The sequence below is a fragment of the Lates calcarifer genome, linkage group LG11 (assembly GCF_001640805.2).
Source record: "Lates calcarifer isolate ASB-BC8 linkage group LG11, TLL_Latcal_v3, whole genome shotgun sequence".
In the NCBI taxonomy this organism is placed as follows: domain Eukaryota; kingdom Metazoa; phylum Chordata; class Actinopteri; family Centropomidae; genus Lates; species Lates calcarifer.
In genome coordinates, this window is record NC_066843.1 from 9,704,547 (window position 1) to 9,848,725 (window position 144,179).

The 144,179-nt window shown below is 40.2% G+C and overlaps 1 protein-coding gene and 2 long non-coding RNA genes across 5 annotated transcripts; 2 read left to right on the forward strand and 1 right to left on the reverse strand.

Annotated features, from left to right (window-relative positions):
• The first annotated feature begins 16,490 nt into the window (after positions 1–16,490).
• Positions 16,491–26,016, forward strand: LOC127143038 (uncharacterized). The gene is made up of 6 exons (XR_007814201.1): positions 16,491–18,314; positions 19,387–19,460; positions 22,027–22,086; positions 22,674–22,766; positions 24,365–24,421; positions 25,401–26,016. It is a non-coding gene; the product is annotated as an uncharacterized LOC127143038 (long non-coding RNA).
• LOC127143039 (uncharacterized) lies at positions 24,428–67,730 on the reverse strand. Of its 3 annotated transcripts, none has more exons than XR_007814203.1 (5): positions 67,603–67,730; positions 38,642–38,930; positions 37,133–37,586; positions 34,243–34,690; positions 24,428–25,424 (listed from the first exon to the last, which is right to left on the reverse strand). It is a non-coding gene; the product is annotated as an uncharacterized LOC127143039 (long non-coding RNA). The 3 variants fall into 3 exon arrangements; XR_007814204.1 differs by lacking the exon at positions 67,603–67,730 and adding an exon at positions 39,522–40,153; XR_007814202.1 differs by lacking the exon at positions 67,603–67,730 and having other exon boundaries at positions 38,642–40,145.
• Positions 67,731–125,040: 57,310 nt separating this feature from the next.
• Positions 125,041–129,046, forward strand: LOC108886132 (transcription factor Sox-9-A-like). Its single transcript, XM_018680807.1, is given in 4 exon segments — positions 125,041–125,756; positions 125,758–125,816; positions 126,223–126,470; positions 126,806–129,046. Coding segments are annotated over 4 exon segments (1,452 nt in total). The 5' UTR covers positions 125,041–125,387; the 3' UTR covers positions 127,582–129,046.
• Positions 129,047–144,179: the final 15,133 nt, after the last annotated feature.

Consider the following 144,179-nt stretch of genomic DNA (forward strand, 5'->3'; position numbering starts at 1 on the left):
TTTCTCTGACGACAGAAATAGTTTGGCTTAAGCTGAAGAAAACACAATATTCATACTAGATAGTTTTATCCAGGTAAAGTTCCATATAATCTGTTGTAATTATCAAATGGATAACACATCAGCCTTTAAAGTATCGTGCACCCTTACTTTGAAAACAAGTTTTAGATTCCACAGAGAGGAGATGAACAGTTTATCATTATGAGGACATTTAGACACATCAGTAGATCCTTTTCAATCCTCTGGGTCAAAGTGAGGACTCAGCCGCTCTATGAGACAAGCTTACTCTGTCAGACCTTGACACCGGACCAAAATCTGGTCAACCATGTAAATCTCTGACATACATTATACAGATGATCTAAAAAATAACATTAATAAATCTGGTAATGGGCAGGATGGAAGGGAAGGAGGCTGTTTTGATGGGGGAAAAAAAGGGAAACAAAAATCAAATAAGTATTTCATTTCCTTTTGAACTTGTGGAGAAGCTTCAGCGTGCGCCTGGTTTACATCACCGCATGATGACTTTACCACACAGCCTTCGTGCCCCCTTTGGACTCATCCATCTGTAGGTCTTTAGTGCAGATAAGCAGACAATGAGGGGTCAGAGTTCATGCCAGAGAAGCGTTTAACGTGCCGTCTCCCTCGCTGCAGAGCAAGAGCTGCTATTTAATCACCTGTCACGGGGAGAAGACAGAGAAAGAGAGAGGGAGGGAGAGATGCTTACATAGGATTTATGTCCACCATGGCCGGTGTTGAAAAAATGATATTCTAATATTCGAATAATCTGTCATTTTAATAAAGAACCACAAGATCTTCATATTTTAACAGAATGTTCTCCTCTGAGTTCGGAGAAGCTTTCAGAGATTTATACCTCTTCATGCCTATTCATCTCCTCTCTGCACCCCTTATTATCCTGATCTATGATAAGAGATAATTTATCTCCCCATCTCTTATCACTGACAAGACCCATTCCTCTCAGAAACATTAAATAAACCTTGCAGTCTCTTAAATCTCTGCAACACATATGAAAACAAACAAAGGATATATGGCTCTGTTAGGAACAGAAAAGGGAATTCTGTTGCAGGTTTCTAAGCCAGAAAATTAACTCCAAGTTAACATATCCATAAAAAAAAGTAAAAAAAAAAAAAAAAAAAGGATGTAATAGAACCAAATGTATGCCTCATTTTATTAACTTACTGGTCCACGCTACATACATCTAACAGTTCATACCCATACAGCTTACCTTACACACAAGCAGCACACACATATATATGCAAATAATGTGTCCTGTTGTACACACACTCAGTTATTCCCAACCCGTGGCTCATATTGCAGTAAGAGAGCTTCTATTAACAAACGAAAAGGGCATTTTCTCTTGTTTTTCCAGAGCCTTTGTCTACTAATCAGCATAGATGTGGAAAAGTTGTTGATACTAATGCTGTACGGCAGGGCCTTCCGACGCGCCGCTGATGGACTGTTTGCTTGGACAGTGCTCCCTGCGATTGAGAGGTGACGACGGCCAGAGGGAAGTTGTCAGTCAGAGTTGGCCAGTGCTGCCGGTGCTAACAGGTGTGAACGTGTCACCGTCTCCACGTCTGTAGCTGAGCCGCATGGAAATGCACATGTTCAGCAGCTGCAGGGAGTGTGTCCATGTATGTGTGTGTGTGAGTGTGTTTATGTGTATCTTAATGGTAAGGGTGGTGGGATTATTCTCTGAGGGAGGAAGCCCTGAATACCTCCCTCTATTTTCTGCGAGTCTGTCAGCGCTGCAGCTCCTCAGGGTCTCTGTGCTCCAGTATAGTTAACCAATATGTCAGCTAAATTCTGCTCCTAAAGGTGAGGGTGTAACAGCCTCAGGCATGAAAGTCCAGAGGTGACAGGGAGTCAGAGCACCGGTTCTGAACTTTTGTGTCACCTTGTTATGTCTCCTATAAAAGCCACCTCTGAAAGTCAGTAAGCCGTGACGGTGGCTCTTGTCGGCTCTCAGGAAAGCCAACTTGACTTCCTCTGTGTCGGCCACAAGGAGCTCTGGGTTTTCAGCAGAGTTTTGTAATATGGCTAAACCTTGTGGTTTTAAAGCGGCCAGCCATATTATCTACTGCACTGGCTGAGCTCACAGAAACAGCAACTTGAGCTGTATTCTGGGCAGATTGTGGTCTGTGGCCCTTAGCTTGTTAGTCCAAATCCAATACAGAGCTATTTATGACAGGCTATATACAGAGTAATGGCCTGAATAAAAAAAAAAAAAAAAAAAATGTTTGAGAAGCAAATTTATGAATGAATTAATCCTTATCTAATGACACGGAGTATTTTGTTTTGCCCATGATCAGAATGTAAAGGGTTACACTATATCTTTACTAAGTACACTATTGCGTAACACTCCTTATTGCAGTCACAGGGTGATTTCAGGCCGCTGGATTTGACACTCATGTGGACACAGTAACACTTACTGTAATAGCATTTGCACTGTGTTTGCCATGGAAACTTCCAGCAATATATTGACACAGCATCTCACTTACCCAGCAGCCTCCAGTGTGATTCTGGATGCTTGTGTGAGCCCAGAGACGTCAACGTTCCCTAATCATCACATCCGCGAGGAAGATGGAAGACGAGGGGATGATGGCACGCCTGCTGTCACAGCATGGGACAGCATGAGGTAATCTGTACTCTGGGGAACTCCTCCCTGTGCTCTGCCCTATAGGGTTTGGCAGGAACCAGTAATAGGCAGTGTCACAGAACGACTGAGGTCTATTTTTTTGTCTTTTTTGCTCATGTGTAAACCACTTTCATTTCTGTCCAGGCGTTACCATTGGCATCCGCCAATTTTTGCATCTTTGACGTCAATATTTGGTTTTTGCTTTGATACTATAAATGGCACATTTGGTTTTTGCAAGGACTGTTAAAATTCATACATTATGCTCCATCACATCCAAGACAGCCAAGTTAAGACACACAAACTATATAGTTTTGGTTACTTAAAATAAGTATGTTTGACAGAAGAAGACATTTGTCTAGTTTCATAACATATTGGCCAGCCAAAAGCCTGATCAGTAAATTGCATGGTGGATAGATTTACTCTCTAAGCTCCCTAAAGACTGTATCCTCCAATCCATTCCCTACAGCATTACCCGTTGTTTTCTAACTATTGAATAAGACACAGGTCCTTACACAGAAAGCTCTATTTATCTGATGTTTTAATCTTAATTTTCCATGGACCTTGAAATTCCAAAGGCTTTCACTGACAAAGTATTCAGCTTTTTTTTCCCAAACATCTGTTAAAATTTACCTTGGTGAAAGTATTGGCCACATGTTTAGCCATTGTTATTTCTCTTAGCTTTTCTACAGAGGAAATAATGATCTTTGCAAGCAAATGATGTGTGCCCAGTAGAATTTAATGGCATTGTTGAAGTATCAATTAAACACCTCACAGAAGACAAATACAAAGAATGTGCATTATCATTACCTTGGGGAATTTTGCATTCTTTGTAGTAGTGTTCTTGGTACAGAATAGATAAGGAACAACAGGACAGGAAGAATGTAGGAAATTAGGCCTTGGAGCCAAACTGTGGCAACTCAAATTGCACTTACAGGTTGAAAAAGCCTAATGCTCACCTTTATCTTGGCTTCAAACCAACTGAAGAAATAATGCCTAACCTTAGAAACTGTGAGGTAAGTCCGTTGAAAATCACACACATAAAAACAACTTGAAGTGCTTTACTTGAGGCATAATGTACACTGAACAACTGTGTCTCCTAGAAATTGCACTGGTTGGATTACATGTAGAGTCAATTTTATTTTGTTTTCTTGTTGTCGTTGTTTGTTTGTTTTTTAATGAAGCTCCGACATTTTGAATAAAGTTCCGTTCCAGACATGTTTTAAAGTATGTAAACATACTCTGGAAAGGGCCTAGAAGCACTTACTTTTTCAATGAGAAAATATGGACTTATAATGCTTCGTCCACCACTACTGCTTACGTTCCATTGTGCTGACAGCTTATTTCTCTCATGGTATGTCATGTTAAAAAAAAAAAACAAAAACACCAAATGGGCACATGTTAAATGTTAAAAACTTGATTTTCATTGGAGCTTTGGTAGCAGAGTCATCAGGAAGTGGTTGGGTTGGATGACAGAAGCACAAAGTGCATGACAGAACTTCAATCCACAGTCCCATCTGTGGTTCGGTTTAGGCAAAAAAGCACCTTGGCTACGGTTAGTGAAAGATGGTGGTTTTTGTTAAATGTAAATAAACACATTGTGTCTGATATCACTGTTAAATTTTGTCAATATTAAACCACAATACTACATTTCCCTAACCTTAAACAAGTGCTGTGGGTGGCTAAACATAATAGTACAAATAAAGCTGCAGTCAGTACAAACTTTTAGGAGGTAGTGACATATGATTGTTTTGGATGCATGGATCTTTGAATGTTATGCACATTATATTAAATATGTTGTGCATAGAGCACAGATGTACCTATATGTAATACTTCATGGAATTTGAACTGATAAAACATCAATTTTTTCCACAAGAGATCTGATTTTAACTACTATAACAAGCTTAGTCTCAGCTTTATTGCCTTGTTAAAAAAAAGAAAAAGAAAAAAAAAAGTTCTTTTTACTCTCCTGCAGTACCCTTACTTGTCTAGTGATGGCGGTCTGGCTCCATTCAAACAGGTACACTGGAGGTGCTTGACAAGTTTTTAAATGGGCTTCTGTCCCGGCATGTTCAGCCCAGGAAAAGGAGAATTACAATAAGTTATTAAGATGTATTGACACCAGATGTGCCCTGCCCCTGTTCTACAGACGGGGCAAAGAGGTGCAAGCACTAATTGGCCATCTGACCAGCCAACATGGTTCATAAGCAGCCATTAACACATACATACATACATGTAGGCACAAATGCATTTCTGTAGCCCCAGTTTGCACTTATACACACTGATTTCACCACCATGATAACTGAAACAGTGCAGAAAATTTGACATATATGATTTATAATGCAAATACCATTTTAAGTTTTGTATAGCAAATGAAATTTTTTGAACTTGTGATTATATTTCTATGGGATCATGGATATGTGTACAAATAAAATACCAGACAAAATGTAGTAATAGTAATAAACATATACCTTTCCTTTCCTTTTTCCCTCATATTTCTCTTCGAAGAACAAAAACAGCAAAACTTATTTGCTACTCTCATTTGTACCCACAGGTTGAGCTTAAAAATGAGATTTTCAATATTTAATTTATACAAAGGAAAAAGCATTTAAAAATATATATATATATATAATGCAATATAACACAACACAAACCTCAACCTGAAAGGAAGGGTTAATTAATCTTGGATACAGTATTACAAAGAGATTTGAAAAAAGCAAAAAACCCCACTGGATTTCATCACATTGTATGTGTTTGTATTTTTCTGGTCACTCAGTCTTGTTTTCTCATGTGTGAGTGCCACATGTTCGAGTATGTTACAGGGCACCAACCCCCCACCCCCCACGCACTTATTCGTAAAACCCTGGCTGTTCCTATAACTGACAGCAGTGTGTGGTCAGAGGTTATCAGTGAAAGCCCTCTCTCTGAGATGATGTCACTGATAACAGCAAACAGACTGAGTGAGGCCCTGGAAAAATAAACACTGGCTGAAAACAAATTTCCCTGCCATGACACTCATCTAAATTGTTCTTCAGACTGTTTCCAAACTGCCTAGCCCTCTTCATGAAAACCCTTTATTGTTCAAGACGTGTAATCCTGTTACAGTTGCTAACTGCCCCGAACACTTGAGACACACAGATAAACAGTCATTGTCTGATCATTGTAACTGACCGAACATCTTCACTACACTTTGGCATTGATTGTATGCACAGCTGTACACTTTTCTGGAACAGAACAAAGGCTGTTCTTTGTTGCAGTGTGTTGTTGTTCTGTGTTGTTGGGTGGTTGTGTCCAGTTTCTCTTTATACTGCGTATTTGTCAATGATAATATCGTCCTCGGTGGAGTAGACTTCAAGACCTGCAACAGAACAGATGAAGAGAATAGCAAAAAGAAGCCCGAGGGATGTCCTTTAACAAACTGTAGCTATAAGTATACAGGAGTTACTGTGAGTATAAAACTAAGAATTGCACATTTATACTAATTTTAAAAGTATTATCAGAGGCTTTCACTGGATTTTTTTTGCATCTTCATGGATTTCCTTAAACCTATAGAGGTGGCCCAATTTGAAGAGAAACTATTTAAACTACTGTTAACATACTGTAGGATCTGTTCATGTGCATGAACATAACATTCAGGACACTCAGCAGGACGTCTTTTTTATTGCTCGTAATATGGGCTAAAATCATTTGTTCAACAGTAGTTGAAAACCTCCTTAGCTTCTAGCAGGCAGGAGGGGGCTGAGACTTGGCCAGTGTTAAAACAGCAATGTGGGCCCAAGGTGCCATTAGTGGCTGTGGAGCAGCTGGAAGTGATTCCAAAAACATGGCGAGGAGGAGGCAGTTTAAAACCACATGGTTTCAACTGGGTTTTCACACTGTTCTTGGCAATTTACAGCTAATGGCTTCACACAGCCTCAATGTGACTTTGTTTGTGTTCAACAAGAAAGACAACAATGATGGCCAAATTAAAGATGTGCAATGGTGGATTAATGCGCAGCACAGCGGCATGGCTACTGTATTGTAGGTGTTAATGGGCTTATGGAGGGTATATGATCCCACATGGAGAGTGAAGGAAGGCCATCTGCTTCCTTTCTCTGACCCAGAGAGAGTTTGTTTTGGGTGTCCAAAAGTGCTGCCTTGATTTTGTTGTAGATATAGCACAAGCCAGATATTTTTCTCTTGGAGTATCATTTTTGTGTGTTATGCTAAAAAGGTAGCAAAGCAATAGCTCCTTATTAATAAAGGAATTTACTTGATATATCTGGGTATTGTGGACCTTAGCTGAACAGACATTTGTATATGTTTGCATGTCCTAGATATACAAACAATGGCTTTCCAGAAGCAGTCATCGAATTGGTAAATGCAGACAGTAGTTTTGGATGATGCATAAATACTCATTAAACATTTTTAAACAGCCAGACTTCAGTCAGCAATTTTCCTCTGATAGGATTCTTGTACGTAATCTTACAGTCTTGTATCAGTGGAAAGCACCTAAACAGTCTCTCATTTCAAGTCTTTTGTGCTTGGCTGTCTCTCATACAGTAGAGTAGGTAGACAGGCCTGTTTAAAAAGCCCACCTGAATAAACTTCCTGTGCTATCTGCTCTAATTATGGGATTATCCCTCAGGAATTCTTATGAACACAGCAACACACTCAGAAATACACACAGACGCACAAGAAACACACACATTTACACTCACACTCTCACACTGTTTTGTTAGATTTGTATGGAATTTCTAACATGTTGTAACAGTAAGTTTGCAGATATAATATTGATCATAGCTCGAAAATGACATATAGCTGCAGTCAAAGTGTTTTAAATTAGACGACGTCTGCAGCTTTTCTTATTCAAAATAGCAACATATCTGCAAAATACAGACTATGTAATGGAAAATACATTCAGACTCATCCTTTAAATTGCTATGTACAACCTCTGAATGCACTCCACTCTGCTGGTCAAAACTAAATGACCATTATTCAGTGTTAAATTCACCAGATCTAATAGGCTATGAGTAAGATTGAATTTATCAGATTTGCAATGTTATTATCCAATCTAAAGCAAGAATATTTTCCTCTCAGTTTGGCCCAACACACAAACAGGACTCTCACTGTAGATTGAAATGAGGGCGGTACGATGTCAGTCTAATCAGCTTGTTGTTTCCATCTCTTTGAAAATAAATGGTCCTAATAGCACATAAATGTGCCCTGTTTTGTTAATAGCTGAACTGGCTATTTCATCCACAGGTCAGAGAATTTGTTCAGTATCTCCGTGATGTGTATCTCAAAAGTTTGCAGTCCATTTGCACAAGGTTACAGTGATTAAAGATTTGAGTTGTACATTTTAAACATTGTTTTCTGTAACTCAAGAGCTCAGGCCTTGCCAGTGATTGTGTCACCAACTATAACTATCAGATCTTAGATTCCAAATACTTCAGTGATTTCAACTCAGGCCATTAGGCCTTTAAATTCACAAGAGAATGAGCTCAACATATGCAAACATATGCAATCTATTGTTCTGTGGTTTACATAAATGGTAGCAATTTTATAGATTGCTTGAAGGGGACAATAGAGACATGAAATGCTACAAATATATGAGACCACTATACAAATACACATACAACAGGTTTCTGATTCATTATTTTCAGCCCCAGGTCCACTGTGAACACTTTTGTTTTCCTTTAAAGCACCATGGCTGTGACGCATTGCTTCAGGGGCGTCTCCCTGTAGGTATGCAAACAACAGAAAAGACTCAATCAACAAATGATTTACAACCAGATTTCTTTCAGTTCATATCAGGATTTCATATCAGTGGAGCACCAGACCACCAGCAGCGAATGAGGAATACTGATCTGTTGCCTCATCTTGAAGGATGCTGCTAGTGTAAAGTCTAATCCTCAGAGGCCTGCGCTATAACCAGACCATTTCTTTCTCAGAAAAGTCATGCTGATTTACATTTATGGACCATGGCAGGCTTACTGTATACAGTCCCACTGCATCAGTAAAAAACAGACTTCTCCTCTAAATGTGCAAATGTTTGTATCACTGGCTTCAATCCTTTTATTGTATCCCTGTCAGCACACATAAGACAGAAAAGAATATATATATTCTAATGATTATATTGTAAAATCCAAGGATTTTCAAAGTAAATATAGCATGCATTTAAAGTAACTTGAATATATAACAGAAAATTCACCCATCATAGTTGCAAGCTGTGGTAAGTCCAAAGAAATTTAAGTTCTAATTATCAAATATTGTGTGTTTTTGTTTCATTTTAACTAAATAAAACTGACTTTTATGTTTAGTTTTGAGGAAAGCATGATCATGAAAATTCCTCTTAAAGAATATAAAATTAATATCGCTACCCAATTTTTGAATGGAAATCCAGGGTTAAATGTTCAACATGATGTTAGAGTTCAAAAATGACATCCTTCTAATGAATAGAGAAATATCTGTGTTTCCCCTTGTCTCTCTTTGTGTCTGTCTGTCTGTTCTTCGATTTGTCTTGACAACCGCTCATCCTCCATCCAACTGGCACATTGTTCCATGACATCAGAGTTAATGTGACATCATTATTTATGGCGTTCATCTGTGTTTATGTGTGTTCATTTTTTCTTCCTATTATCTTCTTTCTCATCCAAAAAACTTTATAGAAAATCATCGAGAACATCGAAGGACAGGCAGAGGATTCCTTTGAGACTTTGCCCCAAACAATAACTAAGGTAATAGAAAGTGTTGACCCAACTTAAAGTGATAGGGATTCATTTGAATAAAAAACACATAGTTTCCAAACTTCAGACACTTAATTCTCCCATGTCCACGCCAACTGAGGGGTCAGATGACTGAGAGTGAGTGTCTGCAGTAGTGCTTGTGTGTGTGTGTGTATGTGTATGTGTATGTGTATGTGTGTGTGTGGGGGGGGGGGGGGGGGGGCAACAGTGTAAGATGTGTGTCTGTCATGCTGGCAGTTTCCTGGCGTTGACTAGTTTCTCCACCACCTGGGGATGATGGGATATTTACAGAGCGTGTGGGGCGGATGGACTGAGACTAGAGGGTGGCCCAGGCGCCCTGGCTCCTGACTCTCACACGCATGTGCAGGACCTTCTGTATTTTTAACATGTGATGTGTTTGGGGGAGTGTATGAGTGTCCAAATATTTTCCTAACTGATTTTCTGTCAGCAGCTTTCTCCAAATTATGCATCTGATTCATTCTGTCATGGTTGAAAAGGTCCTTTCAGTGTAAGTGCAGGCTAGTCCTCACCAAACTGAGCTTCAGACAGAAACAGACTTCTTTTAAAATTTTGCTGATTCTTATGTAATATTATATACTTTCAGAAGCTGATGATAAAACCTTTTCAGGCCTGGTTGGTTTATACAGTAATGCAGTTGCATTTAGTGCCCAATAAATACACTGTAAACAGCATAAACTCAAGTTGTTGACTCACTTTTTCTGGCATTAATGTGGTTTGCTGATTGCTGAACACACACCAAGCCCCATTCTTTTACTGCCAGCAAAGCTTTCTGCATTTTGATTGTGTGTTGCTAGGCAGATCTCAAATATTTAAGGTTAGATTTATTCAGCCACATGAAAAATCTCCTTAAACGATGTGTAGGCTGTAAAGATGACAATCAGAGAGAAGTGCTTTATGGGTGTGTGAAGTGCAAGAGCCAGGCAGGGAGATGTATTTCACTTTAATTTCCTCCACAGACAGCAGCCGCCACAGCTGCAACAGCCCTGGCAAGGCATGCTCAAGGATGTTATTGCTCCACTTTCACAGTCTGATACTGTACATGATAAGAAAAATAGTGAGTCTGTTGGCAGAGAGGGTACAGTGTATGCAATTTATGAGCTGCTGAAAGTGGCACTTTAACAGATATTTTAACTTGTAACATTATATCTCAGAAACTGCTCGTATTTATCATATACTGTAAAACACCAAACTGCTGATGTACTGTACAACTATTCAAAATATTATAATCTCCCCTAAAGAAACACAAGGGGTTTTGAGGAGAATATATGAATGTATCTGAATACAGTTATTTAAATTACAAAAATGTTAGACTTTAACATGAACCACCTACATTTTTGTCATTTATGTTGCCAGATCTTCATGGGATGTCCTTGCAGACAAGTGATGTTTAGGGTGATTTGACAGTTAATGATACTTTCAGCAGCATTTCTGTTAGAAGAGAATATCAGGGGTCACGACCTCATGTGCTCTTGGCCTGCAGGTCAAAGCCATGGCTGTCAGAGCACAACAGATTATGGAAAAGGTGGGACAACACTTCTTGTTTGTGAAAGAAAGAGAAATCATGCAGAGCATTTATCGAGTACCAAATATTGTTTGCTGTGTGTGTTCCCCCCCTCGTCTGTGTCTGTGTTATCTTGCAGGTCCCTGGTAAGCAGAGTATCAGTGTGACTGGGAGCACCTGGACAGTCTTCCCCAGAAGACCTAAGATCTGGCTGTTCCCAGTCTGCACTCTCTTTCCATTCTTCTAGCACCACGTCTTTGGTTGGCTTTGGCCTTGGTAGTGTAGGTTTTACAACATTCTCCACTCATTACTCAAACACCCTATCCATCCACTGACACACTGGTAACACTAACACACCTCATAACATTGTGTATTTTATGATTGTTGTTTCAGTAATAAACTTGTACAAATCAGCACAAGCACAGGAAGACAAAAGCACAAAGCTCTGCCATGCTCCACAGTACCTTTGACTGGATTTAGTCCTAGGTCTGAAAAGTTTGGACTTTCATTAAACTGAATCCAATTTATAGTTCTACATTGTTTTAGTTCTTGTAAATAAGAAAACACTAACACCTTTGTTGTATTACAGAATATTCTCAACTGACAAAAAATCATACATTTAACATTAATCATGTGTTTTTCAATAGCAAAATATGAACCTATGACCTGAGTGAACTTTTGCCATAAAGTTACAACACTCAGCATCCACAACATGAAGCTGTGCCTGGAAATGATAATAATATGCATGGCGCCTGGCAACATCAGAATCCCTTGTCTCCAGCACACAGGTTCTGATTGACCTCATGATGCTTTGCTGTTTGGGCACTAAAAGTCACACTGAAAAAACATACATAATCTTAATTAATTTTCTGTCTGACTTTTTATTTAATTAACTGTTCTTCTATAAAGACACTACATTGTTTGAAGTACAAGGGTAGCCTAAAGAGAACAACAAACAGTAATTAGACACTTGTGGGAATAAGGTTGTGTTGCACCGACAAATCACACATGAATCACAGGACTCAGGATGGACCGATTTTAAGAATGAGAGGTTGGTTTTAATCTAAAAGAATAAGTAAAAATAATTTGTCTCATTCTCAGTGGCTTCACTGATAGTAGGTGTAACTGCCAACTCATCTAACTTAAAACTTAAAACACCTGAGTCAAAAATATTTTGGTAAAATTACTACACCTTCTTTATTACTTTTTGTGTTCGAGTTTGCATTACTGTTGATATGACCTCAGCAAAGCTTAATACAATAATATATTTCAAATGTATTTAAAGAATAATACTATATGATGACAGTATAATTCCGCTAGGCATGTGTTGTTGCTAAATTGAGCCTATACTGAAATATTTTACGCCCTCTTCTGTTATTGGCACAATGGTTGCATTCATACTTAGCTCAAATTTACCACCAAATTATTCCCAAGCAGAAGGAAACAAACAATATATTGTGTTTTCTCTTTAGAAAAACTTTACAAGCATTAGTAACTGATTCTGTCGAGTTAACCTTGCAATCTGTTTTCTTTTTTCAATAGAAAATAGGTGTTACCATGGTGGGAAAAAGCTCCCATCTGCTGTCGTTAACTTCAGCACAGAGATAGCAGTTGTACTACTGGTTTAAAGCTAGAGCACGCATGTTGCCAGCCGTCCAGGATTATAAGCCAGGACACTGAGTAGTGAATGTAGCAATTAACGCCTGGTGGAGTGGTGTTGTCGATGTTATGAGGTGAGTGACATGAGGCAGACCATGACTATAACAGGTGGAAGCAAAGGTCAGGAGGGAGCAGGTTTCTGGAAAAGGCTATTATCAAACATGTAGAGCGGGAGAGGAAATTTAATTTCCTAACTGGGCACTGTTAAACTCATACTGGCTACTTGTGCAGTAGCCAGAAATGACCAGACTACTAGGGCAGGTTTAGGGTGATGGGGCCACTCTATTGCATATTGTAACTCTTGAAGTCAGTAATTTCTGTGGCTTCTCTTGCTGTTACCCCTTCACAAAAACCGAGTTAAAACCACTTTTTACCCCTAAACTGACCAGCTAGTGGTAAACATGGTGGTTCCCCTAGTTTCATTCAATTTCTATAACTCAGGTCAGAGAAGTCTACCATTTTGGATTGGTCTTCACAGTTCTCGAGAGACCTGTATGGCTCTTTTGTCCAGTATGTGAGCTGCGGTCCTGCCCTGCGTGTCTAGACAGAGGAAAAGGGAGAAATATCTGGCAGCATGTACTGTAAAAGGACTCATTCTGAGGGGAGGGAGTTTAATTACTTTTTCCTTCCCGATAACCTCTTATTAACTCTGACATTTACTCTCTCCTGCCAGAAATTAAAATAGAAGGCATACGGTAAATACTTCATTTTGTTGGAAAATAAAACAATTGTGGGCAATTTTTGATTTATGCTAGACATTTGCCAACATGTCACAGCAACACTGGTCACCAAATGTGACTAAGCTCACTTGTTTGGAAAGGGAGACAGCAAATGTGTCATCTAAACACGGTGGCTCATAATAAAGAGCGTGGCTGAGCCTGAACCTGGCTTTTTGCTTTTTGGCCAATAAAAGTACTAGAACTTACTATTTTAGCCAATTGAACATTTCCAATGTTTTCAAGAGCTAAGGGTCAATGCAGCACAAATTTTCCTCTTCATCACAAAATGGACAAAATCCTCTAAAGGAGTGCAAAGAAAAAAAAAAGTGAAAGTAGCACTCGTTAATCCTACTTCTAGTGGAGTCATCTCACTGTGTGGCCTCAGGATATTGAAGGACCACAAAATGAATCTTAAAATGAGAAACACAAATCATAATCATTGCCCATACAGTAAATCAGCTTAGAACTAATGTGATCTGAATGTGTCAGTGTTTTCCTCATCCCTGTCTGTAATGTATAGCTAGCTCAGCCAACCCAGACAGATCAACTTTCAGTCATTACAGCGTTTTAGATGACTGACAGACTGAACAGGCCTTGTCCTGCTGCCTCCCTCCACCTCGCTGGCTACCGAGCATCTCCTCTACCAGGCCTTGCTGGTGTTAAACCACTGGCTCAGCCGACGCGTCATGACTGGCAGCGGAGAAAAAATAAACAGCCTTGGATTATGATAATTGGTTGGTCAGCTCCAGCTCAAGTGCAGCGCTGAAGACATGCTCAATTAATCAACTGTTCTCCTGAAACCTTTTATAACGAGCACAACAATAACCTTTTAACAGATGGGAATCATTTTCCTTAATTAAAAACAGAAATAAATACTGCCTTATGACAACAAGACCACTCCGGTTGTTATAGCCTACACACTTCAGCCATCCCCTCAAGATTTTTCCAACTAAGCCAGGGGTAATCAAATCAATTGCATAGTGTCTTTTTTATAACCCCGTGTCTGTTATCTTAATTGGGCCTTAAATCTCATGACGCTACCTTTAAAATATACTGAGACATACAAGAGACATACAGAACTCAAAAAAGAAAGTTATTATTAAAAAAGGTTACATTTGGCATTACATTTGATATTAGTATGACATGAAAAAACAATTTTGTACTAATACTAAAATGATCACATGTTGCAGAGAGAGAGAAAGTTGTCTTACAACTACAATACTTAGTGGCACAAAGGATTGAATGCAACATTTTTAGCCCAGTTTGTTTGTACTATACAAAACCTTTAATCTCTCTCTCAGGGTGGAGCTGTTGGCACTTGACCACACTGTACATACTGGGATATCAAAACAATGATCTCAATGTCTAAAAGCTGCACAGGGCTTAGGAGTGGGATTAGTACTAGCAACTCTTTCACATTTACTCATCAGAAGCAAAGTTTAGTGGATCTTTAGAATGTTAGCATGGTGACGTTAGCACTTCATTCAAAGCCCCAATCTTGTTATATTTAACATTCATTTTTTATGAATGAATATCATAGGGGAGCGTTTAGGTTCTTTTACCTCCTCTAGCAGTGTTGCAGCTGTATGCATGAACTTGTGTTCCAGCAGAGATATGAGAACTTTCATATCAATCTTTCCAGGTCTGTGAGGACTGGTCACCACAGCCCTAGTCGACAAACTCTCTGCCCACCAGCAAACAGGGCTGCTCTGTATAAAGAGTTCTCGGGGAACATGCTGATAGCTGTCACTCCCTCTGTCTAAGAGTTATATACAGTATTCAGTATGTCACTTTCCTTTTCTGTCTCACACAGACTCTCCCTTTCTCTTTTATTTATTTTCATTCTTTCTCCTCTTTTCTCAATCAAGCCCTCTGCAATAAAAAAAGAAAAAGCCACTGTGTCACAAGAAACCACACTCAGTCAGACAGACTGTGGACCTCTTTTGAAAGAGCCTCTCTCATTGAGCCTATTTCTCTTCAGAGTGACCTGGACTCCTGGCGCTGGGTTAGTTTAGAGCGGACTTTGGGAGGAGACAGACTGTAATCTCACCCTTAATCCATTTTAATCAACAATAACACACTACCTCCAGTCCCAGGGCGAGGCTGCATAGCCTTTCTGAGCCCCAGATTTACATCTCAGTGAGGCAACGCTGAAATATGGCTTTGATTTATACAGGTTTTATTTGGCACAAATTGTCTGAGTTACAGATCACATAGCTCAGCTGTTTTTCCCTAGGCGTTAATAGAAAGTGCTCTAAGTTGTGCTTAATTGCAAAAGAAAGTTGATGTCACATGAGAATTTCAGCCATTATAGTCCACTGGTTTCTATAGTGGTTGCTTGACTTTTTCTAAAATGACATTTAAGCAATAAATTACTTTTGAAAACCTTAACAGACTCAGACTAACTTTGGTCTTCACCTAACATGTATTAAATAATTTGGGTGTGGAAGATCTGAGTGACATTTGGCATCACTAAGACAGCTGCTTGGCCTTGTGTTTTAATCTTTTATGCCTAGCACAGAATAGAAATCTAATTATTGCAAGAGGCACCTCCATGGTGGTACAAATCTGACATAATTCAGTTATTATTTTGCCAGCAAGCCTTGGTTGCATTTAACACTTGACACCTGAACAGACATCTTATGCTTAAGGTTACAAGGATCGTGAACTGAATCCCATCTTGAACTTTCTCACATTTTAGTGAAATATGTGAAAATAAATCTGTGAAAAGTGGTCGAAAAAACTTCAACAAAGCTACTAAGTGGACTTTTGAGTTGAGATTCTATGGGTACACGAAACTCTTTGAATTAAAACAATCTCATCAATTGCATAAGACCAGACTCAGCATGACTCTCTTAACAGTACACAGAGTTAATTACACTTGCTCAAGTTGTATCCTTCCCCATTACACCCCCATTAATAGTCCCATCCAACCCTGACAAGCAGCCTCTTTGTTCAGCAGGCCTCCTCCAAGTGACAGCATGTGTTAATATCACTTGGTTGATTGAATACGATAAGTCTTGCACGCTGCTGATTTTTGTGTGTGTGCGCGTGTATGAAGTGTATTCAGGTCTAGTGTCCAGCAGAAAGCTCTGCCTGCATCCAAATCTCAGCTCGGCTGGCTATGAATTGGCCTCTTTGTCTGCCCCTGCAGATCAAAATCATCAAGGCCAACGCTGTGCCCTTGTGTGCTGTCGCCATGGGAACGGGGACTGCGGCTGCCAGTGGTTTGCTGTTTGCTTTGGCTAGAAATCAAAGCGCGAGTGGAGGTTGGGATTGGATGGGGTAGAGTGGGAGGTGATGTGGCTTGACGTGGGATGGTAGAGGTGATACAGCGTCTTGAGGTACACCGTGGCTTTGTCCCGCTAAACAGGAAGCCACAGTACACTGGTCCTCCCTCAGGAAAGGGATCAGGTTTTCCTGGCCACCTCTGCCCTGTCATCAACCCTACATGCTCCTCCTGATCCTGACAAGATCTGCATGTGTCACAAGCTACAACATGTCCCCACCCCCTGCAAACCTTACCATACCCCCCTCAAGTTTGTTTACTTTGGCACACATGGCTGAAACCCTTGAAAACAGATATGACGGGCCGTTCTAAATGTGACAATATCAACCGCCTCCTAAAAATCAATAAAGCTGCTGTTCACAGCCCATAACCCATTCACAACCCATTAGCAGATCATGTTACATGACAGTACCATGATTCTGTCGCGAGTGACAGTTACACTTTTGTTATTGGCGAGCAGGCTAATCACATGTGAAGCAACTGAAAGCAAACAGGCTATTATATGCCAGAAAGCCACACTGTTGCTCTTTTATATCCCACAGGATCACCAGGAGAATTTCTTACAGACTGCAAATCACTTACACTCAGCTGGTAGTTTATTAGGTACACCTAGCATGTGCCAATCAGGTGCTGAATTTGTATTTATCATCGGCACTGTTGTACAAATAAAGTTATCTCGGTTTGTAATTTTTGCAGGCGCAATTTCATATTCGATGGACAAGGCCATTTATCACTGTCAGATCCACGACTTACTTAAAGCCCCTTCAACCAAAAGAAATTCCTGTTTTGACAGGCTTTCTGGAGGCAGGCACAGCTGAGGCTAGGACAAGCACTGTAGGGGGTCTTCTGGCTTACAAGGCTCTGACGTCCCCAGGCCCTCTCACATTCAGGTGTAAAACCCTCCGGCCAGCACAGCCGGGCTAACATAGCTTGGGACTTTCAGCGCCACACTGTCTGCTGCAGCCCCCGAGCCTCCCAAACTGCTACTAAAATAGAAGCAACCTCACACCGAGACATGGCTTCACAGCTAGCATATAAAAATCTGAATATTCAAAGGATTTGCAGCTCATCCATCATTTTTTCATACTGAAAAAACCTGATTTGGCTTTTTTTTTTTTTGCAGTAACTCTACTGATGATTTGAGGCTTTATTTTTTAAGTTGTGCGGTGAATTAAGTATACTGGGTGGGCAAACTCAATCATGGATCATTTATATTCTAAATAACCATAACCTCAGTGGTTATTTCAAGTGCAAGAATGAAACACTTGTTCTCTTTATAAGTTTCATACAGTATGTGGAGGGATCACACCTGGTGTCACAGTAGCAAAGTTATTCCAATAAGTTTTGTGGCTTTATGTTGAAAATGTTTTTTTAAAGAAGTCAAATGTTCTTTTTTCACACATTGTAAAACTGTTATGTCAAGGTTTTCAATAGGGTGCAGGTGATGCCCTTTACCAGCCCATTATCCCAGATGATCAACAGATGATTCCCCATACCATTCACCTCTGCTTCCTGTTCAGCAGCACAGCGGATATCAAAACCACACATGTTCCTTCAGTGCTCTAGATTCCCTGTCTGGGAATGGCCCCCTGAGGGTCAAACCTTGGCTTCTTCCTCCTCTTCCTGCTATTTGCAGGTCAAAGGCGACGGCCTGCTGGAGAGGCGTTTCCCACTACAGCTCTACTGGATTCACACTCAAACCTCCATTAGGGAAGACAACTTTTGTTGTGCCTCAGAAAACACCAAGGTAGATAAAATCCTGTGAGGGCAAGTTGACACAAAGGAGGTGGTGTTTACTAAAACAAGCCCAGACACAAGCAGAAAATTTATAACCATCAGCTGACCCCAGGAGGAAGTGAGCAGATGTAAAGGGGGGGAAAAGCCAGATGGGAGGGAAAATAACAAGATATGTCTCATTGGGCCTCATGAGCAGTTACAGCATGCAATCGAAAGGATACAGCAGATGATTCTGTCTTGACAGTATACTGTATGTTTCAAGTACAGCATGTTCTCTGAAAATGATTTGAATAGATTTCTGGACAGATGAAATCAATCTGAAATAAAGCCCCTCAGAATATTATGAATGAGGAGAATCTGACTGGATCTCAGAGCATTTTTCTATGGCCTCATTAGTGTCACCACTGATTTCCCCTCCAATATTGAGCTCAGGTCTCCTTGAGGGACCCCTGTACCATTGAAGCGGATCTGTCGAGTGGAGTGATGATGATGGGAGCCTTTTGACACATGTGTACTTTTACAGTGAGAGGGCATGCATAATGCATGCGGCTTTAACCAAACATCCAGCGCCCCGACTCTACTGGGGTGTTATCTGGTGTGTGACTTGGGCTCTCTTCCTGAGTGGGATGGTGTATCAAATTCCTGGAGGCCCTGCTTCCTCCAGTGTACACATGTAAATACTCACAGGCTGCAAGTGTGTGCACACATACATGCATGCAGGACAACACACATGTGTAGAATCATATATTTCCCTGCTGATTAAGCACCAGATGTTGTGTTGCAACATTCACACTCTAAAGTTTAATTGGAGGGGAAAACTTATCTTGTTTGACAGAGGATTAATGCAGGACAAGTGGTTTTCTTCATGAACAAGTGACAAGGGGTCACTAATAATAAGTTACTTTCTATTGCATTCTAGTGCCTTTGAAAACTATTAATAATATTCTGAGTGATATCAGCTGGTATGCAGCATGTTTTTTTTTTTAATCAAAAAACATCACACAGCTTTCCTCATATGCTAATTAGAAATATGTCCATGCAGGAAAGAAGGAATTTAAAACCTTATGCTTCTTCTTGAACAGGGTCACGTCTGGTCTCTCTCCTGAGCCCCAGTGGAGGCTGCGTGGGCTTACTCCAAGACATCTGGCATGATAGAGTATGTCTGCACTCTCAGGTTGAGTCTCAGACACAAACACACAGAGATAAAGATTTATCGCTCAAATTCATGTTTAGACTGAAATGTTGTTGTCATTTACCAGGAAAACATTTAAAATATAGGGCTCCCATAAATGGAGAGCTGAGGAGCAGACAGAATTTCTATGTTATATAATTACCAAGGCACCTGGAGGTAGTGGATTCATGCAATAACGAGCAGCAACATTTTAAATGATGCTTACTAAATCCAAAGTTTGCTTTGCATTTCATATTCACACAACATGCCAGAAAATGTGTGTATGTGAGTATGTGTGGGTAGTTACTCTAAAATCTTTTTCAGTTAGTCTTTATGGACTTCACACATTAAATAGTGATATTTTCCTGTGTCCCATTAATGTTTGGCAAAGTTAATACTTGTTATGGGAGCTATTGTGTGAAGAGGTGAGATAAACAAATGATGATGACACAGCAACAGCAGCTCTCAGTTTGAACAGAGAAGGCAACAAGTCTGGACTTTTATCACAGTGCAATCTAGCTGAAGTGTTGATTACAGAGGTTTGAAAAGTGAGGCTGCCACTAAACTCAGTGTGAGTAGCTGAAGGTCTGTCAGCAGGATTTCTTATGAAACCAGGTTAGGTCCACAGCCAGCCTGATTAATGCAGGAGTTTTCTAAGCTTCAGCTGAAAGAGAATTGTACCCAAGGTGCCTTCTAAGGTCCATTTGACTGGCTTTTACACTCTATGTGCCATTATATGACCGTTTTGTGGTTTCAGCCAAATGTGGGCTTTCCCTGAAAATGAACCCCTGACTGTGAGGAGCTGACTTATATCTGTGTGTTTATATCTGTCAGAAAAAGGCCAGACTCAGCGCCGTGACTGAGGCTCCTCTGCTGATGTAAAAGTTTTGATACTTCTCTGAGGCATGGAAGTACTTGTAAAAATGAACAGCCTGGTTCAGCTCACAATTTGTAACCTGTCTGCCTTAAGATGTTGGCTTATGTAAGCTAAGAAACTTCAGTTGTTGGCACTTTATATCCAAGCTCCTTAGAATAAATAGTTGGGGTGACAAAGATGATAATAAAATAGGTCCCATCAACTTTATACTTCAAATCAGAATGCTATTTCATTTAACTTCAGAAATGACAGTAACCTTTTCAGTATGAATCTAGTATTACAACACTGGCATGGCCGAATATTATGACAAACGCCACATATATAACATGTTTTTCTAGCAATTAACATTAATCCTATAAAACTGTCCGTGGAATACTGTGCCTTTACCATACAAACCCTCCTTAAATTGAAGTACAGTTAGATTTACTTAAACTTCTAAGTGAAATCAACTGACTAACACACCTTGCAGACACAGATGAAAACATTGCGATTCTATATGCCAACGTTAGCGTACGTATGTCATCATTGGTCGGGACGTACTTCGTCATTGGTCATGACCTGGGAGCGCAGGGAGGCGGAGAAAGGAAGTCGGCAAACAGACTTAAACCATGTTTGAACGTTCCTTCTGTTTGTCAGTACTGTGAGAAAATATCATTACAGAAGAGGTCTGGACCCTAAAACAAACCCTGGAGTTGCTTTTTTGTCGAACACGAGTGAGACTGGACGCCGAACACACCTGCGCGCCAGGGTAAGGCAAACAGTTAGCGACTAGCTTTAGCATTAGCTGTTTTACACGTGGATGTTGCATTAGCATTAGAGTTGAGCGTTAGCATTAGCCTTATCTTTTATTGGTGCATTTGGGGCTTTTCCTTATTTGCGTGGGTTAAAGTCTGTGTTTCTGTGACTAAAGTGTGGAGTTGTGGAGGGTGGTAACTGTTAACTAGTCAATTTGTCTGTTTACAACTCTGCTTGCATCTCTTTACAATAACCCTGCAGACATTTTACTGCTTGTGCCCCATCTTGTTCATTTTAAGTCAGTTTATGGCAGATTATCATGTCAGTGTGGTCATATTGTGTCTCTCTATGGTGGTGTTGCATCGCTTTTCGTCTCTAGCTGGCTGCTTTATATCTACTTATGGTCAGCTTCTTTGTGGTCGTTTTGTATTGTGCTGTGTCTTTGAAGCTTTGTGTCTATCCCAGGTCGTTTAACGTTTCATTGTGATCATTTTGCGACTCAGTTTTTTGCCTCGTTTTGTGTGCTCTTGTAGCTTTGTGGTAGTAATCTGCCCATAGCCATCCATTGATCCCCTGTTGTGTTTATTATTGATTAGAAATTTGTAGTGACTTGAGGCTTTATTGAGCTCAGTTTTGTGTTAAATACAGGCTTGAAAACTAGATTTTAACTCTGTGCTCTTTCTACAAGTTTTAAGCAAGTCACAATGTATTAGCTGAGTTTACTGTTAGAAATGATTCTAAAAACTTTTTTTTAAAATTGCTTTTCTCTATGTGATCATTGAAGTCTTTTATTCACCTCAAAACTCAAAGTGTGATTGTCAAGGTTCTAGTGTTAAGTTTCCGGTGTTGTATTCTCCTACACTGTTCAAGTTTTGGAGGTGAACTATTCTTTATTAATGAGGTTATTTGGTTTTCAAATGTTGTACTTGTGTTTTCCAGGTTTACTCGTTCAGCTGCTGCAGCCTGGACAGAAACACCAGCTCTTACCTTACAAACCAGGTATGTGTCCTAAAGATTTACCCAGTCTGAAAAAATGTGTTGATGAGCTGAATTAGTAACAGTTATTAGTTACAGTGTTACTGTTTTAGTCCTTGGTATTTAATTAGATTACTACTGAATATAATAATCACTGATTAATTATGTGTATAAATTGTCAGAAAATAGTACTAGTTAAGATAACTACACTCAAAATAGTTGTTAGATAGTTTTCTGCCGCGTGGACTGAAGTAAAATTAAAAATACCACAAGTCAAAACCTGCTTTCAAAAATGTACTTAGTTTTTATTATGCAGTTCACATTAATATACATGATTCCTCCAGTGATTAGTTTACAGACAATTAATATAGAAATTTAAGATTTATATAATAATTTTAGTTAATTTTTCCCAAATATTTATTGTTATTGATTCCTAAAGATGTGATGCTTAAACAGCCCATTTTCTGAGACACTCCTCTAACGTTTAGAAAATGTTCTGGTTCAGCTGTAATGTTGAATATTTATCTGTGTTTTGGGGTTAAACTGTTGATGAGGTAGTATAATGTATTGATCGTTTTCCTTTTATATATTTCTCTTTTTATTTCTCCCAGGTGTCACCACTTCGTCCATGATCACAGAGACGTCGTCCATGATCGCAGTCTTCATACAAAGAAGTTCTTTGAAACCAGGACTGGGGCCTCAAGGTAATTCACAAACAGCTTTATACCATCTGTCCAACACAGAGCACTGACATTGAATTACATATCTGAAATAATTGATCTTAGTAGGGCTGGGTACCGAACTTCGGTTCTTTTATGGCACAGACTGAAATGCTTCGATATTACCCGGTATCATAAGATGGTTTGTTTTGATACCAAGGAGTTAATCATGTGACCAAGATCTGATAATGCTGCCGGTGATTGGCTGTAACGTTACTCGTGGTAGAGGCATGCAGGAAAAATACTTATGTGGTCCTTTGTTGTATATTTTTTATGTTAGAAAACTGCTTTGAGTGGAAAAATGCCAAAGCTGAAAAATAAAACTCAAGATTTGTACCATAATATGTAATGTAATTTTCTCCGTTAGAATTGATTTGATAATTGGTATCAAAAAAGTATAATTCAGCAACCAGTATTGAAGTCAAGGTATCAGTACCGGTATTAAAAATTTTTGAACGATACCCAGCCCTAGATCTGAGCGCTGAATAGTTTGATTTGTCACAAAAAGACCTTGCTCATTATTTAAGTTTATTTACATAGTTCATGAATGTACAGTTCAAAGGAAATTAAGGATTTAAACATCAGCTCTCTATTCCCCTCTCTCTCCCTCACTCTTGCTCCTTCTTTCTCTTTCTGTCTCTCCCTCTCTCTTGCTCCTTTTCGCTCTTGCTCGCTCTCTCTCTCCCCTTTCTCCCTCATTTTCTCAAGCCTGGCACACGCCAGAAGATTTTTTAAATCTTAGCCGATGCAGAAAATGTGAGAGACCACACACGACGACAAATAATGTCAGATTTCACTGTTTTGTTCTTATAATGTGTGATGTGCAGCAAGAAGACCAACACAGTCACACCCCACACTAACAAACTCACCACCAACAACCAGAGTCTGGTCTCTCAGAACTCCATATCTCACAACTTTAGAGTAAACAAACATGGCAGATGACAATGTTTCTTTGTTGTGCTTCTGTCTTCAGTCAGCTGATTGGCTATGTTCCATTCCACTTGACAATCTAGAGTGCATGCTTGGCTTTCTTCACAACAGGATTTCTGATTGCAAAAACTGAACGTTTAATATTTACTGGGGCGGCTCCGATCATCTTTGGAGCAGATCAGGGAGGGTAAAATCACTCTTAACACATCTCTCACCACAGGAAAATCTGACAAGATCATCTTTAGAACCAACCGATAATTGGGCCTTTGCTTACTTTGACTGGGAGGGGGGATTTGGGCTGATTGTCTTTTGGCGTGTACCCTGCTTTGCTCTCTCTCTAATAATTTTAACTTACTTTGGAGAAATTAACATTTCCATCCATTGCTGTTGTGTGAATATCAGGAGCTGGTGGAGTCAGTTCTCCAGTCAGAGCAGCTTCGTCTGTCTTTGCGTAGAAAGCAAATTTAACTCTTGGGCTAGTTCTGATTAGTCCAGAACCAGTTAGTCCACACTCTGGTTTCTTTGTAGATTTAGTGTCTTTTACTTCTTGATCTTTTGACAGTTAGAAGTTCAATACCCAGAAACACTGTGCTTTTATTTCATTTTGTTAAGTCACATCTTAATATTAAAGTTTGTTGTGTTTTTCTCCACAGGATTCAAACTTCAACCATTAAATGACAGAAGAGACAGACGGGAGACATTTTGAGAAGGTCAGTGTTTATTCTTTTCAGTCTGACTGTCATTATCTCAGCTGCTGTCTGACACTTTAAAACCTCTTGTCTGGAACAAATAGCAACAAATTAAAGCTGCCCTAACTTATCAGTGAATCTCTGTTATCTTATCAGTTAATTGGTATTAATTAATATTTTTCAATAATGTAGCTGCAAAAAATAAGTCTAAAAATATGTGTTAAAATAAATCTAAACCCTTTAAAAAAAATACATCTAAAATCTTAAATTAATAGCTCTAAAAAGTAAGTATAAAATCATTTAAAAATACATTTCAAACCTTAAAGGAATAGGTCTAAATAATAAGGATAAAACATTTAAAAAACCTTAACAAAACAACAGGATTGATAAATAAGGTTAAAACCTTTAAATATTCAGCCACTGAAAATATATATATTTAAAACCTTTAAAAATGTCTGAACAATAAGTACTCGACCCCAAACAATACGTCTAAAAAAGTACAGGTATAAACCCTTTTAAAAATATATTTAAAACATAAAAAGAACATATTTAAAACTAAAATGTAAGTATGGAACTTTTAAAAAATGAATTAAGAATCCTTAAAAATATCTGATGAAATGCAACTCAAAAGTTTAGGAAGACACTTTTAATGATTTTATTCCAGACAACATTTGACCACAAGGAAACACTTGTTAGAGCTGTTTAGGGTTAATGTAGTTATGTGCACATTTTCCAAAGATAAACATGTCTACTAAGCATCTTTATGATCACTGACTGCTTGTGATACAATTATTAATTAAATAGTTGTATCATAAGCAGTTGAATGTTCTTACAGGTGTTTAATAAAGACATATTACTGTGTGGAAAATGTGCCAAAGACTACATTACAGATGGCCGAGAAGGGAACCAATACTGTTTACACTTACTACACTTACATGGTGGAGGTTTTTTATCTAATTAACAGCTTCGTAACACTTTTGTTTTCTTTCATCCATGTCAGGTCCTCAGCTGCTGTCGTCTTCTCCTGCAGAGACAAGAACACGTGTTAATCACAGAAACTGATCAGTAAAGCTATTTTTCCTTGTTGATACGTAATTACAGTGATGTATACTAAACTTTTACAACTCATTTAGTATCACATATTTCAGTGTGTTTTTCTAATTATTACAGTCACAGTTACGACTAGAAATTTTTCTAAAACTCTGATATATAATAATTATTTTTTATGCCCTGCTATTCTAAGACAGTTTCATGCCTAAGACAATTTTTACAGTTCTTGACGCCTTACTGTAATACTACTCACTTAACATACTATGATGATTTTTGAGTGTTTGTGGTTTAAGTTAGATTTTGTGTTTGTCATTTAATTTTGGTATTTTGCAATTTCAAAGCGTGGAATATCTTTACTCAAATCCAATCTATTACTGTATACATAGTCCTGTGTATAGTGTTCATATTGTTTATAATTTTTATATATTGTTATATATTATGTTGTTTTATATCTTGCCTTGTTTATATCATGCCTTGTTTATATCATGCCTTTTTATATTTTTGCTGCTGTGACACTGAATTTCCCCACTGTGGGATTAACAAAATATTATTATACGCTGACTCAAATAAATACTTCTGAATACTGCATATTTTGCCAGTCTGTTTAATACTGTATGAAAAAGAATATTTTTAGCCTTACTATAATGTGACATTTTTTCACCATTTTTCGATGATTTTTGATGCCTTACTGTACTACAACATTATTTCACCATTTTTGATGCCTGATGTTTTTTTGATGCCTTACTATACTATGACATTTTGACCCTTTTTTACCCCTCACTATACTATGACATTTTTTGATAATTTTTGATGCCTTACTAAACTGACATTTTTTGAAAATTTTTCACCCCTCACTATACTGTGACATTTTTTGACCATTTTTGATGCCTTACTGTACTACAACATTATTTCACCATTTTTGATGCCTGATGTTTTTTTGATGCCTTACTATACTGTGACATTTTTTGACCCCTCACTATACTATGACATTTTTTGGCCATTTTTGATGCCTGATGGTTTTTGATGCCTTACTATACTGTGACATTTTTTGACCATTTTTCACCCCTCACTATACTATGACATTTTTTGACCATTTTTCACCCCTCACTATACTATGACATTTTTTGACCATTTTTCACCCCTCACTATACTATGACATTTTTTGATGATTTTTGATGCCTTACTATACTGTGACATTTTTTGACAATTTTTCACCCCTCACTATACTATGACATTTTTTGATGATTTTTGATGCCTTACTATACTGTGACATTTTTTGACCATTTTTCACCCCTCACTATACTACGACATTTTTTGACCATTTTTCACCCCTCACTATACTATGACATTTTTTGATGATTTTTGACACCTTACTGTACTTTGACATTTTTTGATGATTTTTGATGCCTTACTATACTATGACATTTTTTGGCCATTTTTGATGCCTTACTATACTATGACATTTTGACCATTTTTCACCCCTCACTATACTATGACATTTTTTCACCATTTTTGATGCCTTACTATACTGTGACATTTTTTGGCCATTTTTGATGCCATACTATACTATGACATTTTGACCATTTTTTACCCCTCACTATACTATGACATTTTTTGGCCATTTTTGATGCCTTACTATACTACGACATTTTTTCACCATTTTTGATGCCTTACTATACTATGACATTTTTTGATGATTTTTGACACCTTACTGTACTATGACATTTTTTGGCCATTTTTGATGCCTTACTATACTGTGACATTTTTTGACCATTTTTGATGCCTTACTATACTGTGACATTTTTTGATGATTTTTGATGCCTTACTATACTGTGACATTTTTTGATGATTTTTGATGCCTTACTAAACTGATATTTTTTGACAATTTTTCACCCCTCACTATACTATGACATTTTTTGATGATTTTTGATGCCTTATTATACTATGACATTTTTTGACCATTTTTCACCCCTCACTATACTATGACATTTTTTGGTGATTTTTGACACCTTACTGTACTATGACATTTTTTGGCCATTTTTGATGCCTGATGGTTTTTGATGCCTTACTATACTGTGACAATTTTTGATGATTTTTGATGCCTTACTATACTACGACATTTTTTGATGATTTTTGATGCCTTACTATACTGTGACATTTTTTGACAATTTTTCACCCCTCACTATACTATGACATTTTTTGATCATTTTTCACCCTTTACTATACTGTGACATTTTTTGACCATTTTTGATGCCTTACTGTACTACAACATTATTTCACCATTTTTGATGCCTGATGTTTTTTTGATGCCTTACTATACTGTGACATTTTTTGATGATTTTTGATGCCTTACTATACTATGACATTTTTTGACCCCTCACTATACTGTGACATTTTTTGACCATTTTTGATGCCTTACTGTACTACAACATTTTTTCACCATTTTTGATGCCTTACTATACTATGACATTTTTTGACCCCTCACTATACTGTGACATTTTTTGACCATTTTTGATGCCTTACTGTACTACAACATTATTTCACCATTTTTGATGCCTGATGTTTTTTTGATGCCTTACTATACTGTGACATTTTTTGACCATTTTTCACCCCTTACTGTACTATAACATTTTTTCACCATTTTTGATGCCTGATGGTTTTTGATGCCTTACTATACTGTGACATTTTTTGACCATTTTTGACCCCTCACTATACTATGACATTTTTTGATGATTTTTGATGCCTTACTATACTATGACATTTTTTGGTGATTTTTGACACCTTACTGTACTATGACATTTTTTGGCCATTTTTGATGCCTTACTATACTGTGACATTTTTTCACCATTTTTGATGCCTTACTATACTGTGACATTTTTTGGCCATTTTTGATGCCTTACTATACTGTGACATTTTTTGATTATTTTTCACCCCTTACTATACTATGAAATTTTTTGATGATTTTTGATGCCTTACTATACTACGACATTTTTTCACCATTTTTGATGCCTTACTATACTGTGACATTTTTTGATTATTTTTCACCCCTTACTATACTATGAAATTTTTTGATGATTTTTGATGCCTTACTATACTGTGACATTTTTTGATGATTTTGATGCCTTACTAAACTGACATTTTTTGACAATTTTTCACCCCTCACTATACTATGACATTTTTTGATCATTTTTCACCCTTTACTATACTGTGACATTTTTTGACCATTTTTGATGCCTTACTGTACTACAACATTATTTTCACCATTTTGATGCCTGATGTTTTTTTGATGCCTTACTATACTGTGACATTTTTTTGACCATTTTTCACCCCTTACTGTACTATAACATTTTTTGGCCATTTTTGATGCCTGATGGTTTTTGATGCCTTTACTATACTGTGACATTTTTTGACCATTTTTCACCCTCACTATACTATAACATTTTTGACCATTTTTGACCCTCACTATACTATGACATTTTTGACCATTTTTCACCCCTCACTATACTATGAATTTTTTGATGATTTTTGATGCCTTACTATACTGTGACATTTTTGACCATTTTTGACCCCTCACTATACTATGACATTTTTTGATGATTTTTGATGCCTTACTATACTATGACATTTTTTGACATTTTCACCCCTCACTATACTATGACATTTTTGACCATTTTTCACCCCTCACTATACTATGACATTTTTTGACCATTTTTCACCCCTCACTATACTATGACATTTTTGATGATTTTTGATGCCTTATTATACTATGACATTTTTGGCCATTTTGATGCCTTACTATACTATGACATTTTGACAATTTTTCACCCCTCACTATACTAGACATTTTTTGACCATTTTTCACCCCTCATTATACTATGATATTTTTTGATGATTTTTGATGCCTTACTATACTATGACATTTTTTGACCATTTTTCACCCCTCACTATACTATGACATTTTTTAATGATTTTTGACACCTTACTGTACTATGACATTTTTTGGCCATTTTTGATGCCTGATGGTTTTGATGCCTTACTATACTGTGACATTTTTTGACCATTTTTGACCCCTCACTATACTATGACATTTTTTGACCATTTTTCACCCCTCACTATACTATGACATTTTTTGATGATTTTTGATGCCTTACTATACTGTGACATTTTTTGACCATTTTTCACACCTCACTATACTACGACATTTTTTCACAATTTTTGATGCCTTACTATACTATGATATTTTTTGATGATTTTTGATGCCTTACTATACTATGACATTTTTTGACCATTTTTCACCCCTCACTATACTATGACATTTTTTGACCATTTTTCACCCCTCACTATACTATGACATTTTTTGACCATTTTTCACCCCTCACTATACTATGACATTTTTTGATGATTTTTGATGCCTTATTATACTATGACATTTTTTGGCCATTTTTGATGCCTTACTATACTATGACATTTTGACAATTTTTCACCCCTCACTATACTATGACATTTTTTGACCATTTTTCACCCCTCACTATACTATGACATTTTTTAATGATTTTTGACACCTTAGTGTACTATGACATTTTTTGGCCATTTTTGATGCCTTACTATACTGTGACATTTTTGACCATTTTTGACCCCTCACTATACTATGACATTTTTTGATGATTTTTGATGCCTTATTATACTATGACATTTTTTGGCCATTTTTGATGCCTTACTATACTATGACATTTTTTGACCATTTTTCACCCCTCACTATACTATGACATTTTTTGATGATTTTTGATGCCTTACTATACTGTGACATTTTTTGACCATTTTTCACCCCTCACTATACTACGACATTTTTTGACCATTTTTGACCCCTCACTATACTATGACATTTTTTGATGATTTTTGACACCTTACTGTACTTTGACATTTTTTGATGATTTTTGATGCCTTACTATACTATGACATTTTTTGGCCATTTTTGATGCCTTACTATACTATGACATTTTGACCATTTTTCACCCCTCACTATACTATGACATTTTTTGATGATTTTTGATGCCTTACTATACTGTGACATTTTTTGATTATTTTTCACCCCTTACTATACTATGACATTTTTTCACCATTTTTGATGCCTTACTATACTGTGACATTTTTTGGCCATTTTTGATGCCATACTATACTATGACATTTTGACCATTTTTTACCCCTCACTATACTATGACATTTTTTGGCCATTTTTGATGCCTTACTATACTGTGACATTTTTTGACCATTTTTGATGCCTTACTATACTGTGACATTTTTTGATGATTTTTGATGCCTTACTAAACTGATATTTTTTGACAATTTTTCACCCCTCACTATACTATGACAATTTTTGGCCATTTTTGATGCCTTACTATACTACGACATTTTTTCACCATTTTTGATGCCTTACTATACTATGACATTTTTTGATGATTTTTGATACCTTACTATACTATGACATTTTTTGATAATTTTTGACACCTTACTGTACTATGACATTTTTTGGCCATTTTTGATGCCTTACTATACTGTGACATTTTTTGACCATTTTTGATGCCTTACTATACTGTGACATTTTTTGATGATTTTTGATGCCTTACTATACTGTGAGATTTTTTGATGATTTTTGATGCCTTACTAAACTGATATTTTTTGACAATTTTTCACCCCTCACTATACTATGACATTTTTTGATGATTTTTGATGCCTTATTATACTATGACATTTTTTGACCATTTTTCACCCCTCACTATACTATGACATTTTTTGGTGATTTTTGACACCTTACTGTACTATGACATTTTTTGGCCATTTTTGATGCCTGATGGTTTTTGATGCCTTACTATACTGTGACAATTTTTGATGATTTTTGATGCCTTACTATACTACAACATTTTTTCACAATTTTTGATGCCTTACTATACTGTGACATTTTTTGATGATTTTTGATGCCTTACTATACTACGACATTTTTTGATGATTTTTGATGCCTTACTATACTGTGACATTTTTTGACAATTTTTCACCCCTCACTATACTATGACATTTTTTGATCATTTTTCACCCTTTACTATACTGTGACATTTTTTGACCATTTTTGATGCCTTACTGTACTACAACATTATTTCACCATTTTTGATGCCTGATGTTTTTTTGATGCCTTACTATACTGTGACATTTTTTGACCATTTTTCACCCCTTACTGTACTATAACATTTTTTGGTGATTTTTGACACCTTACTGTACTATGACATTTTTTGGCCATTTTTGATGCCTTACTATACTGTGACATTTTTTCACCATTTTTGATGCCTTACTATACTGTGACATTTTTTGGCCATTTTTGATGCCTTACTATACTGTGACATTTTTTGATTATTTTTCACCCCTTACTATACTATGAAATTTTTTGATGATTTTTGATGCCTTACTATACTACGACATTTTTTCACCATTTTTGATGCCTTACTATACTATGACATTTTTTGATAATTTTTGACACCTTACTGTACTATGACATTTTTTGGCCATTTTTGATGCCTTACTATACTACGACATTTTTTGATGATTTTTGATGCCTTACTATACTGTGACATTTTTTGATGATTTTTGATGCCTTACTAAACTGACATTTTTTGACAATTTTTCACCCCTCACTATACTATGACATTTTTTGATCATTTTTCACCCTTTACTATACTGTGACATTTTTTGACAATTTTTGATGCCTTACTATACTGTGACATTTTTTGATGATTTTTGATGCCTTACTAAACTGACATTTTTTGACAATTTTTCACCCCTCACTATACTATGACATTTTTTGATCATTTTTCACCCTTTACTATACTGTGACATTTTTTGACAATTTTTGATGCCTTACTATACTGTGACATTTTTTGATGATTTTTGATGCCTTACTATACTACAACATTTTTTGATGATTTTTGATGCCTTACTATACTGTGACATTTTTTGACAATTTTTCACCCCTCACTATACTATGACATTTTTTGATCATTTTTCACCCTTTACTATACTGTGACATTTTTTGACCATTTTTGATGCCTTACTGTACTACAACATTATTTCACCATTTTTGATGCCTGATGTTTTTTTGATGCCTTACTATACTGTGACATTTTTTGACCATTTTTCACCCCTTACTGTACTATAACATTTTTTCACCATTTTTGATGCCTGATGGTTTTTGATGCCTTACTATACTGTGACATTTTTTGACCATTTTTGACCCCTCACTATACTATGACATTTTTTGGTGATTTTTGACGCCTTACTGTACTATGACATTTTTTGGCCATTTTTTGATGCCTTACTATACTGTGACATTTTTTCACCATTTTTGATGCCTTACTATACTGTGACATTTTTTGGCCATTTTTGATGCCTTACTATACTGTGACATTTTTTGATTATTTTTCACCCCTTACTATACTATGAAATTTTTTGATGATTTTTGATGCGTTACTATACTACGACATTTTTTCACCATTTTTGATGCCTTACTATACTATGATATTTTTTGATGATTTTTGATGCCTTACTATACTATGACATTTTTTGACCGTTTTTCACCCCTCACTATACTATGACATTTTTTGACCATTTTTCACCCCTCACTATACTATGACATTTTTTGACCATTTTTCACCCCTCACTATACTATGACATTTTTTAATGATTTTTGACACCTTACTGTACTATGACATTTTTTGGCCATTTTTGATGCCTGATGGTTTTTGATGCCTTACTATACTGTGACATTTTTTTGACCATTTTTGACCCCTCACTATACTATGACATTTTTTGACCATTTTTCACCCCTCACTATACTATGACATTTTTTGATGATTTTTGATGCCTTATTATACTATGACATTTTTTGGCCATTTTTGATGCCTTACTATACTATGACATTTTGACAATTTTTCACCCCTCACTATACTATGACATTTTTTGACCATTTTTCACCCCTCATTATACTATGATATTTTTTGATGATTTTTGATGCCTTACTGTACTATGACATTTTTTGGCCATTTTTGATGCCTTACTATACTGTGACATTTTTGACCATTTTTGACCCCTCACTATACTATGACATTTTTTGATGATTTTTGATGCCTTATTATACTATGACATTTTTTGGCCATTTTTGATGCCTTACTATACTATGACATTTTTTGACCATTTTTCACCCCTCACTATACTATGACATTTTTTGGCCATTTTTGATGCCTGATGGTTTTTGATGCCTTACTATACTGTGACATTTTTTGATGATTTTTGATGCCTTACTATACTACGACATTTTTTCACAATTTTTGATGCCTTACTATACTATGACATTTTTTGACCATTTTTCACCCCTCACTATACTATGACATTTTTTCACCATTTTTGACACATACTATGCTATGACATTTTTTGAGACCATATAATACTATGACATTTTTTGACGTGTGTTTATGCCTTAATTCACTGTGGCCTTTTTTGTATCTTCCTGACACCTTACAATAGTATAACATTTTTTGAAATCTATGGCATCTTTTGATGCATTACTATACTGCAATATTTAATGCCTTACTATATTAAGGTGCTATTATCCCTCATCATACTAAGACATTTTAATGGCTCAGTATACTATCACATTTTTATGTTTTACCATACAATCACAGTTTTATGACATTTTTGATACCTTATTAAGCCATGATTTTTTGACATTTTTTACGTCTGTTGTGAATTACCTGCAGGCCTCCGTCCTGGTCTCAAAGAACTTCTTCATTGTACGAAGATGCTCTATGATCGTGGACTACGTCTCTGTGATCGCGGACAATGTCTCTGAGATTATGGACAAAGTCTCTGCGATCATGGCCAATGTCTTTACGATCGTGGACGATGTCTCTGAGATCATAGACGGCGTCTCTGTGATCATCGACAATATCTCCATGATCGCGGGCAATGCCGTCAAATCGGTGACCCCCGTCTCCGCCGATTCTATCGCAAGGTCTCTACGAAGCATGGGACAATGTCTCTGATCATGGACAACGTCTCTCTCATCTTTGACAAGGTCTCTGCGATCGTGGACAATGTCTCTGATCGAGGACGATGTCTCCCTCATCCTCAACAATGTCTCTCCGATCATGGACCATGTCTCTGCGATCGTGGACGATGTCGTGGACGAAGTGGTGACACCTGGAGGAAATCAAAGAGAAACATTCAAAGGAAAATGATCAATACACTACTACCTATTCCTCATCAACAGTTTCACCATGAAAACACAGAGAAATATTCAACATTACAGCTGAACCACAACATTTAACAAACATTAGAGGGCTGTTTCAGAAAATGAACATTTGACTCATCACTTCCAGAAGAACCAACAACAACAAATATTTAAGAAAATGTAAAATGATTATTAATTGTGTGTCTATCAACTAATCACTGAAGCAGTCGTATGTTACTGTAAACTGCACAACAATAATAAACACTATCAGTTAAGTCCATTTTGTCCATTTAATGAATAACAACCAAATTTACAAAGGTCATAACAGCAACTTATGTGAAAACTTTTATGTAACTATGTGTAAAACTGGTCATTCTAAACTGTAAAGATATTTTTTCAAATCTCCCTCTGACCAGCAATTAAAATGAACACACGAATGAACAACTCACTCCAATATTTTATTTGTAGACTTGATATTGTTTTGCACAGTGTAGTCTAATGTGCCTAGCACATAGACATAATTAAGAATTTCTGATCATGTACAATCAAACTGAAGTTAAGATATTTTTCAGTCCCACTTTGACTGATCCTTAACAATAGCAGTTAACACTTTTGACACCTTAATATAATGTGACATTTTTGAATACAGATTACTTTTACTGTTACCTCTAATTTTAGAGTACTTTTACCATTACATATTACATTTCTTATTACATATTACTTCTAAATTTACAGATAACTTTTACTGCCACGTGTAGTAAGAGATTAACTATTATATTTTACTTCTGATATTTCTAATTACTTTTACATTACTTCTATTAATACAAATTATTTCTACATTATCTTTATACCACAGATTACTTCTATTATTACACTTTTCTGATACACTGAATACTGAACATAAACAGTTTAATGTCAGTGCTCTGTGTTGGACAGTTGATGTAAAGGTGTTTGTTAATTACCTGCAGGCCTCCGCCTCCGTCCTGGTCTCAAAGAACTTCTTCATTGTACGAAGATGCTCTATGATCGTGGACTACGTCTCTGTGATCGCGGACAATGTCTCTGAGATTATGGACAAAGTCTCTGTGATCATGGCCAATGTCTTTGCGATCGTGGACGATGTCTCTGAGATCATAGACGGCGTCTCTGTGATCATCGACAATGTCTCCATGATCGCGGGCAATGCCGTCAAATCGGTGACCCCCGTCTCCGCCGATTCTATCGCAAGGTCTCTACGAAGCATGGGACAATGTCTCTGATCATGGACAACATCTCTCTCATCTTTGACAAGGTCTCTGCGATCGTGGACAATGTCTCTGATCGAGGACGATGTCTCCCTCATCCTCAACAATGTCTCTCCGATCATGTACCATGTCTCTGCGATCGTGGACGATGTCGTGGATGAAGTGGTGACACCTGGAGGAAATCAAAGAGAAACATTCAAAGGAAAATGATCAATACACTACTACCTATTCCTCATCAACAGTTTCACCATGAAAACACAGAGAAATATTCAACATTACAGCTGAACCACAACATTTAACAAACATTAGAGGGCTGTTTCAGAAAATGAACATTTGACTGTCATCACTTCCAGAAGAACCAACAACAACAAATATTTAGGAAAAAGTAAAATGATTATTAATTGTGTGTCTATCAACTAATCACTGAAGCAGTCGTATGTTACTGTAAACTGCACAACAATAATAAACACTATCAGTTAAGTCCATTTTGTCCATTTAATGAATAACAACCAAATTTACAAAGGTCATAACAGCAACTTATGTGAAAACTTTTATGTAACTATGTGTAAAACTGGTCATTCTAAACTGTAAAGATATTTTTTCAAATCTCCCTCTGACCAGCAATTAAAATGAACACACGAATGAACAACTCACTCCAATATTTTATTTGTAGACTTGATATTGTTTTGCACAGTGTAGTCTAATGTGCCTAGCACATAGACATAATTAAGAATTTCTGATCATGTACAATCAAACTGAAGTTAAGATATTTTTCAGTCCCACTTTGACTGATCCTTAACAATAACAGTTAACACTTTTGACACCTTAATATAATGTGACATTTTTAAATACAGATTACTTTTACTGTTACCTCTAATTTTAGAGTACTTTTACCATTACATATTACATTTCTTATTACATATTACTTCTAAATTTACAGATAACTTTTACTGCTACATGTAGTAAGAGATTAACTATTATATCTTACTTCTGATATTTCTAATTACTTTTACATTACTTCTATTAATACAAATTATTTCTACATTATCTTTATACCACAGATTACTTCTATTATTACACTCTTCTGATACACTGAATACTGAACATAAACAGTTTAATGTCAGTGCTCTGTGTTGGACAGTTGATGTAAAGGTGTTTGTTAATTACCTGCAGGCCTCCGCCTCCGTCCTGGTCTCAAAGAACTTCTTCATTGTACGAAGATGCTCTATGATCGTGGACTACATCTCTGTGATCGCGGACAATGTCTCTGAGATTATGGACAAAGTCTCTGTGATCATGGCCAATGTCTTTGCGATCGTGGACGATGTCTCTGAGATCATAGACGGCGTCTCTGTGATCATCGACAATGTCTCCATGATCGCGGGCAATGCCGTCAAATCGGTGACCCCCGTCTCCGCCGATTCTATCGCAAGGTCTCTACGAAGCATGGGACAATGTCTCTGATCATGGACAACGTCTCTCTCATCTTTGACAAGGTCTCAGCGATCGTGGACAATGTCTCTGATCGAGGACGATGTCTCCCTCATCCTCAACAATGTCTCTCCGATCATGGACCATGTCTCTGCGATCGTGGACGATGTCGTGGACGAAGTGGTGACACCTGGAGGAAATCAAAAAGAAACATTCAAAGGAAAATAATCAATACACTACTACCTATTCCTCATCAACAGTTTCACCATGAAAACACAGAGAAATATTCAACATTACAGCTGAACCACAACATTTAACAAACATTAGAGGGCTGTTTCAGAAAATGAACATTTGACTGTCATCACTTCCAGAAGAACCAACAACAACAAATATTTAGGAAAAAGTAAAATGATTATTAATTGTGTGTCTATCAACTAATCACTGAAGCAGTCGTATGTTACTGTAAACTGCACAATAATAATAAACACTATCAGTTAAGTCAATTTTTGAATGCAGGATGTTACATACAGAATTATTGTTTCAAATTTCAACCTTCTTCTTCTTAACACATATTTATAATGTCTTTGTTATGTGTTTTTTTCGTTTAATGAAGAACAACCAAATTTACAAAGGTCTAACAGCAGCTTATGCAAAAAATTTTAAGTAATTAAGTGCAGAATTGGTCGTTATACACTGTAAAGATATTTTTAAAAACACCCTCTGAGCAACAGTTAAAATTAACACACTTATGAACAACTCACTCTAATATTGTATTTATAGACTTGATATTGTTTTGTATGGTGTCATCTAGTATGTCTAGCATATACACAAGAATTTCTGATCATGTACAATCAAATTGAAGTTAAGATATTTTTCAATCCCATTGTTACTGAAATGTTAACAATAACATTTGACATTTTATGCCTTACTATACTATGACATATTTGATGTTGATTTGATGTTTTACTATACTGTGGTGTTTTTGATGTCTTACTATAATGTGACATTTTTACTTCTGTTTTACTTTTGTTGCTTTTACATTACAAGATTACTTTTCCCATTACAAATTACTTTTCTTATTAAATATTACTTTTACATTACTTCTGTTAATACAGATTACTTCTACATTATTTTTATATTGCAAATTACATCTATTATTTCATTTTTTCGATATACTGAATACTGAACATAAAGAATGTCAGTGCTCTGTATTGGACAGTTTATGTAAAGCTGTTTGTGAATTACCTGGAGGCCTTTGTCCTCTGTCTCTGAGATTATGGACGATGTCTCTGAGATCATAGACCGTGTCTCTGTGATCATCGGCAATGTCTCTCTGATTGCGGGCGATCCTGTCGAATTGGGGACCCCGCCACCACTGATTCTTACGCAGGTCTCTGTGAGTCATGGACAACGCCTCTCTCATCTTTGACAACGTCTCTGATTGTGGACAGTGTCTCCCTCATCCTCAACGTCTCTCCGATCATGGACGTCGTCTCTGCAATCGTGGATGATGTCTTGGACGAAGTGATGACACCTGGAGGAAATCAAAGAGAAACATACAAATGAAAATTATCAATATACTACTACCTATTCCTCATCAACAGTTAAACCATGAAAACACAGATAAATATTTAACATTATAGCTCTTAATAAAACAGATATGTAAAATAAAATGTTGCTCTCCATGTGTAACTTTTACACCATACACCCGAACACATCGCCCTGGATTCATACTTTTATTTTTCAAGCCTTAAATGTTTAGAAAACATATCGTTGGCTGAGTAAAAGGCGTGTATAAGGTTTACTAAACAGTCTGACATGCTGAGGAGAACCATCATATTTTTAAACAGAAAGCACATAACAGCTGTGCGGGGTTTCCACAATGAGATCGATATATGAACTACGAGAACAACTGGTAAAAGTCAAATGCCGTTGCTCAGTCTCGCTGCGGGAAGTGTGTACGACTTGACTGCAGTCGTTTCCCAGCAGTCAGCGACAGTTTATGTTTGACCATCAAGTCAGGCGCAGCCAGCCGCAGTTGATCTCGAACGCACCGAGAAGGCTAATGCTAACGCTCGCCGCTAAAGCATATGCTAACGCTAGCTAGTTCACTCCTTAGCCTCACCTTCGCGCCGCATGTGTCTTCAGCGTCCAGTCCCACTCGTGTTCGACAAAAAAGCAGCTTCAAAGCTTGTTTTGGCATCCAGGCTTCTTCGCTAATTACGTTTTTTCACATTATGACAAACCGAGGTGACGGTTCAAACCTTGGTTTTAATCTGTTTCCCCATTTCGTTTCTTCGCCTCTCTATGCTCCTCCCCGAAGGTCATGACCGGTGACGGTGCCAATTGACCACCTGACTCTGTTCCGCCCAGTCTATGGTTCCGCCTAGCAACTGCCTCTGATTGCTCTTAAAATACAACTGTGGCAAAAAAAAGTTCTATCACATAGACGTTCTCTCATTGTACATTATCAATATATATCTTTTATAGTTACTCAAGCTGCTGCTGCAAGGTGTACTTTGACAATCCAGTGTACAATTTGCCTATTTACCTGGTCAACACTTAATTTCAACAAGCATTTTGACAAATAAAAGCTGGGTAAAAGTTTGCTGTTACCTTGAGAATTCCTAATCCAAAAAGGAAATGTCTTATGGCACATGGCTGTTTAAGTCGACATCCCTTGTTGGCTGTGTGGGGCTGCATATGCATTTTCACAGAGGCAGAAATCCTCCAACATAGGTATTTTTTTATTTTTATTTATTTATTTTTTGTCTTATCAACTTTTGCATCAGCTGTAACATATATTAAATGCATGGAGACTGGCAATATTGATGTTTGACCCACTGGAGATACACAGTATATGGCATGATGCAGGCTTCAACCAGTGTTGTGTAACACAGTAAGTGTGACAGGCTGGAAGTATGTGAAGTGCCAGGCTGGGGCTCCTTCCCCTCTCATTTACAGTAGGTTGTGTGAGAATATGCAGAATGCAGGTCCAGGCCTACAGCTGCTTATTTATTATGGAGCAGCCACAGCCGTAGACAGGAGTAAGAGCAGCAGCCAGGAGGAGTGGTCCTCTAGTGGCATGGCCCGGGGGCCAACAGAGTGTCTGACAAAAGCATAAACATGGGGGACCTCCAAACCCACAGGGTTGCACCACTGCCAAACACCACCCACCATACTTACCACTACCATCATACACATTACATTCACCACCATTCAAAAACCCCACTTTTCCACCAACAGTTTGTTTTAGAAACGAACATTTTGGGCAGCAGGAACCTGACACGGCCTATGTTATGATTTTGTTGTCATATACTAATTAAACATAACAGGAACTGGTGCAGTATTGGCCCTTGTGAAACACTGAGGACGATGGACAGCAAAGAGATCAAGTTAGTCAGGGCAAGTTTAGTAAGTCCAATCAAACCTTACATGTCAGCAACAGACTTTTAAAACATACACACTCTGCATGATCACGCCAATGTACACTAGACAGAGCATAAGCACTGTACTTCTAAAATTCATGTTTTGGCTTTGAACATCTATGTTTGCCTATTTTAGTAATGTCTGAGTTTACTGAATTTACTGAAAATGAATGGATACTAGCATCTGAACTGGTCCCTGGAGCTGTTTGTACTGATACGATAACTCAAGAGTCATATTCGAGGAGGGATGTGGGGTCATTGAGTGTCTTATCACTCTTAACAGTTCCTGTGACTGTCATTGGTGTGTGGGTGGACAGCCAGAAGCCTGCAACTTCTCTTTATTTAGCGCACACTGGTGTTTCCAGAGTCGAGCCCTGCACAAACTCAGACAGCTTTTCATCCACCATAGAGCCTGTCTCTGCTTCAGTCAGAGAAGCGGCTTCCACCCCCTCCTTCCCCCTATCACTTCCGGAGAGAGAAAGGGAGATGTCTCAGCTGGACCAAGATCAAAAGAAAAGGAAAAGAGAAGCGGAAGATCTTTGACGGGTTCTGAACTTCTCTTGAGGAATCACTTCAAAGGACAGACCTGCAAAGATAGCTGTGAAAGGCAACTCTTGACCAAAGTTCTCTACCTTAAAGAGAGATTCTCTCAGCATCTATGTGCCTTAATTTGTTTTTCAAGGGTTTTTATCCAGAAACAGACTTTACTGGATCTGCTTATATACTCTTAAAGTTGTCATTGGTTCACATTCTGACCTATTTTTCTTTACTCTAGATTAATTTAGATGACTAGAAGCCAAGGCATACTGAAACAGTATGCACTACAATGAAAAAAGATCCTGTCAAAATAAATTTTTGCCCTCTAAGAGCCACCACACTGTGTGCAGGAGAATCCCACTTGTCAGTCACGTCATATGTTTGGACGTTTGTGTTATTCCTCTCCTACTCTGGTGGCCTGGTCACGCTTTAACAATGGCTGAGGGCTGACTGACTCTAAGACACACAAACTTATGCAGTGGAATGTGTCTCATGTTGTGGAGGGTTTCCTACGGTGAGCTAGCAGGCTGAGAGGTGTTACGTTATTTAATTACATACAGCTAACAACTCCCGTCTGCCTACAGGGCCACCCCTCGTCTTCATCTGGTTTAATATGGTTACCTTTGCAGAGAAAATATGAATATGAGCTTTTGTTTGCATAACTTTAATTAGCCCTTAATTAATATTGTCATCTCAAGACCAGGCCTCAAATCAGGCTGGCAAATTAAGGAGACAGTGTGTGTGGAATGCGGCTCCATTTCAACACAAACTGAAGTGAGAGACGGCGGGCAGAGAAGGTGAAATCCTCTCATTATGAGAACAAAATGAAATAGATCCCAGCTTCACGCGTGCTATTGCTAACATGACAAGACAACATCTGTTTTGGTTGGGTCTCCAGGCTCAGACTCCAGACAAAATTATGTTTTATTTAGGAACTAATATTTCCTCCTCAGTGATGTTGAAGATGGAGAGGAGGTTTTGTATTGCAGAAATTGAAACCGTTACTTGTTGAAATTGAGCGTTACCTTGGTGATGGCCTTGTCTTTGTCATTATAGAATTTACTGGAAACTGAAACCATATCCTACTGAGGGAAATCAGTATTTGCTTGTTGGAGAAATACCACTGTACCTTTGCTCCTTTGCAATTATCCCATCCTCCGCTGAATGGATAGGAAATGTATACATGCATAGTGTGCTGGAGCAGCAGTGGGAAAGAAAGACAGCGTAAACTCCAGTAAATGTCGAGTGTGTAAATAACTCCTGTGCTTGATTTTGGGTCGATGGCGTCTTGCTGCCACCTCACATTCTCATTTCCAGACACACAAAACCAGAAGTAGTCTCCAGGGCTGAGTGAACACCACATGAAGGCCGTCTTTGTCCTCTGTGGCTCCGGTACCGTAGCTTACTAACACACTGCAGCCCTGGCCTGCAAACAGCAGTGTGTCACCCAGGAGGTGTCAGCGCAAACGTGCCGGTGACTCTGACATCAGACTGTTTTTTTACCACCATGTTTGTATTTTCTTGTGTGCTTGCGTGTACATGGTTCTTTGTGTTGACTGGTTTGGATGTAGATTGTCGGCCTTGTTTGGTTTTGGCTCTACGGGCTGTGTGGAAGCATGGGAGTCACTTATGGGTTTGCCCTGCTATTAGATCACTTCAGAAAGGCAAGGTAGTATTGTATTTATGAAGCCAGCATGACATTCTCTGCCACTGACACTCACCCTACCTAGAGCTATAAACAGACTCCAGAGAAGGCCACCTCCTATAATTATTTGCTCACTTGACACTGAGCGAACAGAGAGGTTTCTTTCTCCAAGCCAAGTGGTTTACATTTGCATGAACACAAGCATGTAGACATGGAGATTTGTGTATTTGTATGCCAAATTGTGGCTCTCACACACATGCATACACTCACACCCACAACCTTACCATACTTGCTGCTAGAATCATTATTTCCTAAGGTGTATGTTGTCTTAGTGTTTTTACTATTTCAGTCCTGCCAGTGTCATGCCTCTATAAAGCTGTCAGTGTCACTGTTGGCCCCTGAAAGTCTGCTGGTCTAAATCCCTCTAAAGGTAACAGACCTGTGTTTTTGTGGACCTGTTTATCAGCTCAGGTGAACTGTCACCTTGCTGGGTCACCTAAGCGCTGTAGGCATGTTAACACTGTATGTCTTAGCAGTCTTATAACCTGTATTGACTCACATAAGCTGCAGCTTAGATAGCTTGTTTAACATGATGATTGCACAGTTATTGTCCACAGGTAACACAAAGCCACAAAGCAGTGAGACAAACTTGAATTCTAAGACAAATGTAATGTACATTTATAGGTAACAATTATGGAAATGCTGTTATTTTGCTAAAAGTATAAATTAACATACCCACCTACTGTCAGCAGATATCTAAAATTTCCCACCTTGTTTTGGAGCTTGTAATAGACACAGACTGTACCACATTCTATCGCCCATGTCTCAGTTTGGCATGTAGACATAAGGCTGGTGGGAACCACTTTTTCCAGAAGTCACATGACATGTTTCCAGACGATTGGCAATGCCAAACCAAACGGTCAACCTGCATACAGTCTACGCAGTACATGCAGCTGGTTTAGGTCCAAAACATTCTGGGAATGGGTCCACCAGAGGTGGTGTGTGAGTGTGTGTGTGTTTGTGTGTGTAACTATCTGTGTGTGGTGTAGCCTGTGTGCGGACATGTGCGTGCGTGCCTGTCATAATGAGTATGTCTGTACCATGCCAACTTCCAGTGCCCACATCCACCTATCCAGCTAGGCTGTAGTGCAGTACACATGTCCCATCTGGGCCAATCCAAATAGCTGCTTACCCTCCTATTCTCCCACAGCCTCAGAGCCGCACCAGCAGACAGCAGACAGGCACGCTCCACCTCTTAGAAAAACCAGAGGCCAGATACCACAGCACACCTTGCTCACAGTACATAGCAGTTTACCACAATATGCCACAGTGTGCTGGAAGCCTCATTGGAGTACCTTGGCCATTTGGTGGAAGGTTTTATTTAAAAGGGGGAAAAAAGTAACACAAGTGCATTTTTTTGTTTCTGTTTTCACCATGGGTAATACAAATGGAAACTGAACCCCTTGCTGTTGCAGCTTTTGCAACAGGTTATCATGGACCACAGTTCTACCACAAACCACAGTTCATTATCACAATTTAAGAGGGTTCAAAACAAAACAAAGCAAGCAAAGAGAATAAACAAACATAATTTGATGGACATGGGACACCTTCTAGAATTGCGTGTCAACAGGACCACTAAACATTTGAAACATACAGGCCTACAACATGAAGTACAGGATGAAGTTGGAAAGGTATCCTGGATTCATGAGTCAATTGGTTCCCTATCTATGGAGCACATCTTTCTAGCAGAGCCTGTTTTTTTTGTTCATTTGGTCATTATTTTGGACACCGTGTGTACTGAAACTGTTACTTGGGAGAAATCTCCAAATATCAGTGGAAACCAGTAGCACGCAGTTGAAGAGGTCAAGAGTTTGAAGGGTTCTTTCCCCAGTTATGGGGGTGCACAGGACAACTCTGGCCTCCCCAGAGAGAGCACCAAACACCTGACCTTCCCACAACATTCAGTGGGAGTTCAGATTGTAAGGATTTATGAGAGAAGGTGAGAGGCTCTGGCATGGGCTCTGCCCCATGACCGACCCTCAGGGGTCCTGCTCTCCCTTGTGTGTTGACAGTGTTACTGCGCATGTGGACCCCTGAAAGATTGGGTGTGCTTTTTTTCCCAATTGTTCTGACCCCTATAACCTGTGGCCTGGCTACCAATAGGCTTTTCCGTTTAGAATATCTCACCCTTAAATGGATCTCTCAGGTATTGGGGGCCTCTCAACGTGTGCCTCCAGTGGGCTACAGGAGCCCCAGGACTGGGTTCATTAACTCTGCATTGATTGCTTGAGCTTTGAAAACGTCCGGCAACGGCAGGTATAATATGACTCTATGAAAATGCATTGGGAGTCCCCGAGGACTAATTATGGCACAGACAAGTAGGTTTGTAAAGGTTTAATGTGCCTTGTATAAAATCCACATTTCTCCAGTTTGAATTATGAGAAGTCCTGTTTGAGTAACAATTGCTATTAACCTCCATCTGATCATAACAAGGAGGTGTTTATTTTGCATTACCTCTAACTTCTCGTCATTCGACAAAGGAAGATAAAATTTCCCTTGTTTGGCACAAAATACAGAACCTTTAAAAAAAACAAAACAATGACAAGGCCTTTAAAACATGTTTTGCAGGCAAATGCTTGCCTGTCTACACACATACTTTTTACCATTACCATTTTCTATTGACCACTAGAGGATCCTGGTCAGAACTTAAGGTTTCCAGTTGTATTTTGGGAGCAGTTCCCTGTTTAATGCTGTGTCAGGCCTGTCCAAGCTACTGCCTGTGGAAACTGGCCTAGGTGTGATTGATGAAGGCCCTAATGTTGCGGGCCGTCCCAGGTGAGCGGGCCCTCAGAAGTGTAGTGCTTCAGGGTGCTGTGCGATAACATTGGAGCTGTCCTCCCTGCCACCATCCTGCCAGGAGCCTCATTCATCATAAGTATGGGATACTGCTCACCTCACAGCAGGGCTTGAATGTGAGTCGACCCACTTTCTGAGGGTGTTAGGGAGGAAACACAGGAATGGCACTCCCAATATGACTCAGCTTTCAAAGGAGCATTCAGTTTTTTAACATAATCAGGATTCAGTGACATTTAAGACTTTTGAATTAATGAGTAATATTTTTAAAAAGACACACTTACTCTTTTAAGGTCTCCTGAAATTATGTCATGTTGGTCTTTGTAACAATCTCCTCATGCAACTTCCCTAAAACTCAAATTGCTCTAAACTTAACAAACTGATCAGAGCAGCTGAGATTCCCGTCTACAGGAGAGTATTAAGGTATCCTAAGCTAACCAAGTTGAGGTGAGCTAGGTCCTGCCATCCCACTCTCCATTCCTCCAGACTTTTTTTTATTTTTTTCAACAAGAGAAAGCAGTCTGGTTTCCAGGTCCTGATGGGCTTTCTGGCAGATGAGACTGAAACTCTCACTGAGCACCTCTGTTCTCATCTGCTCATGGAGAAGCAGGAATTTACTGTGACCACCCGATTGTTTTTGATATGTCTTGACCAGTTTACCCAAGGTATTCCCATGCAGCAATTATTGTGTGAATAGACTTATTATAGGTTGAAAGCTACTGCAGGTCAAAGAAACACCACAGGCAACATACAGAGTCCCCTGTTGCTTCAGAAATGCACCTTTTGGCTCTGATATATCATTGAGAGATGCACGTTCCAAATGCTTTTTGCAAACTGCTTAAATATCATTGACTAATTTAAGTGTTTGCAACTGCTGAAATATCTGTAATCAGTTTATTTAAATGTGGCTATTTAACATTTACCCCTTGTAAAACACTTTAGTGTGATTTTAACAACACATATGATAGTTTAAGAGTTAGTTCTTGCATTAACTGTGCAATTCCTTTTACAGTATAAGGCATCAGAAACCAGAATTCAGTCATTAGCTAATACTTGATAGCACACTATAACTTAATTGTATTTGCATTAAATTATTATTTACACACAACTATCATTTATGTAGAATATTCATAATAATCTAATTAATCTTGAAGGAGAATGAGAATGACCCAACGACAGATGATGGATGCAGATGATTACAATGGATGTTTTCTAGTGATTCTAAAACATATGCTCCACTCAAGCTCAAAATGAAAAATCCCATTTGACTTTTGTAATGTAGCAGACTCTTGTTTTAAGGTTTAATGTTGTCCCGTAAAAATCACCAAAAGTTTTAATTAAAGCCTTAACGTATTTCCTTCTTTGTCAGAGCATTTGATTATATTCACAATGAATCCAGCATAATAATTCAACTTTTTAATGCTGTCAGTTGACTGTTAATGGTGTATCAGCATCAACATCTAAACCAATGTGATGACACAAAATACAAAAGACCAAGGGAAATTAGGTGGAATGAACATTTAAGAAAAATATCAACAGTATCTTTAATACAAAATTAATAACTCAATACCCTGTACCCTTATAGTTTACCCTTTCTCCATTATAATATATGGTCCTCCATATACAATGAGATGGCTGTTGGTTGTTGAAATATGTGTTGATCTTGGTGATGTATTTGGTTGCCGCAGCCCTTTATAAGCACAGGACACATGTTTCATGTTCCTCCCATTTAATTAGGCCAGACTGGAAAAACTGACCACACTCCTTGTTTTTTTGGTGTAGGCCTGTGGAAAGGTGTGTGGTGGGCCTGAAAAATTAATACATGCATGGCATCTCTCTACCTGCAAGATTTATAACCAAGTATGTTGGACACACCACAGTGGTCAGACTTTTAAAAAGCATGTAAAACAAGGCTTAATTTCAACATCTGACATTTGGTTACTAAGCCAGTTACCACCAATAAACAAACACACTCCTTTTCTTTAACTGTTTGAAAGGTCTTGAAAATGAACCAAAATATTCTCTGTGGTGAATGCTCAGGTTTGAATGAGGCATTTAATGTTTAACCACCATCTACATTTCACCAGGACTATGCCTAAATTTGTTCTAAAATTACTAACAGAACAGATATTCACAGAATATGTCCAAATAAGTGGGTGACTGTATCATATGGTTGTCATCAGTTTAGTGCCATAGTAGACAGAGTAAGCACTGGTGGTATCAGCAGTTTACATTTACAGTACAAATGTGTGTTTTCAGGATAGATTTCAGAAGGAAAAAGACACATGACATGACACATGACACATGACAGTTAGGCATAAGGGATGGACTACACAGGTAGATAATGGAAAGACGAGTCACTGAAGCTACAGTGTGTGACATGCACAGATGTTTGTCAGAAACACATAGAGAATCAGATCTTCAGAAAGAAAGTCCGTAATATTGTCAAATGAGTCAACATTTGCAACGCAATACCTGAGCAGAGTTCCAGTAAAAACAGAGATGGGCTGGGTTTCCCGTCTTGGAACCGCTTCTTTTTTCTATTAAAAGAAATGGTAAGAATAAGCCCTTTTATGAGGCCCTTTCTCCTTGTTTGTTTTCCCTAGAAATTCAATGAAAGTCAGGTTGTTTGAGCAAACAAAAAAGGCAGTAGAAGTGGAAAATAGCAGTCTCTGGTAAACAAAAAGAAATGGGACAGCAGGGAAGATGCTGTCCTGAGTCATTCCTGTCTGTACAGTGATGAACACTGTTTTTTTCTGTTTCTCACTTTCTCCAGGTTGTTCAGAGTCATCAGCTGATGGAAATTCATGAGTGTAACTCCTCTCACTTTCTTCAAACTCTAGTTGAGGCTAGTGCTCGCAGTTTATCAGCCACTGCAAATCCAATTACTCTCTGGCAAGTAATACTGATGTACAACAGATCGCAACAGAACTTTTGCTCTGTAATATTAATCTGACAAAAGCAGCAACAGGTTTCAGATGGATGTTCTTTTGCTAGCCGTAAACATGAATGTATGTGTACTAGCTTAAATACTGTACTGTATGTCCTATGGGTTCCTTTCCGACACGAGGGGCAACGTAACTAATTTGACAGATACAGCGGGGTCCAAAAGTCTGAGGCCACTTACTTAATACTTTTGTGAATACAGTTTTCTCATTACTGTGCCAGTTCATTTTTACCCTTTGGACTAACTATTATTTATGGTGTCTCATCTTTTTCCAGTTCATAATCATTATAGTCTTTAAATGTCCCATCTAACACTTCTCATGTTTTCAGTAAGAACTGTTACCTGCTGTCCTCAACCTTTATTGGGAATGTGTTTAGCACACTGCATAGCTGTGCACTTATGCATAGATAAGACAGAAGGTCAGGATGAAAAATACAAACTTGAGTTGATTATTTTTGATCCTAAACCGATTCTTCTGAGTTCATAGGTCTTATAACATTGCTGTTTTGATGTTGCATGGCCATAATTATAATCCATGAAGAGACATATGTATTGAATTTCCTTAAATAGAGACGGCATAGGAAAGCATTTGCCAGCTATGTCCACCAAGTACAAATGTTTATTTTAAAAGTGATGTTTGAATATTGTTTTATTTCCATATACTGGTAGACTTGGCTCAGCAGGTCAGTCTGTCTCTGAGACATGTTTGAATCGGGAACCTGGATTCAATTGGTAGATATACTCTAGGAATCTATACTTGGACAATGTGAGTAAAGGGAAAGCCGTGATAAGAGAATCTGTGTCACCGTATCCAAGTAAAATAAGCGAAGGACCGGCACACTTTATTTTTGAACATGACCATGGAATATCAGGCCAGCCCAGTGGAAAAATACCACAGGTAAAATCAAATCCAGGGGCGTCACTTTTTGGGAAAGTTTAGGGAAATTTAAGTTTACTTTTCATTATGTTTATACAGGATTGTGTTTCGTGTGCAATAAAACACCTTTTGGGGTACTCCAATAAAATATGAAATTCTTGAATGTCTTTTGCAAAGTCTGCTGGCTCCACTAAAATTCTGACTCAATGGAAGATTGTACAGCTGGACTAAGGATTTTAAATCAAACTGCTACTGCTGATCAGCTGTGGGACATCAAACCAGAAATCAGATTGTAGTGACTGAAATGTTTTTCTTTAGTGTTTTTAATAAATGCTGATGTTTTATCTTTATATGATTGCAAGTAGAAAAAGAATAAATTCAGCAGCAATCTAACATTAGAGCAATAGTTAAGCCAGTCATGATACTGATAAATCAAAAATATGTTGAACCTTGATCTAAATGGGGCAATCAAAATACTAGGTCTACAGAAGCTTCTGAAATCAATCAGTCAATCAGCTTGGTAAAAGCCTGAAAGTGTGACTAACGTGAGTTATAAAAGTAGTCTTGTGTCTGGACGCCATGGGAGGGACAATTTTCAAGTCCTTCTTAAGTAAATACTACATATGCAGTGGGTATTAGGCTCCATCACAATCCCTGGTTATTTGGCAGGCTGTTGCTAATGGAAGCATGGTCTTGAGTGGACGTCACAAGCACAGGGCTGAACAAAGAGGCCCTTTCTGTGGGCCAGAAGGTGCTGAAAGGCAGGGTGAGGGTGGCAGGCCTGTATGGAGCACCACTATCATGCTGGGCGTCATATACTAAAGCTCATAGACAAAGGTGAGGCATGTTATCCACACACCAGTGCCTGAGACCTCTGCTGTGGGGTCAGATCAGTTAGCAAATACTGTTGCATGACAAGTGAAGATGATGAGATGAAGGGCAACAGTCATAATTGATATAATTTGCAGTGATGATATGTATCTAAAATCTCATTAAACTTATTTACAGTCAAACATGAGAAGTAGTGAGGAAGGCACAAAAAAGAAGCACACTGCCCAGTTTCCTGGATTGAATGATGGGATCCAAAAGTAGACACGGCAAAGCTTCATACTTCATTGATTCTCTGTGCCACAGTGCTTTTGCATCATATAACATAATTCAGACCACATGTGCCCACACATGCCCTCTTGCATAGGAAGAGGTGAATGTCAGAGACAGTTAGCAGGCAGCATAAAACACAGTCCTTCAAAAACACTTTTGTTGGGTTCCTCCAGTTTAACAATTGGGAGAAAAAGAGGGTGAGATGACTCACTGTCAGAAACTGATTCACTACCCAGTCATAGTATACTCAGCTGCTGAGCTCGTATAACACCGTTGCCTTGTATCTGCAAAGCATCGATTCATAAACATGAATCATGAAGAAATTAATGATACAGCCTCTATAGAAAAATAATCAGAAGCATGTCCCTCCCACCCCACTGTCATTGTTTTTCCAGTTTCCATAAGCCTACATTGGATGTTCTCTTTATCAGTTTAATAATTTCCTCAGCCAAGCACAAAATCTTCAAATTGAGTTGACTTAATGCCTAAATTGATTATTAGTCCTTCATTCAAGAGGATTTCTTCAATGAAACATCAACACAAATAAACCTGTAACCTGTATAATCCATCTGCTGCTTTTAGCACCAAACTGATCTAAAAAAGAGGAGAGCTTGTTGAAAACTGCTGCAATACAAATAGAGTCCCAATACTCAAAAACAGCAGTTTTATTTCAAAAAGAGAAACCCAAAGGTTTTTTACCACTGTGCATGTAAAACACATAAATCATCATGTACCATGACCTTTCCTTGACCTTTCCCATAACCTGATTAACCCCAGTAACTGGAGTACAATGTGCACATAAACATGCCCACTTTCATAATTACTGTTATTATTTAACAACAGGTGGTATACTTCTTTCTAATTACTCTCTGTAGCAGTTGCATGCGTGTCAATGAGAGGCAGAGCAATGGGTGGCCATACAGTATGGCACGAACCTGAAGCTGTGAACAGGGAGGGCTGAGCACGCTAACCAAAGGAAACCCTCAGGGCCACGCGACAGGACCCGTGGAGCCACTCGAGCGATCTCCCTAGCCACCACATACAGTCTGCCTTTTACCTCCTTGTGTGGACACAAAGGGGAACTTATCCGATTCCCCCGCCCTCTCTCTTCGCCCCCCTCCTCCATCCCTACCCCCCCTCCCCTGCCCTTCATAATGAGACGGAGTCGGGTCCTGCCACTGCATAATAAAAACCTGCCTCCATTGCCAAACAATCACAGCAGGCCAGGAAGGAGAGATCATCTCAAATCAATCCAACCAAAAAGTGGATGGGTGACCTGATAAAGGCATATGAAAGAGAGCAAAGCAGAGCAAAAACGGGGTGACTTTCAAATATTAGTTATATAGATATTTCATATTAAAAGAGAGCAGTTAGAACTATTAAATACCCTGTGGCCATGTCACACACGAGAGCCATTCTTGAAATACAGCCCTGACTGGCAGTTACTTCTCTAATCTCAGACGTGCACTCACACCTAAAGTCTGAAATCCATCTCCCTCATTGTGTCTGAGCCCCACCAGCCACGTGTGCTGGATCTGTCACCAGTAGAGAACACTGTAAAATGTTACGTTTCCTCTGGCAGGGCATTTACAACACAGGGGCACGCAGGCCACACACATGCTCCTAGAGATCCAGCGATGAGAGTAAATAAACCAGGGGAGCCATCCCTGACACCATGTGTGGCTACATACAGTGCAGACTGGTGGGAAAACAAAGTTGGGTCAAGCATGATTACCTCCTCACCTTTTCTCAGGATGCAATGTTACAGTTGTGTGTAGTGGACCAAAAAGTTTGATCTAATGACCTCCCTGTTAGGTCATAATTGAGCTTGACCAAAATAATATTAGAAATCTTATTTTTAATATTAACAATCTAAAAAAAATATTTTGACATATTTTTTCCTCCATAAGTTCCATCACCATTGGGTGGCCCTATGGTGTGTGCGACACTCTACAACTGACCCACAATCAATCACAGAAAACACAGCTGCAACAATCAAATCTATGGGATTCATCAACAGACATGCCAAAACAGCAAGACCAGCAGTCACCGTACTAGAAGCCCCTCTCCTCTGAAGCTGCTTTTCAGCACTTCATTTACAGCCAGGTGTACCTCACTGATGACTGATCAGGTAGCACTTCAACAGAGCTACAGAGGAGGCAGGAGAGGAAAAGGACAAAAAGGCACCAAAGACACATACAGACGTAACTGTATTTTTACACTGCAAGTCTAATTTAACAGCAGTGATTGTGTGCTGGGCTCTGAGTGCTGCCTAGACACATGTATTACCTACAGTCAGTACTGTACCTGAATGCATCCTGTGTAGGCATGGCATAACTCAAAAAACTGAAGATATGTATTGTAATCTTTAAGTGAGAGGATGTTTTTTTTTTCAGGAAGAAGAAATCTGACAGACCTGTACAGTTATAAATACAAGGGCCTACAGGCTCCTTGGAGCCACAAGCTGTTTGTCTGATGTATTTATGACTTGGCTAATGTTAGTATTACAAGTGTTTCCATAATCCTTTGCTATGCGATCAGATGTGCAACAAGGACCATTAGATTTATCTAGCAAACAATGCAATGGAAAAATATCATGTATCATCTTGGACTGCTCTGGACTCTCAGCCTGACAGCTAGCTCGGACCCTAATGTCATTATCTTTAGGAGGTACTCAAGTAAGTGCCAATCAAGACAGATTGTTTATCCAAGAAAATCCTGTAAACACACACCCGAGTTCAGTCCCTCTGCAGGTTCTCAGTGAATGTCACAAGGTGCCGAGAGGCATTCACCTTACAGTAATCCAGAGCAAAGCAAGCCATCGTCACCTGGATTGAGAGTGACAATACTGACATTTCAACAGGTATACACTCTGACACACACATGCATAATCTATATTCCTAAGCAGGATTTGCCTCCAAATTGCTCCATTGCCTGTGGTCCCTCTGTTTGTTGTCGTCCACTGCGGCTCACGGACTTTAAATAAACACGGCTTTGATAAGCCAGGGGCCAGACAGTAACCTCTGACCCATAGCAATTCCGATCGGGGTCCCGGAGCATGAGGTTCACCAGGTGACACAAGCATAGCTCTAAATTAGCAGCCCCTTTCCTACAGAGGGAGGTTTATAAACACTGCGAGTGGATGAGGGAGTGCTGGTAGGAAATTGACTTTGTCCAGAGTGTGTTGACCAGGAGGAGAGCAGAGGTTAAGAGGCACAGGGCCCAAAGGAGGCTTGGGATGTTAGCATGATTTTCCTATCCCAATGGACATCATTATCAAAATTTTTAAATCTTTTATTTATTATCATTCAAATCATTTCAACAAACTGTGTCACGTTGCTGTATTATAAACTTAATTTGGTTTCCGATTCTTTTATGCACCACCTTCCTACTCTCACTGAGCTTATTCCTCCTCTCCTTCAAAGTGTGTATATATACAGTATACACACTTTTCAAAACCAAAACAGTTTCCCAACACGTCTCATGATACATTCAGGAAAATAACTTTATATTGTATAAATATTTCCCTCTGCAGAATAAGGGTCCTTGGCTTATTTGTAGTGGACGTGGCCGTAGGTGCAGCCAGCCAGTGGCAGTCTGAGGCCTCTTTGTAGGCTGTCGAACATGCACCAAACCACAAATTATCATTGGAGCAGGACAAGCCTCCTGCACCATAACCAGGCCCACCCTTGTCCCTGCCTCCCCAAAAGCTTGGGATTTATGGCATGTGTCCAAATAAACATGTCTGAACATTGTGGCAGAGAGAAGCCGTGACTCAGAGAATCAGATCTCACACCTGTATGAGCGACGTGCGCTGCTGCTATGACCATGTACTTTGCCAAATAAATCTTTTAAATTGAATGAATGCATGCATGCTTGATGTTCACTATCTCTCCTTGGCCCCATGCCTCTTGTTTGTATGGTCACTACTCTCTTGAGCTTTCCATTCCTGTTGCAACTTCCAGTTCTCACCATGTCCTTGCTTAATTCAGTTTTAAAAAAATGTCATGGTAAATGAGGTGTGCTGTTAAGTAAACATTGCTTAGAAATGTTTACTTTTGTCTCTGTATAATTTCTGGACTGTACAGTAGTCACACTTATGCAGGTAGACTGCTGAGTGAAAATCTTTCCAGTGGTTCTTCGTCATTTGTAACCATCTACCAGGGTGGGATTGCTCATTTCAATATTCCCTCGCCTGTTGAAGAAATTAGGGGGCATTTCTACATCTACTGTGAAATAGAAGTGTTTTTGCAAGTTTTTTACAGACTATTAATAACAGGATGTCGGAGGGTACTTGGTGTATTAATTACTGTTCATATATTTATGCAGTTGATGGTTTACAGAGCAGTAACTTTGGATGTTCTTAGAAGGAAAAAAAACATTGAAAAAGACATATAAGCAAACACAAAGGAGATGGGGGGCCAAGCACTGAAGATTTACAGTAATAAATATCTCTTTACAAACTTCCTCAAGAGAAACAGCATTTCACTGTAAGGAATATGCATGTTTTAATGTATATGAGCCCAAAACACAGTACAGTATTGTGTTTGGGGTCTGCCTGTGGACCTTTATGCTTCAACTATGAAAATAAAATGACAGATTTTAATACATTCAAATAAAAAAAACTTGTACAGCATCTGCTTCAAACTGTGGGAAATGTGCTCCCATCCTTTTTATGATGTTTTTTTTCTACCATGCTGTTGGATGAGAGTTCAGCTTTATGCTGTAGGTAGTATTAGCCTATGCTACACACCAGCCAGCGCTAAGATTCTGCTATTGGCATGCCGTGTTGATGACATCAGTAATTTGTCACTCTGCAGACACACTGTGATTTATGGCTTTTCCCATACAGCAAAACGTGCCCTTGGTGTTTCTTTATTACATTTAAAACCTATTACTGTAAAATAGGGAGATTACAGCATAATACATGCTTGGAAAAGAGCTACAGGTTGAGCAAATATAGGGTGTTTTGTACTAATAAAGTAGCTGGGTTATGGGTAAATGTTTATATTATTTTACAGCTTGCCTTGAGGAGGGGAAAGATTTCCATTAATAACCGGAGTGATGAATGTGAGTAATTACCTTGTATTGTGAGCAATATACTTCACCCCCTAAAGCTTCACACTTTTATTATTTGGATTTCCCACTCATAGACTAATGTTAAAAAAAATGTTAGTATTTTTCATGCAGTTCACACCCTGTTGTTTTTCAGTTTGAGCTTTTGTATTGTGGTCAATTTTCTGACTGCAAATTTGATGATGGATGATAACTGTTTAATTTTGATTTAAGGAATAATGATTTTCATTTAGTTACATTTTAATTTATAACAGGTGTGTGACAGCAGTTTATACCAGACCACCAGGAGATCAACTTGCCCCTCCCTTCCTTAGATGGATGCTTCTGTGTGATGAGAGATGCACAAAAAGCCAGGATGAGGTAAAATGATGTTCCTTTGATATTAAATGGACCATTTAAGATCTGTAATTACCCAAACTGGCACCAGGGGACTTTGAGCACAGATGGGCTACCTTCTTGCCAGGCAATAGGCAGTTTTTGTATATTTGCCCAGTGAGTGATTTGCAGAAAGACGTGCTTGTAAAGGCCACCGGGATTGCTCTCTGAGGGCGCTTTCGGTGCTGACATGTCATGTCCATCAACTCCAGCATGGCTGTCAGCACAGAGCACCCCATCCCTGCCAGTCAGCTCTCTGAGGCTGCATGCTCATATGTTACAGTATGAGTGGAGAGGACCAAGAGAGAGGGAGCCATAGGGCAAACAAAGATGCCTTTTAGCTGATGATGATGGTGACACACACTCAGTTTGATTGCATTTAAGTAAAGTGCTGAAGGATCATCACCACCAGGGATATAAATTAAATAAATGCTGTACGCTGGTACATGTGGATCCTGCTTGAGGATGTTTATGTGAGGATACTGATTATTTATGTGTTGGCATGTTTCTGCGTTAAGGATGTCCTGTCAGTAAACAACAAAGCAAAAATAATCTGTGGGGTGTAAGTCATATTAATAACATCCTTTTAAAAGGATGTAAAAAATCACCACCACGGCATTTCAAAATACAACTATGTCTACTTTTTTTCTTCCTTTTAGTAAGAAAAGTCCATAACATGGTAGGAGCCCTGGAAGTGGAGACCTATAAAAGTGCTGATAGGAAGAATGAGTTGTGCTGTTGTCAGCACCAAACTGATGAGAGTCGAGGGAGCGTCAGTGTTGATGCTGAAGGGGTTAATGTCAGCTCTGAGGGCAGGAGGCAGTCTTTACTGGGAGTCCCATCACTGTGGCCAGCCTAGGCGCTGTTAAAAGTGTTCATTAATCATAGTTCTAATTTGTTTATACACCACTGTGCTGACACAGACTGAATATTATGGTGGGAATCTCAGTGACTACAGTTGTCATTACAGTGCGTGCTAAAAGACCCGGTGAGGCTGTCCTGCTGTTTCATGTGTTGGCAGCTACAGGTAGGTGTTGATGTGGATGTGTGAGCCCTTGTTAAATTCAAACTTTACTCAAAAATTTGCCTATTTCATAATTATAAAGTGGTTAAGTTCCACAAAGCAAATTCATTAACTTGTGCAAATTATTGTGTATGTAATTTCAAAGTTACTGCTTCAATTTGCTTTGGGTTATGGCTGGTAAATGTGTTCATTGAAATTATTACATTACTTACATTACTTTTTAAAAACACTATCACAGTAAGCAGATCTCTGTAAGAGTCTTTGGCTATGCTGAAACCTCAGCCTTACAATTTGACAGTGCTACTTCATTTAAGGTCAAAGTCAGTGTGTTGCAAACTATGCTTTGGAAAATGGCTTTATGACTTAACAGCGGATCATCTGGAATATATATATACCTTTTTCCCCTGTTCGATTAATAATGATATTTTGCATTGGACAAATGTACTGACTTAGGAATTAAACCAAAGAAAACACTCCACATCTCCTCCCCTATGTGTTTTATTGATTGGCTTAGCTCAATGATGTAAAGCCACAGCTTCATCCATCAGAGAGAACCTATACATTATGTCACCGGTTCATTACAGTGTCTGAGGAAACATCCTCCCCTTAACCAAGCTCAATTAAGAGGGTCAGCCCACTAGAGAGAGAAAGCAATATATTCTTACAAAGTTACCTTTTATTTTTTATTTCTTTTTATTTTTAGTGTGTTGCATACCCACAGTGACTTAAACTAAAGTTTATAATTCACCAAGACAATGAAGAAAATCTCTCTAATATTATGTCATAGACTTAATATGGCATTTTAGCTATTTCAATGTACACTCTTGACTGAAATATTAAAGGTCTATTAAAGAAATTAAAACTGCATAAACTGCATAGCATGAATTTAATAATTAACTCAATATTTTTTTTTAGAGATGTTAGCTATTTGTAATAAATTGAATCTTGTTTGCTCATTTTCAAATTTAGCTCTTATTCACATACATAGCCTTTTCACTTAAAGGCTTACTTTCTGGAGAAAAAAAAGTCAAGAAAGTGAAAGAGCTTATTGTTTGGCTTCACCAGTAGCAGATAAGGCTAAAGGTTGCTATGGAAACTCAGCCACCTGGAGCCAGAGTCCAATTTAGGAAAACCACAAAGTCAACATGAACGCGTGCTACGGTTGGGAGAGAATGAAAAAAAGTTGTGATTATGTAGGCCATAATCAGAAGTCAAAATATATAAACTAAAAGGTCCTTGGATACAGTGACACATCATCATTAATTTCCATCACTTCAAGTAAACTATCATCCTGGGGTACAGGCGGAGGAATGATGACACATTTACAGTATATATAATGTGGGACTGTCACTACTGCAGAAACCATATCCTTTTATTTATCCAAGGCCAGGCCAAATGCTGCAATGGTTACGTGCTTCCTTTAAATGTTTTAAATCAACCACATCATTTGGAGAGGAGACATTAAGCTAATATCTTCATAGTCCACCACCAACGTCTGACATGAGAACTGAGAGGCAGTGTACGACGGGCAGGGTGTAAGACTGTGGAAACACTGAAGAAAGATGTGGTTTTTAGTCTTGTTTTAAAAAACTGGAGCCAACTTATTACCTTATACAATATTCAAAGTGAACTTCCATTCATATTCATGTAGATATCTCTTGCTGTAGTTGGAGGAAGGAGGAATTTTTCTCCAACAATTTATGAACAACCATATGTATAGTAAATTATATTTTTTAACACTAATCCAATATGTGTAATCTAGGACATCTAAGACATACCATGAAACCTGTGGTGGTCACATCAGGTTTCATATACATATAACAGTATTTTTCTAACCTTTCCCATGGCTAAAGAGAAAGGCCTGGTTTATCAGTACTGATCCAATGGATATTAATCTAACCAAACAGACTAAATCAGCTTTGACATTCAGCACATCACACCATACGTATATGAAAATATATTCTAATGTGGCCAGCTCTGTGTGAGACACCGTAGCAGGACTCCCCGTGTTATTCTTATCTGGCTGTGATTAGGATGCAGTGAGTTGACATTGTTCAGACTGCTGTGGCCAAATTATGCCTAACTAGCCACAAGTCCGGAGAGCAGTTAGACTCCAATTAAGACAGGCCAAAAGTGATTTCCTTGGTTGCATTGCATGTCACATGCAGTGGTAATTATGATGTAAATATTCAGCACATGCCCCGAATTAATGTTTTTTTCTTACCGGTAAGGTCTTGCTCCCCCATGAGCAGGCTTGTCATAATAAACCGGACTGTATGTAGAAATAATCATATCTTAAGGAGGTCTGACTGCTTCTTGCTCATGCTACATGATTAGAGCCATGCATAGAAGCTGGTGGATGAGAAGGACATAACCTGAAAATAGAAGCAAACAAGAACAGTATAAAAAGATGGGTCCAGGTGCCAGGATGGTTCACGCATCCTAGACTTTTATTCAAATTAGAATTAATGGTTTGGCTTCAAAACCTTTGCAAATTTAGCCACTGCATATCCTCTCAGATATATTGTGTAATCCTTCGTAATATCATATTTAACACATTAAAAAAAATTTAATATATGTATCAAACATAATCTGATCAATTCTGACTGAATTTTCAGAGATGGGTGTAAAACAAAATGTGAGGTACGTGGTAGTCTGAGACCTCAGCAAGGTTAAGGACCATAAAATCTAATATTGCTGTGGCTATGATCTTCATTTATAGCAAGTCTGACAACAGTATAAAATATTTCACCATCCCTCTCCTCTCTGCTTCATGCGTGCCCTAAAGCATAAGTTCAAACAAACAATCGTAGTCATGAAGCATACCACAATAGCTATGGTAATGTCATTATCAGCACAAGCTGACTGGGAATCAGGGTTAGAAAAATAGCTCAATATAATAAAAGGTCAATGTGTACAAATGTTAAAAAAAAGGAATGATTTTACATGCAGTGCTCAGTTTCTATGTGATGTGATAGGTAGAAACCTTTGTCTAACTTTTGGTAACTAGAAAATAAAGAGCTTGGATATCTCTCTGTGAAGGACTGTAATCCCACAATCTAGTTATAAAGGAGCACACACAGTCATTCCAGGTCATCATCCATATAAGAAAACTACACTTATCTAGTTAGCTAGTCATTTGCTAACTGGTGCCATTTGAACAGGGGGCAATACCACAAATTAGGCACACGTCAGTGACTGAAGCAGCCATTATATCTTGTTAGAACTGATAGTGCCGGAGTCATTTTTTCTTACATCAGTCTGGAGAAAAGTCCTTCACACTGCCAGTTTTAGCACGGGCGACTCCCGCCACTGGTGTGGTACCTGTCCAAGAACAACTTGTCTGAGGTCGCTGCAGAGCTGGAGTCTGACACAGTGATTATAGGTGGTGCTCCGGGTGAGGAAAGCTGTGGTTTGGTGCTGAATATCTGAGAAATCCATTGTGAGCTTCACCTTTTCTGAGGTAGCACTTGACTGAATTATTTGCCGTAGGGAGGAAGTGAGTGTGTCCCTGGTCTGTTACTAGGAGCTATATCTCCATGTGGATAGGCCGGGGTGTTGAGGTTGTACATTTACATGTGTGTTATTCATTTTCAGAGTGTGTTAATTTGTCTGCACTGAGGATACTGGAAGAAGCCTGCAAGAGGGCTGACTGCATTTGTCAAAATGGTTATTTCTTTAAAACTGAGATGATCGACACTTTAGATGTCGCTCACCTTGCTTCACTCCTAAGAAACCATAATCCACACTCCAATGGAGCCATTGTGTATGGTAGTACTTACTCATGTGTACCAGAGATTGAAATGTGGGGAGCGCCTGTGGGTTTGGAAAAACTATATCTTTCTACCTGAACAGCCATAATGTCAAGCATGTTACAGTCCATCAGCTGGATACCTGCCACAAACAACATCTACCAAGAGGCTCCAGGGAGCCGTATCACAAACTTTGAGGTCCTTTTTTCCTCTCTTTTCAGACAGAAGTGCCTTATGACATGCTACAGCAGGCTCACGCAAGAACAAAAAATCATACACATGACATGTAACATCTTTTTCTGTGTCTCTGTGTGTGTGTGTGTGTGTGTGTGTGTGGTGGGTGTGAGGGTGGGCTGATATACATGTGGCATGTTTCATGGAGAAAACGCTAAGCACGATGCGTGTATGGACTGTCATGACGTGTTTCATGCTGCTCAAGACACATTGTAAACTCTATCAGTCACCCAATAAATCTTGCCGGAGGGAAAACACAACACAAGATATATGGCTGTTTAATGAACATGAGCTGAGGTGGAGGTGTAGTGGACTGGACTCAGCCTGAATAGGGTGTATAGGTTCAGTGAGAATGGGGGGTTTAATCCACTGGGACTGCGCTTGGCTCAGAGGGTACCAGGCTACGTGGGGGTAGACACAAGGCCCTAGTCACAAGGGGTTAATTGTAGGTGTTTAAAGAGCACATGTCGTTAAAGAGCTGGTGGGTGGAAAGAGTTCTATTTATACATGGCAGAGGTAATGAGGTGAAATTATTCTGTCCGACAGAGATGGGATGTGACCACAGCAGGCTAGTGGAGACTCTCCCCTGCCCTGGCTCGGGCTCCTGAAAATGTTTTCAGTCCAAATACGGGGGCTGAAACGTAAGCTTGCTAATTAATTCCCATTTACATACGGCCAGCTGTGGTTTCCATTGCGCCCTACAGCCCAGGCGCCCTGTCACAGCAGCAGGCGATTGATTGACTAATTAATGATTCCCCAGATGCAACAATTAAATTGAAATTAACTTAATAGGTCTCAGACGGTATTATGCCATGGTAATGTTTTCATTACTCATGTTTACATGATAACACATATAAACACAAGGAAACACATAGGAAGGAACCAAATCAGCAACCTGAAGGCTCTGAGAATTTTATTTATTTATTTTTTAATCTTGGATCCTTCTCAGTTTTAAAGTCACTGTTTTATTAAGGAGGGTATTATACTATAACTCTTTCCTTAGCACAAATCTGTATGTTTACAGCTCTGTACACTGCACACTGAAAGACCTACATGAGATTAATTAAGTCCAAGCATCTTGAATCATTAAAAAAAAAAAAGCATCACTTGCTCCACTAGAGGGAGCAACTCCATAGGGAGATACAAGTAGATATAGAAGACCTACATGATATTGTTTGATACTGTACCAGTCAAACACTCAGTAACAGCAAGACATGATGTAACTTTGAGATATTATCACAGTCTTTAGCACGTGCAGTTTTCCTTTGAGGTCCCAGGAGTGGTTACTCATCAAGTTAGGCATCATAAGATTAATGTTAATGTCAAAGCATTAATGAGTATAAATAAGCACTGTATGGTGTGGTTCAGCCATATTAAAAAAAAGCCTATGTGTCTAATGTGTCTAATTCTAATAAAATATTTGAATGAATAAAGTGTTAAAGACTTGTTGATAGCCAAAACTGTAGTTCAAAATTTCCCTAATTTTGTGACCATAAATTGTAACCAGAACACCTATTACAATTTTTTTTAACCTTCATATATATGTTTTTCATTCTTAGTGTCATAATGTGTTAATAACTTGTGATATAAATGATTTTCTTCTTGTTTCTGTGGCTAAAAAATTGAGAGACAGAGAAGTATGAAACTGAAAGTCGAAAGGTGATGTAGATATTCATCACATTATATCTTTACGTGGTGGTTCTTTTTTAGGACGCATTCAAAGTGGTGTTAGTTTTTAAATAATAGAAAGAAACAGAACACCTGTTGTGTACTGGTCAGTAAGGTGTGGTCCCTGGCAGGTCTGGGGCTTGCTCTGTGCTGAGCTTTGATGGACATTGGATAGAACACAGCCTGAGGATGTCCACAGGGTAGAGTTTGTGGTCGCCAGAAACTGATCATCGGGAAGGCGCATGTAACCCAAGAAAAAAGAAAACAGCAAACTACGCAACCTGCCAAAATCATCATGCAATTTCTGGAGCACTCTAAAATGCCAAGGGAAGCCGGATCTCCTTCCCTTGCTTGATAGTTTTCTTAAATTACTGCTCAACTTCCTTTAAATCCTTGTTAAGCAAAATTTTTTTCCAACTGATTTTTATACACTTGGAGAGATGAAAACAGAGAAACAGCAGAACACGAGAGAGAAGTGAGAGTTTGCTAAGGTTGTGATTAATAGATGCGTATGGCAATGAAATGTCCGTCATTCATGGAGTGTTTTCCCCTGGCGCTCATGTTACATGGACTGAAACAGCATTTGTCCGTATTAGCGAGGGCCCAGCTTTTTTACCCTTCCTGTCTGCCTGCTGGTAGAGGAGAGAGGCCAGAGTGCTATGGCATGACGGTCAGTGGCACCCGCCCTGCATTTCCATCGGCGCCTGCCGTCCGCGCCAAGGCTGAAAAAGGTGAGATGTCTGATATATACACTCTCGCACATAAGGCTGTCAAAAATCAGTGAGAGGCCACCTCAGACTGGTTTGGTATACTTTCAGAAAGCAGAAATGTGGATTCAATCTTTAGGAAAAGCAATATAGATCCATCCTGGCTTCAGTAGGAATGTGAATTCTCAGTCACTGGGTCAGGAGCTAATACAGTACCCTCAACTATGTAATACTTAAACTTCTTTGGCCAGTACACTCAAAGCTTAAAGCAGTTAGGAGCATGACACATTATCTGCTTTTGTAATGCTGTGGCACAAGAGAATAAATAAAACTTATCAACAACAACTGGCTCGCAGTTGGCTTGCTCAGTGTTGACAGTTAAAACTTCATGCACTGGATACGTATTTCATAATGTGCGCTTTTGATTTAAGCACAAGAAGAGTTGCCTGCCTCAGGCAAACCCACACAAAACGGTGATTCACTGCCTTTGTGTAAATATTCTTTTTGGCTCTTGTCTTTTGGTTGTGTCTCAGTATGACTTTTCCAGAGTAAGGGTGACCTGCCGTGGTCATACAGGGCCTGTCTGGGCCTTTCCTGGCTTCATTAATTCATTTCAACTTCACAGTAAAAAAACATCACTTCGCTTTCCTAAAATTTGTCTAAAGACGTAAGCTGTTATGTTATAATTACACAGCTTATACACTTACTTATTGTCATCCTAAAACCTGAAATTGAAAGGATAACATAATAATTTTGCCAGACAGTTTTTTTTAAATTAGTATGAACCTGACTACAATCCCCAGATATTCTATGAACGTGTGTGCATTTGAGCTTTTCTTAGAGCTGTATAGTCTTATGTAAATTATTATGTCACTTTCTGCAGTTACCACAAACTGAAGCATTACATTTTGACAGCAGACAAAGTCTCAATTCACAATTGTCATTCGCTTTGAAGTGAAGCCCAGCAGACAAACTGAGCCATCAATCACGATTAGAAGATTAAAAACATAACGACACCAGTCACCTTTGTCTTGGGTGTATGATAAGCTGCTTGGCGAAGGAAATCTGATACAGCATTGGCACACTCTAAATACATTTAATAGCGATGTACGGGTTCTTAGTCTGGGTCACATCCTGAAAACTGTGAAGTCATTCAGATTTTGCAACAACTTAAGACGGCAGTTAATTTCTGTCTTGGAAAGGAGGGTTCTGTTTTCCACTGTAATTGTATGGAGATTGTGTTACAAATGTTGAAATTCACATTTAAGTTCATGGAATTTGTGGTGAGTTACTGGATAAAATATGAAGAAAAAAAACATACAAAAGAAAACCAAAAGAGAAGAGAAGTAAATGTGACAGGTAAGCTTGTGTGGCTGTTTTGCAGCAATTAAAAGCACTGAGGCCTGGTGATTGTGTCACCAGTTTTTAAAGTGCAATTATAGCCTTAAGAAAACACACCTCTAATGATTGCTAATAAATGAGATGTCATCCAAATTAAGCAAGTTGAGAGTTCATGCATGTATGTGCTGATTACTATTGCAATTACAATTACTTTAAAAACTGCCAAAATCTCCATTATTATTCATAAATACAAAGTCTGTTCTTTTGCAACATCCAATCAAAATGTGCAATGGACTTGGCTCTATCAATAGACACTTTTTCAAATCTAAATCTAAATCATTTAAAATAATTATAATTCATTGTTCTGCAGATGACCTGAATTTCTTAAAATACAGAAATGAGTTACTATTAGGTAAAAATACTAAAATAAAGCCAAATTTTTTAGGTCAATTCTAAAGTTAGTCTCCTGTCTGCCAACCTCCAAGCACCTATAGCTGCCGCAGAGGAAACGCTCATCAACACATCCCTCAATTAAACCATATTTCATCAACACCAATCCCAACAGGAGCGACAGAACTGTGTTTGCTGTATTTTGTTTTGGAAACCCTACAGTGGCCTTTTGATGCGATTCCCAGCTCTGTCCTGGTTAGGCAGCTGCTGGAGAGATCATCGTCTGCGATCGCATGGCACCCGCTGAGAGGCCTGAGCACCATGGGAGACACTCTCCCAGATAATTTCCATAAATATGAGTAATGTGCCCCTTTTCCACTTTGGTGAAGGTCCCTCAGGGAGGACGTGGGGATAAATGCGTACGCCATGACATCCGCAGACCAATAAGTTATCTGCAAATGTGTTTCTGGATTCACAGAGATTTGTTTATTGATGTTTAGCAGCAAAGACCAACATTTTAATGAGGACAGGATTTGACCCCCTGACTGGTAACAGCTTCCTTATGAAAGAAAAAGACATGGTTGAATGTGTTAAAGAGATAATAACTCAAATGCTTGAAAACTGCAATGTTTAAGCCATCACCTGTAGCATATGGCATCTTACACACAGGCACACATGTGTGAGCATCTGGAGACTGACGGGTCTCTTTACATGGCATTGTTCCAACCTAGAGCATCAGCAATGAGGAACGTTTCAAATCATCTGTCTCTTCATATCATCACACCCTCAAAACTCAGATATCGCAAATATGTGCAAAGCTATGTTGTATGTGAAACTATGTAGAAACAAATAATAAAAAATAAAAAAAATGAAACACACAAAATAAGAGCACTTAGAAATGTATGCACTGAGGTAAACAACACTATTATTAAGACGGCCTCTTACACACAAGGACACATGCAATTGTCAGCTTGATCTGAGCTCAATTTCAAAACCAGTGACTCAATTTCCCCAAACCCTGGAAGTCCACAAACTTCAGTTATTTTCGCATTGCTAGTCCTGTCTCTCTAGTTTTATTTTTTTTAAACAGTAATAAAATACAGATACTTTATATCCCAGTGTCACAGTCCATTTCATTTAAGACTGTCATCTGTGTCATCTTTTTTGTTTTGGCAAAGGTCGTTGCTGTAAACCCTTCATACCTGCCTTTAGGCACAATTAAATTCATACAGAGAGGTCAGCACGGGTCAGGGACCGGCTCGTCCAAAATCAAAAGACACTCAATAAAACCCAATGCTTCTTCCAGTGTTGTCATGAGGCAATGAAAGAGAGGGATGGTAATAACTTTTTATCATTGTATGGACAGTCAGGCAGGAAAAGAGCATAAAACAGTAAAAACGCAGCTTTCTAAGGCCTGGTCTTTCTATGATAAAGTGATCTTTTTTGCTTACTATTTCACATATAACATGTGTTTCTTATACGGCAATAACGAACACAATAGAGCAAGTATTTTTGTAAAGAGAATCTCACCTTACTCAGCTGTTTGTTGAAAGAAAGAATAAAGACGCGCCGCCCTTCTTGGTTATTCATATTGTTTGTACAGCCAACAAAAATAATATTTTACTGAAACCAGAACTCAGCACTTTAAGTCTTGGGTTGAAGTTGGAATCGATATTCAATTCGATATTAAACTTATATATAAAATGCAAATGCAGAATACTGTATTTCAAAATTGTGAAATCAAAAGAGAGCAATCATTTCAGCAACTGTCATGGTTTAAATAAAGAGAAACTAAAACAGGCTTTATATGTTTCAACAAGAACTTCAGCTCCCAAAATTCATGTCAGCCTATTCCCCACTGCCGCTGTTAGAAATGTTTATCCCTGTGGGCATAGTAAGGTCAAAGGGCAAGACTTCCAGGGCTTCTGATGGTTTATGCTGACTAAACCCAGCATAAATCCAATCCTCAGACACCAAAATACTGGAGTTGATTTTAAGTTATTGTTCTTTGAAACGTAATTTGTAGTTCTGTGCTCACCCAGCTCCTCAAGTATCCCCTATACCTCCCCTTCGCCACTCACTCTCACACACACACACACACACACACACACACACACTGTAAGTTCAACTCTGCTCGGGACAGTAAATCAAACTCCTCTGAGGAAACCATTTATAAAGGCCTGACATCCGGCTTCCTTTTTCTGATTGCTGATTACACCTCAGAGTTTTTGAATGCAGCTTTGCTACTCACCTCAGGACCAGCGCAGGACAAGGTTAAGAAACCTCCAAGCTGTAAATTAACCACATACATTATCTCTGGCCCCAAATTTGATCCGTTGATCACCATCTCCTCTTTGCAACAGGCGATGTGAGCCCTCCGATCCTGGAAATGATGAAAGAGAAGAAAGCTCTTAATGGCTTTACCAGCGTGCTGAATCCCTGCCTTGTCTAATATTAAATCACTGCTTATATTTCTTGCAGCTGGCTAAGCCTTGAATGGCAACTCAGACACCAGTCACAAACCAGTGCCTAACAAAAATAAGGATTATCCCTCAAACTAAGTCAACTTTGGGTATTAATGTGATTCAGTATACGACTTCATGGACACATTAATACTGTTGTATGCCTTCAGTTTGAGTAGTGCCAAGGACATGAGAACATGTCCAGTGTTAAGGTGTTTTTTTTTTTTTTTTTTTTACTTGAACGCAGTGGCCCTTCAGAGGTCAACTTTTAAGCGTGACATGCAAAGAACAAAAAACAATAGTCCCGTGGCTGTTTTAAGACTTAGGATCGGCAAATGAAGTGTATCGATGGCCACATAAATCAGATTGATTGAATTTTAATAGCGGCACCTCCTCCTCATACAAAGTTAAGAATGAATCCACATGCTCAAAATGTCCTTTGTGTAGGTAGGTTAGTGAACATACCTGAGACAAGAAAAAGGCCCATAGAGAATAGATGACATATTACATTATTCAGAAAGTCTCAGCGAGCTGCTTTAAATTATATTTCAAATAGATCACAATGTACTTATCAGGCAACCACTGAATACTAAATATTACTTATAGACTTAATCCTCCTAAATATCTTAGTTCTGGTATTTGAGTAGGAAAAATGTGTGTAACTGAAAAATGAATTGTATGTCGTACTTTTGTTCTTTGTGGAAGTAACAGGGAATTAAAATGTGAATATAGTACAATTTTAACATGATTTTCACGCTTATCTCATGTATAACTTATAGGCTAATAGTTAGGTTTAGGCACTCAAATATATTAGTTTCCAATGTGCAGTTACAATGTCTAACGTGCCTGATTCTCATCACGTTCTAACTCTTTGTGGAAGAACTTGTTTCGTACTTTTAAATGATAAATAATAATGAATTAATAACATTGAAGTTGATGTTTAATATTATTTTCTCCTCCACTTCAGTAAACCAGTCTCAATAGTTTGCACTGCCTTGTTCTGAGGTTTAAGCCCAATCCATGTCTAAATTTGGGTGTGTTGTAAAAAAAAGAAAAAGAAAAAAAAAGAGGTAAAAGGCTGCTTTCATCAGTAATTGATAGGTGCTGGTTTTGGTTCAGTGGCCTTGTGTCACTCTTGCCACTATGCATTAGGAATATATCAGAGCTGGAGCAGTGTGTGAAGGTGGGGAGATGGTGGAAACAAGTGTGTCATGACCAGGGAGAGTGGCACGCATGCCATGCTTGTCAGGATGACTAATAGCCTGGGGCAACAGGTCTCACCGTGGGGTGTTAACAATCAGCCAGGCCTCAGGTTGTAGCCTGACAGCCTGCCACATGACTTGGACACGAGTTGGTCACCTGCACTTTGTATGGCTTAACAGGACCTTTGTCTCACCAAGCTTTAATCAAGTGGTTTCACCCTTTTTTGTTGTAAAAGTTCACATTGCTCCAAAGGTGTCAAAAATGCGTCACACCACTAAGAGTTTCTTAAATACTACTAAATGTTTAGATTGAATCAAGAATCAGTGTAACTGAAAATGACTTTAAAAAACAATTTACCAATGGCATGAAAATGAAAAACATTTCTGTTAACACGGGATCAAATCGCATGCATGGATCATTTAGTCTCTTCGCTGAAACTGAGATTCTTTATTTGACAAGCCTGCTCAGAAAGCAGCTCATCAATTCAAAGTGACATTTACATTCCCATTCACCCATAGGGGGTAAAAAGAGAAACCTGCCTGCTCAACACACTGTGAAACATTATCCCTTTTACATCTTCAGAAATTCATGCTTGTACTCTTCGCACAGTAGCCAGCACATTCAGATTTATAACATTATTATGCATTATGTAAGTAATCTTGTAATCAACTTGTTAAATTATAACGTTTGGGCCATTAAAAAAAACTGTTGTGTGATGTATTGTATGGTATTGTTAGATAATTAGGTCATATATTTAATGCAGAAAACTGTCTTGCCCAGTAATTACCTTGTAATATTAGAGTGGGTGAAACAATATGTAAACTGTAGACAGCCACCAGTTGGATCACTCTGTTAGACGCCTTGGTGAAAACTAAGAAGCTTGACTGCCGGCCAGCTTCCTGTACGAGGTGAATTCTCTTTCAGTAAATGTGACTTACTCTTTCTGCCTAGAACTTTGCTTTGTCACTGTGTACAAGTAGGACGACATCTTGACAGAGAAATTTACGACCGGACCTGCGTCACAACCTCCTAAAAATAACCCTTGGAAAATAAACATTATTGCAGATCCAATTTCACTTGTTTCTTTTTTTAAACTCTCAGTATCGGAGTTGTGTTGGTGGATGCCATGGATAGAGCGGTTGCTTGTACTGTGTTTAGACTGGAGTCAGACACGTCAGCACTGTGCCGAGCAGCACTCGGGAGACCTGTTTTCTTCCAGACTTTGCAGTACATGCTGCCATTACACAGTACATTGGATATTATATACAGCTGGTCATGTGCATCCAATATCCCACATGCTGACATGAGAGATTCATGCATCTGTCCACACAGAAAGGGTGTTGTTTTTCAAATCACAAGCCAAGACTAAAAATGATCATTGAAGTAAAATCTGCAGAAACTAGTTACAACATTCAATTTCCAAACACATGATATTCTGGATACAATCTTAAATGTTAGTTTTAATTAACTTCTTTCAAAGTGGCTTTTATTTGCATTCACATCCTCAGGTTTTTGTAATTCAGTATCTGTATAATTGGTAACTGCTTACGCAACATCTGAAACATGATACAGTTATGTGAACATGCTGCACAGATATAGATAGGTGTGTTGTGCATATTGTACAGATGACTATCTGTGAAAGATAATTAGAAGAGATCTTGTTTTCAATACTGGCAAACTGTTAACCTTAGTGACGTCATGTACATGAAATAAATACAATGCTGCCCCACACCCACGTTCAACTCACTACTGGTTTCCATTTTGCCAACACCGGTTGACGTCTCTTCAATTATGCCTGTTCATTTGCACGTCGGTGTAATACTGCAGCTCAGGTTTGTTAAAACAGTGTTAACAGCCAATTAGTCATGAGTAAAGGTGGCGGATTTTATGTTGCCCCTGGAAGACAAGCGCTTTCCAATGGCATTTTATTTTCCAGGTGTGTTAAGCCTGTTTTTATATGGTGTGGGCAGACAGCCTTGCCCACCCTGTAAACAGCAATGTAGAATGTGTCAGGACAATAAAAAAGAGGACCACCAGAAATTTGTTGTTAGTTTTAACTGATTTCTATTCATAAGAAAGAATCAGTCATCTTGGCGAGTGGTGATCAGCCAGTTAACGTGGGCTGTTCTGGAAATAATAAATGTTGTTTTAAAAGGTAAAGGTAAACATCTAACACAGTCACAACTTTTGTTTATGATTGATCAACCAAACATGACTAATCAAATTTTATGTCTTCTGTAATAATGCAATGCAATGGAGACAGACTTGGCAAATGAATAAAGAAACATGTGAAGCTTCTGCACACTGAAGAAACAGTGACAAGTCAGTGTATACTGTCAGTTTGTCACTACCCTCTGATACAGCACATTTCCTGAAACGAGGACCCCTCATCATCATGGTTACAGTAATGAACACATGGTTAAGCTTGTGGAATGCTCATGGTTTGGTTTAGGCACAAAAACTACTTGGTTAGGTTTAGGGAAAGATCATGGTTTGAGTTAAAATGAGTGTTTAGTACTAACTGCTATTTAGTTACAATAATAAACACGCAGTTAAAGGGCGATTTTGCATATTTTCAACCAGCTCTCTATAATAACAATGTCTGTAGTATAAGTAAATGAACAATGTTTATTTCCTGTACATGTTGCCTGTTTCCAGAGCTTTAAAAAACATGCATGATTGGAATTGAAATGTTTTCGTATTATTTAAGAATGTACTTTGAAGTAAGCTCCCTTTTATCAGTAATGTTTATAATTATTCAAATATGTTTTCAGTTGAAAAATCTGTAGTTTAAAATCAATGAATATAATGTATATGAATATACAGTGCCTGTATTTTAAATGTTTGTAAAATTCCTGATTGTGCCTTTAACATGTGCAGTAAGGTGGCTTATGCTAGACTAAAATCTGGCAGAAACGCCACATTATGTTAAAATCTAAATGATATATGTATCATATTTCTCTCAAGGCAGTTGTTTTTGTGAGTCATGCAGTAATCTGAGGGGAATATTTTTCCTCCAATCCAGAGATGTGACTGCCTTAGGTCTTGGCAAAGTCCTGAGCAGTCCGGGAAAAACTCCACTGAGCGCTTGTGATTAAGTGTCTTTATTTAAGCCCATGAACTCAAACGAGCAATCAGAGCCAAACCGAGGCTCCAAACTTCCTCAAAACCATGTTGCTGGAAGCACTGAAGAGTGTTACTGACCAGCGATCATCATTTCTCTCCTGTCAGCTGGTACTGCACATTATACTTAAGTTGTAAGTTACAAACTTTGCAATTAAACAAAAGACATTTAAGATTGTGCTTTAAGATAATATTGCTATATTTTTCTGAACAAGGCAGTGCTTTAAGGTTTCTGCCAAAACCTAAAATGCACCCTTCTATGCCGGACTAAATACTTTTATATAATTATTGTAGCACATATTGACAAAGGAATTATGCATAATTGTGGGAATGTCTTGTCCCAGTATAAAGCATTTTCCTCCAAATTGACAGATCTGGGACATTCTGTCCCTTGGCCTCAATCCAGACGTCTGCCTCATTTCATTGTTCATCTGTGCTATCATGGCTGTAGCTCTGTATGTAAGATACATAATATTTTATGCATGCATATAAAATAACATAATCTTTTAATTTATCACTGCACTCTACACATTATATGAGTCTTATATAAGTCTTAAGTTGTTGCATAGAGGAAAGGGATTGTTGAGAAAAAGTCATCAGAACAGGTTGAGAGATGAACATGTCTGGATGATAAAGCATGTTTTGTTTTCTGTGGTTTTATGAATGAATTTAAGTTTCCTGTGTGCAGGCAGCCCGGTCTTGTCTCTGCCTGTCTGACGGTGAAATTCCCTCATTCTCTCTGTCTTGCTCACATCAGTTGCCCCGATGAGCAGATAATGTCAAGGAAGTTGGATCATAGAAGTATTTCTATTTAGTCTTCTCAACAAGATCCCATGATGTGCTGAGTGATTAAAAAAACAAAACAAAACACAACACTGGTACCTTGTGATTTAACCACTAACTGCTTGTTTTCATTCACTGCATTGTTTTAAATAAGCAACTAAATGCTCCATTAAACTGTATAAATTGTGATAAGCTTTTAACACACAAAGTTTAAATAGGATGGAATGGAAGTGATTTTATCTGTCTCCGTGTGACACACAGGTATGACACCAGCTGGGTGTGGGGGGCCTAAGCTGGGGTGGGTGTGTAGACATGCTGAAATGCTCTATTTTTAGAAGAATTTAAAGGTATGAGGTCACTTTTCATGGGGTTAAACACAACACACACCTCAGGGTGATTCAGTGGCACTAACTTGTGAAACTTGGCCTGGCTGGTCAGTTCAGACGCTGACGCAAGATCAGACAAACACCAGGCGACATGGGATCACTGGAATGATCATCTCTTCATGGGTACAGGTAGTTTTTGATCCCTACTGGCACTGTGGTGCAGTGTTTATGTGGTCCCTATAGTTTTTGTAACCTGTATTCTACCAGATAGCACATATGGATACAAATGCACACCATGTGCCTAGTGATGATGTTATGCAGAGGGCAGAAGCACGTAGTAATGATTGAAATTTGTACCATACTTTTCAAAAGTTTACAAAGGAATGCTGATAGATAAACACAGTAAAGATAAAAACTGTAATCAAACAGCAATAAAATATATGAAACAACATTAAAACACATTAAAAAAGATGGAAAAAGAGGATAACTACAAGATTAAAGGGGACAATAAATATAGATAATGATAAAAAAAAAAAGATCTAAGAAATCTAAACCATTCTATTAAGGAATACGCATTTTTACCACATCAAACAATACTGTATCATACACATACTGTATTGTTTTGCAGGATAGGAGAAAGCTGTGTGAAATGATTATTTACAATGAAAACTGTAATATCATGGTGAGTAAATGCCCTTTTGTTGAGGATTTAGTTGTTGGCTTTACTCTAGTGTTTGTCAGAGATCTTAATCTCCAGACATGTCAGTCAAGCTTGACAGACAACATTTCATATAAAAGTATGTAAGAATGATGTGAATGTGTTGTGAAAGCCTGATTTCTTCTGTGATAAGCAGGGACATTGTAGATATGACATCCATAAAGTACATGAGACATCTTAATCTTCTTGTTGACAGAATTATAACATCAGCAGCTGGGAGCTCAGGGAGATGCTGCTCTTGTTTCGGTGTGTTTGTTCCATCTGCTTGTACATGTATTTCTGCGTGTATGTGTCCTGCCCGTCTCCTATTTCTGCGAAAGCGTGTGTGTCACAGCAGGTTCAGACGGCCAACACACTAACCTGTTTAACTCACTCGGCGCCTGAGCCGCTGATGGGGGCCCTTTACTGCTCCTGGCTGGGTCCAGCCCCTAAAACAAGCTCCTTGGGCTGCAGCAGTGGTTAGGACTCAAACCAAGCCTCCATTCACCTCATAAACCCAGCTGTTTATTTTCAGAAGCATTAGCGGAAACACTCGACAGGGCTTATCAGATCCAAACAGTCGCACATCTTTGTTATTTTACACACAGGCCTCCTCTCAACTCAGCCTCATTTTCAGTAATTGTTTTCTTTCTTGCTTGGTAGAATAACATGGAGGGCTACATTTAACACAAGTGGTAAGCGAATCCGTTAGTGTAAACAAGGCAGATACAATGCACACTGGGATTTTATCAGTGCCTTTTCTGTTATTCTGTGTTTTTTAAGGGCAGGGCAGGAGCAAATATTGAAGTATACATATGTTGAAGTGAAATTAGTGAAATGAAATACAGGCAATTTGATGCCTGTATGAGTCTTCAACCTCCCATACAGACCTCTGTTTTTCTCAATTACTGCTTCATTATTGCTTCACTAAACATCAAACCCACTTGGGGCTAGTTTTGGATCTCTAAAGATACTAGACTGACATGCAAATTTTATAGTTCATTCATTCTTAATATTATAATTAGATGATTTTTCAGGGTCATCTTCTTTAAGCAAACTGTCTGGTTTTGTCACAACACAACAGATAGTTCACATGGTCAACATGGTGGCAGTGTTGCACTGTCTTTGGGACACCTGAAGCCCTTGGTGCCACGCAGTACCAAGCAGCTGGAGACAATGCAGAGGATTATAAAGCAGCCATGTGGATCAACAGGCTGATTTTACCAAACTGTGATGTACAGTGTGCGATGCACACGTCAAGTCAAGCATGCTACAGATTGTGATGCGGAGGCAGACAGACAATACACAATTGTTTGAGTTTACAAAATAGTGACTGTGCTGAAATATGTGAGATCTAATCATTTCTTCTTATCAAAAGAGACAGCCTTCGGCCGAGAAATCAGTGAGTTTTCAGCAAGCAGGAAATGTTTGCAGTCACTCATGACTGACAACACAACCTCTGTTCAGCCGCAAGGTGCTTAGACAAGCCAACGCTACAGCCGAGTATCAAGGCAAACATCGTCCAAATCCCCCAGTCCACCTCCTTATGCTGCCAGCGGGAGCTCTCGTAGATGGGCCGAGCTCCACTCTGCCAACTGCGCCATAAAATAAACACACAGTAAATCCAGCATGATTAACATTAATCATGATCACGTCACTGCTAATGCACTGACTGAGGGCCATACAGTGAAATCACACTGACCGAGACGCCTGTCTGCACATCTGGGGGTGTGGGGGGGGAGTGGGGGGGGGGCAGTGCAGACAGGGGGACCTTCAAGAACTATGCTGTGATAACGAATAAAAATTTAATTAAATGAGAGATTAAAAGGTAGAGCAGTGACTGAATTTCAGACTGTGAATAACGTGACTCAAAATTCACAAATCAACATAGGTGTTAGACACGGTAAACTTCACTTTATTTGTGTGACCCCTGTATCTGGAGCAAGCAGCACTTTGAAAACATGCAACTTTTGGGAAAGACATTTATTTAAAAGGCTCTTTTCAACTGTGGCAGTGCCAGACACAGTTTGACTAAAAGGTCCCGCAAGGCTTGTAACTTATTGTCGAGGATTGGATTTCAGCTAAAATTAGCCATCAGACCCAATTTATTACTCTGATTGAGGACTCTGAAAATGCCAGTAACGGGCTCCCCATTATATAAGCTAAGCCCTGAGCTGAAGATATAATGTTGCAATTTAATTCAACCCACATCACTTGTGAGGCAAATGTGTAAAAGTGGTAGTAATAGTCGCTTAGGTTTCCCCAAAGTATTGAACTGGCCTTAGAGGCTTGGAAAAACAGCAAAATCCCCTACCAATTTTATGGAGGTGGCAAAACAAGCGTCTTTCCTTAGGTGACTTGACTTATTAAACCCACTGGAGGCTATGAGTTGTGAAACGATAGACCAAACTCAAACTGGCACATTGTAGCTCCATTGGTTTTAAAACAAAATACACCTCTGTTTGGGAGCTGCAAACAGGATCTGCTCATGATTAAAGACGTGTCATGTTTTTGTCATTTTATTCATGATCTTAATTAAAAAATAATCCAGTTCTAACATGTAAGTAAGTTACAATCATCAGTGAAACAGAGACATTTAATATGGCATAACAGCCATTCATAACTAAATGTCTCTGTTTATGAGGTCTGTCACATCAGTTTACCATCATACATCATTTTAATATCTGCTGAGCAGAGTGCACAGGTCTGCTGTAAAAGCAGGCCTCCTTTACGTGTAATTTACCCTGTTTTATTACAAACATCTTTATCATTGTGCTGATCTGTCTTTGAACAGTGGCAGCAGTGTTCCTCCAGAGGTTTGCACACAAGCTCACCTGAAGACAAATGTCCTTTTGATTGAAAAGTCGTTTCCTCCTCACTGTTTAAACACAGGTGTTGATTCTGGTGAAAATGGCTGCTGCTGCTGCCTCCCTCCTCCCTGCACAGGGTCTTTTAAATATGAAACAGGCCAAACGGTGCCTCTGTTGAGTACACTTAGGCAGGACCTGTGGACACTCCAGCAATTATTAGAGATTATTTGAGTACTACGCCCCCCACCACCCCACCCCCACCCGGGCCCCACCCCAACACACACATACACTCCCTGTCTAGTTTTTCCGCCCTCTAAACTCAAACAACACCGGTAGTAGAGGATCATAATAGTTTGCAGTTTGAACAGGTCCTCTGCTTCAAAAGTTTGTACTGGCTCTTGCTGCCAGGAAACAGTCTGTCCTGCCACATCGCTGCAGCACATGAAGACAGGCACTGCCCTGGCTCCTGCGCAACAACAAGAAATCAAGCCAGACAGCCCTTTCTACCCTCTTCTAATGTCACACACTTCTCCCTAGCGGGGTGTGTCTTAGTTTGCAGCGTCTACATGGTTAAGCGAGAGATGAAAGAGAGACTAGTTTTCTGCTTCCTGCATCCTCGCAAGTACGTGCAGACGACGACAAGGAAGCACAGAAATTTTGCCGTCGTTGCAGGCGCCAAAATACATTTGCAGCTTTTCTGTGCTTTCTTTCTTTCTGCTTAGATTATCTGAATAGGTTTTGCTTCCCAGGGTGCAGTATGGATTCCTGCGTGTCTGTGGTTGGCACAAGCGCGTGTCTCGTGGCGCAGATTCTGGCCCCGTGGCACTGGCATCCTTTGAGCCCACACCCAGTGCCATGCTGCACACTCTTCACCACTGACATCCTCCACTCTGACCAGAGACTGTAAACACCAATGGAATGGACCACACACACTTCCAATTTCTGAGTGAGCGGCATGATGCAGGGGCATGCATAAAGGAACACACACACCACACGCACACAGTTTAACCTAAGGACTAATCAGTAATTTTTTTGACCATATAAATTACAGATACATTAAAATGTACTTGAAATCTGCCTAGTTCTAAAAAATCTGGGCCTTGGCAGAAAATTGACTGAACAAACTACAAAAACAATATGAACAAAACATGAATTTCAGTGTCAGAGACAAAAAACAACAAAAAAAAAAAAAAAAAACAAAAAAAAAACACAGGCCTCCAGCAGCGGTTACATAACATCTTAAAAGGCAGTGGTGTAAATCAGTGTAGATGGCACAGTGATGCAGTAGGTGAGGTGCTGTAGGAAGTGGGCTGTTTGTACTGCACGACAATGTGTACTTTGCAGGTCTCTGCGGGTTAGAGTCGTGTGTATATAATGGCCAAGCGGTACAGTAGCTGACCACTCAGTGACAGATGCCAGTTGACAGGTGGGGCCACAACAGTTATTCTGAATCTTAACACCCGGGACCAGAGCCTCATTTCTCGTGCCTGTTGGTTACTCATCAGTTCATGTACAAAAGAGGCAAATATCTCAGCTGAGTTGAAATGGCCACTGAGATTACAGTATGAAAAAAGAGTCTTGTGGTTCTTTTTTAAACTTTGAAAAGCAAAATGAACACTGTACTGTTCTCTCTTGATCATCGTAGCAACGTTTGACAGGGACAGCCGACTCTGCCTGGAGTGTTTTAAGCACCTAATTAGTTGAAATCCCAAGGCACCAATCAGTCACCGAAACAGAGTTGTCTGAGTTCATCCTGTCACAACCTCTGCAGGCTTTAAACATCTTTTCAAACGCTCTCGGCGCGCCAAGCCATCCTGTCTGCTGTTTTCTCCAGCTAGCAGCCTCACTTGGCGAGATTTACAACCTCAGGCAGAGCTAGTGGACAGGGTCCTGCACAGAGGGGTGTATGCAGGGTGCTGTGCTATCTCCAAAAGTAGGTTCCTCTGTCCTAGCAAACACTGCTGCTTTTTTCATCATCATTAGCAGCAGCAGGTGCGCCACATGTGAACATGGGGTCAAGTTGTTCCCCTGTGCTAAATTCAAGGGGTAAGGATGAGGCAGCCGGAGGGCAGGGGGCAGAGCTGTAAGTGATTATGATGTCCCTGGGCTGCCATCATGCCCTCCAGATGACTCCACTGACCTCTAATATCAGACTGGTGGTCAGACTGGTTTCTTGCACCATAGCTCATGTCAAACATGCAGCATACAGTAAGCAGCTTTGCTAATCCATCTAAATATTAAGAGAAGGAATGAAAGAGGGACAGGATCAAAAACAACTCAAAAGACCTTTCACATGGGTTGAGGCAGACTGCATCTCGCTCTCATAGCTCGGAGGGAGTTGCCGGGCTGCGTGTGTTTTCACACCAGTTTTAAATAAATAAGCCCAACTCCAGATTTAATGAACAGGAAAAGCAGGCTGATGAGAGAAATCAATTTATTTAAGGACTGATGCCACATGATAAATAGTGAGCTCTTAGCATTACTTATGATGCATTTTTGGAAGTGCAAATGACTGCACAGTTGCCAAGGATTACACACTAACACATTTATAATAGCTACTGAAATTGACAGTGTAAATGTGATGTGAAGAGCTGATTTTAATGATACTACTGTAGCCCAGCTGTTTCATGGAAGCTAAGATAATTCAGAAGATCACATCCCCATCTATTTATGTAGAGATTTCTGCAGTTATGAAAGGACCTCTGTGTGGTTTCAGGTCCTGCAACTCAACCCCTCCTCTGTCAAAGCAACATTTGCATGATGGCCCCAGAGTGACACAGGTCAGCAATAATACACAACTGCCCAACCCAGAAAACTGCCATCTTCGTGATGTTTACTTTGTGAGCAAATGAGATGAGTAAATGTCAAAATGTCCAAAGCCTAAGAATGGAGCAGTTAGAATGTAAACATGATGATGTCAGAACAGCTGTGAACACAGTATGTTTTTTAGATGAGCTGAAGATCTTTGTGTAGAAGTTGAAATTCAAGTCACACTGGATGAGTAGCGGTGAATCACAGGACTCTTAAAGCCTTTGTTTGGGACTCAGAGGGGAGATGCTGTAAAACTTTACGTTAGCGTGATGTAGTGTTTATCTTTGTATCAATGTATTCATAAGTACATCTGTAGAACTTGTCACCTAGATAGAGCTCCTTCTACATGGTTTCTGCATGTTCTACTCCTACCTGTGTGCAACCATACAGTACATGAGGTTATGGTGTACATTACACTCACCAAATACTAAGATACTAGGATATATACTAATACTCGGCAGAGGCTCCCTTTGCTGTCAAAACAGTCTCAGTTCAACAGACCAGGCCAAGATTTTCCAGTCTACAGCTATCCAGTTTTAGTGAACCTGTGCCCACTGCAGCCTTAGATTTCTGTTCTTGGTTGATAGGAGTGCAACCCAATGGGATCACCCACTGTTGTAGCCCCTCCAACTCAAGGTTTGGCCAATTTCCTCTGATGGAAACAGTTTCAGAAATACTCACGATTGGCTGATCGGATAATTGCACAAATAAGCAGGTGTACATGTGTTCCTAATAAAGTGCTCGGTAGGTGTATATAATGTGTGGTTTGGTGTGCTGTGGAGGATAATTATGATACCAAGCCAGACCAGGGTTATCTATTACAAATTTATAATTTATAACAAAGGTTAGTCTCTTTGAGCTCAAGATCTCTTTTTCAAGAGACATGTGAGCTAGAAACACTCATAGTCAGAGAACCACAAAATCAGCATATAAAATCAACACAAATCAGGCCAGACAACCACAATTAGACAAATAAAAATAGGGAAAAAAGTAAAATGGTATGATGCTCAAAATCATGATAATGTGATGTCAAATGACATTTTGAATTTGTGAGATTTTGTGCCATCTATCTACTCTATAACAGTCATAATATGAGAGATAATAAATAACTCCTTGTAAACATATTTATTGTGAGGTAAATCTCAAATAAAAAGGAGCTCATCTTTCACCAACACAAAGTGCTCAGGCAGAAGAACCTTTTATGCTACATCAGGGAAAAGAGAAATGTGCAAGAATAACACAACCATGTCGGTGATGATTTTTCAGGGGTTGGAAAGGAGGAGATATTATAAAGAAAAAAAAGAAAACTATAATTCCATGACAGTATCCATGACGGGCTGGCTTTCAGATCAGAGGTTGCAAAGCAGTACAACCTCAAGGCTTTTATCATCCCCGGCGAGGGCAGCTGGGGTCGGAAGGATAAATGAGGAGGTGCACTCCACTTTGGTGTCAGGTGGGTTTCAGGTTCCTGCTCCCCCAAAATGTTTTTAGTGTTGACTTTCACCTTGTAGCCTGCCTCCTGCTCTCCTGGGCCTACTTATCATGTACAAGAAGAATGATTGATGACCTGGGGGAGTGAACATCAGCTTTGAGAGCTGATGCAGCAGCCAGCTCATAATTCTTTTCACTGTGTAGAGATTAAATTAAACTGGAAACCAGTCTGAGTGTTAAAGCTTATGACTTTTCCTGATCCTCTTGGGAGTCCGTGAGACAATGTAGAAACAGGTGCAAGATTTGTTTGTCACCCATATTTGTCTATGTAAACATAAGTCGGTTTGGCGTGTCATGCACTTTTTTTTTCCTCTCTCTTTTCTTTCTTTTTTCAGTTACAGGGAAAAATGTAGAGACTTTGTTAATGTTTAAACTCTCAGGTGTAATCATTTATTCATTGTCTTTAAACAGTCATGGACTAATTCTTTTCTTTTTAAAGTTGAGAAAAGATAAACCAATCTGTATATTTTATATGGAATACTTAATAGATGTTGATCTTGGCTTATGTACATGCATGTGAACACATCACTAAATTTGAATGTTTAATATGAATAACACCCCCGCAGTGGTCTCTTTGAAACAAGGAAACACTAGGTGTGAAAGGAACCAGAACTACAGTGTAAACATAGATAAGGTCTTTATTTGATTTATAGCTACGCAAATATATTGCGGTAGTTAACTCCGAGCTCCAGCTCAGGCCAGGAATATGCTGATTTGCGGTTTTGGGTTTATCTACACCAACAGTCAATAGGAATTTTCTGCACCTGTGTTTTCATACTGTAACTGTGCACTTTATGATTATGTTCCTCAGCATCAGTTACGAGGGATGTTTCATCTTTTTCTGGTTTCAAATCAAAGTTAATCATCATCATGCTTGGAACCTCCTCTTATCATTTTGTCCATGAAAGTGACAAACCTGATACAAGTGAAGAAGTAGTGATCATATCTTTCTGTTTTAGTGGCAGGTCTTGATTGGCTTTGATTGTATTTCAAAAGCAGTTTTTATACATTTTTGCTCGACATGTATGGAAGCCCATTTTGGCCAATGTCATTAGGAAAAAAAAAAGATCATTATCATTATTATAAGTCATTATAATGGAAACTCTTTCGAAATACTGACTTAACATCTCAAAATAATAAGAAACCTTAGTCATTATTTTGAAATACTAAGTAATTATTTTGAGATATGAACTTGTTATGATGTTGGAGGGAGAGAAAACAAAACAAAACAACAAAAAATACTAATAATACAGAAATTGATTCCATGCAGAAAATCCCCCTGGTCACATTTGAATATCCAATCGATCAAGCCAATGCAGAAGCAAAGCCTTAAAAGCTTTTCCTGCTAATCACACACGAAATATCCACTGCATGACCGTGCAGACTATAGACAACCACAGATATCACTGTCCACCAGCCTTCACATGCACGTTTACACTGAATTAAATCCTGGACATCACACACAGTGGTGACATATATGGGGCAGGCAGGTGGATGAACTCCTTTGTCAGGAAGGCGGATGGTCTGAAAGCGTGTCTGTAGTCAGGTCTGGCTATCCTGGAATGCGCTCCTTTGATCCTTGCATTATAGTAATCATTTTGGGCTGGGCTCTGCTGCTCTTCTCTGATCCATGGGGCCCTAAGATCCTATTGGTATATGACCTGTCTGTCAGAATATGCAGATCATATCACCTGCATGGATCTTCAGCTAGGATTTAACAAACCCAGATGTTATACATATTCTAAATATCTAAGTTAATAACTAAGTTATTTATGTGGAAATGATCTCTCAATGTATACATGATGACTTCACACCCAAACTAAATAATAATATAACAGTGATTACAAATAATCATGTTTGTAGTGATTCTAATAATATTTTAATAATATTATGAATTGAAATCATACACTTTATGACTGAGTGTAAGATTTTCATGGCCTCCACCTAAATGATATACCCACACAACAGATAACAACAACATAACATTACTGCACCTTCACTGGTACAGACATGCCTGATCAAACTCTGACAACATAACCATCCAACTAATTGCCAGCATCAAAGAACTACCACTATTTTACAAGAATATTGCTACAGTAAAGTGAGCGGCCTGTGACAAAGTTAAGCAATCAGCAATGTTCTTTATGAGGCACGTTCCTCTTCAAAAGGAATGCCAACTGAGTGACCTCAAAATGCAGAGCTACCTAGAAGTCTGGCTGTGAGCTGAGCTACGCACTGAAGTAACCCATCAGGTCTTAAATACTTTCCATCTATTGGTTCTGCTTTACTGGCCCCTCCTGTCAGACCATGACTGTTCGCTTTACATCATTTCATGCTGCAGTAGCGATGACCTGTTGATCAACACACAGGAATGTAGCACTGCTGATAATGCACTGAGGTGCACAACAGTGGAACTTGGCTGTAATAACTCTAGACGTTAGACCAATAAAAGCACCATTATGATAAAGATTAGATAGAGAACTTGTATCATTCAGGTAATGATGTCTGAACAGGATGTGGTTAATGATACACCATGTCTTTTCTGACTTTGCTTTACAGGACTGCAGAAGAAATAGTAAAAACATTACTGTAAAGCCATCCACTATGTGCAATGCACTGAACTGCACAGAAAGCATAACCTCTTTAATATGGGGTATGCTGTTTTATGTATGACATGATGGAGTATTATGGGCTGGTAGACTGGGAAATATTTGCAGGTTAATTTATAAATGTCCCTTTCATTTTCTTTGCTCTCCACAAAGAAACAAGTTTCTTTTTTGTTCGTATGAAGTGACTGCACTTTGCATTCTACATGTGAACGATTTTTTCCTGTTTGACACCACAGCAGGGCTCCATTAGACAACCTTTGGTGCTCAGATTCAGATAAACAGAGCTCCTTCACATGATCTTCAGAGAGCTTTTGGTCTCCACCGCCTCTGACGAAATGACTCTTGCATTCCTGGCGAGGGTGAGTCAGATAAAGAAACAGTATGGAAGCACATGCAGGGTTTCTGTTCAGTGACTCTGCTCCAACTCATACAGTACATCCTTCTGTTTGCACTTTTGTACAGACGTGGAGCAATGCTAAATAATTCTTGATTCTTGAAGCATTTCAGGGTCTTTTTAGGCCTAATATCAGCTGCTGTACAGAGTTTTCATTCATTTGTAGCCTAAAATGACTGTTACTAATTCAGTAGGCCTAGGCTATTATTGTAGAACTTGGTCTCATTCACAAATCTTTCACTTTAAATGTAGCAATTAGCACTATTAAATCAGGGGAAAAAAAGAATTATTGTACTATTTTAAAAGTTTCACATATTTCAAATTACTGCAATCTTGCCTCATGTCAATTGGGAGGAGTAAATGTTGACTAGAAAGCCCATGAATTTGACTTTCTTGCTGAGCATCACTAATGGCTTTCTGTACATTTGGTGCTAAGACAAGTTGCGTTTTCCTTTTAGTATAATTAACATGTCAACACAAAGACTAAGCCATTAATCTACTCTGTTAGGTAAATACACTTAAAGAACATAATTGACAATGTGACATTTATGAATATCATATTTGTCAAGAAAAGTTAACAACATGCAAATGTGATGTTTGACGTAAGAACAAATAACTGTAAGGTGAGGAGAAAATGCGTCATAATAATAAGTTTAAATTAATTTAGCATTAAATACTGTCAATGAGCACATTTTAAAAAACCATCTCAGATATACCAGCTATCTGACTGTATGAGGAAAATAAACCTACAAGTATTAGATTTGTTTATATCCACATATAGTTGTAAAGCACTGAGCTAGTGATTCCCAGAGTTAAGTATTGCTGTATGGAGAGCCCACTGTAAATGAAATATCCTTCACCACCAACACAAAGTATACCTTCCTCAAGCTCACCACAGCTCTCAGACAATAATTACAGCCTTTTCATGTTTCATGTGTTTTACATTTCCTCTTTCAGATGACAGTGCAATGATGCATTCCTCCACAAGACCCACAAAGTTTATCCTAGTGTGGTTTGGAGGCTAAACCTATTATCTGAGTATCTGCTGTATCAGACAATAGAGGAACTGAGGGGGCCTGCCATAGAGAGAGGCGAGGTAGAATGACTCCAAACAGCTGTAAGCGCAGCCAAAGTCGAATGTGTGTCATTAGTGACAAACATATGTATTTCACATCGGCTTCATAGCTATTGTAGGAAAATAAACACAGGCATTGCCAAGTCAAATATTTGCCATTTTCAGTTGATAGGTTTGTGATGCACCGCGGGTCTCATGACTCAGGCGGTCATGTATGCAGGTTTATGCCTTTGCACAGTAACGTCAACACAACCAGCCTATAATCCAGCCGTTGGCTCAGCTTAGACACAGCCTGACCCTGCGTTTAGTTACAAGGTGGGTGTGCTGAGGATACACTGTGGCTTCCTCTGTGGCAACGGTCTCATTTGGACCCATGTTCAATGGGAAAAATAAAATTCGCCCTGTGCTTCTGCACAGAGCACATTTAATCCACTGACAGTTTCCTGCCGCAAATCCTTCCTGTCACACATCACACATCATTTTGAAATAATTTCCCCCGTCGACCAGTCTTTGCATTTACACTGCATGTGATTCAATAGAGATACTATTACCCAGACACTATAATTAAACTTGTGTTATGAATGTACACACCCTTCCATATTTCTTCTTCTGAACAGTAAGTGAGTGCAATTAGATCCCTCACCTGTCAGCTCAACACCATTCATGGTAAAGATTCATCTTCTTTTTTAAATGTAATTACATTTGTCTTTTGTTTCTCTGATATTACTACTGATCTACTATTTTGGAAGTCATTTTGGTGATCCTTGTGTTATGTGTGTCTATATGTAACGTAAGTTTATGAATATATATATATATATATACACAATATATATAAAAAAAACATTATTTTGCAGTGTTAAATAGCACATATTGAGAATTTGAAGATTACACAAATTCATGCAAACACAGACAGATGCACAATTATCAAAAGTTAAGCATTTTTCCTTTTTGATATTCAGCCTCCAGACAGTTGTGCAGTGGGCAGGAGGCCAACAGTCTCAGACACAGACAATATTAGGCTGCTGTCTCAGCTAATACTCAGACGATACATCTTCCAGACAGCCACGAGTGATTCATTATGAGGGAGTTTCACAGACCCTAGAGTACATGGACTGGATTTATCCCTAACCGTGGCACATGATCACATAATTACATTAATTATGATTTTCTAATGCTTTCCAAAATTAATGAGACTTTTTTTGAGGATGAAGATGCCTACTATCTTTCCTTCTTTCCAGTATCAGTTTTTCATGTAGAGCATAACAAATACTTTTTAGAAAGAGAATGACACAAAGTAGTCATCCCAACATCTAGACTGGACAAATATTGTAACAGTAGGGGAGACTGATAGAAGAAACCTGGCCAAACAGACACATGGTATCAGAGGGAAAATTTGCTGCACAAGCTAATTGGTGTAGGCAGTATCATGCTACTGTATGTGCACATTAGCAAAAAAATCTAGGAGGAAGGAAGAGAAGATAGAAATAAACTGGCTGAAACGTTGGCAGTGGAAAATATTTTCAAAATTTAAATGTCATTGTGCTAAGCTATTACACATGTAGTCCTTTCAGCAGATCTGCACCTACTCATACTAATTATTTGCCTTTTGCTGCTAACTGAATCCCTGGCAAAATTGAGTATCGTCACAAGCATATTTCATGATTGGGGTCAAAGGTCAGATAAAACTTAAAGCAATCTGCTGCTTCGTGGTGTTCTTTACAGGGAATCTCTCTGTTTGACCCTAAAACACATCTACTTCCCATTTCACCCCTCACACCCAACACACCCTCCCACTCATTTGACCTCTGACAACTGGGGCCCCTGTGCCGCAGACTATTGATTCCTTGGCATTGAACTTGAATCTTGGGGCCACGGAGACTACAATCAAAGAGGCATTGTCTCTCTCCAAGACAGATTGCAGACCAAACAATACTTGTTCACTTTCCCTCATTTCTCCATTCATAGAATGAACCACTTATCCTCAGCTGTCCTGGACTTTTTGACCATTCAGTTCATGTGGTATGCATGCATTTCCTGTGTATAGAAGATGTCCTATTTACTCTGACGGATCACCGGATGATAACAATCTTCATACGCCCCTTGGTGTAACCCGACCAGTGTTGGTGGCAGGAAGTCAGTGAGGTCCCTTGAATCTACTTACAAAGAACAGAGCAAGAAATCACAACCTCTGACATCTCTATTATAATATGAAATACATTTCACATTCACACTCATATCTGTTATCTGTTTATTTGGAAAATAATATAACTCTTCAATGCTGCCTTATTCTTGTAAACTTATTTTTTCAGCATAATTACAGGAAAAATTATTCCAGTGGAGCGACGGTGTGAAAATACAAGGTTTACTTTTACTACTACTCTTTTGAAGTAAATTAGAAATACATGCTCTGATTTCTTCTGCTGGTGTAAACATGAGGCATCTGAGTTTCATTACAATGGAGAAATTAAATAAACAGTAGCCTGAAGAACACTGGGGGATGCATGCTTCATTAAAAAGCAATGTTGTTGTAAGTGGCTAATTAACAAGGGGCACCCTTTTGGTTTAAATATACAAATTTAATGAATATGCTCCCTGATTGGTGTGAAAGCTGACCCACAAATCACTCTGTGCACTACCTTGCACTGAGAGGGACTGGAAAATAGCTTCATTAAAGTTACCACTGAACTGATCCTGTCAGTGCACCTTTCAGTCAATCATGTGTTGCATGTAAATCCTGAGCTAGCAGTCTTGGTTGGAGAAATGCAAAATGCCAGAACTATTTTGCAGAATACAGGCTTCTCTCTCAGAATCAGTTTTTCGATAACAAACAGATATTGTTTCATATTCACTCACTTGACCTTGCATACGTTCACAGAAAGAATGTTACTTTTTAATGTCTCCAGCTACTGTCCAAATAAGCCTCTAAGATGTTCGAGGAATGATAAGCTGTTTATGACATTTCAAAAAAGAAACAGTGGAAATACTTTATTAATTGAAAGGTTTGCACTCACATCTGTGCATGGATACACCTAGAGATTGTCTGTATGTCTCTTTGGGAATTCAACTGGAATTCCAGAAACCCAGGAAGTAGATGTCTTTGATAAACAAAACTTTGGGATGCATGAACACCATGCAACAACAGAAAAAGAGGTCATTTGCCCTAAATGGGGACCTAACCTCTCCAAGCCTCCAAGGGCAATTTGGTCACGACCCAGGTGACCCTGCAGGTTGGGTGACTGTGCACAGACACTGCTGGGAGCTGGTTAAACTGGAGGAATTTTCCTCATGCAAAGTTCACACCCAAGTGTTCACATGAATGCATGACCAGGCCAGAGGTTCCACCACTGGGAATAAAACTCTGGGTCTGAAATGTGGGTGGTAGGTGAGGATTGTGCCCTGTCCCAACCATGCACTCTCTGTGCTATACCTCTAAGTAACCGTGCTCAGCAGATATTTAGTGGTAGACATGAGAGGCAAGGTTTGTTGTCTGTCTCAGTGTGTCCATCATGGAAACTGGATCACATTCATAGATGACAAACATGTATTTCCACATTCCTCCCACTTTTAACAGGAAACACCAGGGTTTCACCTTTCAGAGGGAAGACGTTCTAGTATTATCGTCACAACTCCTGCCTCTGTAAACGTGACGAGGCGCACTACCTGAATCTGTAGCTGGACGTGAACAATAATGCCAATCCAAACGCAAACAGAGGCTTCATCTGTGAACACCACTGAGGGAGTGCGACAAGTTAGCTTTTTTCCCATCACACAGACTAACATTGCTTCACCTGGTTGATATTTACTATAATCGTGCGGTGCCAACAGTCAACAAGAAGTCTACCATGTTACGTCAGAGTCATATATCCTTCCCTGTCATTACAAATTGCTGTTATACAACCACAGTTATCTATGTCAGACTGCTTCTAGAGAAATTGCTCATAAACTTCTAGTGGTTTGATGGCTGTTGTATGTCAGTAGGGAGGACGCCAGGTAGACAAAACTATGGGTGGATTGAGGTGAAGTAATTATGTCAAAACTCATTCATCATGCACCAGACTTAACAGTAAAAACATTCAGACAAAACAGCCCAATTACCAGGCCCTCAGTAGCATTGATCATATAAAAATTTCATAATAATCCATGATAGAAATAAAGATTAATAGTCTCATTTATGAGTACTGATTAAACATGATGAAAAAAGGTAGCCTCAGACATATTGGATTTCATGTAGCTTACAGGGATTGTATTTTTTTCCCCAATGTTTCTCTCTACAGTGTGAAATAGGGGAGCGACAGTGATTCAACCTCTCATATGTCAACCTTTTGCACACTTCCCTGTCCAAATAGCCAATCAGGATCCATTTAGGCAGCAGTGGCCTGGAACAGGAACTGACAGGCCTGGCAGAGGTGTTCTGCGCCACATGTGAGCCATGGAAGTCCTCAGCAGTCCTGGGTTGAAATCCATACTGCGGTTTGCACAGACACTGCTGATTACCACACTGCTGGTGCAGACGTGCAGGACAAGGTTGTCAGGTCTAATTGTCTAATGGACAGAGAGTGAAGGCACCCCAGTGATGAAGTATTCTTAGAAAGTTTTATTTCCTCCATCTTTTGATTAATTTGTCACTGCTGTTATATAGTCAAATTCCTCTTTTTTACTGGTTATATCTGGACTCTCAAAACATCAAATGAACTGTTATTTTTCTTCCTTTCTTGGCTTTATTCTAGAAATGTCAGTCTAATATTTCAAATAAATAAAATTTTTGTGTGGTAATGCTAAATGGTAACAAGGAGTATTGTAGAAACAGCACAGATAAATTCACAATAACAAAAACCAGTCCCCTCTGCACAAGATAAATGCACTGGTTACTTGGCAACCAGCACTGTTATTTTGTTCTTCATTATTTTTTATTTATCCTATGTAAACTTCAGCTCTCGGACCACGGTACAGCCGCCAGATCACCTTTCAGGAGGCCTGCAATTTCACTGTCCTGCCTCCACGCTCGGATTAGTTTGGTTTAAACAAACTGGTTCTGGGCTTTGTGAAGTCATTCAGACCACAATCGTTGTTGAGGGCCCAATCAGACACTGCTAGCTCCAAGTTCTTTCTGTTTTTAAACTACAGAGTGTAATGGGACTATTTCTAAATATAACAATATAATGCATAATGCAATATTTGTTTTATTGGACTCAATCTGTGATGACATTGCCAGAAATTGCCAATTTTTTTAAGCTCAAAATTAAATTGGTATGTATACCTGATTTAATATGCTGATATGCACTCTAATATACATAATAGCAGCTGATAATATTTCAGTAAGTTACTGCACCTGCCTGTTATGGTTTGCTAATACTGCTCAACTGTATATGATGTTAAATAACAATTCAAACAAAACTTTTAAAAATGCATGTAATAGTTCAATCTACATTTTGTAATTTAATGTTTGTTTTTCAGAGCTGAATTGGTACTGTGAAATGACGTGTGGTGTACTAGCATCAAGGCACCATGCTGGCTAACCTCACTACTATGACTTCCTCTTTTAAAAGCAAGGCTTCAAACATGAGCTCTAACATGAAACCCTTCGTTTACAGCAAATGCAAGTCCACCTTTTGGGCAATGCACAGATTTAAAAACAAAAACAATACATCAGAAAAAAATGTCCCAAGACTCTCTTGTGTTTACTTTGTGAGCTCGGCCCAATTTGTCTCAATAGCTCAGTCACGTCACTGAAACTGTATATGTCCTGTCAAAACGGGGCAAAATATGACAGATCACCCCGACTTGATTCATCTAGAATTTGGCATGTTTTGAAGTTGTGTACTCTTTCCATGGCGCCACACTAACCTGCCTAACATTTAATTAATTTCCCTTTATTTACACTCTGTACGGCTCATGCCTTTTGCTTCTCTCTAGAAAGACAAAGTAAGCCTATGCATAAGTCGGGGTCTTTAATTATCATTGAATACCAATAAAATGTTCTTGCCAGGAAAACTTGGCCAGTATTTGGTTTGCTCTGAGTCCAACACAACAGTCCCATAAAAACATTATCCATTTACATTCCATTCATTAGCACCTAAGGACATTTTCAGACATCTCTGAGTGTTCCTTCAAATGTTTGCAAAAGCACATTTTGAATTTGAATGCATTTCATGCCTTGCAAGAGTTTACTTTTCGACGTGGAATCTAGGACTCAGCAAACTTTTAATTTTACACCGATAGTTTTAAAATTATTTTGAATTTAATTCCAAGACGGTTTATGTGAAAGCATCAAACAAATGGGGGAAACATGTATGGGCCTCATCTAAGGCTTCTCAAGAATTTCTCTGCAATATCCTCCAGGGTCTAAGTTGTTTATTGAAACCAAAAGCATGACTGTTTTTGCAAACTATCCACAATCCATCCATCATCCTATAGCAAGTAACCAAATTAGTCTTCTTCCACTCTGGGATTTGAAGACAGAGTGCGCTGGGCTTCCTTTATGCTCAGAGGGGATAAAGGTGTTCAGAGAGTCTGTGTTTGATGTTGCACAGATGCAGTGTAAACACCATCATCATCACATACAGGGTAAATACAATCCTACTTGCATAACCTCAAATGTGGAAACAGTGCTACATAAACACTAAAACACCTCTTGACATTTTTTAGCCAAAAGCTGATCAAATATCCAGTGAGGAGAACATGTACAAGCTAACAAGCTGTGTTTTCACTCTGTTACCAAATCGGAATGTGTCTATCTACTGGGATTCCAGGAACAGCTTTACTGTAAATGTCTTTGGCTACAGCTCTTGTAAAATGAGAGCAAATAAATGAGGTGCTGATAATTTGGTTTACCTCTGTGGTAACAACGTTTTCCCTATTCCCTGTATATATGTATGCTCTAAGATGTAAGTACAACACTAGACAGCATCGTCCAGAGCATTTGAGTGGTAAGTGTCAAGGGAACAGCTGAATTCTAAATATTCAGCTGACAATCACCATGCCTCATGTAAAACACGACAAAAACAAAAGGCAGGTCAGAATTTTCACACTGCACATTATATGTAAGACTGTGAAAGCGCTTCTTTTTCCTTGCCCAATCATCCTGCATACTTTATAAATCAGCCCATCAGTGTGAAGACAGGTTGATGACGTCATTCACGGTCAATTTCCACCAGCCGGCAGGGCTTTGATTAGAGCAGTAAATCTCCTCCTGTTTGTCTATCCTCCTGAGTGAAAGGGCAGTTTAATGGTCAGCCCTCCATATGTTGCTTAAGATTCTTCGTCTCTAACTTGGCTTTGTGGAAAGACTTGTGTTTGCCAGTGCTGGAATTATGTTTCAACTCTTGGGAGCATTTTGTACTGAGGCTGACATTTACAAAATGTAGATGATTAAAACAATTTAAATTTACAACCTGATGATTGATCGGTAAGAAAAGGGATCATCACATAACTGTGCTATTTAGTTTGAAATTTCAGTAATAATCCTGCCAATATCTGCCTTTAATTTTATGTGTAAAATATAGTATTCATTTTACTATACATTTTGACTGGAGTCCATGTTATGAGCTGACAACCCAATGCTGCCCTTTGGGAAGGTTTATTTGTTTCAGGATAAATTATTTCTAATTATAATTATTTCTTTCATTGCAATGTACCAGTACCATACAAGCAACAAGCAATTCCCATTGGCAGCAGTCACCAGGCGTCTTGTGCTCCAGTAACCAATGAGCTCAGAGATTTACAGAGATCTCTGTGGCCTGAGAGTCTAAAGAACATCAACAAAGTGAGAACAAAGTCCAAAGTCAGAACTGCTTCACTGTGCTACAATGAGAGGGTAAGGGACTATGAATATGAAACTAACATTTTCACTTCTACACCATCAGCTTCATGTGTATATATATATATATATATATTATTATATTATATATATATATAATTGATTACTGAGGTACCATGGGAGTCACATTCACATCAACGTCCAAACCCTGCACAGAATATAACAAATGTTCAGGACTGTCTCATTACTCCAGAATACACACAGAGACTAACATTGCATCCCAACATGCATTTGACTGTTGTCCAAGCTGTCATTGCTCAGGGAGCCTATGGTCTTAAGTGCTCAGCCAGTAAACAAATCAGGGTTTATTAAATACACACTTGTCACTCTCCACTAGCCATGCATGGGAAAATTTATTTTGACAAACGTTGCCCCACAAGACTTAAGTGTCCCTGCCTGACGCCAATAGATAAATACCTCTGAATTAGGAAATGGATTGAATTTAGTCAAGGTATGCTTTTAAAACATGGATTTCTCCCTATCCCTGTGGCCTATCTAAGGTCAATAAACAGTCAATGAGTGACACATCTAATTGCTTAATTTAATTGTGCTGCTTAAGTTTAACTGTCTGACTACTGTACATTAAGACTGAAAATTAAGACAGAAAATAGAATGGGTTTATTTACAAAAGTGTTAATTAGTGTAGAAAGAAAGAAAGAAAGAAAGAAAGAAAGAAAGACTGAAATGGAGAAAAAATTTAAATGCACATGCTGTCAAAATACGTAATAAGTCACTGAAACATGACAGGAAGGTACGTATATACTTTTGCACATACAGTATTTGTGCATGCATTCATCCGTGCATGAGTGTGTTTATGTGCCTGTGCCATATACAATATAGCATGCTCATGTGAGAATGCGTCTGCAGCGCTGTGAACATGCATTCAAATGCACTCACTCTGGTGAAAAGGTCAGACGGAACAAATGGGGAAATCTTTACTCATGTCTGGGCAAAGGTGCATATATACATCACGTTCATGTGACACTTTGCATACATTTACTATAAATGAGGTCGGGAGTCTGAGAACAGTCCCCTCACCATCGTGGCATCCAGTAGTTGTCAGTTGCCAGGATTTTTTAGGCCACACAGAGGGAGTCCCCCTTTTCATACAGCCATCTGTCTGACCGTTGTAATACGGCAAGGGCGCAGTGGCACAAGTGAGTTGTCCAACCTGCCAACCAGCAGCGGGTGATTGGGCAGTGGAAACAGCAATAACTGTGTGTGTTTGGGTGTGTGGTGAAGAGCGAGTCAAGCTTAAACCTGGTGCTTGGTTAGGCTTATACTGTTGTAGCATGCCAAAACAAAGCATTGCAAAGGCCTGAGGTGACTTGAACTGAGGTTATTCTTCACTCAGCAAGATCTTAACCTGTTACCTGCTCTCCAGCAAAGCAGAACTTTATGTGTTAGACCACAGAGTGTGGGGAACTTGCAGTGAGGGCTTCCAGACCTGAGGAAGACCTTGCCTGTTACCCTCAAACATGCACACACATACACACACACACACGCGCCAAGTCTGTGGCAGGTCTCGCCATGTAAAGCACCACTGGAATCATGGCCTATGAGGCTAGACAAAAACACAGCGAAAAGGTGGGAATGATAATAATAGCAGGAGCGTATTTCATTCATTTTGCACTACTTTGGCAGTTTTGCTAAACTGATACTAAACTTCTCTGCTCCTGTTACCCATTCTGTGCTTTAATGGTACTGGACTTTGTCACAGCTGACAAAGCTCTGAAAGAAGAACGAAAATGTAATACATTTTTGTTTGGGTTCTCTTTGCTTATTCTCTGGTAACTGATGCCATATGGCCAGTGTCACTTGCAATCTTTATTTTAGGTCCACAGAACACAGCCAGGTAGGGTGAACATGCCTGACAAGAGGTTCGCAGGGAAATAAAAGAATTTAATACTATTTACATTTAAAACAGCCCCAGACAGTCCTCATGTAAGTCAAACAACAAGAAAGGGTTGTTTGCATGTGGGGCTGTGTGTGTGTGTGTGTGTGTGTGTGTGTGTGTTAATGCTAGTGTGCTTGTGCTTTTGTTTGGCTACACTGACTTGACTTTCTGAGCGGAACTCAATAATTAATTAAGAATTCTTTTATATTTTGTGCCCTCTTTGTTTCCTATTGGTTTTCCCTCTTTCAATTTTGTCTGCAATCAACTTTTAACATCTCTCCTTTTTCTTCTCTCTTGTGGGTTGAGTCATTTCCATAACAACAGAGTCAGGCACAAAAAGCCTATGGGCATGTGACAGAGTTGTGGGATGGGGGCACATGGACTGGGAGTGAGTGAGAGAGAGAGAAAAAGAGAGAGAGGGAGAGAGAAAGAGAGAGAGAGAGCTTGCCCATGCTAATATCTGCAGCTGGGCCTTTGGTTTTGTTCTCTATGCAGCTGGGCTGGATGAGAGAGCCTGGATTCCAACACACCCCCATCGGCATAAATCTTGCCATGCTTGAGGCTGCAAACACTGCAACAATGCCACTGGGTCATTCTATGCCAAGTCGGCTGGCTCGCGCACACGCGCACACACACACACACACACACACACACACACAGAGGCACGCACATGCTCACAAATAAATTGTTGTTGTGTGGGGTTGTTTGTAGCTACCAAGGCTTTTGGGTTTTTTTTGTCTTGTGGGATGCATATATTAATCATTTATCATCTGTGCTGTTATCTGACTGAGGCTAAATGAAAGCCCAGACGATGCTAATTATTCCTTTCAGTCTCACTGGCATTGTCTATAGAACAAGTCCAGACAAGATTGTGTCATGTGCAGGGGTCAACTCGATGATCTCCTGTCACAGAGGGTCTGGAGCCTTCCAGAATAAGCACAAGTTATTCCACGTCCTTGCAAGTTTGCAGTCGTTGAGATAAGGTTGTTTGGGAGATTACATTTTAAATAGAGACAAACGGACACTAAACATACTGCAACACTGTGACAATCAGATGTGCGTCCTAACCTCTGACACATTCAGCGCCCACAAGACTGCTCCACCAATGCACCCCCCGACTGACCGGGCACGGGTTAAAACAAAGCAACGCTCAGTCACAGTAACAAACTTGTTCTCAAAACATTTGTCCGCAGCTTTCAGCCTATCATTAATAACGCCATAAAGAGCTCTTTATGTCTGAGTGGACAGTGTCACTTTTTGGAGTCAACTTTGACGAGATGAATGTGCGTGGTGAGCTTGAATGCTTCGCAGCTGGGTGTGAGCCGGGCGCTGGTGACAGCGGGTACCAGGGCACAAATCCCATGGCAGAAAGGGCATCTTTGTTTGGCCCAGGTGCTCTCTGGATGCACTGCCCTCACATCCTGTGCAGCCTCATTCATTATGCATGAGCCGTACATTTAAAATCATGAGCTTCCTGTCAAAAGCCAGAAAGGGCCAGCCTGGCCAAGTGCGCCTTCTGTGGCTTCAGTGGGAGAATAGAAGCGTAACATTTTCAAGGCATTGAAAAGGCCTAAAGTGAAGCCCATTGTGGCGTGGGCAAGCATTATAAACACACATTATAGCGCTAACTTTCCAAGATAGAACAAGGTCTCATAAAGCAGTCAGTGCTTTCAGCTCCTTTGACATGGACTTTCACAGTTACCCACCTCCTCAACAAGCTCTGTATGGACCACATAAATATGCATTGTCTGAGTGACATGTAATGTGTTTTGTGCAGCTTTTCGGGAAGCTTTTAGTTGTAGCAGTTTGTCATCAGTGGCTGCCATACTGAATAAAAAATCAGGAGTCCACTCCTCTCATGTGCCCCACTGCTCCCATGAGAAGATGTGGCTCAGTAATTACTGGAGGATTACAATAATCTACGTTTGGAAGCGTAACCTCCCCCTAGCCTTTGTGGCTCAGCACGAGATGAATCCAGTACAATTAAGCCATTTTGTTTCACTGCATGACTGTTCATTAGCATTATCTACACCAGTGGCTTCAGCTCTCAGACTGGGTCCCCTCAGGTTCTCATCATTGCATCAGTTCCCTTGGTTACAGCTCAGTCTCCCAAAGTCTGGGATCATGGGGGTCAACGCCTAATGATGTGATCAGACTACTTGAGTTACTCCTGCAAGTATCAGAACTATCCCAACAGAGGTCTCTCTTACACAGTCCCATTTATACCCTGGTATCCTAATTTGGTAGTATCAAAACATGAGGATGGTATAAATCACTACTGTGGCTGACTTTCATGTGATGCATATTAAATCCATTAGTGTTTGTGCTTTATAGTTTAAAGCCAGTTAGCCCTGGACCAGTGGGGTGCCACACTTCTGGGAAAAGGGATCACAACCCTGAACAAAAGCCATAGCCTGGAGCAGCTCTTCCCACCAGCCAGTATGACCGGGACCTGAGCAACTGGCCCAAGCAGGGGCACCGCAGGTGGGGACATTAACTATTAAAGAGACACTTCTGCTGACCGTCTGGGGACGGAGTGGACCCCGTGGTTTCCTCAGGGCTTGAAATGGTCATCTGGGGCAACTCAGCGCAGCTTGGCTTAAACAGGATTTGGAGAGTGAAACCCCCTTTATCAGGGCTTACAAGGATGAGACCATATAGCTGCTTAGGCAGATCCCTCAGTTGTGATCCTGCTGAGAGAAATTCTCATAAAGTAGAGATGTTACAAAATAATAGGTGGTCAATTTAGTGCTGCATAACATTCTGAATTTCATTCCACTTAAAAGTTAATAACTACTTCCTTTACATAAGTCACACTGAATGCTATACTAACATTCTTTCAATTACAAAAAAATACCATGAGCCATATAAAGGTGTTGTTGAAGTCCCAGTATTTTAAATAATTGGAAAATTATTGTTTGATTTGTCTTAATTTCCAACCACATATCCGCATAAGTATTTATATTCAAATGTCTTTTTCACAAATACACAGCCAGGGTTTAGTTTCTCTGGGCTTTACGGAGCTTTGGCCTCAGTCTGGTGGTCAGCAAGCCTTATCCTGATTCCTGTCACCCCTCATCTTAGGCCAAATCTGGGGCCAAACATAGAATATTGGCTGGTGATGAAAGGTAGGATATACCACCCACTGTTAGTTACAGATTTAATCATGAGCCGTTCATAGCACAGGCAGCAGCCTGAGCAAATCCTGTTTGTTTACACTATTAAAATAAATTGCATGTTGTAATGCTCGACATGGTACTTAGGAACAGTTAATTCCAGATAACTTATTCAGGAATGCAGCACGTACATGCACACACACTGGCACACACACACACACACTCTCTCTCACACACGCACAAAATAAACTCATAACAAATACCTTTCAGCTCACAGCAGGGTGTGTCGATATTTGATTGAGCTTCCAAGTTTGACTTTCATTTGCTATCCTGACAAGCTGTCATATTAAATATGTTATTGGTATACACTGAGATCACCCATTAGTGAAATGGAAAAATTAATTTGGCAGCAAAGTAGACTCCACTGTGAGGTCAGTGTCTGAGGGCCAGGATCTGGATCGTTAGCAGCCTGCTGTGGGTCTGTCTGTCCCCGTCCCACATTATAAGCCAGCTATCCCCAGGCTGCTGCAAGCAAGATATCCAGTCATAAGACCCAAAAAGAATGGCATCAGTCACACTTTAATGGATCCTAGATTATTGTCCCTCCACCCCATGGAGCCAAAGGGTGGGTGGTTGGCTCCGCTACAGTCTCCGGGAGCTGACTACGTTTTCCCTTGTGACCCTTAATGTTGCCTGTGGGCCATGCCCAGCATGATAGCTACTAACCAGAGAGCCAAATCCCGCTGTGTCATGCTACTCAGTGGCCTCAATTTTGTCAAATTAGTAACCAATCTTAACTCTTGTTCTTTGAGAGAACCTATAATCATGCCGACAGCACCGAGGAACTGGTATTGCCCACTGCAGGTGGACGGGCAAGAACAAAAGCCCTCCCCATCTCATCCTGCTGATAACATTCTTTCAGTTCAAGACTGGGAGGAAGCTGCTCGGGATGTTTTTTACATCCACATCAAGATAATCATATTCTCTATCATTTCATGCAGAAACAAAAGGCAAGATTATGTCATTCAAAATATAATCAGAATCATTGATATTAATCTGAAAACTTTTGGAATTTCCTCAAAATGAATCCTCTCTCTTGAGTACTGGTGGGCAAATGAAGGGAGAGGTGAAAAAATATTTTACAGGCATTAGATATATTACTGTAGTACCAATAATATGTGTATCCACATGCATGTGAAGCACATTCGATTTTGCCTTTAATGGACTTCCCTCGTGCATCATCTTTATATACCTTATCCAACAAATTTTATTATTATAAAAGCTCTATTATCACATCCATGTCAACGATTGTAAACCTTTAATGACTAATGACAGATTAATGACCTACATTAAAATATAGTGCATTGAAAGGGAATTAACTGTGACAGAAAACTGAAATCTCACTCAACCTAAAATTTAACTCTAAAAGCTGACAGACTAACCTCATTGCAATGGTCAGTAAAATAACACTGCAGTGTGATCAGAGCTGCTCAATATAGTAAGAACAATTAACTTCTGTAAAGGCAGCCTCTCAGACCAAGAGGCCACTATCTGATCATTGGTACCACTTAGTGGGGACCTGCTGAGACCTCTGTTTATGCATTAACTGGGCAGCAATAATGAGCACTGGCCTCTCACAGTGCATGAGTCAAATCAAATTCCCTTGCCAATTAGAAGGAGATTTACACGAGGCCCTGTAGCACAGAGGCTAATCTTCTTGGGCGATCTACGGTGTTCCTGCACTAAAACAGCCTCTTATATTCTCATGGACCACTGGTGCTAGCACTCGTGGTGGGATTTGTTTCTGTTTTCATATGTTTCTGCAGGATCGGGAGGCTGGAGCCAGTCTGTGTGTGAGCATCCTGCTTGTGGAACAGACCTGGCAAATGGCCCACTCAGGACATTTGACCCTGCGGATTTTTCGTTCTTCTGTGTGGTTTTCTGGAGCTAGCACTTTTCCTTTAGCAAGGGCTAAAAGGCTCAAAAGGGTGGAAAGCAAAATATTTTTATAAGTCTCCTGGACGCCAGGTTGCATAAAAGGTTCCACAGGCGTTTGCATCAAACCTGGACTGTTGAGACCACAGATTCTGTTTTTGTTGCCATAAAACTGCCCTTTCCAAAAAAGTACATATATGTATATTCCATTTGCTTGACTCTTATAAATTTAAATGAACTGAGAAATCAAGTTTGCTCACCAAAGAAAAACAGAAAGCTAAATATATTAGGCATATGACTGTAAAGATCTACCCATGGATTGATACTTTACTTACAAGTACTGGGCGGTGTGGTGTTCAGTGAATGCACAAAATCTGATCTAGGATATCTGGCACCAAATTAGATTTTAGGGTGAAAAAAGTCCAGTGCATTTGACCAGTACTCATCAGGACTAAAAAAATTATATAGATGTTATTTATTAAAAGAAAATCAGGATTTTTCTACTTTGGTTATTTTACAGAGGCTGATCTTGCATCATCACCGATGTGGTATAGTAGATGTGACCTCAGGTGAAGAGGTCGTGTTTGTGCTCAGTGTCGCAGGTGGTTCTACCTTGTCATGTTATAACAGCCATGGGCAGAGCTTGCATGAGCTCCTAACATAATTTGACTCTATGGAAAACAGAGGGAAGCCCCCTGAAAGACCTGAGGACCTCCCCTGTTTACTGATGCAGGATACCTTTCGCAATTCTCCTTTGGTCTTAGGGGGTGGTGGGAAAACAGGACCCCCACCCCCGCTACCCCAACCCCTTTCCCGCTTTGGTTGATAGTGGTGATTACAGGCTAGTTTGTTGGGGTTGTCTGGTCACAGTAAGTTAGTACAGTAATTGCAGGTTAGTTGCCCATCACTCCGCGGTCTGCCGACAGTGAAGGGAAAGGAGGACACAGAGCTCTGAAAAGAAAGGATCCATTTAATCAGGTGGGTGAAAAGGTGGATTCATATTGTATGAATGGGCTCCTCACCTCACCATAACTGCAAAGCAATATGTTGTTAGACAATAAAATTGGCTACAACACTGCCTTGGCAGTTGCACTCTTTTACAGTGGTTATAAAATACTTCTTACATGACATACATTATGTGTGTTGTGTATCCATGTATTTTTCTATATAGGCAGAATCACTGAGATTTTATTCCCTGTCTAAAAAAAAGTATCCATGAGAGAACAGTTTAGCCATCAATCAATGCATTAATGAGGCTCACTGGTTACCTAAAGGTAAAGAAAATGTTCCAATGATATTTGAGGGTGTGAAGTTATATAAGGCTGTTTATAACTTAGAGCTTTATTCACTGCTGGGGCTTTCAGAGGTGGCTATACTGCCACTAGGGAGCTGCCTGGGTTGGAAAAGCTATGAATACCCTTTCACCACATTCCCAGCCTTTTACATAAAACCCACAATATGGACACAAACTTGTCAGCATGTGTTCTGGAGGGGGTGGTCTGCAAAACCTACACGTATGGAGCCAAGCAGTACTTACACACAGGAATTAAATATTTTAGGAATAAGCAGGCACACCATCAGATTATCTGGTTGTTTGTTGTATCATTGCAGCATTAATCTAACCTAGCAGACAGTGTTTTCCTGGTATGATTTGCCTTCATGATGTTATCAGTGTGCAGGATTAAGTCTGTTTGCTTATGGACAAGAATGCAATTAGCAGAGTTACACTCACTGATCAATGCTGGCATGTCACTCACAGTCACCCATGAGCAAACATGTTTTTTTTTTTTTGAGCAGATAGGAAAGGAATGTCAAATACGAGCTGAAGTCCAAATTGCTGGCTGCACATGTTGGATTGATGTTATGTAAATAGGAATTATTTTCCACACAGCCCAGACCAAAAACCTTTGCGAAGTCACCTGCCTGATGTGTATTCACAAAGTCCGCTGAGTCTTTCTGTCACTCCACCCCAGTTCTCATCCCACTGTCTCAGATGAACAATAGATACGGGACCCCCTGCTGCTTTGCCAGGTGACCTCATCACAGCGCCGCCAATTGGGCCCTCACTCACGCAAACAAAGGTCGGCCCCGGTGAAAATGCCAGCACCGGTTCTCACAGTCACCCCGATAATATCTCCGTCCCCCTAGCCCCACACGCATTGACATGGAGCAGCCACACAGATAGAGTTGCAAATGGGCACTTCTATGAGTCAAAGCAGGCGAGGGTGGGACACTGGACATCCCCCCAGCGGACGCCTTGTTCTCCCATTAATTGATCGCTACTTGATCTTGGATGGTGATTCAGGGGTACTCTCTAGGGCAGGCCACCAGTCTCTGTGATATGTGTGGGAACTGCATGGAGGCCATGAAGGTGCACCTGCTAAATGGCCGTTTCGGCCTATTCCCCCAGCACCCTGCCCATTGTTAGGGATTTATATTCAGTTTCCTTCTCAGATGGCCACACAGTGGAGGACTACTGAAATGGGCTACTCTCTTTTCAGGAAAAAGGGGTTGCTTAAAAGACAGACCTGCTAAGGTGGGGATTACTGAAAGAGTGACACAGGAAGAACTGGAATAGATGCGGAGCCCAAGGGTGTCTCATGGCATACAAGCAGTGATGTCAGAGGTTTTGTTGTAAATTTGGACTTTCCACTTTATATAGCAGACGAGATCTCTTCCAGCAGACAAGTTCAAGCGAGTTACTGGTGTTGAATATGTAATGAAAAAACAAAAAGCAATGCGGGGACATTAACACTGAGCAGTATCTTTCTGAGGAAGGAGGATGATCACAAGCCAACAATTAGCCTTAATGACAGCCTGATGTCCCGTGGCCTGGTTGACCCATGACCCTCATTTTAATGAGGGCTGTAATAAGGGACATTACTCTGTCAGTGTGGGGTCTCAGTCAAAGGAAGATGGCAAGATGAAAGGTACCCACTGAAGTGTGAGCTGCAGGTGGGATGGCAGTTTAAATAGGCAGTGATAGGCAGGGTGGAGTAACGGTGTGTAACAATCACACAGTAGCCAGAGTAGCCTAAAAATGTTGCTATGTACGCATATTATAATGGATACAAATCCTGCCTCTAGTTCAGATGTTTTGCTCAGTTTCAAAGATTCTGAGCAAAACATCTGGAAAAATGTCATCATTACCATCCTAGTTATAACAATCTCCACAGAGACAATATGAAAAAGATAAATATCACTCTGTTCAGAGTAAATCAACTGTTGGTTTCAGCATTTCAGTTCCTTCACTTCTCTCTCAGTCCTCTCTAATCCGTTCCACAGGTGCATGTCATCACTGTGTCATTCTCACATATCCACTCTAAGCTGAAGCTGTTACCCGCTGGCACACCACCACCATGATCTTCAGAGAGAAGATGGGGAAGCAAAAGAGCAGTGGTGGGGTGGGAGCAGGGCATTGTGGGTGGTTTTGGGGGGGGGGGGGGCTTGGGAAAAGAGCCGGAATTACCAAATTTAAATAAAGTCAACTTTCCGGCCATCTGGCCAGTGTTTAGGATAGAGGGGGAAGCCTTGAAGGCTGGTAGAGCTGGAGTGAGAAAGCTTTATTTTTAATGCTTAGTATCCTTAGTACAAAACCTATGATGTTCCTTTAAGACCACAAAAGTTGCACGTATCAGTAAAAACAACTTACCAAACTTCTGATATATCCACAACTCACAATATCTTCTGACAGAATATTTGCAGACATAGGGGCTAACAGGCAGTGGGATTCATTACTGAGGTCTTAATTTGAATCAATTAAAAACAATAAGGTTAAGCCAGTGGTATCAACTCAGTGCACTGCAGATTGATGAGTCGATCACAGGACACCCTGGAGTCAATGGAAGTGGATCTAAAGACACGCACCGCGGCCCAAGAAAAGTGGCACATGGGCCAGTGAGAGGAAATCACATCGTTTGAACTCAGAATAAGGTGACCAACAGGACATATCCCTAAACCAAGCAGTCTAAAATTAAGGACAAAACAATGTGTCAGGCAATGATTGATCAGTCTGGGGTGTTTTGTCAAAATTCAGTCGTCTTTGCAGCCCCACCCCCAGGCACTTCCTATAATCAAAGGCCATGCCCACCCATGGCTAATTAGACATTAAGCAAACGTCAAGAGGGCCTGATTTAAAGCAGCCACCCCTAGACCTGGGCAAAACAAAGGGAGCAGAGTGGGGAAATGGGAGACATCCAGATCAATATTGAGCGGTACTTTTGTTTGCTAAAATGCCATAGAGGCTGAAATAAATCAGATAGAGGAGGGAGAGAAGGGGCCGAGCGATTGCGTTCTCACGGCTCCCTGGGCACTGCATTGAGAATAGGCACACCTGGCCTAACAAAGCCCAGGAAGAGGGGAGGGATGAGCTGAGCAGGCACGCAGGCATGCTCCCACAGAACCACACACACACAAACTATCCCACTCCTACTGGTATAAGATCATATAAACAAGAGAGTATTGATAAGCCTTTTCTATTAAGGCCATCTGCACACTCATCCTAAGCAACAGTAGAGACGATGCTAAAAATAAGAAGACAGAGCACACTGGTGAAGATCACTGAGGATTTATGTGTTTTTGAGACTCTCTTGTGAAGCCGGGGTCAGGAATAATAAAATAACTACTGCCAGCCAGTTAAACTTTATTTGCCAGCTGAGAGAATGGGCCTTCCCTTGCAAGGGCATCTGCTATGTCAGAACGAAACACACAAACACACTTTGTTCTTTATTGAAGCTAAACGAAACCATCCAGTTTTAATTTTGGTTACTCACTAAATCTAGAACAGGATATGTGTTCATGAAATCTATGTGTAGGAGAGAAAAAATGATTTGTGAGGTAACAATGAAAGGTTGGGGGAAAGTCCTGAGGCAGATTTTGAAGATGATCGCTAGACCAAGTTTGTTAGAAATCTACAGAGGACACTTAAAGATACCGTGTGGAGTTTTTGACTGCTTTCTGCCAATTCCACAAATTCAGCAAATGTCAAACAATCAAGTCAACTCACAGCAGCCAGTGAGTTTTGCGTAAATACAGATAAACCAGAATACATTTCTATGGTTACCAAACAATTTTTGCTCCACAACAGAAGGCAAGAAAAATTTATTCATAAAGTGCATTGATTCAGAGGCAGTTTCACATGAAATATTGATAGTTTGCCATAAAACATTTTACTATTAAGCTGTGGCACGGAGAAGCTAGGGGCTCAGTGCCTTGTTCAGGGACACATCAACAAATTACAAATGATATTTCTCCATCTGTAAGGATACTCTGCTTTCCATCGGTCCAACCAGCTTGGTACCGACACTGATACTGACTCATGCTGTTGACAGTGACGTTCCCATCATGAGCTGACTCGTGCGGCAGTCGTGTAGTTTTTCTGTCACTTTGAGACTAACGAAGCAATCACTCTCCAGAGTTACAGGGTTTCCTGTCTGATGAAAACGCTTCACTTAATCCCCCCCCTCCCAAACCAGTCCTCGCTCTGCAGCATCTGTGGCACGGCTCCCCCCCCCACCCCCCTTCCCCTGTAAATCATACTGTCACTTCTCACACTCAGCACCTCTGGAGCGTGAGCACCCGAGCTGGTTTCAATTTGAGCCCTGAGCAAAAGTTAATAAGTTTGAGATAAATTCAGCTGGCCTGGCTGGAGCTGATTTGGAGCGGTGTACGCTTTCGTCCCCCTGATTAGCCCTGGTCCTAAACTTCATTGGCAAAGCACAAAGAGGGAGTCTGTTTCACCCTGACCCCTAATGCAGTGTGACCCCATGCAGAGAAGCCTGTTATCATTGCTATTTAGAGAGTTCAGGTTACAGGTGAGTCAGGTACTAAAAAGATAATACTGACATAGCGTAGGGCTGACTGCTAGCGGTGGGGGTTCACTTAGGGAGAAGCACTGAGAACATCCAGTTCAGTGAATCTTCAGTTGCAAAGCAGAAATCAAGCTGGATCCTGTTTTGATCCTTTGTAGAGAAATGCTACGTGCAAATCACAAAGGTAAGGTGACTCGGAAAATTGTTGCACAAGAGAAATTGACAAGCTACACAAGTAAGCATTGTACTGGGAGTGAAATTATACATAGTTATTGAAAGAGGCTTGCCACACACAAGTGCCAGAGCCATTTTGTTAAATAAACCTCACATCCAGCTAATATTCATCCGCGGTAACCTTCGGCAACTGGCGTGATGTTGGTAAGCACCCGTTTGGCCGTCATTAACCAGCTGGAAGTGACTAGAGCCCTTTCTGCTTCCCACCACATGATTGGAGGCAACCCCCAGTAACCTAACGCAGGAGCCAATTATAGATAATTTAAGACTTAAGCAATTTGGACAGATTTCTGGAAATTACTGTAGAGGTCTTGTTGCTGTCACCGAACAGAAATGAGAGTGGGATATTTTGACAGGTTTTTTTTTACCACAAACCAGTTCTCAGATACACAAAGAGAGAGGTTACATGGTGCCTAATATCCATGTGTTGATTTGGGCTAAAGTCAGGGGGTTAAGCAAGGTCTAGTTAGCCGGGTTCTGAATTACCACTGAGAAGGTTAAGCAAAACAACAGGCCTCCATCCCACCTGTCCACCAATTACTGCTACATAAACATGATGGTCGGTCGGCTGCATGCACACGCATAAGATAAATTTACCTAGGTGGTCGGACTTCCCCAATTAAGGAATCTGACAACTGGAGACAGACTGAAAAATGCTCTGTTTGAGCCAAATGCTATAAAACCCCGGAGCAGTGACCAGTCTGGGCGTGTTTTGGAGAATCCACCGCTAGTAACTTTCTTCATTACAACTATATTTCATGGTGAAATGGCAGAAATTAAAGACATATTATACAAAGCAGTGAAAGCCAAAACTGGAGAACAGGACAAAAACATCAAGATGGCATTTTCAGGCTATTCTGATGCTGTAAGCATCACCTTTGTTCTTTTCCTGCCACGCTGTGACATACAATTCAACTAAGACACACACCTCTCCCTCTGGAGCCAAGCCCTTTCCCCTGCTGTCTTTGGCCTCTGTGACCTGACTGTGTTAACAGGTGGATGCGCCCATGTTTGCTGCCCGTCTCTTTCTGTTTGCCCACGATGGTCAGACAGGAAGCTGGCCAGACTGCGGTCGGCATGAGCCAGGGCTGAAACCTTTCAGGCTAGGTGTGAGGAGGACTCGGTGACATCACTGTTATGGGATAGTCTTGTGACGAAGGTGAGGAGGAGGAGACTTGCTGTGAATCTATTTCTGGCTCTGCTTATATACACACACCATCCTAAATAAGAGACACTGCTTTTCAATGACGTATCATGAAAATATAACATCAAAAGGATTAAAAAAAAAGTCTTGGATATATACAGAGACCTATAGTATTTTTATTCTATAAGCATGTCTATCATAATAATATAGGTACTGTACAGTATAAGGGTTTTGCGAACATAGGAAATCTTTGTCTCATGCTGCATATGGGTTAAATTAAAGTTAGAAACCAAACCCATTGAACATTGGCTCTGACAAAACATCACTTTTGAATTGGGTTGAGTGATGTTATAAAGCTATCTTCCCCTGGTTTTAGTTAAACCATCCAGGCATTAGCCAAACCAGGACTAATCCTATGGTCTTCCTGCTGCTAGGTCCTGGTGTGTATCAGGGACTTGCTGTTCCATAGATGGTCATTTATTTGAGCCGTGGGATTACAGTATTTGTATGAATGTGTGAATGCATGTAATCATGTGTGTGGTCTTATTCACATCACACATACCTGCCCCCCCCCCTTCCGCCTCCCCACTGCTGGGGCCCACTACCACTTCACCCAGAGACACAATTAAGAGCTCCTGGCCGGAAAGCAGGCCCGAGCGGGTGGAACGCCGAGACGAGACAGACTCGCCAGGGCAGTTCCTTTCCCTTCCTCGTCTCTGAATTCTCTTTGGCAAGATGCAGACGGCCCGAGATGTCAGGGCCAAGCAAAAGCGCAATCCGTCTCATCGCAGTTGGCTGACTGCAGGACCCGAAGCAATTGTAGCATCTCTCTGGCTGCTTTGCACTGAGCCATGAGGGAAACGGTAAGGTTCACATTCACAGCAAGTTACGGTGGTCTGCATGTACAACTGCTGAACTCTCGGGACGTGGCCACTGATAATTTTCACCACAATAGGTCAGCTTTTCTTGAGTGGTGGTGAGAAAAACGTTCCTCTCAAAGTCACTGCAGAGCTGCGAGCTGCATGGTCAGTAATAACCAACAGATGCTTCTTCTGTCTTTATTTCTATGTACAAATTGGGAACATTAGTTCATTGCTAAGCTTAATAACTAAGAGATTTTTTAGTGATTACATAATCCCCCTAGAGATAACTATACCTATACAGTATTCATGTATTAATTGAGCTGTCAGTAAGTGTAACATCTTACTCTATTGTAACATCTAAAGAAAATAACAGTTCCTGCCGCAATTACCAAATGACCACTAGTGTCCTCTGTCAACAAACTGAGACAAATCACCTCTTAAATGTCTATTCCAGAGTCCCTGGGGTCAAATGACAGTCCTGACTACATATAAAGGGTTATATTTAGGACAGTTTCTTGTATTGCCTCTAGCACCACATTAACCTCTGACCTCTAACTAGGCTCTAAGCTCCTGGTGGTTTACAGCTGGGACAACTACTCCTGTGCGCCAAGACTGGTGATCATTTATCTGCTGGACAGTCCTAATGCATGCACATTAACACGGCTCAAGAAGGAGATGAAAAAACACAGATGAAAAAAATGAAAATGTTAAAGCTGATTTTTTCAAACAATGGGCACAAACAATGGGCCTTTATTATATTATACCTAATGCCTGGATTGAGGTGGTTAATGAGCAGATTTCAGCATCCTCCTCCACTCTCATACAGAGATGACAGTTAAGGGAGCCGCTCTGTTTTCGGGCTTGGTATGTGTACTCAGAACAAACAGATTTACTACCAAAAAATGCAAGTGCTGAGTGAAAGTGTTGCATCCCATTGAGTTTTCAAGGGTCCTATGATGAGGCCTTTGAGCTTCACAGATATGGGTCAAGTGTTTATTTAGCCTTAACCTTTGATGTAATCAGCAAGTCACACACACTGCCATTTTTGGTCCAATTTCACTCAACACCTGAGGTTGTAAAGGTCTGGAAAAACAGCACTGAAAAGCACTGTAATACATTTGAATTTTACATTATAAAACTCCAAAACACAATTAAATGAGTAATTCTAAAAATACCAACATTCCCATTTCCTTATTTCTACAGGCGTCTAATTGGTTGCTGGTGTTTGACACCCAAGCGACAGGTGTTTGTATTTCCTTTCCTGAAACCCACAGTGGGTTTATTTAGGTTTTCACACACAGACTACATCCACCGCCCAGCTCCTGCTCCTGTCCTATATAACAGGAGGAAGGCATCATCTGTATGACTCACATTTCTATCTGGGCAGCCCTGCCAGCCTGAAACACAGCTGAGGTCCTGGATGTAACTTAGCTCCTCGCCTCTATAACCCCAGCTGTAAAATGACACAACTCCTCAAGTAGCTCCTCAGCAGCCATCAAACCCCAAGTGCCTGTTAAAGCTCACTGACCCCCCCCACCTCCACCATCCCACCCTTGTCTTATAAAACCAGGAGCCATAAAACCAGCCACTGGGCTCATTTCTACTCTCTGTGCGTCCTCTGCGTTGTGGTGAATGGCCAGTTCATACATAAAGATGTCACGATAATATTTTGAACTTGATTGCCTCAATTGGGAATTTACAGTATATTAGGTGATTTATCTGTGTGAGATCAGAGGTCAGAACACAGATGGTAGAAATCTCCGAAGCAAATGCTTGGTCCCAGTCATTTCCAATTTAAGTAGAGGGGGAACTAGAGATGTTTACAGTCCAGTGATATTAGCATATCGGAGACTGAATATTTCATATTGTGCCAGTCACTTGAACTTAATGTGAGGAATATCCCAGTAATGAAGCAAACAGAGAGTGACTGGGCAATTTTATGATGACCAGCTTCCAGGCCGCCACGAAGAAAACATCACCAGCCTGAGTAACTGTGCTGAGGAGTTTGATGTCAAACCAAGCAGCCCCTCCCGATCCCATCACACCACCCCCTTCTACTCACAGTGTTCTCACTCCACCCTTTTCCTTTGCCACTCACTCCAAATCCTGTCCACAGGCTGGACCACAAGAAGTAAAATCAAAATCTTGGCAGCTTCTTTTCCATCATATTTAAAGGGTGAAATAGAAAACTATTGACGGGATCAAACCACAAGCGACCAAGATGACACGAACAAGACATTATTTTAAGGCAAATCATTTCACCGAGAGCCAGGTGCAGAATCTACTCAGGGAGGGTTTCCAGAAAAATATTATATAATATTATAGACTATTCATTGGCAAGTAGTGTTGGGTTTGATTAATTGCTATTCATGCAAAGCCATCATACAGGTCTTATACTGTGTAAATTATGCATCAGTGCTGAATTTGAATAGATTTGCAAACAGTTTAGCACAGAAAAAGCTGCTGAGTTTTGCATCTTATAGAGCTACATGGAAACAATTACTTCCTGGCAAATGCAGATTTGTTGGCAGATCTCTTCCCAAATGTGTGTGCCTGCGCACATTCACCATGTGTGTAGTTACACTTGAGCACAAAGAGAATAATTGCCACTGAAACGTCACTAGGTTTCATTTGACAAGTGTGCTGTGCATCAGCCAAGCAACATCTGGACTCAAATGGAGAAATGACTGCCAAGCACATGCATTACAGCTCAAAACCTCTCTGCTTGAGGATGCCTGCGAGGCTGAAAATTAGCTGAGAAAGTAGTGTAAAAGTTGCAAAGCAGGAGCGTCTCTTTGTCTGCCACTCTCCACGCTGATTCCGCAAAATACAGCCCAGTAATTTAAATTAAAGAAAGCAGCTACACACATAATAGTACCTGATGTTTAAGGGAAGAGAGGCGATAGCTGGTGGTAAAAGCTGCGCAAATACAAATAAAAACTACCCTAAAAATAAAGCTAAAGGTTATAGTCACCCCAAGGAAGCATAAAATCCTCATAAAATAAAGTCCTCTAATGCATAAAGATGTAATAAATATCCCTTTCAGTGTTTTTACAGGACATATTAACTTCACAAGTGGCTGCTATGACCACATCCATACACAACTCCTTATGCAGTGGCCTTCCTTTGTGCTTTTAAGAATTTGAGCATGCAAGTTGAGGTCAACACTTGGAATTCGTGGTAATGATAAAATGTAACTATCATTAGCAATTGTGGAAAGGTTAAAAAAAGAACATATTAGAGGACATCACTGCAAAAACAGAGATGAAGTAAATAAAACTGAGCATTCTAATGACGATGAAATGTCATACAAATCTGCTCCCACTAAAATTATTTCAAGGATACTTGTGTTTAAATGTCAAACTTAACAACGGCACCGAAGGAGACATCTAGGCGTATACCTAAATCCAAGGCTGATGACGTTATACTTTATTAAAGACTGAGATTCGGTGAGTGGAGAATTAAACATCATTAAATTCCTCTACTTTTTTTGGGATCAGATTTCAGATCTTGGGAAAATTTGTGTTGTATCTATCCTGATTCTGGTTCAAGTTCACACTGGTAGCTTTCAGCTTTGACACACACCTGGCAAGGCAGGATTTTCCTTATGTTTTCTAGTCTGCACCATGCCGTCAGCAAACAAGCGAGGAATACTAAAAGCCGTCCTCAGATGAACTCTGACCTGGTTAGCTGTGCCACTGAAATGTTGAGTGGAGGGCCTCTCCATTCTGCATGTTTAATGAGAGCAGCTGACAAACTGAATCTAAGTGCCTACTGAGGGATGGAACAGGAGGTTGGTAGAATGGGTGCTGGTGGGTTGGACAAAGAAATTAGCTACTGAGGCCTGTTCTCTGTTGGTTTTAAGTGAATCTGATTGGCTGCAGAGGGGTGTAATTGAGTCCAATCAAGTCAACAGCAGCAGTGAGCATTTTCTTTACTCATGCTCTATTAGAGAAATTGTTATCACTGTCAACAAATACTGGAAATACACCCTGTATTTTAAAGTATGACTTTGTGTGTGTGAGAACCACAACATTTCGCTGCAGTGATGAGAACTGAGCTGCCAAGTCATTCATTCCCAGCCAAGTATTTGAATGAATAACACTGATAGTGAATGATTCCAGACCTCCCTTTAGGAAGCAAGGTGGACGGTGAGAGCGTAGGAGTCAGGGTGGTGGACGGATGGATGTGTGGCGTGTCCAACTTTCATGCAGAAAACAGGAGTTAACTTCCTCTCACAGACTTGTGATATGAATTCACAGGGTTTCCCTAACCTAGAACTGAGTGTTAATTGCCAAATCGTAATCATGTCTTAATCTTAAAGGAAAATGAAAATTTATAAAAGTTGAAGTTATGAAAATATTGTACTCACAAATGTGATAGCTAAGATTGTGAGTGACCATGTAACACAAACTCCCAAGTAAGTCAGATTTATAGGCATAGAAAAAACACAGGCTAATAGTACGAATACAGCCAAACTTCCTCGTTTAATGTTGACCTACTGTGCTTGCCGTAATTGTGCACTCTCATGAATTCCCTGTGGAATACTGACACTGTAGGTGCACTAGCTTTTGATTTTATCTTCAAATATAATGTCAGTTAATCTGGCAAAACATACTTTTAGCCATATTATATGCTATATGTTATAGCCTATACAATGTTACTATAACAAATACAACTGATGGCACAGCTAAAATTAAGTAGAGGTTCCAGTAAACTCTAGTTTTCCTTTAACTCTATTTTGTAGCTGGTTGACTTTAATCTTAGTTTATTTGTTATAACCATGATTTTTGCCATGTGCAGATATCGTAAAAAGACAAGAATTTGAAATATGTTGGCATTGCATGTTAAAAAGTGTTGTCATTGTATCTAATCCAGGGTTTCACAGAATCGCCCAATTTCATCATTTTTCTATGGTGATGGGTTTGCCACTCCCCAGTCCCACTAGGAAAGAAGACATGCAGTTTAATCACCCAAGTTGGTCACTGGCATGCACAGTCTGCTTGATAACCATACTGATGACTTTAAATCTGAACATGCATGTTCAAGACTGCATATATCGAAGTCTCAAAGGTCTCTCTTTAGGCATCACACTACAAGTACACTGGTAACTTCATTGACCCGTCTCAGCCAGGAAGCCTGAGCACACACATCTGTTGCTGGTTTTGCAGTATTGTACTCTTTCATATGCAATCCCTCACATTTTGCAAAGGATAAGCAATAATTGGTGAGACAACTGTAAAATGGTGATCAGTTGCTGAGTGTTATAGAAACGTTATGACAGCATGATAGACCGCGAGGGCTGTCCAGCCTGCAGTTGCTTGGCTGAGTGAGTGGCTGTGAGGTTTTGTAGGCTGAATTTCCCTCGAGGGAACACGGGCAGAGGCTGACAGCTTTAGGGCGGTGGGGGTGGAGGGAGAACAGGAAAGAGGTGGTGCAGAGCATTGGAAGCGAGGCCATTTTTTATGACTTTGATTTGGGAAGGACACTACATCACTTGTGTAGTGATGCTGGCTGAATGAAAAAACAGGAATGGAATGGGGCCGGCGCAGTGAGTCCAGGGAAACAGGGAGGTGAAATGAAGAGTCCAGTGATGATGATGATGATGATTAGGCTTCCTTTGGCTAATGTGACTGCTTCAGGCTGCCTCGCTAATCAAAGTCTGGATTTTATGGTCGGATCAGTTAAGTAAACTTCATCTGGCTGCTGTCTGCTCTCTTCTTGTGCACCTCATCGTTGTTCTGTGCCCTGCTTTGTTTCCCTTGTTCTTGGCCTGGAAAGCTGGCACAGCCTGGGACTGACATGGTAGTCTGTGGCTGTATTTCTCTTAATTACAGACTTCTGTGGATCCAGTCCCCTCTGTGAAAGTCAACAATACAGACAATATAGAGTTTCATAATTTCACAGACCATGTACAGGCCATAGATAGCATGACTCTGACATTTTTGTTTTAATGTCAAACCATATATCAACAAAACTTCTTGTACTCATATGAAAAGTAAAAGTAAAATATTCTTATGTAAACTGATCACTTTCCCATATGATACATTGACATAGGTCTTTTTGAGCTATTTTTATTCCTTATTTGCTATGTGTGATGAACCCACTTTAATCTAATACATATATAGTAAGCCTCAAACGTCAACATTAGTTATATCGTAAAACTTAATGTATGTCCAAACCAAACAAGAACCGAGGTATGATGCCAATACAACACCGGAATTTTACCACATTTCTAGACTCTCTACAATGAAAAAGTTTCAGTACAGTATGTGTTTCAGTGAAAAATGCACTGCACAAACAATCAATTAATACTTCAACTGTTGGGAATAAAACTGGAAGTGCTAACTGGTGTCCTGAAAGAGTCCCCACGCAGCTTCACATGAGACACTTGGCAAATCTCTGCATACATATGTGTCAGCGTTTCAGCGATTTACAGTACAATAATGCCAACCCATTCCATGACTCCCGAGGTGATAGTAACAGAGAAAATAGGCCAGCTGTCATGTGGGATGGCTGCAGATGGGTGAGATCATTATTATGTAATTGGTGCTGCTATTGCAGTCTCTCCCAATGTGTGAAAGCAGGCATCGCCCGCGCTGGCACCCTGTCAATCAGCCAAACCTCAGTGTTTAGAGAAAAGCCCCGAGATCCACCATATCTGTTACAGCCACACTGAGCCTGCAGGAGCAATAACTGGCCTGCAGCTTCCAGCCTTCCGATCAGACTGCCTCTCATTGGCCGATTAACACTGTGGAGTCCTCCAAAAGGATATGAGCCTGAATGTAATGGAGGTCTGATTTCATAAAACTCACTCATTAAAAAAAACACACATACACACACACACACACACACACACACACACAAGTGCAGCAGAGTGGATTTTCAGTAATGCACTACACAGGACTTGATGGAATCCAGATTTCACTCAGCACACTCCAGGATGCCAGGCAAGCACAGTTCAGGGATTATATTAACCTTCAGCTGATAAATATTCATAAGCAGTCCGTATTATAAAAATAAAATGGTTGCCATAACAAACACACCTCCTTTATTTAATCACTGTATGGTAAACGTGGATTAATGTTGTTTACCTTGCCTTACAGAAACCCGGAGGCATAAAATTGAACATTCCTAAAGCAGGTAACGTCTTAACGCTGTACTCATTAGTCAAATGATGAATGTCAACACAAACTGTACAAACTTAAAAATGTTGCCCAGAATAGATCAGGGTCCACTGGTTGGATTAGACACTAGTAACAGGCAAAATCGAAATGAAATTCACTATTCTCTGCTTTTTTTTATTTTCTATTTGGTTGGCAGTTAAATCCAGCAGAAGGTCTGTTGGTGCTGTGAAGTGCCACTGAAAATACAGTCATATAAACTGATTTAAAAATGTGGCAGGATCGGACTGAGCCGATATAGGATTACCTGTTATCATTCGTGTCAATAAGAAATTTATGCAGAGCCCCAGAGAGCTGGGAGGTTGGGGAAGTGGAGTCAAGTTTTCGAATGTGATAAAAATCAGCTGGCGCCTGTTGAGGACGTGGCTGTGTATGTCCTGTCACCGCCAAGGACAAAGAGTCTCCCCAGTCACGCCTAAAACAAGGATTTCCACCTTACTGCTCACTGAAATTTTGGCTCCTGGCTGCTCTAATATGAAAGTGGTCAGAGGCACGCCATACAAAATGAATCAGATACTAAATAAGAATTTAGAATATTTAACTAAAAGGTTTTTTGATGCAAAGTTACAGATTGAAAACTTTAAAAAAAAGAACTAGCTAAATAAAATACATTCCCTCTAAAACAGTCACTTAATGGCAAATGTCACCTCAAGGCCAGATGACAATTCTCATAAAGATGACTCTGATATGATACTTAAATTGTCTTCCTGCAGCTCAAGTAACATAACAGTAATTTTGCTCTTCTACCCCTTCCAGCTCATATTCTCTTTCATTTTTCCACGTTGTTGTTTTTCCTCGCCATTAGCCTATACCTCCAACTGTAAATTCTAGCCCCCGGTGGGACTGCACCCGCCTTGTGTTGCACCGTCTCCCTCCCCAGGCTTGTGATCTTTAGGCTGGTGAGAAACATTCAGAGGTGCTCCTTTTTCCTTCCTGTTCCATGCATGACTTTAAGTGGTGACCCAAGAGACTTGGATTGGGCTTGCTGACAAAACTTTCCAACCCCCCCGCCCCGACACGCTCACCTGTCCCGGCTTCATTCATCGGACTTCATCTGCTCCTTCTCGGGACTTGCCATCTGCACGTCCTCATGTATATAGATACCCATTATTAAAGAGTTAGGCCTCAGTGAGCGACTTCAACCAAGACTAAGGTGCGCTGAAGCCACAGTTTCAGGTCACAGGAGTGCACTGAGGTGTAGGTGCTGGGTAACTCTAGATTTTTAATTACAGAGCGCGCATGGCGGTGCGATAAGAGGGTCACAGCTTCCTGATAACCTGTTTGGTGAGTCAGAGGCTGTTTGTCGCCCAGACAGATCGTAAGCTGTGAGAACGGGACAAAACCTCATCTTTGTGTCAATACGTCTCTCTGGACTTCCTATAGGCTCAAAGTAGCAGCCTCTGACAGCTGAAACCACACATCTGAGTCACTATTCAAAGTCTACCACAACAGAATACAGTGAAACATCCAGGGAAAACAATGAGAACATGGCTGGTTTACAAGAGATCCACAGTCAAAGCTGAAAGTCTAGGTTAAATGCAGAACCATCTCCTCACATTATTTGTGGTCAGTCAAGCAAAAATAGCAGTACATCAGTGTGGGTGTGTTGCTACAGGTATTTTTGAGAAGAAGAAGATGTAATACAATGCAGGAAGTCCAGTTTGAGGAACACAACCATGAGTTTTTAGCCTTGTCAGAAATCAAATCACTAACAGTTTATAATATGAAACAGGATTTTACGGGCCCCGTAAAGTCATAATTTTTTCCACCGTCACAACAATTGTGAGGTTAATAGTAGAATAAGCCCTTTAGCATTAGCACTTGCATGTATTTAATCAACCAATGTAGCCCATTGCCAAATGCTGCTGGCGCCCATTTTTCCTTTCTTTTTTCACAGCCCAGAAAGAACCGTGTTTACGTCAAATCAGTGGTCTCATTGAAATGAAAATGCTGCATTGCTCATGCTATTGTCAGTCTGGAGACCTTGGCTGTGGTAAATACGCGTTTTCGATTGGCTGGTAGGGGAAATTTTTGTTTAAATTATGTATCAGGCCACCTGAGAACATGGTACAATGTAATAGTGAAATTCTTGTTCCACTTAGCTAGCACATTTTAGACTGAAAGTGGCTGTGCAGTGTTTAGTGTCTTTGTAAAACTTCTATACTAACCAGGTCAGTGTAATTCATGTTTATCCAGAAAGACCAGTTTGCTAGCGAATTTACCAGTCTAGTGCCAGGACACAGCAAAGTATAGCAGACAGGACAATACTAAGCTCTGCAGCAAATCTAATAAACCAGTTCCAGTTTTCTTACGCCCACCAAGAATGGTAACCAAGCTGCTCAAATATTGGATCTCAGGAAATAGTGGAGGACAATTTCCTTAGAGCGTAACATTAGAATGCACAAGCCTGGCTCCCGGAGGTTCGGGGCCACCACCGCTGGGCCGCTCCAATTAGACGGAGCTTCCCTGCTGCGTCCGAGCCAGCCTGAACACGGGAGCACCCGAAAGAGAGCTGGGGAAGAAATGGAGGAAAGGGAGAGGGGAGACACACAGCCCTGAGTGCTGTGTTACGTTTGGCAAACATTTCACCTAACGTCTCCCCCTGACTACACTTCTGGCCCCTGATCACACTGCAAAGTGATCGTTAGACAGCAAAAAGGGAAAAAAAGAGGAAATAAAGAGATGAAAACATGAAAGATTGGGGAGGCTGAGGGGAAATCCACTACTACTGTGGCTGACTGTTATCTTAGATTTGAAGAATGATGTCTAGGTATTTTGTATCTATTTTGTCTATGCATCAAGGGATTTCTCAAAGAAATCTCTCAATTACGCATGTTTTAGTATTTGTTGTGCTGCTAATTGACTGTTGAATTTGTTCAACTGGAAAATTGTTGTAAAGATTGATTCCAGATTTTGTTGACTCACACTTGCCTCACGCCTTAAAATCTGATCTGGGTGGAGTAGTAGTTAGTAAGTAGTAAACAGAAACATCCAAAACATTTTACTCTTACTCTTTTACTATTTATTTTACTCTACATGCATTTGTTTTTGGTCCAAACTCAGCTGTAATCTAAGTATTCTCTTAAATTAAGGAAAAGACCAATAATTCACATTTCTAAACATGAGAGGTTTTGGATCTACAGGTTAATGAAATACATGTGAAAGCCCCACATGAGCACTTTTAACAGTTGTTTTGGAGCTTGTCTCTACATAGAAATAAAATCATGTTAAAATGAATGAAACATGTTCGTTGTAGTCCCTGCTAATGAATAGACAGAAAGAAGTAGAAGAAGATAAAGGGTAAATAGCATTTTCCTTTCCTTCCCGGACATAAATGATAATGGGTAGACCGCCATGTTTGCGCAACTAATCCCAAAATAGGATAAAATTTCTCTGAGGAGCATCAAAATTCAGATGATGTTAATTTTAAATCTGTGAGTACAGTACAGCATCACTAAATGCAGTTTGTTGACCTTCTCTTTTTCCTTTTGCCCTGAAATTGGATTTATCAAGAATAGACTTGGCTCTATCCATTGTAATAAGACACCGTTTTAAAGCCCTTGAAGTATGCCATTGTTCATTTCACCCCTGCCCTTTCTGAAAGTATTAATCCCATTGCCATGGTCTAATGCTAAAATCCCCGGTAGAAAACACCTAAGAGGACTGGATCTGCTTGACCACACAAGATATTCCCATTTCCCCTGTAACAAGTGATATCAAAGGTATAACTATGGTTACTGCTGAACAGCTAAGAGGAGGTAGGGTCCTTCCATTTGTGAGTATTCAGCAAAGGTTTGGGCATTGGCTCTGATGCAGGTGCTATCCTCTGGAAGGTGATTAGATATCATCACTCTTTCATTAACTCAGTATTTCTAGTATCGCGGTGACTGTGGAGAAAGAATGGCCCTTTTCATTGGTCATCCCGACAAATGAGCCTTGCTGAAAGGGCCAGGTTAAGGTGGGAGGATAATGAAACCAGAGAAAATGGGGGAGAAATCTGTCAAAAAAAAAGAAAAAAAACAAACAAAAAACATGACACTAGGGATTTGTAAAATTGTACATGGATATTTACTAAATGTGAATATTTAAAATTATGTATTAAAATTGTTACCACTTCAGTATCACTGTGGATCATCAAGTATGAGCCAAAAACTTTGTGGTGACAAATAAACAAATAAGGATGTCAACGAGGGGAGTTGACAAAAACATGAAGGGGAAGTGGGGAAACACATTAAAGTTTATTTTTAGGTTATGACACCACAGGCGACAACAACTATCTCATTTTCACCTGATGCTTGAAACAGGTAGGAGGGGAGGAGGGCTGAATATTCCATTACGTAGCCCAGACCCCAGCGCATACAGGTTCTTTGTGAAAGGTGTCTCTGTGTGCAGGCAGAGGTGCCACGCTGACATCATCCAGAGCTGTGGATGTGACTTCTCATGTGTAGTGGTGCCAGGGAGCAGCTAAGTACTGTCAGCCAGCCTGAGTCAGCGCTATACGCTCCAGACACAAATGTGCAAGAATCCATGACGGAAGAGAGTTTCACAACTTACACCACATATCCGCTCTAAACAACCTGAACAACAAGTTTAGCTGACTTAGGGATTAGTACATCACTGGTGACATGTGATTAAACAATTGGAAACTGGAATTTTATGTATTTTTATATATATATTTGTATATTACTAGGGTAAATCAGGAAAGGACTGGTGACATACAGTAAACTATATATCTAAAGCAAGGAAGATAATAGTTGATAACGTTGGCTATATAGTGATAGAAAAAACTATGGCACCTTTAATTGTCATTAGTGTAAACATGGAGTTTTAGTTATTGAATAAATTCCTTTGTGATTATAGTGTGGTAGAAGCAAGGTGTCTGCTTGATTTTCTAAAGCGAGTTGGTTTAACAAAACAAATAATTAGGGTTTTTGTATGTACTGACTTGATCAGGGGTGTATTTAATTTTTTATGGGTTTTTCTACTGTGTTATTTTGTCTCTTAAAGCATTAGCCTGTCTTTTAAAAGTAATTTTTTCAGCATTGTAAATCACACTGACAGCGAGATCAGTGTTATTTTAATTCATCCTTTGAACCTGTCACCTGTTCTCTGTTGAGAGGAACCCTGCTGAGGATGCGAGCACATTATTAGCCTCTGCAAAGACTCAGGTAATGTCATAACATTTTGTCAGCACTTTGACAATGAGCTATTGTCATTCAGACATAATTACAGCTCAGGCCCCTATTATTGGAAATGTGGGAGAGTGACCTGCTGAGATCTCACTCAGCTTTTATAGTATTTCATTGTCTTTTAAATTGACTCTGGGGTCACGTCACCTGAAGGCATGGAAGGTACCTTGTAGTCACTCAGCAGAATTCAATATTGGATGTGCTTTTCAGGTGTGCTGTCAGAAAGGTTAGAAGGTTAGAGGATTTCATGCAAGCTGCCTTACAAGGTTTTAAGAATTCCATCAGAGGAAATACAACTATTTTCACTAGCTGAATTGTGAGCTATTGTCGTCATCACACTCAGTTTTCTAATGGTTTTCCGCTTAATGATAACATAAAATTATTGCTCAATGGTGGCACCTATCCAACATTGCTGACAGTTATCAAGAACTATTGGTTCCACTGCATTTCCACATCAGTGTGCATTTCCTTCCCTGCCAGATACACTATCAATGAGTGCCCAAGGTGTTTCGATTTACTAGAAGCCGGGACCAGATAAGGCTGAGATTATAGTGGCACTATTTCCAGGGAGGCCGGAGAAAGGAGAAGATATACAAGAAAGCGTGCGGCGGTAGTTACCACACACTGCTGGACACAGGGGTGAAGGCCAGAATACATCTGTTTCTCAGTTGGACTGAATTTCCTCAGTGGCATAGCTGAGCCAGCTCATGTGTTATCTGGTTCTGATTTGACCTGATGATGGAGGTGACAACTGCCAGGTCAATAAATAATCGCACTGTTATCATTCTAAAGGCCACTTGCGCATGCAGAATGTAACTGGTATTACTTGTATTGTTCTTACTTTTCTACGAACATCATACAAGTGTATCAATGTGTTTTTAAGAACTCACCTAACAACATGCCTTCTAAAACTGTATTTTTCAAGAAAGTTGTTTCCAAGTGTCTGCATGCTTTTCCTCCTCTGTCTTACTGGTGAGGCCACTGGGAGCTGTTGTGGTTATGTGTGGGATATCAGTGAGGTGTGAGAGAGTCAGAGCAGAGAATATAAGCCCATCCTTCTGAGGGTGTCAGGGCCTTGATAAGTCCTGTTTAAACTTTACCCTTTGCAAAATGCCATGTGTCAACAGTTGCCCGTGACCAGAGCACTCTGATCTGGTTAGGCAAACACCTGAGGCAGCCCACCCATCCCCACGAGACATTCGCTGACGGTGGGAGAGGGTGCATTTCTGCGACCAAAACTGGCTTCTATTTTGAGATACAAATTTTTAAGAATTAACAAATGGAGGAACTAACAGTGAAGGCATCCGGAAGGAAAGTTCAGATAGTTTACCGAAAAGGATTTTCTCAGTTCTCCCTCTTGCAGTCCTCTGCCATGTCTGGGGCAGTTGGCACTAGTTGCGGAAAGTCTCAGACAGGTGTTATGCTGGCTGTGAGTGGTTGAAGCCACCTCTGCCTCCTCTAGTTCTGCCACACTATTTATCACCTGGTGAAGTCCTCTAATTCTGTATGGATCTCACAGGAGATAATTTATTACATTGATGGTGTTAATGTACTCAAAGCTATTGCAAAATATCAGATCCATCTTTGCATTTTAGAAAGTCTCCACACAACCTAATGTGCAGCATCCATATTTGAGCCATTAACCAGCTATTTGGTTAAAATCCTAAAAATCCTTTGTGGACTTAAACCTTTTCCTTAATGAAAAAGAGCTAAAATATAAAAAAAAAGACATCAGCACAACCCATGGTGGATTTGAAGTTACTGTTGTGACAAACACACTTCAAAGGCATCAACACAACGACTCATACATCTACTGCACTAACACATATACGCACATATACAACAAAGTTTTAAATAAAAGAGGGGCGCTCTGCTCAAACATTTGCAGTGGAATCTTGAGAGAGCTAGAAAAAGGTGGAAGACATGATTTGGCAGTTTACCCTCAGTGTTTGCCTCAAAATTTTAACGCCATAGCTCGAAGTCAAGCTGAGAAGTTTCCCAAGACCTGCACCGGCCTGCAGGCGGGTGTTCCGTGTTAAAGCTTACGAGCCTGGCCCCTGGGGATCTGCCCCCCCACCCCCCTCTCTCTCTCCCCTCCCCCTTTTTGGTCAACCATAAGTCAGTTGGTCTGCAGGGGCACCTCAGACCCTCTTGCAGTCAGCACTGCGGGGGCGCGAACATGCCCAACCACACCTCTGATACCTCTGTGTTAGCCATCACTGGGTTTCCTCCTCTGCATGTTGAGACCAGCCGCCTCACAGAATGAAAACTCTCAAATGGCAGCAGCTCTTGTCACACCGCCCACAACACAACACACCACGTCATGTCGAAAAACTGCAAACAAAATCAAATCTTCACCTTCTAATGAGATTGCTGCGTGTCATTTTGCACAAAAGGCACATTTAATGCTAAGTGTAGGAGTATCATCTGACTGTCAGTAACTCTGACGTGAGCTGCAGCTCTCAGTAGTTACACTTTATTATTGAGGAAAATGGGTCAAGGTTTTCTGTCCAAGTACAGAGAATCAGGTTACTTTGAGGTGTTATTAAATCAGCATAATTACACCTATCAAGTAGTGATGAAACAAAAACAACTTAACATCCCTTAACTTTTCCTATCCCTTCTGCTTCTCTCCAACATGACCTTTGGAGGAGCACAAACTCTATGTCATGTAGTTGTGTGCAGGGGAGCTGACAAGGCAGTCTGCCACAGCCACCAGTCAACTCGCGAGACAAGGAGCAGAAATAGCAGGTACATCTGACAGGCATATTAGGCTATTTTTAATAAAAATGTCACAGCCAGGACAGACTGAAAGACTTTAATGTTACTGGAAACCTTAAACCACCACCTTCTTTACAGAGAAAGATTATCTTTATGGCAAAATGTTTATTTTTAGCAATGAAAGACACTGCTTGTAACAAAAAAAGCACACAAACAAAAAGCATTGTTTATATTTATCATATTATATATGATCGTCGTTTAAGTTATCTTAAATCTTTAAAGTCGTAGACTGTAGCCATGTCATAGTCATGTGTGTGCCTCTTCATGTTTTCACTGATAACAGATTTACATTTGTCTCCTAATAAAATTGTTTTAATGCTGACTAAAGTTGTGGTAAAAATAGTAAACTCTCAATCTTTTCATGGCTATATGTGGACTCATAACTTACAGTCGGATTTGGTTTCTAAAACTGAATACACAGATTATAGTGACTGAACTCTCTCAACAAAGTGTCCTTTGTCCACTGAAAACAAGTGTTGGAGCAAATCCAGCAAAGTAGGTTTTAGTGTTGCAAAACAAACACGTTTGTTTCTTTCCAGTGTTTCATGCACTGTATATTAAAAATGTTTCAGCTTCACTGAGAAAATGTAACAATTATTTGATGTAGCCTAATATGATATTTAATATGCTCATACACTATATTATTGTTGTTGTTGTTGTTATATGTCGACATATTAATAGAAATTATCCGGTTACAAACTACAAAACGTAAAACAAACAAACAAACAAAAAAAAACATCGTCAGTCAAAACAAATCATGAACCCAGGGAATAACCTTTCACGCTCGACATTGTGGGTGAAGACATAATCAAGCCGATTTTTTTTGGAAAAAAACTATTTCTGATGAGAAATGTTTTGACTGTATTGGGTTTGTTTTGTTTGTTTGTTTGTTTTTCTTTTGTTCTTTGTTTTTTTGAACCAATAAACTGTATGCCGGAAAGAGGAAGACTAAAGTATAAATGTAGAGCGGGAATATGTTTTGTAATACCCTCTTGCTCTGTTTCAGTCATTGCAGTGTGCGCGCGCGCACACACACACACACACACACACACACACACACACCGTTGCAACGCTGCCTCTCAAGTTTCTGGACCGCTGTCTCCCCCTGTTGGTTCCTGCGGTCACTGCGCAGAGCTGAGACGACTGAGAGCTGCTGCTCCGTAACGGCTTCACCCACTCACACTGACTGAACTCTGTCTCTGTGCAACAAACGGCTTAGACAACTGCCCGCGTTTATTCAGACACAAACAATCATCACTGCTTATTCTACCAAAAACTTATCAAAGACACGTTTAAAACGGGTCCTTAGTTTTCTACTTTTCTAATTCATCCAACGAATCACATATCACAGCTGACAGACTATATGCCTTCAGAGAAGCAAATTAAACATACAGATGAAGTTGGTAAAGCAGGGGGAATAAAAAGTAGGCACTTTCATCATATACACTAACAATTTAAATTTGTCATGTTATATACAAACGATCCTAAAGATTAAAATAAAGTCTGTAACTTGCAGCTATAAGAACTGCAATTCCAATTTGTCCCAATGAAAAAGAGACCTTTAATAATGTTGATTATACGGACTTGATGACTGTTATCAAAGAAAATTTAGAGTTTAGTTTTCTCTCCCTTAAATCACTGTGCAGTTTAAATGGTTCAAATCATCATATTATTTAGTAGTTAGAGTAGTTAGAATTACAGTCCCGTTCTTTTTTTTCTCAGAGGGCGTCACTTAACTTTTAATTCTCAACAGTTAAAACTTTACAATTTCAATTAAAGCAAAGATTATAAAGGGGAGAAGCACTTTTCCTAGTTGAACGGGGTTTTCACCGTTGTTGACTGCGAGAGTTTGGAGCAGAGTCATATTACGTCCCCGCCTCCAAAAAGTTTCCCTCCAATCATTTCCTCGCCGTCAAACATAAATCCAGGCATCGCCTCCTCTGCCCCTAGACTCTCCAGCTTATCCTCCAAGAGCTGATCTCTCAGTCACATTACTTTTTAAAGTCACAGTTTCAGAGTTAAGCATTAGAAGGCAATCACTTGCAGTTTGCGTTATTGTCTGCGAAATTGTGAAAACCCCGAAGGAGCGACAAAAACTTTTTTACCTTTGGCATTTTTTTTTTTTTTATTTATTTTTTTTTAACTTTTCAAGGATTCAGCTTTGCCAGTCAAGCTGTGCGCCCTCTCAGGCTGTCACTGCAGTCTCTGGGCACAGCACTTGGATTTAGAGAGAAGGATTTTCTCCCTTTTTTACTGCGAGAAGCTGTTCTTCAATTTTTTCGCATGAATCTCCTCGACCCTTACCTGAAGATGACAGAAGAACAGGAGAAGTGTCACTCCGACGCTCCCAGCCCCAGCATGTCTGAGGACTCCGCGGGCTCGCCGTGCCCGTCCGGGTCCGGTTCGGACACCGAGAACACCCGGCCGTCCGATAACCACCTCCTCAGGGGTCAAGACTACAAGAAGGAGGGCGAAGAAGAAAAGTTTCCTGTCTGCATCAGAGACGCTGTGTCCCAGGTGTTGAAGGGATACGACTGGACGCTGGTGCCCATGCCGGTGCGCGTCAACGGATCGAGCAAAAGTAAACCTCACGTCAAAAGACCCATGAACGCGTTCATGGTGTGGGCTCAAGCTGCGCGGAGAAAGCTGGCCTGATCAGTATCCACATCTGCACAACGCGGAACTCAGCAAAACCCTGGGCAAACTTTGGAGGTAGGTTCGCTTTGCACTTTGTGTCACTTTTCTGGTTACGCATCTCTGCGCGCTGCGCACTATTTCTTTTTTTCGATGAAATGCACCACCTGCCTGCTGTTCCAGGAAGCTTTACTTTCTGGGAATTTGAATGATTCTTTTCAAAACATTTTCCTCTCTGTTATTGCTTTTTAATTGATATAGGGTTTGAATTTTGCAAACATTTCTTAAATCTATAATCGAGTGTGTACAGACGAAACTGGATGCGCAAACTTTTTAGCTGTTTCTTGCTGATTATTCATAATGGAACATGTAATACAGTGATACAGTAAACTGCACATCTCTTGCACTAATTAATCAACCAATTCCTGCGCGTCTTATTGGTTGGATACGTTTTAATATGAATGTCATTTTTTTCCCCCCACAGATTGCTCAACGAGGTTGAGAAGCGCCCGTTTGTGGAAGAGGCAGAGCGCCTTAGAGTGCAGCACAAGAAGGATCACCCTGATTACAAATACCAGCCGAGGCGGAGAAAATCTGTCAAGAACGGACAAAACGAGCCCGAGGACAGCGAGCAAACGCACATCTCTCCCAATGCGATCTTCAAGGCTCTGCAGCAGGCCGATTCTCCGGCGTCTAGCATGGGCGAGGTGCACTCTCCAGGAGAACATTCAGGTAAGAAAAGAAAAAAAGATAAAGAATTAAATTTAAGCGTTTTCCAGTGTTTTTTTCTTCTTTTTTTACAAAACGGACTCATTTTGCCAGTTTGTAGAAATCAAATATTACAAGGCCTCAGGGCCTTGAACAGACACCTGTTAATGGCAAATAATTAATGATTAGTGGGTTTTACAAGCCATCATGCAAATACACCTGTCAGAACAGTGCCAATAAGGTCCTCCTCCTACAAGCAGTCATTCAAATAGGAATTTCACTTTAGTATAAGTCATTCATGCTGGGAATATTGTCTTTAGATGCATCAGTAAAACTAACTCTGCCTTTCCTCTCACCAGGTCAATCCCAGGGCCCACCAACACCCCCAACCACCCCCAAGACAGACCTCCCCTCCAGCAAGGCTGACCTGAAGCGCGAGGGGCGCCCCATGCAGGAGGGCACCAGTCGCCAGCTCAACATTGACTTTGGAGCCGTGGACATTGGTGAGCTGAGCAGCGACGTCATCTCCAACATGGGGAGCTTTGACGTTGACGAGTTCGATCAGTACCTGCCACCTCACAGCCACGCCGGGGTGACCAGCGCGGCCCAGGCCGGCTACACCGGCAGCTATGGCATCAGCAGCTCCTCAGTCGGCCAGGCAGCCAACGTTGGGGCCCACGCCTGGATGTCCAAGCAGCAGCAGCAGCAGCAGCAGCAGCAGCACTCTCTGACCACCTTGGGTGGAGGAGGTGAGCAAGGCCAGCAGGGTCAACAAAGAACCACCCAGATCAAGACAGAGCAGCTGAGCCCCAGTCACTACAGTGAGCAGCAAGGCTCCCCACAGCACGTCACCTACGGGTCCTTCAACCTGCAGCACTACAGCACCTCCTCCTACCCCTCCATCACGAGAGCACAGTATGACTATTCAGACCATCAAGGTGGTGCCAACTCCTACTACAGCCACGCGGCTGGCCAGGGCTCCGGCCTGTACTCCACCTTCAGCTACATGAGCCCCAGCCAGAGGCCGATGTACACCCCGATCGCCGACACCACAGGGGTGCCCTCTGTGCCCCAGACCCACAGTCCGCAGCACTGGGAGCAGCAGCCCATTTACACACAGCTGTCCAGGCCGTGAGGAGGCAGCCTCAGCACTGACTGTACAACACCCATCCCATGCATAGACTTCTCTCTGCCCGGTGGCCTTCGTGCCACCATGCTACACATTCTTCATTGCCAACAGAAAAACATGACAAGGACTTTTTTATAGTACTGAAAATATATCTTTGGATTGGCTCACAACAGTGCCTTTTGTATTGGTTGGAATTGTGATTATATTTTTTTAGATATAATGTTTAAAAAAAAGTTAAATCCTCTGTGAGGACATACTGGGTATAAATATTTTAGTATGTACTGTGTATGTGTTCTGCTCTTGTCATCTTCATTATAATTAGTGTCATCAGCACCCTCATCATCACGATTTGAAGGTTTAACACGTTCAAAGGAAGCAGGAATGCTGAATAAAAACACCCTCAGTGGCCTTACTTCTCACTAATGTATTTTTGTACAGGAAGTAAGAAACATCTGTTTACTGACACTTCCATCTCATAATAGCCTACATTCTGCTTTGAATTTTTGTACTGTACATATTTTATTGTAATTCCCATGAGATGCAAGAATTGAGCAATGCACGTTGGAGATAGATTTGAATTTTTGGCCATCATATGACTGTGTCATCAGTGAATTAGTCAAATATTCTACTTCTTGTTCTTTGCTTTAGCTCAAATTATTGTGTTGGAAATGCTATAGCAGGTGCCATGTAACTCTATTAGGGGCCTTACTGTGTTGCTAGATGTAACTGAGCAATGCTTGCTTTTATCTGGGTACTGCCTTGATACCATTGGTGCCTCTGGAGCCACAGTAGAGAGGCTCCATCCACTGGCGTTGCAGTGTCAAAACCACAGCATAGTTCTGACTTCCTGCTCGGGAGTGGGGGGATACAGGAAGTGACAATTGACCTGATTCTCCTCTGCAGCCAGCAGGTCTGAGTCTGGCGTGCTTCTGTCATTCCTACAGCCCCATCCTTTTCCTAACCTTTTTTTTTCTTAATTTATTCTTTAGCATTAATTTTATTTGAAAATAACTATTTGCAATTATCTTTTTAATTCAACAGCAGCTAACTGAGATTTCAGTGGAATAGTTTGCTGACATATGTGGTACAAATTTGTTTATTTATCATTTGTAAATGTTTCCGTATAAAAGTTTCTTTTATTCATGATCTAGTTATGTACAGATTACTTCTAATTACACGATGAGTCTTTCTCTAAAAAAAGAAAAACTGGAAGTTTTCTCTTTTTTTTTGTCTTTCTAACAAATGAATTAATGGATATGGAAGCTGCGGCTGTTTTGTAAAGAATTTGCTGGAATCAACAGGATACTATTTGTTTTTGAAAAAAAGTTGTGTTCCTCGTTTTATATTCTGTATCATTAGTTCTCATTTTGTCATCTTCTTAATGCAGTTTCCCTAGGTAAACATGCCATTGTCTTAAAAGCTTATCTTTTGTATTATATTGTTTGCAATAAAAACAAAACACTGAGAAATATGTGATCATCTTGTGCCATTAATTCCAAGCATGTTTCATACAGTATCATGTGCGTTGGTCCACAGCTTTGGTGTGATGCATTTGGGTTGCCAGTGCCTGTAGTAACTGTGAGCCAAATAGCAGTGAGGTTTATTCATACCAAATACAAAAAGATACCCTCCACTGACAGGAGACCAGCTAAATTAAGATGTTATTTACTGAGTCTGGACAGTCTTTATAAATCTCACATGCTCAAAAAACAATGATTGTGACATGATTAAAGTGACACAGGTAATTTAATTTCTGCATTAATCACAGCCAGCTCGTCAGCGATTCACTGCAGCAGTTTGGTAAAGTTAACGTTTTGCTTCTGGCTTCTCAGACCATGAGGTCACAGGTCCATTATTACCATGGCCTATCGAGAAGATGTATGTCCACACCCCTCCCCCCTCGCCTGTATACACGGCGGCTTAAAGAAACAAACTAGACATTGCATATTGTTTATTCATTACTGGCCAAGTAATAAAAGGAATAGGGCTGACCTTAATAAATCAGAGACAGTGTAAACACAATCAGGTACTATAGCTTTGTGTTGAAATTTGAGGCTCATTCACAGATGACGTCTCTTTCCTCACATCAACTGGACTGAACCTTTCTCTACCACCCACCACTGCACCTCATCTACATGTGATGACTGGGCAGTTTCTTTTAGCTTGACTCAATAACTATGGCCAGAGAGTCATCAAGATCTAAACTCCAGGCAAAACTGTGAATCTTGAACTGTCGCAATAGATAAACAGTCACCAACCATTTCCACATGTCATTGAAATATTTTTTAGTATTTACTGGCACCAGCCTTAAGAACTTCCTCTCAAAACTTCTTGATACACTCTCCCTTTTCCCTGCATATGTTGCGCCAGCGAATAAATAATTTATCCTATGTTTGTTCATTTATTCTACTACTTCTACTTATTTAGTAGCTGATGTTAATTATGCAACAATAGGTGCAAATTTACATTTCAAATAAATGGTCAATGGTAGTATTTTTGTAGTGTTAGGTTTAGAACAATTTTTCTTGTATAATTCTAGGGTTTCAAAATAGTATAAGCAGTGCTGTGTAACATTTTTCATCATATCAGTCTATGGATGACACTTTAAAATGCCAACTTTTAGTTCACTCACGTGCTCTGGGGTTTGTTAAAAGTAGAAAAAAGTAATAGGATGTGGGAATGTGGGTACAACTAAAGGGGAAATTACACTATTTCAACACACAATACCTCATGGAATTCACATATACAATATCTACAGTTAGAATTGTGGTTTAAAGCTAGCATCCACAATTTTGCTTTATTGTTTTATATTCTGGCACTATCACTATGGTGCAGTTAAAATAATAAAATGGTCTATTCGGTTAGTTTTTACCCTGACTGTAAAGTCTGAAACTGTTTACTATGCTCCTTTTTGTCTTTTCAGTCATGTTTGTTATCTCTGCTACAGCTTCTCCCTCTGTAACTTTGCTTCAAAAACTGCTGCCTGTTCTCGTAATACTACTTCCAGGAACTAGCTTCTGATTAAAACAGTAAATTTGGAAAGATAGGAGAGAAGTAAATCACATCAGTACGAAGTTACTTAAGGCTTGTTGTGTTGATGACAAGACAATGATCCTCCTGCAGGCTTGATTCTGCTGTCTCTGGTTAAATATGAAGGCTGACATCTTTCCCACTGACAGTAAAGAGCAGGCAGAGTGTGTGTGTGAGAGTGTGAGCCCACCTCCTGCTGAGAGCCCCCTGAAGCACATCCATCACTGGATCTCCAGTGGTTCAGACCTGGAGCGAGGCAGCAAAGCAGCAGGGCCTCAGGGCCTAACAGGGCAAAGGGAGGCCAGTTAGTGATGGCCCTGAGGGAGAACAGGAAGAAGAACAGAAGAACTAATCAACTGTTTTTTGTCTTCAAAACATATTCAACCAAACTGAAACATCACAGACTATCAGAAAAACAATTTGAGGGGAATTAGGGAGAACATTTAACTCAAACTTTGACATTAGAGTTGTTAGGAGGAGCTCTTAATGTTAAAAAAAATATCTTGCCCCTCTCAAACTATTGGCAATAGTAACCACAATGTCCTTATGCTGTCTGAGCTGGCTCTAGTGGACATGTATGTAGTAACATAGTACACAGAAAATGACTGGCTCCTGATAGAAGTCGTTGCCAGAAGTTTCATTTCTGTTCAGCAAAAAAGGAAAAAGTCAACTCTGGTAAACACAGGTCCATGTTCTTCCACTTTCAGAGAATGACCAGAACATTTCAGATGAATTGTTTCATTCTCAGGTTGTTGGCAGTGTGAGTGCATGGGAAAAAGTGAAAGGTTTACATTTGCAAGTCCAGCTCCTCAAAAACCAATCACAAGTTCAGATAAACTCAAATAAGGTGATCATATTATCACTTATGGGAAATAATTCTTCTTTCAAAATTAAAGTTTTTAAGAGCTTTTGACAGTCGCTATTGATCCCGTCTTCGGGAATTATTTGCCTGATGTAAACAGCGAGGTTCCACAAAGAACCAATCCCAGTGTGTTTACTTCACACTACATTTACTTTTCATAAGAGGAATAAGACAGTGTGGATGATATAAAAGTCAGAGAGGACAATTTCAATGTGTGTAAAATGGGTATCAGGATCAACCTTACTGAAAGAAAGGTGGAACAATGAATAATAAATGCCGCTTTCATCGTGTTTCATCAGAATAATGTGTCATGTGGTGTAGAACCGTGTCAGGAAATGTCATCAGTATGAAGGCTTTCCTTGTTTAAGACCATGGTGACTCACTTGTTGAGCTTTCCTGTGGACACAGACAGCCTTGCCCAGTAGCAGCCCAAACATAATGATAAATCTAATGTCTTCCATACAGCAACTTGCCAAAAGAAATAACAGCATATATACAGCAATGTCACAAACCAGATGCTGTCCGATTGTGACTTCTGATAACTAGAAATTTCAAAGCAACATCAGACATTCAGGAAATACACACCTATCATCACTGCAAATCTGTATTTTTTAAAAAAACCAGAGCAAGGCAAACAAAAAACATCTTTCTACAGCATGTGCCCCAGCCTGCTGACCTCAACTCAGAGTCTTGGCAGTGGCAGGGTGACCCAGCCAGCGAGTGGATTGGGGGCTGAGATGGGACTGCTCCCCTCTAAACAGCAGGAGCGCCCTGATGAATGTTTCCGAGAAGGATCGGAAACAAGACCAAATTTTTCTCTTTTTTTTTCTTTTCTTTTCTTTTTCTTTTTTTTTTAAGACAGGCCTTTCCATGGGCAATTTTCCCAGGACGACCCCATTATTATTCCACAGAGACGTCTGCCCCCTCCGAACCCTATGGGTGGTCTTTCTGAAGGCAAAAGGAAGAGGAAAAGAAAAGGAAAAGAGGGGGGAAAAATCTGGTGATACACCCGTGGAGACTGGACAACAATAAAATACACAACAAAGTAAAATGAGACAAAACAAGGTGAAGAGTCAAACCACACTTTTAACATATTGCGTACAGTACTCTGTTTTAATTGCTGGACTGTGTGTCTGGGTGTGTTGGTGTACATATATTTCTATACTTCAGGAAAAATAGTCTGATATAGCAGATTGATGTCTAATCAATGCAAACATATGATCATAAATTTATTATAAAATCTTATCCAGATTTATGTTTGGATTTCAAACATAATACTGTAAACATTAAAAGTTTATTGTGTGCTCTTAGTATATTTGTGCTACTGGTAATCATTCCTCTGTTTAGATTACCTACAGGGACAGCTTGAATTGACCCCCACACTGAGTTCCTTTTAAATTGTCCAGTCCATAAAATTCTTTTTTTCCCCCTCTCTCTTAAACCAATAAGACACATCCAGTGGAGGAAACCCCTGCTAAATCACACGGAAAGACAAGTTGACCACAAGGCCGTTTCCATGGAGGCTACACTCTCAGCTTAAGAACTACTATGTGCTGATTCAAGTTGGGAGCAAAGGGAGGACACATTTCCTACGTCCTGAAATGTATTGATTGTTGTTGACATTGAATCAGAAGAATTACACGACGAACAGTCAGCGGAGTCAACTCACTCTTGGGGAACGATATGTATTTACGGTTGCAATTCCCTCCTGTCACCGTTTGATTTCGCTCAGTGTCGGAGTAGACTTAGGAAGTGAGACTTTGCCCCACAGCCATCTATCTTGCGCTGGCCCCATGAGGACAGCAGCCTGTGCCAAGAGGCCGAGCTGGGCCAGCCTGCTGGAACCCTTGGTAAGCTCCCTGCCTTTGTCTGAGGATGTGGAAGAAACCTGGCACTGGCCCGAGGTCAGCGTCACAAAATTATATTACCATAATCCCATTAAGTGTGTCTGAGGCCTCGTGAGCTCCAGCTCAGTCTTGGAGGAAGGTAGGTGAGGGCTGGCGGTGGGTGGGTTTGTACTGAAGAACACAGTCAGTGGAAAATATGAGATTGCAGTTTACTTGCACTTTAAACGTGTATATTTCAGCCTATGTGATATTTTTGGTTTCAGTGCCTGATGCAAAAATGCATCATTAACTTAGATATTAGTGTAGATCTCAGTTGAAAAATTCCCAAAGCATGTGTTTTATCACAGTATGTGGTAAATTATTGTCTATGACACCAATATATCACAGTAAAAAAGCATATAAATGTTCCTATGAGCAAGACAACTCTCCATAATTGAATCCAGGAGCCTAAACAAGATGATGGATCAAGTGGGTTTGTCTATAAGCTTTATATAATCAAGGGTTCTCATCCTTATCTTTATTATCCCTCATCATTCAGAAAAGGATTCTCTCCAATAATAATGAGATTTTCCGTCCATCTTTGCATTTGTTTCCAATTAAGACACTGAGAGCAAAGTCTGAGCCGTCCAAGCAGCCACGGATACAGTAGTTTGTCTTCGCTAATTCCCTCATCCGTACCTGGTAGATCTCCATAGAACACATCATTTCACAGTACACATGCCCATTAGGCACAGGTTATTTGAAAGGAGGCAAATCGACATGTCAGCAAAACCGATACCATCCTCACGGGGCATGAGAGCTGGATAGAAGCCAAGCTCTGGTAGTTGATCCTTGAGGCATAACTGTGGCTGTACATAGAGATTATCTGACGTGTAACATAGGAATGCAGCCTAGTTTCTGTGTTGTTTCATTGTTTTATACTGTGACCACAACTATGTATAAAATAACCAAAATTGGATCATAATGACCTATTTTTTTCTGCATGCAGTCTACTATTTATAGACATGTTCAGCTTCTGAATTGCAAACAGGAGGACTGATCTGAGGTTTCTGTTTGCTTTCTTTCAAAGGTCATAATTATCTTTTACATTTGTCCTGTACTGGATAACAGCAAGAAAAACAATGTAAATTGAGTTACGCATAGGGTGGAGTGTGTGTATGTGCATGACTTCTCTGTGGAGCGGAGGTATTAGTTGCTAGCTCTCGCAGCTGACTACATTGAGTTTCAGAGTATTATCAGCAGCCATTTCTTTACTTACAGTGCCCAGTATCTCAAACATACCTCCCCGATGTTTGTCCATTCCATCTACGGGACAACCAGTAGGACATAATCCCTTGTCCAAATAAGTTAATACCTCAACTAACATGTAAAAGTAAAGTTCAGGGCCAAACACAGATTCCTGAGAGACAGACAGTGCCTAACCTGGCAGTAAACCAATTAATTACACACAGTTGCGCAGTTTGTCATGGAGACACAAAAGTGAAACACACACACACACAACCATGCAGGCTCTCAGAGTCTCACACACTAAACGCGGAAACAAAAAACTATTTTTGTTTTTCTTACAAACTAAGGTATCAATTTCACGTTTTCCATATCTCTGCAATCCTCTGCTTTGCAAGCTCCTTTGTGTTTATGTGTGTGTTATGTGTGTGTATACTTCTTCGCCTCTGCGCCTCTCACTCCCTTTCCTTTGTTGACCCCCCAAGCTCCAGCATGTGTTCTGATATGGTTCGTCTCTGTGGCCTTTTCCTTAGGGGGAAGAGCTTAGTGAAATATGGGCAGAATGCCTCACGGTCAATGGGGTCTTCACCGGCCTCATTTCCTCCACGCAGAGCGCTGTCAGAGAGCGCTAAGCAGAGCCCCCCCAGGCCTGATGCTGACAGCACAGGAGGAAGCAGACAGTATTAAGTTCCCTTAAAAATTAAAGCAAATATCACTTCACTGTAATAAATAGAAGCAGTAACTCAATTTGAGTAAAAGGGCTAATAAGACACAAGTGTCTTGTGATTCACTGCTTAGGGTTTGCTGGCAGATTACTGCAGCTGAGACAGCTGACTGCTCACATAACTGGGTGACAGGAAGGTGGAAGTTATATCTGCATTAGCTCTGAGACAAAAGCTAATATCTGATGAACTCGTATGAACTGAAAGATTTTTTTCAAGAACAAAATTGCTCATGCTCCCATCCCTTCACAAAGTTATGTGTGCAGCCTCTTTAGTGAATTAATTGGTAGCAGTTCGGGGATGGGGGTTGGGCAGGGCTTGGGTTTGTTCTGCTCTGTGCCCCTATTATTTTCTCCACAGGCAGTTTAGCGCTTTCCAGCTACCTCTGAAGCATCAGCAGTTTTGCTCTCATTGTGTGCAGAAGGGAATACTTTGAAACTAGGTGCAGGGGGACTATCTGCAGGAAGCTTTTATGCACCTCTAATTTTAGAGAACAGCTGCTTTTTCAGATGCCCATTCCTCTCAGACAATTTTTTATCTGTTTGATGGTCACCTCTCTTTTGTGGCAGGCTATCGTTTTGTTTAGATTTAAAACTTGTTCTAATTTGGCGGCTGTATCTCCAACAAAAACCAAACCTCCTGAGAATTTTTTCCAGTGCCCTTTTTTTCTGCCATGGGGGCTTAGAAAACATGGAATTAGCATCGTCTCCCAGTGGAGTGCCCTGCAGCAGCAGCAACTGGGGGGGAACAGGTGTGCGTGGTGAGCACATGGTGTGGGTGATGAGGTCTGCCACATGTTAAATGCATAAAACACAACACTGCTGCTTAACTAGAGCAGAGAGAGACAGAGAGAGAGATGGTAACCTCTAATGGAACTATGTTTTTGTGTCTCTGTCAGATTAGAGTGGAGGAAACTAGCCAATACATCTGGAGAAAGAGACAGTGGGAGAAAAAAATTAGTAAAAGGTGCCAGTTAAGTGTCTTTTTGACGTGGACTAGATGAAGGAGAAATTTGAATCTCTCGCTTTAGAGCAGGATCACACAGTGGGATTTCAATAAATGAGTGAGTGCTGTGCCCAAGTAGAGAGCCAAAGCTGCCAGACGGTACATCCAGCCCTCTCTCTCTCTCACTCTCTTTCTCTCTCTCTCTCTCTCTCAGCTTTTTTTTTTTCTCAAGTCACTTTCTGTAACTTGCTGTGAAATTCCAAGGAGACGTCAGGAAGAGAAGAATCAGGAGGCAGACATTTGGTTTTTATGTGCAGTAAAGCCAACTTCTTGAATGCAAGACTGCATGTTTTAAAGATTATTTTTCTCGCAGGAGAAGTTCTACTTTATCTTGTTTTGTGTTTGTTGTGTCTTTTAACACTATAGTTTTGTCCCTATCTGTTAAATGTCATTTTTGCTCAGTTTTACCCCCAGCAGATGAGAGGGAAAGGCGTTTGAATCAAACTGCAGAAAAGCAACCCCCCTCCCGAACTCTATTACCACTGGTTGCCACGGTAATAAAGCCTACTGGCGTTCATGGGCCTCGATAGCCTCTTGGCCGTGGCCAATAGTGAGTGAGATGAGGCTCCTAACCCTGGGAAAAATCATGCCCTCTCCTGATTTATGATAGCTGTGAAAACTTCAAAATTCTCTCCCAGACGTGTCAACAAACATCACAGCGCAGGTTCAGCTATGCATGTGCTCATGTGCAAAGATCCAACAGGCCTGTTTGACACCTTGTTAAGGTTTTCCTCTCCTTCCTCCTGCCCTCCATACCCCTGCACATCCATGCCCCTGTGGCCCCTCTGGGCTCTGGGCACTGACCCCAGAGCCCTGAAAGATCACTCAAAGGAGCCTCCTAACCACCACAACAATCTGGCAACATTTGGCCTCCAGATTTTTTTCCTGAAGTTTCACCAATGAACCTCCTTTTAAGGCTAGTCTTTACTGTTCAACAGCAAATTCATAACCACTGTTTCAGCTACATGCTGCTTTTACAGGTAATGTTGACTCAATTAATGATAGAATTCAAACACAATCTCATCACCACAGAATCACAAACTGATGGGATCGGTCAGGAACTAAGAAACAAAATGAATTTCTCTACAATTGTAATTGAAAATACTTGTGTAGATCAAACTGGGTTTTTTATATTTATTTTTTTATTCTTGTCAGTCTTCATTCAGTTATACATCTGATAATTCAGGGGTCTGTTAACCTTTACATTCTCAGGTTTTATGTCCTACCAAGACCATAACAAGAGTTCAAGGACCTGTGTCCATGTGTCTAATCTGCCAAAGTACTCCACAATAACCATGAGAACAGACTCTCCTGTAAGATCCACGAATCCACTGTTGCATATCAATGACCCACATCAACAGAGAAAGACAGAGAGCGAGAGAGAGAGAGAGACAGAGAAAAAGAGAGAGAGAGAGAAAGAGAGAGAGAAAACAAAAAGAGAGGATAAAAGGGCCCCTTCCCAACACAGGCACACACACACACACACACACACACACACACACACACACACAAACACATTACAAACACACACAGGGCAGGCAAGTCCGTGAAATATGACAGCCCCACGGTGAAGAAGGTGGGGGTGAGGGAAGCCATATTGTAACAATCTTATTCTGTGGTCATTAATCGTATCCTGCTGTTCCAGCCTCCCCGACCGTGTGCGCTGAGCGTATGTCAAACACATTTCCCCTCTCTCGGTGGGCGCACTCCCAGCCAGCTCTAATGCTGCACAAAGACACAAACCCTGAGAGCTCCTGAAGGCAGACAGGCCAGCTAATCTCCCCCTCGGACTCCAGCGCCAAGTCCAGAGCTAGGCATAAAGGCACAGAGAGACACAGGCCCACAGGGAATGTCCTCTGGCCCGGCTGCAGCTGATGCGGCCACGCTACATTCACAACAAATGCCACGACAAATCATACACATTGTGAATGAAAAGGGAATATTCCAGCAAACATCTTTATCTCTGTCCCTGCTGGCCTCATGACTAAAAGCTGTGAAATGCTACTGTTTAAATATAAATTGCCTCACTGTTGCTGTTTACCACATGGCTTTCCATAAGTGGGCTCCAAAATGCAATACAAATGGCTTAGCTCAACTATCTGTCCTAGGTAGGCTTATATGATCAGCACAAAGGGACACTTTAATGTGACACTGGGTTGGAATCAAGAACAAAATCATTTGAGATACACTTCTCTTATGTAACTGATTGCAGTTTTAGTATTCCACAGCAATCCTCTAAAATCTGTCCATTGATAAACATAGACAATATCTGGGCAACCATGGTTATTTGGCAACAGTAAAGTGGTCTTCCCTCTCTTCCTTTCTATCCATCCCTCCCTCTATACTGCTTGTATTGCTCCCTCTTTCCCCCTCCTGCTGTGCACTGCCTCATTAGGGAAGTGATGATGTAACCCCTCTGTTTCATCAAGCGCTGCCATTTGTCATTATGACTGACAAGTGCTGAGGTGGGCCAACTGAGCGACAGGAAAAAAGGCCTCCCATTGGCTCTGTAACTAGTTTCATCTATTGTTACCACCTTTCTCTCACCTTTCTTTCTGACAATGCCTCAGTGCATAAAGAATCAAGTATTACTATACTACTACTGTTTAGCACCGTCACTACCATCGCTGTCAAATATAAATACATAAAAAATATAGCGATCATCAGTCAGTCTCTACATTTCCACATTGTAAGTGGGTCTACATATGTCTCAAAAACTGGAACTGAGGACTATTGCCAGAAACCTGAGAAGTCTCTTGACAAGTGGAGTCTCCAGAGCAATGGAAAATCAGTCTGAAACCCCATCAATCACGGCACAGGAGATTGGTTGAAAGACCTGCTTTTCACTACCAGTCTGCTCTGAGATCCTGACAAGATAATAGATTGTGAAGCTGTCAAAAAGGCTTGATTGAGGAGATGTATTGATCGTAAATCAAAGACTTTCCAGCTACTGTAAGTGATATATTGGTATCACTACTGTTGTTATGAGTAGAAAATCCTTTTTTATGGGTTCCATTAGAGCTATTGAAGTGGATCAATATGCAGGCTGAGGCATGGGATATTTTATCCTACCAAATAACTTGGACTTTTGTGATTTTGCCAGCAGACATTAACATCACTTTGAAATAGTTGCTTCTCTTTTCTCAGAAGCTTCCCTAAATGCTCTGAACTAACACATAAGCTCAGGGCCAGGGCAGCAGTCCACAAGGAAGTCAAAAGGAGATAGTGAGGGCCAACAGTAAAAAAAAAAAAAAGATAAAAAAAAGATAAAACTATTATCTGAATGTGACAGCAACAAGTAGATGCACAATGAACACTCCTCGCATAAAGACACACTTAAAGTGATCAAATTAGTTTTCCTGTGGTCAAGGGACGAGTGTAAGGATCTGGAGATGCCTTGACAGAACCCTTGACCTGTAGGTCTTAGTTTGGGGTGGGTGCCCGTCAGTGGGGACAGGAGGGGGGGTGATTGATTGTGTCCCTGTCGGCAGGCTCAGCTGGACATCCTAGAGAGATCTCCCCATCCATCAGATAGTTCAGACGCAGAAGAAGCTGCTTCCAGATGGGAAGCATTGTTCCTGGGCCACCCTGGCAGACGTCCGGAGGACCCCGCAAGACCCAAAATGTTACTGACAGCAGCCACAGACAGCCTGCAACCTCTGCATCTGTGCCTGTCTGTCAACGAGTTTCAGGAGTCGTGGGGACACACCCGGCCTAATCAATACCATACACCAGATAGGACATGGGGAAACAATAGCTGTCGTTACAATCACAAGCCATAGCTCACCGTTCATCCGCAGAGTGGAGATAAGAGGTAGCAGCGATGGTGTGCTGGCAGCGATCAGTGTGTCTAGTGACTAGTGAGGCGTAACATGGAGACTTAATTGTGGTGCGAGGCCTAATTGCATGGTCAGGACAGGGGGTAATGAGTTAATCCCAAGCCAGTCATCCATGATGAGAATAAGCAAGTCTTCAGCACAGTAATTACACTGCTCCTCATTAACCTCTAAGCCTTGGGACACGGGGAGAGTGTTATGTGTAAGATTTTGATGATTTTTCTATCTTTTAATCTCTTGTACGCGCAAGTAGGTTTGCTAACAGGTTGAGTATTTGTTAGTGGTGGTCTTAAAGGTTAAGCAACAGTCCTCATACCATGCACCAGCCAATCCAGGGAGGCCAGAGGTTCAGTCAGTGATTTGGAGTACCAGGAGTGCTTGCCAGGTTGCAAGCCCTGTTGACAGATTTGAGTGTATTTTCTAGGAGGGGCTATTCGGGGGGAAGAGGACCAGGGAGATGTTTAGGGGAATGGGTGGGGATACATGTGATCCCATGGCCCCACTATGACAGGCGTCACACTGCTCTCTACGTGATGATCTCTTCCATATGGACCCAGGAATGGTCAGTCTGTGTTTACACGAGCTGATCACCAAAACGTGTCCCAAGACCCGTTCTCTGGCACTCCAGCCCAGGAGGAGAGCAGACGAAAAAAAGCGCTTGGGCAATCAGGACACCCCCAACCGCCACCACCCCCACCGAAGATCCATTAACGCAGACTGCACAGTGGCACCAAGCAGAGCAGCGACCTGCCAAAAACACTCACAGTTTCGCATGTACTTATACACATGCACTTAAACACACACCAAGCACTGTTAAAGATTACACCCATCATATTTTCATAATTGTCGGAGGCACCTGAAGTCAAGGCCAAGTCAACACACTTTGCCTGGCAGCCTATGAAAAGGGCCATTTGTGTGGAATGTATATCAAAAGCATTTCATCTGTGTTTGCTTCAGCAAATTGAAGAAAATATCAGGGTGTCACATTCAGATGGCATCCTTACAGAATCTGAGCTTCTTTGTCAACCTTGGACTGAAGAAGGTGTCATATAATTTTAATGAGGTGGAAGTCTAAAGTCTTCTAAGTGTTGTTGCCAACCTAAATCCTGGCACCTGGACTTAAAACTGGTACCGGCCAGTGCAACGGTACTTACAACCTCCTGCGCTGAAAAAAAGGTGCAGTGTTGAACAGTTGGGACTATTTGGTCCTTTGGAGCTAGCATATATAGGTAGAAAGAAGCAAGAAACAATCTGCGGGATTCATCATAGAGATGTGTGAGAGATCTCATGGTGACAGAGAAATCTGCAAACTGAATATATATCAGACTGATTATTTCTCTGGTGTGGCTCCTGTGGGTTTAGGACTCCATCAGCTGAGCTTTTACGCAGAAAAAAATGACTGACCCAAAGCTACCAATCTCCTCTCCTCTGCCTGATAGCCTCGCCTCTATTCAAAACATCAATTCACCCTCAGAGTATAAACCCCTCTATGGATGTTTGGAAAGGGGGGCTCTCCCCATAGTCTACTTAAATAACCACTTCCCCTGGAATGAAAACAGATCCATTATAGGACACTGGTATCTCCTCTCCTACTGGGGCACCTCTCTCAGTCTCTCCTGACTGAGTTCAGGGTCTGGGCTTAGCGATGGGCGCTGTGATGGCTGAAAACTGCCCCTTCTCTGTTGACTCAGAGCTGGAAGTGAGTAAGCTGAACTCAGACCTTGTCTCGCTAGGGACCAGCCGCACCCCGCTAATGACATCCAGCCTTGACATTCTTAAAAAGTCTCTGGTTATTAAGGAAAACAAACAAGGACATCAGACTCACTCACTCTCTGTGCTAACAAATACCGTCCCCAGGCAATCCACTGGATTGCCGGTGCAACTCAATAGTCCCAAGTTGAAAATCAAATCAGGTTATGGTGATTTGGAATGCACAGCAACTGTGGCCCAGCATTTATCCTATGAGCTGAATGACAGAGGCAGCCATAGATTTGATAACACATGCGTGCAGGTAGGGAGTGTGCCTACCTGACTTATAGACTCAAGTTTCACAGCTATTATACTGGGAGGAGCAAAGGAGAAAACACAAACACACACACACACAAACACACATTTTTAGTCTAGAGTGATGTGCCCTCATTGCAAGGGGATTCGCGGTGGGACGCAGTTCTCATCCCATTGGAGGGAGCTCCTCCACCCACACACACACACACACACACACACACACACACACACTCACCCCCAACACCCCCTCCCGCCCTTCCCCATCTCGCCACACATCATTGCCCTGCTAAACGCTGACAATTGGTGACAAATGGACTGCGCTGCATACTGTGCGCCAGTTGCCCCGGGAGACAGTGGCGGACCCGGGGCAGGAGAGAGAGCAGAGGAGGAAGGGAGCAGGGAGTCCTTGCAGCAGCAGCAAGGCGCCTGGCACAGGTGGCTGAAAATCAATACAGATCCGGCCTCTGATTGGGCCTGACAGCACAAGAGCAGCGGAGTGTGGGAATCCACTGAGTGCCACACACAGCTAAATTGGATGATGAAGGGCATGAGAGCAGAGGAGGAGCAGAAGGGAGAGGGGAGGGGTGAAGACACGTTATTCCATATTATCAGGATGACATTTTGACAGGATGACAAGGACACGCTCCAAACGCATGCACACATAATACAAGATAAATGAGAGAGACACTTACACAGATGGCATCTCGACACTTATGCACAATTCATATTTTGCATGTTTCTGTAGTTTGTTTAAGTCCCGAGGGAATTACACTGTTCGGGGTTAACAACGCAGCTGCTGACAGTGGCACGTTGAGCTATTAGGAGACTAAATGCTCCGGTTTAGCGCAAATAACAACGACTCATGCATGCATATACGCACGCACTCGTCTGGCTCACTTTCTGTCATGCACAAACACACACTCTTGCTGAGCTTGCAGACACACTAATTTCACCCAAGGCTGAGTGCACGCAAAAGTGTAGCACGGTGGCCACTTTGCCGTTGTTTGGCCTAAAACATGTGACCAGCCATTCCTGCAGGCAGGGAGGCTGTGAACAAAGAAACAAATAAATAAATATCAAGTGCAAGAAACAGGAAACGCTCTTAAAAATATGATTGTCGAAGCTTGTACAAGGTTGTCATCACCTCTGTCGTGTTTTGGAAAAAATACTTTGGTAAGTACATGCCAGTGATTGACAAAATCATTTTAGCACCATAGAGCATACTGTTAAAATGAACGTACTTCAAGTCCAAGGAAATAACAAAACAAAAACGTTTCTTCATTTTCCATTGTTTACTTTCTTGATCATGATTCACCAACACACTTGTGCGTGGAATCATTCCAATTTCCTCCAGGGAGACAGACTCCCCTATCATATTAATGTTGGTGATATCAAGCTTCAGTTCAGAGAACAAGGAGTACAGTTCCTAGAGAGAATAAAAGATACATGACACAAGGAAAGGAGGTTTAATCAAACTTCTGTGGGAATGAATTGCCTTAAGTGGTTTTTGGCCTGTGCTCAAACTGTGATGTTTTGATAAATGGATGAGTTCACCATGACTAAATATAAGGTTTTAGACAAATCTACATATTGTACTTTCTGGCTGTGGATAAGTCATTTGTGCAAATTTGAATCAGTGCTGATTAACTCAGGCTTAAGGCAAACGTTTGTTAATCATATAGTTGGAACCCACTCAAGGAGACCCCAGTTCACTGTCAGTCTATTTGACAGGGAGGAACCAAGAGTTGAGTAAGTGACATTCCCATCCTGCACCCCCAGAGAAAGACCCTCCCACATATGACAGTACAAATTAATCAAGATCCCAGACAAACCCTCACCCTTCATGCAACAAAAGGATTTTCCCAAGGCCTCTATGGCCTCACCAGGCAATTAAACTACATGTGCAAGTGTATGTGCGTGTGTGTGTGCATTTATGCATCTATATCAACAACTGCATCCCATGTCATAAATTCTTATTCATGCATTAAACATGAGCAAATATCTGTGTCGTATCAGCAATGTATATTTACGTGCGTGAGTGTTTGCTTTGTAAGAGTGTGTGTGTTTGTACATG